General features: G+C 41.4%; 3 protein-coding genes and 2 pseudogenes across 3 annotated transcripts; 3 read left to right on the forward strand and 2 right to left on the reverse strand.

Annotated features, from left to right (window-relative positions):
• Window positions 1-45,218: 45,218 nt before the first annotated feature.
• Window positions 45,219-70,855, forward strand: APELA (apelin receptor early endogenous ligand; the record flags this gene model as incomplete). The annotated part of the gene is made up of 3 exons (XM_026008090.2): window positions 45,219-45,777; window positions 47,092-47,181; window positions 67,143-70,855. Coding segments are annotated over 2 exons (648 nt in total), but the record flags the coding sequence as incomplete, so codon positions are not given.
• Window positions 70,856-71,515: 660 nt separating this feature from the next.
• Window positions 71,516-71,926, forward strand: LOC112926954 (ubiquitin-like protein FUBI pseudogene; annotated as a pseudogene).
• Window positions 71,927-78,452: 6,526 nt separating this feature from the next.
• TRIM61 (tripartite motif containing 61) lies at window positions 78,453-83,106 on the forward strand. Its single transcript, XM_072724989.1, is given in 8 exon segments — window positions 78,453-81,237; window positions 81,240-81,294; window positions 81,296-81,523; window positions 81,525-81,884; window positions 81,886-82,028; window positions 82,031-82,054; window positions 82,057-82,253; window positions 82,255-83,106. Coding segments are annotated over 8 exon segments (1,431 nt in total). The 5' UTR covers window positions 78,453-81,188; the 3' UTR covers window positions 82,630-83,106.
• Window positions 83,107-101,212: 18,106 nt separating this feature from the next.
• LOC112926956 (glutathione S-transferase kappa 1 pseudogene) lies at window positions 101,213-102,773 on the reverse strand (annotated as a pseudogene).
• A 2,342-nt stretch (window positions 102,774-105,115) lies between these two features.
• On the reverse strand, window positions 105,116-106,164 carry TRIM60 (tripartite motif containing 60). Its single transcript, XM_072722493.1, is given in 3 exon segments — window positions 105,116-105,500; window positions 105,502-105,673; window positions 105,676-106,164. Coding segments are annotated over 3 exon segments (1,035 nt in total). The 5' UTR covers window positions 106,154-106,164.
• Window positions 106,165-144,179: the final 38,015 nt, after the last annotated feature.

Here is a 144,179-nt window from a genome sequence, read left to right on the forward strand (position 1 = left end):
TTGGCGCCTGCCTTTGGCCCAGGGCGTGATCCTGGAGTTCCGGGATTGAGTCCCACATAGGGCTCCCTGCATGGAGCCTGCTTCACCCTCCTCCTGTGTCTTAAAAAAAAAAAAAAAAAGAATCAGTTCTGTAGCTTAAAAATAGGCAACTTCCCAATATTTGCACAGAGCAGAAAGCTTCCTGAAATATTGACTAAAAGATAACTGGTTTCCCGAAAGGGAGTCCAGATACAGAAATCTTTGCTGGACTTTAATAGATGAGCAAACCCGTTAAGATTACCTTTAGGGGCAGGGAATAAGAGTAGAGCATGTAAAATAACTAAGGGAAAGGTAACATTTTCCAGCTTAAATTTAAATTAGATCAAATTAGTTTCAAAAGAGCAAATGATGCTTTTCAGAAGAACCAGCTCCAGAGTAAGTTAAAACTGATTCCAGAGGCGCCTAGTTGGTTCAGTCCCTATGGCATGCGACTCTTGATCTCAGGGTGGTGAGTTCAAACCCTTCAAACCCCACATTGGTCATAGAGCTTACTTAAAAAACAAAAACTAAACTTAAAACAAATTCCAGGAGATTATTCACTGATTAATGTATATGAAAACTCAAACTGTCCCCTCAAAACCTAAGAAAGCAAAAAAGAAACTGATGCCTTCAAAGGCCTGATTTCTGACCAGAAGAAGACATTAGATGGACTATGAACTAAAGATACAAAACACTTCTTTTATTTACATTTAGGGAAAATGTATAGTTTCACAGGGAGCCTCAGAGATTGCTTTTCCCTTCCTGGAAAGCAGATTCCTTCCCAGAATGTTCATACTCTCAAAACCACCTTTTTAATAGTATTTCATTATTTACAATCCTTTGTATAATTTTGTATTTTATATTTTATAAACAGATAAGTTATTATATAGCTATTCCCTTTGAGACTGTGGACAAGTTATTGAACTCTCCCAGCCTGACCTCGCTTCATCATGGAGGTGATGGAGATCATAATTCAGAGCTAGCTCCTAGGATGGTAGGGAAGTTTAAAAGCCATAGTGTAGGGATCCCTGGGTGGCGCAGCGGTTTGGCGCCTGCCTTTGGCCCAGGGCGCGATCCTGGAGACCCGGGATCGAATCCCACGTCGGGCTCCCGGTGCATGGAGCCTGTTTCTCCCTCTGCCTGTGTCTCTGCTTCTCTCTCTCTCTCTCTGTGTGACTATCATAAATAAATAGATTTTAAAAATTAAAAAAAAAAAGCTGTAGTGTATATGAAACACAGCAGCTGGCCCTGTATAGGAAAAGACCAGTAAAAGGCAGCTATTATGAGTATCTGTCTTATAAAATATCTGATATTTTCTATGCCCCATGGTTTTAAATTCAGTTTCCATGGCTGTTCTCTGTGTTATTTAAATTCTTTATAAATAAATAAATAAATAAATAAATAAATAAATAAATAAATAAATAAATATTCTTTATTGCTTCTATATGACAAAAGTCAGAAAAATGAAATTCTTCTTTAGAACTATTTCTTTATTCCACTATTGTTCCAATAAAATTCCGCTAGCCAGACACAGCAGACGAACAAAAGGACCTCTAAGATTGTTCAAATGCCAGAGAACTTAAGCTCCTTTTCCCAGTCCCATCCATTGTGAACACTGTTGAAAGCCTTTCTTTACTTTTTTGTTAAGTGAAATTATGTCTAAGATCTGGGAAATATGAAGGCAGCTGAAGAGCACAATGGAAATCAATCACTCAGGCGGAGCCTTGACCACCAGTACTACTATCAGCTGCCTTCAATCCCGGTTAGGGGGCGTGAAAACCACGCAGAACTGCTGACAGGAAGCTTCACTTTATTTGGAACAGGGGAGTACCATTCGCAGGACTAAGGTGCTAGGACTATATATATCTTTCTCAGGACAGCTATATTGTAGATTATATGACAGGAAGGGAAAGGAGTAATGTGTTTCTTCTGCTAGTTTGCAAACTTCCAGCCTAAACTATGCGGCTGTGATTTTATTAGAGCTGTGATCATTCCGCTGGAGATGGCCATGACTCTGTTTACTTTGGCATACTTCCATGCTGTCCCTGCACTATTTTTATCATCACGGATGCTGTTATGCACATTATAAATAAGCACGCCTCAAAGAAAAAAAATTATGCCAAAGAGGCTTAGAAGAAAATGGAAAAAAAAAAAAAAAGGTACCCAGAAGAGACACATGAGCCAGAAACCAAACGAAGCAGTACCTACTCAGAAGAATCATACCGATGACATGATGTGACCATTCTACTCCTGCAGTCATTCAGGACTATGTGTACATTCTATGGATACAGAAGACTCATTCAGGAATCGTCACTGCCACAAGCTGATGAAGAAAACTTTTAGTGACATCCTACAATTATTGGTGGCATTGTTCTTTGTTTTTACAAGCTTTGATTTGGTTTAAAAAAAAAAAAAAGTGCCTAATCCCAGAGCAACTACCTGGGGAGTTACCAAATCAAGGCATGGCCAATGGTTAGGTTGATGGACCAAAGCATTCTTTCATATTTATTTACACGAGAAATAAATACTGATAATGCCTATCTTAAGTCACAAAGCTAGAGCCCTGTAAATGTTCTCTGTGCATCCCCTCCTGCTTAATTAAACGTCACCCATGACTGAGTTTTGTTGGAAGCCACTCAACTTGCTCAAGGGTCATAGGGATGAGACTTCATGGACTGGAACCAAAAGAAAAGTCTGAGAAGCTACAAGAGCAAACAGAAAAGCCTTTAGCTATTATTCAAGTTTATTTCAAGTTGTAATTAGCATTTCAGGTCCCCCACTTCCCCCCAGATCCATGTATAACCAAGTCCTAATTTACATTGTCTGGAGACGAATATAATTTTAAATGTTTACCAATTTTCCGATTTTTTTTCAACTTTCTAGCAATTTCCTTTTAACCACATTCACCTTACAGAACAAACACATTCTGACTTTAATTTTTTTGCTCTCCAAACAATTAGAAGCAGGGATCACAACTTCTTAGCAAAGTCTATTGGTTTTGCTTTATGAGAACAAAAGTCACATGCATTTCAACAAGAACAAGAGGAAAATAGGGAGGTCTTCACAACTCAGTTGAACATTTGGGATATCCTTGTAGCAATATTCCATGAGGTTAGGAAATGTTCAGTGAGATTATTTTTTTTTCTTTTTCTTTGTATTTTCTCTCTCTAACTGCTCTAATATTCACTTAAATAAGATTTTGTTTGCTCCTGGTCACGTTCTTATCTTTGCTCTCCAAAACTTGAAGACTTCATTTGGAATTTTCAATTAAATTAAAATCAAATTAAAACTGCCACTGTGTGCTTTGGGTTGTAAAGAACTCAGCTGTACTGTGCAGATCTGGGATGCAGTTGAGGTTTAAATGAGGTTTAAATGTATTCTATTCTGCCCCGTTCCCCTTTCTTTTCAGAGAGGCTTACCCAGACCCTAGAATCTGGCCTTCCTTCTTCTAAGTGACAGCCCTATCTAAAAGTGTCAAATAAATTATCTGAGTTTCTCAAAATAAGTAGGGGCAAATATGAATAGCACAAAACTGTTCAGCACAAACTAGCCATTTGTCTCCCATTCAGTTCTATTCTGCTTTCACCAAACCTCCTGGGTAGGGTACAAAGACGGGAGGTGGTGACAATGAACTCGGGATTAGTTTACTTTCTCCTATGTTCATCTTTTCTTTTTTTTATGTTCATCTTTCATCAGCCCTCCCAATGCGTCTGTGATAGATCTTCCCCATTGTGTACCTCTGTGTTTCTTTAAGAACTAATCTGTGTTTTACAAGGCCATTTTGTGTTCAGAGAATAAGTTAAAAAGAAGTTTGTTTTTGTGATGTGATTGATTAGCAACTTTTCATTACAATATGAATAGGAAAGGAATTTAGTATGGGTTCAAATTTACATTTCCTTTCACTTTGCCCTCTGTGATCCATTTAAGTAAGGGAAAAAACTGAAGGGAGGTATGTCTGGAAAAGCATCTTTTTCTTCCCCCATTGAACATCTCATAGTTACATCTAAAGCCAAAAGATTTCAATCAAATCTTTCTGGGTACATATGCCCCTACATTAATTGAAAATAATGACAATATTGATGCCAAGTTACCGTAATTCCTTGGCACAAAGACCAGCATCAGTGGGACTCAGCAAGGGGGGAAAGGATGCCCTATAAAGAGAGAAAAACATTTTCCCTCAGTTTCTGACTCATAACCTGGTTGGGGGGAAGGAAGTAACCACTGTTTGTTGTTTTGTTTGGGGTGGGGCTTTTTGGTTTTTTTTTTTTTTTCTGTTTCTTTTTCTTTTAAGGATATTTCTTTGGAAATACCCTCACCAATGTGCAAATATATATATGTTCCAGAATGTTAATTATATGTTATAACAAAATTTGGGGGACTACACAGTGGTGTTCTGGTAAACGATATGTGTGTGGGTGGAGGTGGGAAAGGGGAGTCCTCATGTAGCATTTGCCAGTTTTCAGGGTTGTAAATCCTATCACTATGGCCCATTTCAAGCTACCAACATGATGTCAGCTACACACAGAGTTAGGAAAAGATGTGACAATCAACTCTTATGAGCTGGTATAAGCAACCCCCACCATGTCACTGAAACTATAATCAATGGCCATCAGATGAGTATTGTTTAAGTGAACTAAGGTACATTTCTATAATATTACATTACTACCTACCATAATGTGCAACGATTAAAATAGCCAATGGGGCACCTGTGTGACTCAGTTAAGTGTCCGACTCTTGATTTTGGGTCAGGTCATGATCTATATGAGTCAGGTTGTGATATTGAGCCCTAAGTCGGATTCCATGCTCAGTAGAGAATCTGCTTGAAATTCTCTCCCTCTCCCTCTCCTTCTACCCTGCTCTCCATCTCTTTCTCTCTCTTTCTCAAATAAATAAATAAATATTAAAAAATGGAATGTGATAGAAATTGATAATTAAATCAATATAATATAAATGAATTTTAAGGTGGATATTGCTAAATAAATAAAATTCTCTATAACTCTCATGTCTATAAATCGATATATAATACATGTTATGTAAACATAAAAAGTTGCTAAGTTTAAATAAAAACTTAATATAATGCCACATATACAGAGTATCTTACGTATTGCCTCACTGAAGAGTCACAACACCTTGATAAGGTAGATATATTATTACTATGACTTTATTTTTTTTAGGATTTTATTTTTAAGTAATCTGTACAACTAAAGTGGGGCTCAAACTCACAACCCCGAGATCAAGAGTCACATGCTCCACCAACCCGGCCACCGGGTACCCCAATCATCACTTTAGGAACAAAGAAACAGCATCAGCTAGTGAGTGGCAGAGTCAGAATTTAGGACAATCAGACTTCAAAGCCCAAGCTCTTAGTAGTCTTCTCCCTGAATACAATCACAAGAAAAAAATCTATAATATTTCACCAGTTGTTTCCACAGGTGTGTGCAAAAGAGATTACAGACAAATTTATGTTCTAAGTCAACATTTCTGTAATATTAGAACATTTATTGCATCTGTTATCTATTTTATAATCAGAAAAAAAGTAAACCTTTGGGGCAACTGGCTGTTTCAGTAAGTAGAGCATACTACTCTCAATATCAGGGTTGTGAGTTCAAACCCCATGTTAGGTGTAGGGATTACTTAAAAAATAAAACTTAAGAGGCACCTGGGTGGCTCAGTCCACTGAGCATCCAACTCTTGGTTTTGGCTCTGGTCATAATCAGGTCCTGGGATCAAGCTCCCTGTCAGGCTCCACACTCAGAGGGAAGTCTGCTAGAGATTCCCTTCCTCTCCCTCTCCGTCTACTCCTTTTCACTTGTTCTTTCTCACTCTCTAAAATAAATAAATAAATTTAAAAATAATAAATAAAACAATTTTTAAAGTGAACTTTTAAAAATCAACTACATTTTTGCCTCTTGCCAAATTAAAAACAACAACAACAACGAGACATTTACTTGCTAGTGAAAATAATGGGATTAAAAAACAGTACTTGGATCAACTACTAATAAACATTTCTGTAGCACACACAGACATACATATATGACAGCAACAAATATTCAGTACTGTTAAAGACAAAACAACAGGCCCAAAATGGAGTTACTTATTTTAAAACCCACACCACCAAACTGAGACTTAATTATAGTTCCAACTCTCCCAGAAATGGACTCTTAAACCAATCAGAAACTGTCTGATTAGTATGAGCTAGATAATTTGCCCAATAGATTCCCGCAATCCCCTATCAGGAAAGTAACCTTGCAATAACCAATCCACCTTTTTGCTTAGTATAATTTCCATATTCCCACTCCTTTCTGTCTATAAAAATCTCTTGCTTTATATAACTCTTTGCAGTTCCTTTCTACCTGCTTGATTAGATGCTGCCCAACTTGTGAATAAAGCCAACAAGATCTTTAAAATTTACTTAGTTGAGGGGCAGCCCAGGTGGCTCAGCGGTTTAGCACCACCTTCGGTCCAGGGTGTGATTCTGGAGACCTGGAATCAAGTCCCACGTCGGGCTCCCTGCATGGAGCCTGCTTCTCCCTCTGCATGTGTCTCTGCCTCCCTCTCTCTCTCTGTGTCTCTCATGAATAAATAAAAAATCTTTTTAAAAAAATAAATAAATATAAAATAAAATTTACTTAGTTGAATTTTCATTTTTAATAATATAGTTGTGAAAGAGTTCATATCAATTGGACAAGCCTTGTTTTCTGGTTTTGACGTTCCATATGAAAGGTTACAGGAGTAAAGGAGGGCCCCTCAGAATGGCAAGGGACAAAACATTCAAATTATGTCTTATAAAGATTCACTGGAGAAACTAGAGAAGCCTAGGCTGAAGAAGACAAGGCTCAAGGAGAGACAAAGTTTTCCTCCAAATATTGAAATATATTTTTCATAAAACATAATTTTAAAAGAGGAACTGGATTTATTCTAGAATGCCACAAAATTCAGAATTAGAAGCCATGGCTAGATATTTTAGAAAGATCTAGTTCATTATGTTCTTAGAAAATAATTTTAGTAGAAACAAAATTTTTACTCCACAAAGTAAGTAAAGTATAGATCATTATTGACTTTGACAAGAGCAGTTGGTGGGATGATGAGTCTGAAAGGCTGTTTAGAATATGTTCATATATCTATAATCAGCTTTGAAATAATCTGGTGAAAGCCAGAAGATGGGCGTACGGGCATTAATGTCATAATTTTCTTTGTGTTTGTGTTTAATTTTATTCATAATAAAGGTAAATAAAGAGAGAAAAGGTAAATTCAAGAGAAAATAAGAGGAGAGAGATTAGGGACAAATCATTTAAGAAAATACACACAGTATTTTCTTTCAAAAAGTTTGTTTTAAAAGGAGAGAAATAAGGGGGATCCCTGGGTGGCTCAGCGGTTTAGCGCCGCCTTCAGCCCAGGGTGTGATCCTGGGGTCCTGGGATCGAGTCCCACGTCAGGCTCCCTTCATGGAGCCTGCTTCTCCCTCTGCCTGTGTCTCTGCCTCTCTCTCTCTCTCTCTCTCTCTCTCATGAATAAATAAATAAAATATTTTTTTAAAAAAATGGAGAGAAATAAGATGGTAGCTGGGGGGTGTCTAAGATCCAAAGAGAATTTCTTTTAAGATGAAAAAAGATGCAATTGACTCTTGAACGATGCGGAGTTGGAGTGCCAATCTTGCTGCCTTCCAGTCAAAAATCCACTTACAACCTTTTTTTTTTTTTAAAGAAAACTCTATGCCCAATATGAGGCTCCAGCTCACAGTCCCAAAATCAAGAGTTGCATACTGTACAGACTTAGCCAACCAGGTGCGCCCCCACATATAACTTTTGACTCCCCAAAAACTTAAGTACTAGTAGCCTACTGTTGACAAAAAGCCTTACTGATAACGTAAACAGTTGACACATATTTTGTATGTCGTATGTATTATATACTGTATCTTCACAATAATGTAAGCTATAGGAAAGAAAATGTTTTTAAGAAAACATAAGAAAGAGAAAGTACATTTATAAACTGTACTGTGTTTATCAAACAAAAAAATCTGTGTGTGAGTGGACTCACACGGTTTCCACCCGCGTTGTTCAGGGGTGAACTGCACAGCATTTGTAAATGATTCAGGAAAAGACGGGGGAATAGTAACGCAGAAGGGATTTGGGGCCAGTTGCTATAAGGATGAGAGTAAGTGGTTTAGGGAGGGAGAAGATTTATTTTGCACAAGTAGGCTGACAGGCGATAAGAGGAAGGAAGGCTAAGATGACAGGGACTTTAATGCCTCTATAGAAACTGAATTCTATTTAGCTGATTATTGGGAACCTTCAAAGGATTTTAAACAGGGAAGAGGCATGTTAGACTTGTACTTTAGGTAATAACCCTGTATCCAGGACGGGATTCAACTTAGAATGTGAATTGACCCCTTCTTTTCAACAGCCGGGACTTCGTATAGATCACTAAAACCTGAAATGCTCCAGTGAATCCTTGCGGATGGCATTTTACACCTTTTTGGAAATCATCTGAGTATCAACATATAAAGTCAGCCTCACAAAAGAATATCGACATTTACTCTGTGACTACCAAATGACCAATTTTAGCAAGTGCATTTTTTTCTTTGTAATTTCATATAGGAAAAATGGTATTTCATCAACTGTTTTAAGTTACATTTCTTTAACTTCTTATGAGGGTAACGATTCCCATATGTGCCTTCCTTGTGTGTATTTTTTTCATTCCATTGTTAGTAAACTTTATTGCAGTTAAAGATGTACTTGTTGTACAGGTATTTCCATAATCCAAGAAGTCTCAAGTAAAACAAGAAATTGTTTGTATTATCAGCCCAGAACTTCCTTCTTAAAGAACCCTAAGCTTTTAAATTGCTATAAAATATTTAGTTTTAACTATCTAAACATAGAGTATAAGGAGCTGGACACACAATAATTAACCATAAAAGAACACATCCTCCCTTGCAAACAAATAGTCAGATCCTATGGGGAACTGGTCCTCCTTGTGCCATTACAAATGACCTCAATACAGACCTTCCGTTGATACAACGTAGAAAGCTTTTGATGCCTGCCAGATGTAAACATCATTTGTAAGCTTTAATTTCTTGAGGAAAGAAATACACAGACATTAACCACAGTGTTCAACAAGAAGAGAACGTAAGATAAAACCTGGGCCTATTTTGGCTTATTTGCAATTTAGGGGTAATGTTTTGGTACAATCTTTAAAGATATTGAAATAACTAGTTCCTATTAAATAGCTGTCTCAGTGTCTTACACATGTGGGGAGTGGGAAGGACGTATAGTATGATGTTTGCTGCTGTAATGAAGGATAAGCAAACTTTTTTCTGTAAAAGGCCAGAGAGCAAATATTTGAAGTGTTGCAGGCCATCCAGTTTCTGGTGCAGCTATCTGATTCTGTGATGCAGTGACAGTGCAGCCTTGGGGGCGCCTAGGTGGCTCAGGAGATTAAATGTCTCACTCTTGATTTCGGCTCCGGTCATGATCCGGGGGTGGCGAGATTGAGCCCCAAGTTGGGCTACATGAACAGCAGGGAGTCTGCTTGAGATTCTCTCTCTGCCTCTTCCCTCCTCTCTGCTCCTGCACTCTCTCTCTCTCTCTCAAATAAATAAATGAATCTTAAAAAAAAACAAAAAAAAAAAAACAAAAAAAGGAATGTAGCCTTAGGCCTTACTTAAACAAAAGAGCATGGTGGTGTTCTAATAAAACCATGTAAATGGACACTAAAATGTGAACATCATATCATTTTCACATATCACAAAACAGTATTCTTCTGTTGATTTTTTCAATTATTTTAAAATGTGAAAACCATTCTTTACTCATGGACTGTACAAAAAACAGGCATGTGGCCAGATTTGGCCTATGATACGCAGTTTGCCTGCTTCTGCTGTAACAGATTGTTTCTTTTTGAAATGAGTAAGAATTTCTGAAGAATTCTGAAGAATTCTGTAGAATTAGAAGAATCAGCCCTTCTAATTCCCCAAATGAAGATATTGGTATAAATACTACATAAGTGACAAACTGCAAAGAGCAGATGATCATGTGTATGAAAGTTGAAGGTATTATCAAATTCAGTCATGCAAACAATTCACAATTCATAAGAATCCATTTATTTTTCTTAAAGAAGCTCATTGACACATTCAAATGCTTGTCTTTAATGACATTAATATATCTACTTGGCAGCAAGATTGATGGTAAAGGACAAAGTCCTGGGAAGAGAGTTTAGAGTTATGATACGTACTAGCTGTGTGATTTAGAGCCAATCACTTACACTTTCTTGACTTCCATCTGTAAAATAAGGCCACTAGACTAGATCATAGCTTCCTTCCAGCTATGAGTTTTTAATCAAGTACATTGAGTTACAGTATGAAGCATTTAATCTAGCCTATATTCTTGGAATTTATGAGCCCTGAATAGATAGAACATTTCTAAATCATTTTTGTCTTAGTTCACTATTGACTAAGTCCAGGATCTAGACAAGTACCTGAAACATAGTAGGAACTTAATAAATGTGTTGAACAAATAAAAATATAATTCTCCCTTTATAAGACCATGTTTAAAAAGTTAAAATAAGGTAATATATTGATTTAGCAAGTGTTTTCTTGTAATTTTTTTTAAGTAAACTCTATACCCTACATGGAGCTTGAACTAACAAACCAGAGATTAGGAATCACATGCTATACCCACTGAGCCAGCCAGGCATCCCGTTTAGTGAATACTTTTTAAACAACTATGTGTCAGGTACTGATACCAGGAGCAATAAGATGACATACCTGTTCAGGAAACTTCAGGGAAGAGTGGGGCTGAGGCACAAGGTATGATGATAAAATTTATTTATACAATTATGACTTCCATGGTCTTTTCATAGTTCTAATATAAGCACTTAGCAAAAAGTGAAATCAGAAATAAGAGACCGTTTCTATCCCTCTGATCCTTGTCTTTAAAAATGAATAAATATCACTTGTCATCATTTGCTCTTTCTTTAGCAGAGTCTCCGTCTCTTTAACACAGGTACATAGACAAACACAAACACTCGGATCTTTCAGTTCATGACCCGTTTTTTGTCACTGCTGAAAATGTTGATTCACTCATCAATAAATAAGGATTATTACATAAATGACGATTCTAGGAATTGAAAAAGGCATAAGAGACAAAAACAGAAAAATGTTAGTTCTATGGGCACCTGGATGGCTCAGTCCATAGAGTATGTGACTCTTGATCTCAGGTAGCGACTTCAAGCCACATGTTTGGCAAAGAGCTTACTTTAAAAAAAAAAAGTGTTAGCTCCAGATTAGGAAGACCATCATTATGAACATCAAGAGAGTAACCTGGCCCAAGAGGAGCAATGGTGCTGGAGGGTAGGGAAAGCAGAATATGCTGAACATGGGTGAATAGCTATAATAGAAATTCTTTTCTGATTGCTGCTATTTTAATCAGTGAAAAAGTGAATAAGCAAAGTCAAAACAGAATAATTAGGAGGAAGAGAAAAAGGTGTTACAAGTTTGAGGGGAAAGAAATAGTGAAATAATCACCTAGGACTTTTTTTTTTCCCCTCAAATACCAAGTGAAATTTTTTTTTTAATTATGTTTTCATACATGTTTTAGTTGACACTTAAAATTTTTCATTAGGAATTTTAAAAGTTGCCAAGGATGTAATGTCTGGTACATTGTAAGTATAGACATTTTATTTTATTATATTTTTAAGACTTTATTTATTTATTCATGAGAGACACAGAGAGAGAGAGAGAGGGGCAGAGACACAGGCAGAGGGAGAAGCAGGCTCCCTGCAGGGAGCCCAGTGTGGGACTCGATCCCAGGATCCCGGGACCATGCCCCAAGCAGAAGAGAGATGCTCAACCGCTTAGCCATCCAGCCGTCCCAAGTATAGACATTTTAAATAAACTTTTATATTGCCTTTTTTTAAAATGTAGATACTGGAATCAAAGTAGAATTTACAAAAATTAAAAACATTATTCGGGGATCCTTGGGTGGTTTAGCAGTTTAGCACCTGCCTTTGGCCCAGGGTGTGATCCCAGGCCTCTGGGATCAAGTCCCATGTCAGGCTCCCTGCATGGAGCCTGCTTCTCCCTCTGCCTGTGTCTCTGCCTCTCTCTCTCTCTCTCTCTCTCTCTCTCTGTGTCTCTCATGAATAAATAAAATCTTTAAAAAATAAAAAAATAAGAAAAACATTATTCATAGAAATATGAAGTAAGCATGCATAGATTTATTTAGGTCATTGATGAGGGGACCAGCAGGATGGTAAACAGGTTCAAAAACTTATAGAAAAGGGTGTTCATATTCCCTGAAGAGAAGTATAATGAAATAAGATTGCCAAATTAGATATAAAATTAGTTAATGTGCTATAGGGCAGTAAAAATGTAAATTTTAAGCTGTCTTTTCTATCAAAATCATCCATATCTCTACTAAACAAAATTCATTTGCAATTTTATTGAATAAAAATCTTTGCTTTGAGATGCTTAGCTGGCTCAGTTGGTAGAGCCTGCATCTCTTGATTTTGGGGTCATGAGTTCAAACCCTATAATGGGCCTAGAACTTACTTTATTTATTTTTTTTTTCCTAGAACTTACTTTAAAATATATATATATATTTGCTTTGCTATTAATTTTCTACAACTTAGCACCACCTTTAAAGAATTATAAAATATTCTGATCAATAGTATATAGTGAGTCAAAAAAGGTACACATCTTGGGGTGCCTGGATGGCTCAGCTAGGATTCCAAGTCTTGATCTTAGCTCAGGTCATGATTTCAAGATCACAAGATGGGGCCTTGTGTTGAGCCTTGGGTCAGGCTCCACATTCAGCAGGGAATCTGCTTCTCTCTCTCCCTCTCCCTCTCTCTTTTTCTGCTCTTCGTCCACTCATTCTCTCTGTCTCTCCCTCTCTCTCTCTTTCAAATAAATAAATAAAATCTTGAAAAAAAGGTACACATTTTTAGAAAACTAGGTATTTCATATTTGAGCCTGTTAGACAATACTCCTGTTAATATGACATTGAAAAGTCATATGATCATCCTTTTGCATATTTTTGTGTTTCAGATTCTATTTCTTATGAGAATAGCATAATAATCTGATATCCAGAATCATTTATTTTTTTAAGAAAGATTTTATTTATTCATGAGAGACAGTGAGAGAGGCAGAGACATAGGCTGAAGAACAAGCAGGCTCCCTGCAGTGAACCTGATGTGGGACTCAATCCCAGGACCCGGAGATCATAACCTGAACCAAAGGCAGACACTCAACCACTGAGCCACCCAGGTGTCCCCAGAATCATTCATTTTATTTTATTTCATTTTATTTACTTAGTTTTGGTGGGCAGCAAAGTTTATTGAGCAACAGTAAAGTTTATTGAAAGATAGAATACAAAAACACTCCAAGAGGGAGAGAATGAAAGAGGGTTGCCCCAGAATCATTCATTTTAAAAAATACAAAATATTACCCCTCTTTGGGCTCTATGGCGTGGAGCCTATTTTTTAAAATAAATAAATAAATAAAATAAAAATAAAGTACATATGATTCTTCTTTAACAGAATATTTACATTTTTCTTTTTTCCTCCTTGAAATACTACTTTTATTTACCTTTTCATATAATTATTCTAATTTAATATACATTTAAATTCAATAGACAGTTTTTTTCTTTTTTATAAGTAGGCTCCATATCCAGTGTGGAGCCCAGTGTAGGGTTTGAACACATGATCCTGAGATCAAGACCTGAACTGAGATCAAGAGTTGGATGCCTAACCAACTGAGTCACCCAGAACCCCCAGCCATTCTTTTTTTAAATTTATTTTTTTAAGTAATCTCTATACCCAACATAGGACTCAAATTCAAGACCCTGTGGGGAGCCTGCTTCTTCCTCTGCCTATGTCTCTGCCTCTCTCTCTCTCTCTCTGTGTCTCTCATGAATAAATTAAAAATCTTAAAAAAAAACTACTTTTTTCTTATCATACGGTTCATAAATGTCAAAAAATTACCATTCTGTATTTAGCTTATTAACCATTATTACCAACTAAATATTCTGATCACCAGTTGCAACATATGGAGGAGTATTTTTCCTCACACCAAGCAATTCTCCAATACCAGTTGGGTGTTCTACAGCTCAACTCAATTCTGAAGCTATCTACCCAGAGAGAGCTTCAGATTCCACAGGTTAAGGGCTCAGTCTCATAGGACTGTACCCCATCCTTCAGACACCCGTTGCAGGCACAGGTTTTTCACCTGTCAACCAGCTACACGTAGGAGTTTCAGCAACCCAATCCTTGGGTTCAAAACAGAACTTGTAGAAACATTTACTTACTAGGTCACAAGTTTATTATAAAAAGTATACTCTGAAACAGCCAGATGGAAGAGATGCATTGGGCAAGGTGTGAGCACTGAGCTTCCATGTCCTCTGGGAGGGCACTCTTCTCTCAGAATCTCCATGTGTTTACCAACCTGGAAGCTCCCCAATATCCCTCCTTTTGGATTTTTATCGAGGTTTCATTACATAGGCATGATTGATTAAATCATTGGCCATAGATGATTCATTCAATGTCCAGCCCCCTCTCCCAACTCCAAAATCAAGGGGTGGGACTGAAAGATCCAATCCTGCATTCAAGGTTGGTTTTCCCAGCAACCAGCCCCCATTCTAGGTGCTCTCCAAAACTCAACTCATTAATATAAATCCACTTGTGGTGGAAAAGAGCTTGTTATAAATAACAAGATATCCATTTGATATTTATGGCTCTGAAGTGACTTCTGGAACTAAAAACTACAGATGAAATATTGCTCTTATCTCTTATACCATTGCTCTTACCACCCAGGAAATTCCAAGGATTTTGGAGGCTGTAAACCAAAAATGGTGGATGAAGACCAATGATATATGAGAAATATATTTTGGTCATCTGAATGATTAAATATATATTTCTTATAAACCACAATATCACACACATAAATATAATCTTAATTAAAATTATTCAAAGCTAAATAAATAAATAAATAAAATTATTCTAAGTAAAATGTAGACTTTATTGGAAAAGTATCTCTTTTTGTTAAGTTTATTCATCCTTTAAATTTTTTTTTTTAAGATTTTATTTATTCATGAGAAACACACAGAGGCAGAGACACAGGCAGAGGGAGAAGCAGGCTCCACGCAGGGAGCCCAATACGGGACTCGATCCCGGGACTCCAGGATCATGCCCTGAGCCGAAGGCAGATGCTCAACCACTGAGCCACCCAGGCATCCCTACTCATCTCTTTTAGTAATCTCTACACCCAACACGAGACTCAAACTCATAACCCCAAGATCAAGAGTTGCATCCTTTTCCATCTAAGCCAGTCAAGCACCCCACAAAATGTATCTCTTGACATTAAAGGATCTTCTCTAACACCACAATTTTAATTGTCCTTTTTGGGGCAATATATCGAAAGAAGAAAAGAAAAGAAAAAAAGAAAGAAAAGAAAAGAAAAGAAAAGAAAAGAAAAGGAAAAGAAAGGAAAGGAAAGGAAAGGAAAGGAAAGGAAAGGAAAGGAAAGGAAAGGAAAGGAAAGAAAAGAAAAGAAAAGAAAAGAAAAGAAAAGAAAAGAAAAGAAAAGAAAGAAGAAAAGAAAAGAAAAGAAAAGAAAAGAAAAGAAGAGAAAAAGGGATGACTTTGTTTTGTGAGTAGAAGAAAGATCATATGGAAAAAGGACTAGGGGGCATTTAGTTGGCTCAGTTTGGGCACCTGCCTTCAGATCAGGTCATGATCCTGAAGTCCTAGATCAAACCCCTCATTGGGCTCCCTGCTCAGCGAGGAGTCTGTTTCTCCCTCTGCCTCTCACCTAGCTCGTGCTCTTCCTCTCTCTCTCAAATAAATAAATAAAACTTTAAAAAAAAAAAAAAGAATAGAGAAACTCTCATTCCTTTTGCACAGGAACATACTGAAGCAGATGAATTATAAATTTTAGGAAATAAATATATGGAAATTTAAGATATGGAGTTATTCCCTTTAAATTACTTGACCATCCAAGTCTTAGTGGACTACAGTTTGAAACCACTGATTTGCAAGGTGAGAGAATGAATGGACTGAGGCAATAATTCTCAGAGTGTGATCATCAACCAGACCAGCAGCTTCAGTATCCCCTGGAAACTTGGTAAAAATGCAAATTCTCAGGCCCCACCTTAGACTATTGTGGTCGCCAGCCTCCTAGATGGTCCTCAAAGATCTCTGTCTCCTGGGATTCACATCCTTGGGCAGTTCCCTCCCACAGTCTACCAAGGTACAATTGCGTCCTTTGGTCTGTGACCAATGGATAAAACAGAGGCTTAAAAGACTATGGACTCTTGTCCCATCCCCCTCATCTCTATCATCTGTCTTATCATTTTCTCTGTAAGAAAACGGCTACCATGGAGACGCCTACGTGGCAAGAACTATAGCCTTTCACCAACAGTCACGTGTATGAGCTTGAAAGCGAATCCTCTAGCCCTTCAGATGACTGCAGCCCAGACAACAACAGCTTGACTATAACTTTGCCAGAACCATCAAGTTAAGTTTCTCCCACGTTCCTGATCCTCAAAAATGGCATGAGACTTTTTAAATGATTTTAAAAAGAAAGAAAGAGAGAAAGAAAAAAGGAAAAAAGTTTGCTGTAAGGTACTAAGTCTTGAAGTAATTTGTTATACAGCTCTTATGCCTACTGAATCCGAAACTGAAGGCAGGGCCCAGCAACCTGGATAAGACACGAGTGATTCCGATGCAGGTTTTAGCCGGACAACCACTGAGTAGGGAATGTAGAGCATTGCAGAGAAGCACAAAAAGCAAGTGGGATCATGCACAAGGTTGTGTGCTAGTTCCAAGGATATACAGCCCCCTGGGGACAGAGTAGACAAGAGAGTAGGCTTTAACCAGAGTTAGTGTTTTACCAGGTTTTATGTCGAAGCGCGAAGGCAAAGGACTGAGTGCACGCTAAAGAGTGATTATAGACTAGGGAGTTAAAGCTTCATAAGAAGGGAAGTGAGATGATGGGGTAACAAACTGAAAACTGCTACAGAGGCCGGTGAATTGAGAGCAAAACCACAGAGAAGTATTTTACTCACAACCCTAGAGGGAGTCTGGAAAATGAAAGAAATATATATTTTTTTAATTATATTTATTTATTCATGAGAGACACAGAGAGAGAGAGGCAGAGACCCAGGCAGAGGGAGAAGCAGGCTCCTTGCGGGACTCGATCCTGGGACCATAGGATCATGCCCTGAGCCAAAGGTAGATGCTCAATCACTGAGCCACCCAGGAGCCCCCCTCCCTTTTTTTTTTTTTTTTAAGGAAAGAAATAATTTGGAGAGGACTGAAATTCCTTCCTAATAGAAGAGGGCCTGTATCACAAGAAGCAAGAGTTGCTGTCTATCCCAGTTCTTTCTCAACTTTATGAGAGACTCACACTGAGAAACACATTTCACATGGTTGCCTATTACAAACACATGTCTACAAGTGATACAAGTTTCACCAAACAATACTTACCCTGACTAGATACACATGACACACTCTATATTCTAGATTATTCTATTCTAGTCCTTTCTGTTCCATTCTAATCCACACTGTTTAAAAACTTTAAAATGATTTTTAAAAACTTCTGGTTATAGCTCATTAAATAGATTTTAGATTCTCTAATGGGTTCCAATCCACAGCTTAAAAAATCTCGGTCTATGCCAACATTGTCCAGTAGAAATAAAATGTGAGCCATATGTGCAATTTTTAATTCTCTAATAGCCACATTTAAAAAAAAAAGTAGAAAGAAATAAGTGAAATTAATTTAAATAACATGTTTTATGTAATGTAACATATTCTAAATATCACTTCAACATATCATCAATATGAACAAATATTAATTAGAATGGAGACACTTTATGTATTCTTCTCACTTATAATCTTTAAGATTTTATTTTTTTAAAGATTTTATGTATATATTTGACAGAGAGAGAGAGAGAGTGCCCATGCACCTGCGGGAGGAGGGGCAGAGGGAGAGAGAGAGGCAGACTCCTGCTGAGCACAGAGCCCAACGTGGTATTGGATCCCAAGACCCTGAGATCATGACCCCAGCCAAAGGCAGATGCTTAACAAACTGAGCCACCCAGGCGCTCCTAAGATTTTATTTTTAAGTAATTTCACACCCAACATGGGGTTCAAACACACAACCCGGAGTTCAAGAGTCACACGATCTATGTATGGACTGAGCCAGCTAGGCACTCCTCATACACAATCTTTAAACTCCAGAGTGTATTTTACATTTATGGGACATCTTGACTTCAACTATTCACATTTCAAGTGCTCAATAGCTGTGTAACTAGTGGCTACCGTATAAGATGGCACAGATGTAGGGACGCCCGGGTGGCTCAGCGGTTGAGCACCTGCCCTCGGCCCAGGTCGTGATCCCCAGGTCCCGGGATCGAGTCCCACATCGGACTCCCTGCATGGAGCCTGCTTCTCCCTCTGCCTGTGCCTCTGCCTGCCTCCCTCTCTCTGTGTCTCTCATGAATAAATAAATAAAATCTTAAAAAAAAAAAAGATGGCACAAATGTCCACAATACTATATCATGATAGCAAAGATCAAAAGTCAGAGAGATCTGATTTCCAAACTCAGCTGTACCACTTATTTGACCTTGCTCGAGTCACGTCAACCTCCTGAGTCATTTTTTCAACTTTAAACTATGGATAAAACAAAATCTGTCCTTACAGAACCAAGAATTATCTGAGATTATGTTATAAAGTGTTTTCGGTAGTGTTCATGTATATATGCAGTAGTGTTAGCTCCGGTTCAAAGTAATCAAGTCTCTTGGCTGAACAAAACGAAATTAAACTTGCAGTCTGGGGCATTCACTCCTCAGGTATTTATGAAACTTGTAAAACTAAAAGATTTTCCTCCTATAATGGAAACTTCAATCTTGGGAGATGAATTTTAAAGATACAAACTGCATTATAATTCAACTACAAGAAATTTAAAAACAAGAGTATTCATACAACATCATAGAGCAACTGACATTTGAGCTAAAAATTAAACTTTGAGGCAGGGCTGAGGGAAAGAAATAAAAGGTCGTTAAGGCAATAGGCAAAGCTTGTGTTCAAGCACAAAGAAATGTGTGAAATCACAGCAACAGTGAACATATGTACTGTGATCTGTACCAGCCATTCACCAGAATTATTTTAGTGCATGATCCTCCAGGGAAGAGGAAAGCATTTTGTTTTTCCTTGACTCCCAAAGGCTTGTCCTGATGCCAGCCATGAGACGAGATATGAGAAAGTTTACCATCCAAAGGGAAGTTCAAAAGTAAGAAAAATGTAGGGATTTTTCATAAAGCTACTTTGACTCAATTTTTTAAAATGTCCTTTACTTTCCAGTTGTGGTTTTCCTAACTTTGTGGCATTATAATATCATTTCTTTTTTTTACATGAATGTAACAACCATGTTGTTATAGATTTCTTTCTTTGTTTTTAATATCCTCACTTAGCTCTTTCTTTCAGCAAATATTCAGTGAGCGTCTTAGTCAGTTTGAACTGCCATAACCAAAATGGCATAGGCTTGGGGTGCCTGGGTGGCTCAGACAGTTAGGCATCTGCCTTGGGCTCAGGCCATGAAACCAGGGTCTGGGGATGGAGCCCTGTATCAGGTACCCTGCTCAGCAAGGGTCTGCTTCTCCCTCTCCCTCTGCACCCCTTCCCACCTTCCTCCTCCTCCCCCAAATAAATAAATAATTTTTTTTTGTAATGCCATAGGGATGCCTGGGTGGCTCAGTTGGTTAAGCATCTGCCTTCAGCTTGGGTCATGATCCGAGGATCCTGGACTGAATCCTGCATTGGGCTCCCTACTCTGTGGGGAGCCTGCTTCTCCCTCTGTCCTGCCCCCTGCTTCTGCTCTCTTGCTCTGCCTGCTGCTCCCCCTGCTTGTGCACACACTCTCTCTGTCTCTGCCAAATAAATAAATAAAATCTTTTTTTTAAAAAATGCGATAAGCCAAGTGGCTTAAACAACAAACATTTATTTTTCATAGTTCTGGAGGCTGGAAGTCCAAAATCAAGGTGTCAGCATGGGCAGGTTCTGATGGCAGCCCTCTCTCTGGTTTGCAGATGGCTACCTCTTTGCTATTTCCTCACATCAGAGAGGGAGAGACATCCTTTCTTGTGTCTCATCTTATTAGGACACTAATCCGTTTGTGAGGATTCCACCCTCATGCCCTAATCAGCTCCCAAAGCACCCCCTACTACCAAACACCATCACAAAGAATTAGGGCTTCAATATATGTAATGGGGGGGGGACATTCATTCGATAGCAGTGAGCTGCTGCCTTTTGCCAGATGCAGTAATAAGCTCTGGAGATATATCAGTGAACAAGAATAAAAAAAAATAAAAAAAAAAAGAGGACCCTCTCCTCACAGAGCTACAGTCTAATGGAGGAAACATAATTAATAAGTAAACTAAGAAACCAATATTCAAGGTAATTAAGATAATTATAGAGTGAGATATGAATTAGTAAATTTACAGCATGGACGACATGACGATAACTGCTGCCTACTTTGGCTGATGGCATCAGGAAAAGCCTTTCTGGGGGAATAAAATTAAAACTAAGGAAGTACACTGGGGACAAAACAGAATACTATGCTCATTGGTTCCTCTTTTAGTTCTGACACCAATTCCAGTGGGGGGGGGGGGGGCGGGAAGGAGGTAGTTTCCTTGCACTCAACGAGCCTTTCTCAACAACCAGCAGGGTGTCCAAGAATTCAACCCAATTCTGACACTATCTACACAAAGATAGCATCAGATTCCACAGGTTAAGGGTTCAGGCCCACAGCCTATCCTCCCCACCCCCCTTCAGATGCCAGTCGGAGGCCCAGGTTGCTGCCCCGGCTTCTGACTGGCTATAAATCAGACAGTTCCATGATCTCCTCATGTTCCATTACTTTGCTAGAGCGGCTCACAGAACTCAGAAACATTTTACTTACTAGACACAAGTTTACTATAAAAGGATGTAACCCAGAAATAACCAGAAGAAAGATGTGTGTAGGGCAAGGTATGTGGGAAGGGGTGTGGAGCTTCTGTGCCCTCACTGGGCACCTCCCAGACCTTACATGTTCACTAACCTTCAAGCTCTTTGAATCCTTTTGGGGTTTTATGGAGGCTTTTATTACCTAGTCATGATTAATTGAATCACTGACCAATAAGAATTGATTCTATTTCCAGGCTATCTTACCTCCCCTGAGGTCAGGGGGATGGGACTTAAAGTTCTAACCCTAATCACAGGTTGTTTGCTCTAGAGACCAGCCTCCATCCTTAGGTGATGTAAGGGACATTCCAAAAGTCGCCTCATTAACATAACAAAAGATACATTAATCACTCTAATCACTTAAGAAATTCCAAGGGTTTTAGGAGCTCTGTGCCAGAAAGGGGGATAAAGATTAAATACATATTTCTTATTATACATCACAGTATTACAGTTTTCCACCATCTAGAGGCTCAACAATCAATTATATTGGGCTATAGATTCCGTATTCCAAAGCGCTAAGCTATAGAGGTATGATTACATTTTGGCTTTAGAAATCTAGAAGATAGATTTATCAGCAGCAAAGAAGTTGCATCAAATGGAGTAGTTTAGCACAGAAACAAGTGAGGAAACTATTATAATAAACTAAGACTTGAATAAAGTCAAAGATTGTGGTGATGAGATATTTTGAGGCCAGAATTAAGGCAAAGCCTTAATTAGAAAGGCAAAGCCAACAGGATTTTCTAGCTTGGATATGGCAGGAGGTTATGTGAAGTATCACGAATAATTCAGAGATCTCTAGCTTTTGTAGGAAAGACAGTGATGTCATTAACCAGGGTAAAGCATCCGGGGATAACAGTACTATGATTTGTTGGCCACCTGTTGTATGTCAGGTTAAGTGCTTCATAAACATGAGAGATTGGATAAATTTAGAAATACACAAATATTGGATTCACCCATGCGACTAGGAAGTAAAATGCACCTTACTGCCTGCTATAGGCTCAATGTTTGTATCTTCCCAGAATTCATTTGTTGAAACCTAATTTCCAATGTGATGGTATTTGGAGGTGGGGGCTTTGGGGTGAGATTAGATCATGAGAGCAGAGCCCTCATGAATAGGATCAGTGTCCTTATAAAAGGGACCCCAGGAGCTCCCTTACTCCTTCCACCATGTAAAGACACAGTGAGAAAGATGGCCTACTATGAATCAGGAATTGGCCCTCAACAGACACCCGATCTTTTTTTTTTTTTTTTAAGATTTATTTATTTGAGAGAGAGAGAGAAAGAGTTGGGGAAGGTGGGGAGGTAGAAAGAAACTTAGGGAGACGCCACACTGAGTGTAATGCAGGCTCAATCTCATGACCCTGAGATCAGGACCTGAGCTGAAACCAACAGTCCGTTGCTTAATCCACTGCACCACCCAGTCGCCCTGGATCTGCCAGTCTTGATCTCAGACTTCCAGCCTCCAGAACTAGGAGAATAATGTTTGTTGTTTAAGCCACCCAGTCTGTGGTATTTTTGTTGTAACAGCTGGAACCACTAAGACACCGCCTTCCTGACCATGAGCAATTATATTAAAAAGAATAATGTAAAATCACAACTACAAATTTCTAGGGCTCTCCCACAGTCTTGGAAAATACCTGAGCAAGTGAAGAAACCTAAAGTATGCTTCAATAGCCTGGTAAATCCACCTTTGAATGCCCATTAGATAATGGGTTTGAGGGGCACCTAGCTGGCTCGGTCAGAAAACCATGTGACTCTTGATCTCAAGGTCATAAGTTTGAGCCCCACACTGGATATAGAGATTACTTAAAAAAAAAAAGATAATGAGTTTGAGTCGCCTTCAAGACAGCATAAGATGATTAATTGGAGAGTTGGAATTTTGGGTGTAAATTGAGAAAGACGGTTGTAGGAGTCATTGGTCATGGTTAAAACCTTGACAGATGGCAAAAGCTCCAAGTGAGAAAATGTACAACAAGGAGCAAAGAGGGTCATGTGTGGAGTTCTGATCTAATAAAAGGTTTAGGAAAGAATTTAAAAAGACACAGTATATTAGCTTCCTATTGCTGCTGTAATAAATTATTACAAGCTTAGTGGCTTAAAATAACACACATTTATTCCTTACAGTTCTGCAGGTCAGAAGTCCAAAATCAATTTTACAGGACCAAGGTCACGGTCCTGGCAGAGCTAGTTTCTTGTGGACATTCTGAAGGGACAATCGTTTCCTTGCCTTTCAGCATACAGTGCCTGCTTGTGGCCCCTTCCTCCTTTCAGCACATCACCCCAATGTCCACTGGCATCATCACATGGCCTTCTCCTGCTCTAACTCTGACTGCTGCTATATTCCTCCTTGTATGAGGACTATTGTGATGACATCTGGCCTATGGGTTAATCCAGGATAAACTCCTCATCTCAAGACCCTTAACTTTTTTTGTTTGTTTGTTAAGTAAGTTCTACATCCAACATGGATTTGAACTCATGACCCCGATATCAAGAATCAAATGCTCTATCAACTGAGCCAGCCAGGTGTCCCTCAAGACCTTTAACTGAATCATATCTGCAAACTCTCTCTTCTCACAAAGGGCAATATTCACAGGTTCTGGGGATTGGAACATGGATATACTTGGAGGCCATTACTTGCTGACCACGCACAGTAACAAAGGAAACTAAAATACGAGGGTAATAAAAGAAAAAAAAAAGGTAAATGCGAGGAAAGAGGATGCTCAATGAATCTGACTTAACCATGTCAGTTAACTGAGTCAAATAGAGGTACAAATGGAAAAGCACTAAGAGAAGGGCATTAGACTGATTAATAAAGAGCTTTGCCAAGTTGGTTTCAAGTGGAAACTATACCTCAGCAAATTGAAGAGCAAATGGGAGAGGAGGACACAAAGCCAGCAAGGATTGACTCAGTTTTTTCAGGAAGAAAAGGTGAAAAATTTGTTGAAGAAGACCACACAATCCAGAGAAGTGTTCTATTGGTTTCAAAGGGAGAAACAGCTTTGAACATGTTTATTCCCTTACAAAGAAGCCAATAGAGAGGGACGCCTGGTTGGCTTCGGCTCAGGTCATGATCCCAGGGTCCTGGGTCGAGTCCTGCATCAGGATCCCTGCCCTCTGCCTGTGTCTCTGCCTCTCTCTTTCTCTCTCTCTCTCTCTCTCTCTGTCTCTCATGAATAAATAAGTAAAATCTTATAAAAAAAAAAAAAGCCATGGAGAAAAATGGGAGAAAAAGGCAACAAGAGGGTGCAGAGCAATCAGTGCGGGGCAGCTGCAGCACACCTAGGGGGTCTCTGTCAGTATTCCTTCCTCATGAATGAGAAAACAGCAGTGAATGGCTGAGTTGAGGGACAAATGTAACATGGAGCGTAATCACTCATACTGCAGTAACTTCTGGACTACACAATCTTTAGTCTCCAGGTTTATCATTTTAGATACTTCCCTTAAAAAAATTCATTGTGAAGAGATATTTGCATTCCCACGTGTGGAAAGAGCCTGAATGTTCACTGCTACGTGAATAGAGAATATATGGTGTATGTATTCAAGGAAATATTCTGAGCCTTAAAAAAGAAGGAAATTCTGCTATACGTGACAACATGGATCAACCTTGAAGGCTTTATGCTACGTGAAATAAGTCCACCACTGAATGAATGTCCTTTATCTATTTCTATATATTTTGCTGAGACATTTTAAAATATTTTTGCAGACATCACACCACTCCCACCCGCGTACTTTAGCATGCACCTCCAAGAATTGAGACATTCTCATTTTTATCCACAAACATTATCATCACTTCAAATATTGGATATGCCTAGTATAGAGAAGTTTTTAGTTGTCTCATAAGAATTCTGAGGATAAATAAATAAATAAATAAATAAATAAGCAAGCCTATTAGTCTTCAAAATTGAAGCGCTTTCAGGGACTAAGTTCTTCATTCATGCGACATTTCTAGTTAGCTTATAATCATCTACAGAAATCACAAGTGAAAATCACCAGATTTGACTTTCGCCCACAGCAAACTTTGTACCCCAGCTGCTGAGAAGAATAGCAGAAGCAGAGAATTATCCTGAAGCCATGAGAAGCCCAAATCACCCTTCATCACCCCACTCCCTCTCTTTTCTAAATATTCCTCATAAAGTAATTCAAATGAGCCCAAGAGCTAAACAGAAGACACCTGGGAACAACTGCTTGAAAGGCAGTTGTGGAAGTTGTTAGCCTCATATAAACATGAGCAAACAGACCAAATAACAGCTTGAAATATTTAGTTTAACCCTCCGTGAATCTACCGGATGTGCAACTCATTGGCCTGGTAATTACCTCCCATCTCCTAGGCACAAATTTATCTGCTTCAAACATTCCCCAGCAGAGCAGTCTTCCTTTATTCATCTAAGTGCAGTAAAAAAGGAAGGCATGATATTCCCAGAATTTCTGTGCAACCACATATGCAATAGAGACAGATTTGTGTTTTTTTCCATTCATTTCTCTTTACTCAATATTCCACCAGAAGGAGGGAATACTGCTATTGAAATCTAAACCAAATGATGCAAAATAGAGGTTATGAAATCTGTACTTGTTCTAACTCTCTCACTAATGTGACTTCTGAAAGTTAGGAGGAATTCAAATATTTTACTTTTAAATATGACTTAGCAGAGGCTGGAAATCATTAAAGACTGCAGAGCTCAGCACCTGTTCAGTGACATTTAATGAAAAGCAGAAACATCTCCCTTTAGCCCATGAATTCTAACAATTTTAAATTATTACCAGTAATGGGCCTGAAACCCATTATGAAAAGTGTGGGTTTTTTGTGCCCTGGAATTTATATCATCAGCAACTCCTTGGAAGCAGGAACTTGGGCTGCAACTTCAAGAGAGGAAGCAGTGTCCACAATACCTTGCAACCAACGAGGCATTCGTGAGAGCCCCCTCCAGTTGTCCCAGCAAGCTAAACACAAAGGGTACTTCCTCCTATCCTCAGCCACACTCCTTCCTTGCATTTAAGACTCAAATTCTATTCTCACATACAGTTGTTACTCCTCCACATCTTATCAATGCATCAGAACAAAAACAAAACAAAACAAAAAGCACACGATAATAAAAGTACCAGCTGATACCTATGATTATTCAGTTTGGGGACCCTTTGTATAAATTGTCTTAATACGTGACATGGAGGGGCACCTAGGTGGCTCAGTCAGTTAAGTGTCTGCCTTCAGCTGAGGTCATGATCTCAGGGTGCAGGCTCCCTGCCCAGCAAGAGTGGGCTTCTCTCTCTGCCCCGCCCCCCATCACTGCTCATGCACAGGCTCTCTTCCTCTCTGAAATAAATAAAATCTTTAACAATATATATACGACATGTACTAGACATGCACAGAGTTCTGTTAAATCAAATTTCTCAATTTTCAGTATTTCCAAATGATCCTTCAAGAGAATACAGCTAAATAATATACCCATTTAACAGGTAACAAAAGTGGGGCTCAAAGAGATTTCATGACTTTCTCAAGTCCTGCAGGAGAATGATGCTAGGTCTGTCTCAGGAGGTAAGTGACAGAAGTGATACATCACCAAGATTTTCTGGTGGTCAATCTGGTCTTGTGCAGTGGTGCTTCCTAGATCAATACTTTTAATTCTTTTCCAGCGAGGCAAGGCGCTGGGTATTTCGCCCCTGGGCACCATCTACCAGTAGGGGGAGCCGGCTGGGGATGGGGGGGCTGCCGGAAATGTAAAGACTGACATGCTACTTGCTGTGGTTGAGTCAAATCCCTGATAAATGGAAAACACAGACAACAACATCCATCACATGAGAAGGAGCAAGAGACTCTGGGTTTCAACTAGCAGGGGAAGGAAATGGAAACCACACTGCTGAGTTTCAAAGAGACATCTCTATACACCAATAGTGTGCATTTCTGGTAGAGGACTGAACTCAGAGCTCTGGAACATAATTCTTAGACATTTGCAAAGTACCAAGGTGGTTAAGGATCCCAGAAATCATGAAAAGCTTAATGTTACTCAATTCAGCTTGTGATACCATGTTCCCCCTAGCTCCTGCCACCAGATGAAAAAGACTGTTTTTTTAAGATTTTATTTATTTATTAATGAGAGACACACAGAGAGAGGCAGAGACATAGGCAGAGGGAGAAGGAGGCTCCTCGCAGGGAGCCCGATGCAGGACTCAATTCTGGATCCCGGGACCATGACCTGAGCCAAAGGCAGCTGCCCCACCACTGATCCACCCAGGCATCCCTAAAAGACTCTGTTTTGTTTCTTCTTCTTGTCAGATCTGGCCAGCTCAGTCAGTAGAGCATGTGACTCTTGATCTTGGGGTCATAAATTTGAGCTCCCTGTTAGGTATTGAGATTACTTAGAAAAAAATTTTTTTCTAAATCTAGGGGTGCCTGGCTGGCTCAGGCAGTAGAACATGTGACTCTCAATCTCAGGGTTGTGAGTTCGAGCCCCACATTGGGTGTGGAGTGTACTTAAAATAAAAAATAAATTTTTTAAATTAAAAAAAATTAAAATTTTCTGTTCCTGGGGTACCTTGCTGCCTCATTCAGAAGAGTATGTGACTCTTGATCTTGGGGTCATGAGTTCAAGCCACATATTGGGTGTAGAGATTAGTAAAAACAATTCAAAAAAAATCTTCTATTTCTCATCACATACCTCCTACCCTAACAGATGGATTAGGGAGCAGGAAAAGGGATTAATGGGTCATGTTATCAAGAATGAAAGAACTAGACATTTTGCAAGATTGTGCTCATGCTGAATGTCATTTATAAGCCACTGTTGTCTCAACCTGAATGTAATGTAAAGTGTAGTAGAATTGCCATTAATAGTGAAATCCAGGGCTCCTGGCTGGCTCCGTCAGCAGAGCATGCAACTCTTGATCTTAGGGTAGTGAGTTCAAGTTCCAAGTTGGGTGTAGTGATTGCTTAAAAAGAAAAAAATAGTGATAAAAGCTGGCATTTTGTTTGCTACGCCCTGTTCACTTGACCTGCATTCTCATTTATTCTTCACTCCTTTCCTACTAGGTCTTGTCTCTATTTACAGAAAAGAAATTGTTTTTTAAAAGATTTTGTTTGTTTATTTGAGAGAGAATAAAATACAGAGAGATGGGGCGCCTGAGTGGCTCAGTGGTTGAGCGTCTGCCTTTGGCTCAGAGCATGATCCCAGGATCCAGGATGGAGTCCCACATCGGGCTCCTTGCAGGGAGCCTGCTTCTCCCTCTGCCTGTGTCTCTGCCTCTCTCTCTCTCTCTGTGTCTCTCATGAATAAATAAATAAAATCTTTAAAAAAAATAAATAAAATAAATAAAATAAAATACAGAGAGAGGCAGCACAAATGTGAGGAGGGGCAGAGGGAGAGGAAGAAGCAGACTTCCTGCTGAGCAGGGATCCTGATGTGGGGCTCATCCCAATCCGACCTGAACCAAAGGCAGGCGCTTAACCGCCTGAGTCACCCAGGTGCCCCCAGAGAAGTAACTGAAAACACACAATTAACATGAGCTAAAATTTGCACCTATTCTTTTTGATGGCAGATTATGGGGCTCTTACTATTATGTTATACTGTCTTTATTGAAATAAAATGGGATCTCTAAAAATTAAAATAAATGAAAAGAGAGGGAAATAGAAAAATACATGAGAAGATGTTACTCACCTTTTGAAAAGGTGCATTTCATTTTCATGTGAATGATGTTTCCTGCCACATACACGGAATGTCACTATAAATGACTTCAATAATAAATGACATTTTCTACACTACGTGCATGCCCAGCCTCGCGTCAGGGGATTGTGATGTCCACCTGGGATGGCCGCCACAGACGGCTTGAAGGAGGTGAAGACTCTTTAGTGTTCTCTCCTGACTTGATTTCCACCGGAAAATAAATATCTGCTTTCTCACTGCAAATGGCTTAATGTTCCTTGATTTAGTAACAAGAGTCAAAATAAGGAACACAGAGAAAGAATAAAAGACACACAGACATCAGCCTCTTGGGAGAAAATCATAATATATATTACTCTCCACATTCCAAAGTAATGCTTTTTAAGGAATATTTATGGGGCATCAAAGTCTTCTTGACAAGGGAAATTTGAGCTGATGGTGAAGGCAGTGAGATCTCACTGTCTGCAGAAGCAAAGGTGGTTTCATTTTTTATTCTTTAGTTTGACCACTACAGTTGGGATAATGAGGTATTTCTAGGTTGATAGTTAAAGCTAATTTAATCAAATGGAAAAGATTTGGAAATATAACCATGAGTGGCTAAATTTATTAGGATTATTCTAAGACATGAAATGCTGATGATGTACTTAAGAGGTGAGCTTCCAAAAAAAAAAAAAAGTTGAACTTCTTGAAAGTACCTGAGTACAAAATAGTACAGGTGGCCTTAATAAGCATTTCAGGTAGTTAAGAGAAGTACAAAGTTATTGGTTGCACTGTTTTTTTGTTTGTTTGTTTGTTTAAAGATTTTATTTATTCATAAGAGATACACAGAGAGAGGCAGAGACACAGGCAGAAGGAGAAGCAGGCCCCCTGCAGAGAGCCGGATGTGGGACTCAATCCTAGGGTCCCAGGATCACACCCTGAACTGAAGGTAGATGCTTAACTGCTGAGACACCCAGGTGTCCCAAGCTGCACTGTTTTTAAGAGTTAATGTTCGTTGACCATTTTGTAACGATAGCCAAGTTTGTTGGCTCGATTACACTTACTAGAAGAGCTTTTAAAAGAGAAATTATACATCTGTATGTTTAAGTACAACCCACGAAAATACTGAAAAAATAATAAGGACATCAATATTAACACTCTGGAAGCTAGATCTTTGCCTTATCTATAACTATAAATTCCCCTATCTGGGAAGATTTAAAAAAAGAAAACATACATAAAGGTCTTGACTATACCTCCTCCCTATCCCTTAAAATAATGGAAATAAGATCGATGCTTTCTCCTCTTGCACCTACAGATCTATCTATCATTTTAAAATTCTCTAAGTTTATAGTGTGCCTGCCTGGCTCAATCGGTAGAGCATGCAACTCTTGATTTCGGCGTTGTGAGTTCAAGCCCCCCATGGGGTGTAAAAATAAAATCTTTAGGGGCACCCTGGTGGCTCAGTCAATTAAGAATCAAACTCTTGATTTCAGGTCATGATCTCAAGGTTGTGAGATGGAGCCCTGTATCTGACTCCATGCTGGGCATGGAGCCTGCTTAGGATTCTCTGCCTCTCTCCTTCCCCCTCTCTCAATCCCTTTCTTAAAAAAAAATAATAAAATAATAAAATATTTAAATAGATAACATGTATTTTTTAATTCTCTGAGTTTATATGAAAATTACTTTTCATATGTAAATTCATAGGAAGAAATGGCTGGGAAGAGTAACGGTCAGAGAAGGAGGGCAGCAAGTCAGGTCTGAATTTGTCCCTCCCATGCCCGACCCACTGCACACACTAAGTACTCTTGACTTGTCCATCTCATTATATACCCAATATATTCTGATAAGATCTCTTTTAATGAGAATGAAACTAACACCAGCTACACAAAAAAACACATTTATCTTATGCTAGAACAAGGAAAAATAGTTTTGCAATCGAGTAATGTATGTGGAGTTAAATAAAGTCTATATGGTGGTAAGTTCTCATTTTATGATTTAAGATTTAATTCAAAACTTTATTTTTTATACACAAATGGAAACTAGTGAGAGGTCGAATGCTGGTCTTCTATGAATCTGAGCACCAATTTTAATTAATTGGAGACCAATAACAGACCTTCCTTTATTCCTTTACTATAGTTTCTACTTAAAACCTGGATTCTTTCCAAAAGGAACTTCATTAATTGGGGGGAATCCTTCCTAAATTTTTATTTCCCTCTCTAGAAATAAATCACATATTACTCTGATTTGAAATCATGCAATTTCAAAGCAGAATATTTATTTTCTCTAGAAGTCATTTATTTATTTATAAATTATTCTGAGCTATCACTGAAAAAAAAAAAAGGCAAAACATCTAAAAACCTGGCACAGTGTTTTTTAAGGATATTCATTACTGGGCAAAATTTAGCCAGAGTAGCTCTCTCATGCCATTCCTCTTAAATACAGAATGATAGAACAAGTCATTCACCAAGTGAGTAGAGTGACATTTTCATTAGAATACAGGGCAACATGAGAATGAGAAGACTAGGGGAAAATATTTTTTTAAAAAGGAAGGAATTTTAAAAAGGAAGGAATGCTCCAAAATATTAATAGCAACTGCCTCTAAGTGGTAAATTTATGAATCATTTTTTCTCCCTCTTTGCACTCTTTCTACACTAAGCCTTATTAAATTTGACGTGGGTGCAGAAAGATCAATGACTCAAAATTCAACATCATAAAGAAGGAGGTTTAGATGTCATAGATGGGGAGTCATGGTGCCAAGCTAGTAGGGTAAGTTCCCATCATACATCCCATATTTGACCTTTCTGATAGTGCAGGCAGCTTTCACGGAGAATGAGACCAGCAGCTTTGCCAAGATGATAAAATAATAATTAAATTAAAATACTTCCAAGATTTCAGAGGAAATACAAATAATATGAATATGAAAGGGCCTTTTCAATACCCCTTCTGTAGTTTATCCTGAACATGGTTTTTAAATCAAAGTAATTGATTTCTTCAGACCGAAGTGTTTTAGTTTCTCAGGATTTACAAAAATCCTTGAAATGAGTACTGTTAATCTAATTTGCAAAGTACCTTGATTGAAGCTTTATATATTTGCATAAATTAAATCTGCCAGTCATTACTCCAAAGGTGACCTTTGTCAGTTGGCGGTTCTCTTCTGATTCTCCCGACACAAAGGGAGTAGTAGACAGTTTATGTGAATGGCTCTCTTTGTCTGGCTTTGGGTGATCCACCAGACAGGTCCTCAGCATACAATGAGTCAGCCCTGGGCTGTAGTCTCTCTTCTGTGGGGACAGTGACAGAGTACTCTTGTGGGATTTAACCCTTACCTTAGTCTGGAAGCCGTGCAAATAAGATGCTTTCACAGAGTAAGAAAAATAACTTGCCAACTACATTACAATATAAACATTTCCCCCTGAACTTAATGCAGCGGAGTCATAAAGATGGTTTGTAGCATGGGTGGTCAGAACATAAAAGCATATACAAGGAAGACGGAATTTATTCTGGAAAATATCATTTCCCAAGTTGGTAAAGGCCTTCAAAAGGCAGCTTTTTTTAAAGAAATATTAAATTACATTTTGTTTGTTCTTGATCTTTCAACCCTTTTTTGCCTTATGATTACTAAAAATAAATCAGTTCCCTTGCATATAGTGCAAATACAGTCCATAAATAAAGTACATGCATAACTTTTTTATATTTTGCTGCTTGGAGTTAGGTTTTTGGGACTTATAAAGGTTAGTATTTATCACCACAGGTTATGGTATTATCATGCAGTATTAAAGCAAAAGTCAAGGGATTTCCTACTGTGACAACAAAGTCTTCAAATCCCCCTTCTTCGCAATAAAAATGCACTTTGGAGTTCTTGTGGTAAAAGCTGGGGTGTTCAAGGCTGACAGGGTAAACACAGAACAGCAGGTGGCAGGGCTCCTGTAGAGAATGTCTTCGTATTCACCATCCATCAAGGATGTAAGAAGTGCCTACTGTGTACCACACAGGCCTCTGAACGCAATGGATAGAATGAGCACGGGAAGCAAGATCCCTACTTTCAAAGAGTTTATATTTGAGTGGGGAGAGATCATTGAATAAATAAATTTAAGATTGCATTAAATGTTCTAAAAATAAGAAAACGGACAACATGAGAGCATATAAGTAGAGGGAATGGCAGAGAGCACGAGGAAAAGCTATTGGACAGGAAGAAAAAGTTTTCCTTGACCATCTTCATGCCCCTGGCTGGGTCTGAAAATTGAAGTGACAGTAACAGGAGAAAAGCATACAAATTTATTTAAGATAAATTTACGTGACATAGGAGCCTTCTGAAGAAGACAAAGAACCAAAGAAACAGGCACCTACCTCTATGCTATGTTTGATGACGAGTGGCCAGTCACATAGATATGTGATAGGTCAGAGTGTGAGCTAAGTTTACTAGACTGGGGGAAATTTTAGGAAGGCCTGGTTGTTCAGATTTTTCTTGGGGTCCCTTTGACCTAGAAGATAAAGATGCTCCTCTCCTCTAGGTATAGGAAGGGCACCTGTCACATAAGCTCTTTCTTTTTTTTTTTTTTTAAGATTTTATTTATTTATTCATGAGAGACGCACAGAGAGAAAGAGAGAGAGAGAGAGGCAAAGATACAGGCAGAGGGAGAAGCAGGCTCCATGCAGGGAAACATGCACCTGTTTCATGAGATATCAGAAGAGGCAACATCACCTTCTGGCTTCCGTTACTTTCTCAAACTCCCTCGGCTTAAAATATTTGAAATGCTGCGTGCCACATTTTGGGACATCATGTCCTAAACCCCATCACTATCTATCCATGTGAAGATCTGAAGAAGAGAATTCCAAGAAACGGGAACAGCAGGTGCAAAAACTCTGTGGGAAGAAAATATGTGGGTTTGATAAGCAATTAAATATACAGTGTGGGACGTGTATGGAGACTGCTTCTCCCTCTGCCTGTGTCTCTGCCTCTGTCTCTCTCATGAATAAATGAATAAAATCTATAAAAATAAATAAATACATAAGTAAACAAACAAACAGAGAGAAGGGGAAGAGTAGAAGGTAAGGATAGACAACAGGTCATACTATAAAGGACTTGGAAGGAATTGGTGCCATATTTGATTTTCTTCTGTGTGGAAAATCTATCCAAAATGCCTCTCACCATTTATGATTTTGCTAAAAAAGAGCAACGTAATCTTCTCTCAAGAGCATTTTTATATTTTAAGTAATCTCCACACCCACTGTGTAAAGAGCTGCATGCTCTGCTGACTGGGCCAGACAGGTGCCCCATGATGCATTTATCTTTACATTCTTAATGTTTATTCATTCTTTGTACATGTCAGCATAGGTAACCTGGGTTGTGTTGAGAGTATTGGTAAACCACCTATATTATTGGAAACTGCAGATTAACACAGTGGTTAGGAGTGCTGGCTCTGGGTTCTTTTTTTTTTTTAAGATTTTATTTATTTATTCATAGAGACAGAGAGAGAGAGAGAGAAAGAGAGAGAGAGAGAGAGAGAGAGAGAGAGGCAGAGACACAGGCAGAGGGAGAAGCAGGCCCCATGCATGGAGCCTGTTGTGGGACTCGATCCAGGGTCTCCAGGATCACGCCCTGGGCTGCAGGTGACGCTAAACCGCTGCGTCACCAGGGCTGCCCCTGGCTCTGGGTTCTAAGTCTGACCCTGCCACTTGGCCCTCAGAAGGCCAGCAAGTTACTAACCATTCTATGGCTCAATTTCACTACTAGTAAAATGGAGAAAGAAGAGCACCTTGCAGGCTCATAGAGCATGTGACTCTTGGTCCTCAGGTCATGAACGAGTTCAATTCCCATGTTGGATGTAGAGCTTACTTAAAAAAAAAAAAAAAAAGGAAAAATGGAGAAAGAATAGTTTCTACTTCCTAGTGTTTTTGTGGATTATGTAGAACAACATATGAACTCGTGGTGCTTTTCACATACCATGAGCTCAGCTCAGTAAAGGGTTGTTACTTTGATAACTGGAGCATTTATTATTGGTGTACTAAACTTTTCTGCCAAATGATAAAATACCAAGGATGCTGATTTAACTTCCCCCAAAGCTGTATGCAGCACTTGGGTAAGTTACTATCTCACAACTATGTAAGTCAGAAAGCATATTTTGGCTCAGTTGGTAGAGCATGAGACTCTTGATCTAGGGGTTATAAGTTCGAGCCCCACTTTGGACATAGAGATTAAATAAAAATAAAAATCTTTAGAAAGCGTATTTGCTGTTAAGTCATTAGTTGAAGTTAGACCACGAAATCATGTTGGCATCCTTATTCATGAACTAGTGTATCCTATCTAATGTGAGATGTTCTACCTAACAACGCCATGTAGTAATGCTATTCATGTTGAAAATATTAGGTCTCTATGTGTAGTCCAGAGGGGCCGGCTAGAATGTGATCAACACTCACTCCCAGGTGGAGGAAGGAAAAACCATGTGGAGATAAAAAAACATAGCACCTTTCACTAATCAACCATGGTGGGACGGTAAGAGCTAACACAGATCTTCACCACAATCTGAGACAGTTTTGCAGACTACACCTAGCATTAGCATTATCTATCCTTCATTTGTAATCTGTAGGTAGCATTGAGAAATCATCAAAAGTAAATGGTCTCCAAAAGGATAGAGGAGAAAGCCAACTCTTTAGTAATTCCCCCTTGAGGTTTTCCTTCCTTCTCTATTTTGTTGAATTGAAATGAAATGGGAAAAAAAAGAGAGAGACTAAAATCTGAGAAACAGAGCAGAGATTCAGCAGAAAACAAAGAGGTTGATCACCTTTGTCAATTTTATTTTTAAAGTGAGATTTTAGGGCAGCCCCGGGCGCAGCGGTTTAGCGCCGCCCGCAGCCTGGGGTGTGATCCTGGAGATCTGGGATCGAGTCCCACGTCAGGTTCCCTGCGTGGAGCCTGCTTCTCCCTCTCCCTCTGCCTGTGTCCCAGCCATTCTCTAAATAAATAAATAAATAAATAAATAAATAAATAAATAAATAAAATCTTAAAAAATTAAAAAAAATAAAGTGAGATTTTAAAGAAAGTAACACTCCATTGTCCTCTGCTACCATCAGGGGGAAACGCTGATATGTTAAATATCCTCTCAGCCCGTCTTGCTGAGGTGTGATTAGAGGACTAGCAAAGTGTTTTCAAAATTTAAAGTTGTTTCCATGAGACTGTAATTCCAGGTCCAAAACTTCCTTAAATCCATTTAACTTGCTATGGCTTTTGTGTTACATTTTACCGAGAGCAATCACGTTGTATGGTAATTAAATTTGCAAAACACATTTTCCTAGAGGTAAACAAATACAGACGCCACCAAAATTCCTTCACAGTCAAGCTCTCTCCTTTGAGCCTCCTCTTTGTCCTGCTGCCTCAGCTCTTTCTCTCTTCTTACATCTCATTTTTCCCTTTTACTTCACACTTTATTCTTTTCCTTTTCAAATGACTAGATTGCCATAAACATTCTTCCTTCACACACGCACACACACACAACTGCATCTGCTACTGATTGGCTTCTTCCAAAAAGGACAAAGGGTCAAGTTAGAGGAGCCATTCCTCAGTTTGCTTCTAGAGATTTGGCAGACTGGCTGAAATCAGTAGAAGTGACTGTCATTACAACTCTGCAGACAATTAAGTAATTGGATCCGTATGTGCTGGCTTACAGGATTTTAAAAAGAAGTAAACTTCACGGTGGAGTTTTGATCTAAGAAAAGGAGCAGAAGTAAAAGGACACACCTATAATTATTCTTCTAGTTTACTTCCTGCCAAGTTAGTATACCAGTCTTTTAAAGAGAATTTGTATTCGTGCTATAACAGATTTTTGTGCTTGTGTGATAGAGGAATTGGATGTTTTAAAGTATTCATGAAAAAGCAGTAGCCTAACCAAAATAATTAAATTTCTTTAAGTACATCCCTACATATCCACATATTCTATGACTGTCTAATAATTAAATTTCTGAAAAATAACATTTGACCAGTTCAGCAGAGTCAGAAATCCAATAAGGTTTGTTCACTGGAAGACAAGCACATGAATAAGACCTAAAATTCAAATAAAGCTTTATTAAAAATACAAAATTGGAGCACTCAGGTAGCTCAGTTGGCTAAATGCCTTTCTTTGGCCCAGGTCACGATCTCAGGGTGCTAGGATGAGCCCCGCATTGGGCTCCCTGCTCAGCAGGGGAGTCTGCTTCTCCCTCTCCCTCTGCCATTCTCCCTGCCTGTGCTTGTTCTCTCTCTCCCCATGCCCCTCTCACTCTGCATCAAATAAATAAAATCTTTAAAAGAAGAAAATACAAAATTATTTCCACTGTAAATACTAAGGGAAACTCCACCAAGTTTAATATATGAAAAGGATTGTTTTACTCCTGCATCCGTGGAGAGAGAGATAGCGAGCAACCCAAAACTGTAACTCTGGGCTTTCACTGTCTGGATTCAAAACCTAGATCTGTTGCTGACTCTCCGTGTAACCTTGGAAAACTATCTCATTTCTCTATATCTATGCTGCCCAATTTGCAAAACAAGCAGAAGAGGGATGTTGTGAAGATTAAATCAGTTAATTCTAGTAAAGTTACTACAATGCTTGGCATATAGCAGGTGAGACAGCAAGGATCGTTCCCATTAAATATCCTTGGTTTTTTTTTTTTTTTTAAGATTTTATTTATTTTTTCATGAGAGAGAGAGGCAGAGACACAGGCAGGGAGAAACAGGCTCCATGCAGGGAGCCCGATGTGGGACTCGATCCCAGGTCTCCAGGATCACACCCTGGGCTGAAGGCGGGGCTAAACCGCTGAGCCACCCAGGGTACCCAAGATCCTTGCTTGAATTGTAGCGAGGGCACATTTGTTCTATTACTAACTTGCTTCAGCTTTCAGCAAGCCATTGATGCCAGTTTTCTCATTGATAGAAACAAAGCAGAATGGGCTTCATTTATTTCTCTCTCTCTCTCTCTCTTTCTTTCTTTCTTTCAGATTTCATATCTAACATTCCTCCTAGATCTATTTCTAGGACTTTTATCAGACTCTAAAAGCACATAAACTGGTTTAAGTATCAGTGTGTGTGTGGGAAATGGGCTCAGCAAATCTAAAGCAGTCACAGTAACTGAGTAACTAACAGATCACAGACATTTCCAGTTCAGGTGCCAAGTTTGGGGAACGCAGAAGTCACAACATAATAATAAACAATAACATACCCATTCCAGCCGTGTCAAGAGGTCTGACAGAGAACTGTACCCAACATTCTTATCAAATAGCCCCTGGGGGCACTCCCTATAGAAAGGAGAGAGTTGGAACTTATCCTGCACTAGTTATCGGGCAAACAGTCAGGCAAAGTGTGGCACGGCTAGACAACTGGGCTGAGCATCCTGGGATAATGTTAATTGGACTGATTCTCTGAGAAAGAGAAATGATATTTTGTGGTATGCTACTAGGGAGTGAAATAAGGGTCAGGGTTGAAAGGATAAAACACTTGGAAATTGATCAACAAAATATTCTGGACTTTGTCAACCACACATCAATCAGCATGATACCACCCTACTGTTGTGAGTCACAGATGCTTTGGGCTTACGTCTTCCTTTTTCATGAACTGCAGCAAAATCTCTGCATATATGAAGTAGTTCATTTCATATTGATTGAATAAATTTGTTAACCCTCTTAAATTTTCAGCCAAAGGAAATTAAAGTGGAGCCCAAAACTATGGTTTTGGAGAATTTAAGATTCTGTAAACTTATTTATTTTTTAAGATTTTATTTATTTATTCATGAGAGACACAGAGAAAGAGGCAGAGACACAGGCAGAGGGAGAAGCAGGCTCCAGGCAGGGAGTCCGACGTGGGACCCAATCCCGGGACTCCAGGGTCACGCCCTGGGCCAAAGGCAGGCGCTAAACGCTGAGCCACCCGGCATCCCAGATTCTGTAAATTTAGTCTAAATAGCTCACATTCTAAACGAAGGATCTGACAAAATAACTTGGCCAAAACCACATGACTTAGTGACAGGAACCAGGCTAAAATCTTCAATTTGCCTGACTCCCAAAGTCATGCTATTTCCACGACACCAAACCACCTTCGCTTTTGGTGATGAACAAAATGATCACAAGCCAAGTTTCTAATCTGTTGGTTTAATGTTGCACTCTAGACCACTCAAGCTTTATGATTCAAAAAACTCAAAATTCTATAATTTCAAAGTCTTAATACACTCTTAAAGGTTTACTAGCAGTTTTATATCATATATAATGCATCCAATAAACAGTAATCGTTGCTTAGGAGTTACTTGGATATGTTACGAGAATTCCTGAGATGTTTTTGATCAGAATGAGCATATAAGCAACGTTAAAAGTAGAGGTAGAGAAGATAAACCCAAAACGTATCACTTATTTTTTTTTAAGATTTTATTTATTTATTTGTGAGAGAGAGCAGGAGGAGGAACAGAGGCAGAGGGAGAAGTAGACTTCCCTCTGAGTGTGGAGCCTGATGACGGCCTCCATCCCAGGACCCCTGAGGTTCATGACCTGAGCTGAAGTCAGACCATCAACCCACTGAGCCACCCAGGCGCCCCTCACTTATTTTTTTTTTAAAAAAGAGAGAAATACTAAGGGGGACCTCTTCTATGTCAATTGAATAATTTTTACCTAATTTATTTTCATTAGAAAAATACGTAAAGATCACCAATATCCCTTTTAATGTGCCATGATAACAAAAGTCTTCTTGATGTCAGTTGGTCAATCACTTTAACCCAATAAATAAGAATCACCATAATAATGCAGGGGGGTATCTGTATGTTCCAGATATATTGCCACCTCTATTACTTTTTTGTGCATGATATAACTGAGAGTCTACTACATCCATGACCATATTACTTTTTTCTGGTTTGCCAGGCATATGAGGGTTAGGAAGATATCTATATTCTCAAAAGTGTGTGTGGTTTTTTGTTTTTGTGTTGGGTTTTTTTTTTTTTTTTGGACTTATGGTTTCTTGTGAAAATATGTATTTTGGCCCAGATACTAGCTTGATGCAGCATTTATGATCAGTAATGTTTTTTCAACCAGCACATATGCCCAAGAAGATCCTGGGAAAATGTTTGAGTGAGCATTGTACTGAATACATGTTTTACCACACTCAATATTCTAATTTTATACATTTGATATTTTCAACATGTCTAATTCACTATTTCCTCTAAGTAGGGGGAATGCCAATTTTGGTCACACAAATTTTTAAAACGAAAAATTTTTTATTTACTATAATTTTGTTTTTCTACAGTTTTGGTTGTTAACTCCTCTTCACTGTTAATTTGGGGTCCAAGAATGGCAGTAAATAATTCAGGGAGGCCCAGGAAAACAAATGTAGGGAATGAAAACAAAAAGTGTGGTGGGATTGATCTAGACCCAGAAGTGGTCAAAATGGAACCTAGGGCCAAAAGAAAAATGTATACCAAAACCAGAGGTCAATCAATATATTAGTCCAAAATCCAGCAAGAATCAGAAAGCATAGAAATGGAAAACCAGGATGAAAGAAGGCTGAGGGCAGATAGCTGAAATCTAGGCAAGGTATTAGGAGAAGATAGTCAACACTATCTGAGCAAACAGGAATCCAATAGGAAACACTCTTGGGAAGACAGACTCTCAACAAAGCCATAGTCTGTCTCCATCAGGATCAGTTTTAAATGTTTCCATCCATGGGCAGGAGTTAATCCCACCGCAAAGAGAGGCAGGTGCTTAACCAGGAATCAAGAGCCGATTCTGACACCATTAAGATCTGCTTGGGGCACCTCGGTGGCTCAGTCAGTTATGCATCTACCTTTAGTTCAGGTCATGATCTCAGGTCCTGGGATCTGGCCCCACATCAGGCTTCCTGCTCAGCAGGGAGTCTTCTCCCTCTGCCCCTTGGGTTTTTTTCTCATGTTTTCTCTCTCTCTCTCTCAAATAAATAAATAAAGTCTTTAAAAAAAATCTGCCTTACTATATAGAGATACTTAGAGTGCAATTTTACTAATTCATTTATTTAACGATAAGTTTTATGGGGCATCTGGCTGGCTCACAGCAGAGTATGCAACTCTTGATCCTTGGGTGGGAAGTTCAAGCCCCATATTGAGTGCGGAGCCTACTAAAAGAAAGAAAGAAAGAAAGAAAGAAAGAAAGAAAGAAAGAAAGAAAGAAAGAAAGAAAGAAAGAAAGAAAAGAAAGGAAGAGTGAAAGAGAAAGAAAGAAAGAAAGAAAGAAAGAAAGAAAGAAAGAAAGAAAGAAAGAAAAAGAAAGAAAAGAAAGACCCAAACCAGTAAGTTATATAATGAACATACAGAAATGAAGAAAAACATAAAATTTCCTGCCATAATGGAGTTAACACTCTATAGAGGTGGGTCTATCACAGATCATAGAGCTTAGTTACAGAACACAGCTTTTCAGATTTTAAAGACACCTTGTTCTATCTTTATCTGGATCAGTCTCCATAAACTGCCATTCTAGTAATGCTCTAATTAATTCCTGAACTTGTTTCATTTCTTTTTCCTTTTTACCTTTTCCAGGTGTATATTTTTCCATTTCCATATTCTTTATTCCAATATTCACTCTGGAGCCATACTGGTTTTAAATTCTCAACCCTTTATTTTTTAATATCTCATGGCTTCTATATTTAATATTTCTAGGTTCTGGAGAAGACATCAAAAAGTGAAAGAACAAGTCTTTCCATTCAGGGAGTTTTTATTTCTGTAGGCATTCGTATGTCCTCAAGAAACTGTCAGACCAGGATGAATGTACTATGGCCCATAGGGAGACATTAAGTGCTGCAGTGGTGAAAAGGCTATGATAACTAAATGAAATTTTCCAGATCCCTCGAAGAGAACTGAAATCACTTTCAGTTGGCAGGAATCAGAAAATGCTTATAGAGGAGGCTTAATTAATTTATTTTTAAAAGTTAAATTAGGGACGCCTGGGTGGCTCAGTGGTTGAGCGTCTGCCTTTGGCTCAGGGCGTGATCCTCGAGTCCCGCATCAGGTTCCTTGCATGGAGCTTGCTTCTCTTCCCTCTGCCTCTCTGCCTCTCTGTGTGTCTCTCATGAATAAATAAATAACATCTTTTTTTAAAAAAAAAAAAAGTTAAATTATATTAGATAAAATCTAATAAGCAGAATATGTTCTATGCCTCTCTCCTAACTTTCGGTGGCTGCTGGCAATCCTTGGCGTTCCTAGGCTTATAGCAGCATACATCCAATCTCTGCCTCTGCTGCAACATGGCCTTCTCCCTGTGTGTCCTGTGTCTCTCCTTCTTTTCCTTTTTTCTTTTTAGATTTTATTTGAGAAAGAGAGCGCATGAGCAGGGGCAGAGGGAGAAGCAGGCCCCACCGATGAGAGAGTACCATACGGGACTGGATCCCCGGGCCCTGGGATCATGACCTGAGCCGAAGGCAGACGCTTAATCGGCTGAGCCACCTAGGTGCCCTCTCTTCCTTTTTCTTATAAGGACATCAGTCTTTTGGATTTAGGGCCCACCCAGCTACTCCAATATGATCTCAATCTTAACTACTTACATGTGCAAAGACCCTCTTTCCAAACATGGTCACATTCTGAGGTTCTAGGCTGACATGAATTCGGGGAGGAAGGGCACTATTCAATCCAGTGCAAGAATTATGTTCCTAATTTATTTGTGATGTCTTCAAGAGGCCATTATCATAAGAACTAGGATTTGGGCCTTAGAGGGGAAGAAAGCAAAATGGTTGAGAGTTCAGTTCATGAAATTTGAATTCCATTTCTTCCTCTTCCCAGTGGCATAGCCTTGGAGACCACACCCTCTTTAGTTGATAATTTTCTCATCTAATAAACAGGGAGGAGTACTTCGGAGTGTTGGAGGGAGGATTAAGTGAAGTAATGTAAGCAATGCACTTAGCCTGGTACCTGGCCCAGAAGGGCAGGGCTCGGCTCACTCACAGGAGCCTGACCTGTGCTATAGGGGGTGGTAAAGTGGGGGTTTCTGTTCACAGAAACAAAGATGATTCATCCTTTTCAACTAGGAGCTGGCTACAAGCACTGTTTGCAGGGCCACTTGCATTGTTTTCACTAATCATTTTGCCACTGAGATTTCTCCAATCTGGTTGTTCAATATGAATGATTTACCACCACTGGTGACCCGCATTCCATAGAAATGCTGGATCCCCCGTCATTATTCTGCAATGTCTAGCATTTCAGTTTGCCCATCGCCTTTATAACACTTTATTACTGCACTCCCCAAAACAACTGCTTAAATATAATAACCATTACCATCATCTTCTTCCTTAAGTTGTTTTGGAAAGAATACTATTTAAATATATAAATAAGCAATATCTTAAGTTTTATTTATTTTTTTTAAAGATTTTATTTTATTTAATCATGAGAGATACAGAGCAGGAGAGAGAGAGGCAGAGACACAGGCAGAGGGAGAAGCAGGCTCCACGCAGGGAGCCCGATGTGGGACTCCATCCCGGATCTCCAGAATCACGCCCTGGGCTGCAGGCGGCGCTAAACCGCTGTGCCACCCGGGCTGCCCTATCTTAAGTTTTATAAATGTTCTACATTATCTTATAACTATTACAGGTGGAAAACCTAGTATTTTGTATCAATTTTTTGAAATGAGAAAATTGATCTTCAAAGTAGTTACACGACAGAGACTTTTTAAAAAAGTTATCTCTACACCCAACATGGGGCTTGACCTTAACAACCCTGAGATTAAGAGTCGCATGCTCTACAGGGTGAACCAGCCAGGTGCCCCAAAGTAGTTATATGACAACTACAACACTTCACTGTATCCTGATCAGTGGAGATGTCATATATCTTCCACAGTGCTTGGCTTTTATTGGTCATATTCTAGGAGTTCGTTGTTTATCATCTGGTAATGAAATATAAAAAATTTTAATTGATATATGCAGTCTGTGGTAGTCACTATTTTATTCTAAAGAAAACTATTATTCCTTTGAATATACTTAAAGTTGAAGGTTTTTTTCTTCCTTTTTTTTAAGATTTTATTTATTTATTCATGAGAGACACAGAGAGAGGGGGCAGAGACACAGGCAGAGGGAAAAGCAGGCTCCATGCAGGGAGCCCAAGGGGGACTTGATTCCAGGACCCCAGGATTATGACATGAGCCAAAGGCAGACGCTTAACTGCTGTGCCACCCAGGTGCCCTAAAGTTGAAGTTATATTGTCAAAATCTATATTGGTCTCCTGTTGTTTTGTTTAACACTCAATTTTGTTAGCTTGCTGTTTTCCAATATGCTCTCCTGAGAATTTTCAAGGGGAAGTGACAACTTGAACAAACCCTTTGCTACTCATGATGCACTTTTATCTTTTACTACTTTTTTAAGTTTATTTTCAAGTAATCCCCAGTGGGGTGGCTTGAACTCATGACCCCAAGATCAAGAGTCGCAGCTCTTCCAACTGAGCCAGCCATACTCCCTGATGTATTTTTATATCGTGAATCCAAACTCCTGTATTTCATTGATTTTGCAAAGCGATGTACAAATGCAGCACAGGAATGCAGTACCCTTTAATGTTATGTTTCCAGTCATCAGATGGGCAAATAGTCTTTGGATTTTAAGTGACTTGAAGAATTTCTGTATGCTATTGCCTGCTATAAAGTGCATGATAATTAGGCAGGCAGGGAATTTTACAGAGTGACTTGTAGGACAAATCATGCATTAATTTCAAATCTCTGGAAGCCCAAGATTATGCATCAACTACCTGGACCTAGAGAAGGAAAATGCACTAGAATGCCTGGCCACTGGGAACAAGTTGCCCAGGCTTTAGATTTGGTAGTTTGGCTGTACTTGCACCCCAGAGTGTATCTATACTATTCTTTCCGTTCACTTTGTAGTAAGGACAGTGATTTCCATTTGCAACAGCTACCCCCCCCCCCCCCAAGAAAATGCTTCAGAAGATCTCAGGGCATGTGTGCAGAGACAATACTAGACGGTTCCTGGGTCTTCTGAATTCAGCAGGAGGTGATCGGAGGACTTGCTTTCCCCATGTCTCGTTTCTGTGTCCGAGATGCGTTAGGCTGCTGTCCCACCCCATATACATTTTCTAAACAGAACACAGATTTCATGAGTTTGTGGCTTCCCTAAACCTCCTTTTTAAAAACTCCTGGATGGTATTGCAGATGGAATCGATCCCCGTTACTTTTTAAATCGCACTTTGCGGAGTCAAAAGATAAACATTTTTTTCAGATTTATTTCAGAACATTCTCAAACCTCAGGAATGCTGATTGATATAAAGCCGCACACAGGAGGCAATTTAGCGACTGGGAGCGAAGAGGCACCCCTTGGCAGCGGGTCTGGGAGGGAGAACGCCTTTCGGCCAGAGTTCCTTCGGAAAAGGACAAAAGAGAGACTTCCTGTCATTTCGATTGGTTTCCGCTCGTGGGATCAATACGGCAAAGCCCAGTTTCAGCAGATGCGAAGGCGGGGCGGGGGGGCCTGCCTGGGTCCACACATCTCTCCGCGTCCAGGTGGAGTTGCGGGCTCCCTCCCCCGGGCTCAGCCCCCGCTTTCGCTCACCGGTATTTGCTTATGGAAATAAAGGGGGGGCGGGAGGCTCCGCCGCAGCCCAGTAGCCTCGGGGGAGGTGATCATTAACCTCCCCGGAGCCCGCGCGGACTGTGAGGCTGCGCCGCCCGCTGCACCGCCCGGCCCGCCGTCCCGGAGCTCGCTCCCGCGGGGACCTCCCGCTGCACCGCCCGGCCCGCTGCACCCCGGAGCTCGCTCCCCCGGGGACCTCCCGTTGCACCGCCCGGCCCCGCTGCACCGCCCGGCCCGCTGCACCCCGGAGCTCGCTCCCGCGGGGACCTCTCGCTGCACCGCCCGGCCCGCTGCACCCCGGAGCTCGCTCCCCCGGGGACCTCCCGCTGCACCGCCCGGCCCGCTGCACCCCGGAGCTCGCTCCCCCGGGGACCTCCCGCTGCACCGCCCGGCCCGCCGCCCCGGAGCTCGCTCCCGCGGGGACCTCCCGCTGCACCGCCCGGCCCGCTGCACCCCGGAGCTCGCTCCCCCGGGGACCTCCCGCTGCACCGCCCGGCCCGCCGCCCCGGAGCTCGCTCCCGCGGGGACGCGGAATCATGAGACTGCGGCGACTCTTCCTTGCGGCTTGTGCTCTCATGCTGAGTCTCCTTGTTATCAACGGACAGAGACCAGGTAGGACTTTGATAGTCACTGTCCGTGCCCGTGTGAGCTGGGCGGCCACGTACCTGTTGCAGGTCGCTTAGGGGTGCTTAGGGGTTTGGGTAAGAATGTAGGCTTTCCGAAGCATGCTATCCATCCTGTCGGGTCTGCTACTCGAATACCTTAAAAAGTGGGTGGATTTTAAATGACGTTGAGTATTTTACCAGTTTTTCAGAATTCAAAGAAAAATTGATTCCTAAGTTACTTTAGGTATGTTGTCCTAAGTAAAAAAAGAAATACAACTGTTGGGTCTATTGATTACAGAGGTAAACAGACTTAATGGATTTTTAGGGAAAATGTAAAAGCCAAAGGGGTTGGTTAGCAGAACATGTTGCTGTCTGGAGTGGGGGCAATGTTAACATTTTGAATTAACAGAAAGATCATGTGACAAAATACATATGAAACCTTAAGACAGATTATGTTATTTCTAGTTACGTAATTATATATTTCACTTAAAAATGCAGCTTTTAGTATTATTGTGCTTACAGAGCCAAAAATGTCAAAAATATTTATGGTCAAGATAATAGTAATCGACTTGACACATTTTTCAAAGATGGTATAGTTGTGTTGTTCTTACCAGCAAGAATTAGTAAACAGTTACTCTAATGTGCTTTTACTTCAAAATCAAATATCTAAGATTTCAAAGCCCTGGCAAGTTAAAAGAAAAGAAAGTGTTCTGACTCAGGGAAAAGCAAACCCAAATTTAAGGAGAAAGGTGGTAATATTTATTCCATGTCAGATTATTCAACTGGTAACATACTTCTCCATTTAGAGCAGAAAAGGGCACATAACTGGTTAAAAATTCAGTCTCTCCCTTCTAGTTAATGAGAAGTTTGATCACTGAGGTTATTTCAAATGACGTCCCCGGGTTTGCCCTTTTACATAAACAAGAAAAAAATGTACAAATCAGCAATTCGGAAAGCAGCTGGCCCCTGCTTACAGTTAATAGCAATTGCTAATCAAACTTCTGAACTCCAGAACACCTTGGACAATGTTCTTGTAAAGTATCTGTGATTAATTCATTACATTAGCTGAAAATCCAAGAGCATTTAGGAAGAAGTAATGTGGAAGGAGGAGGTTATTATAACTAGATCCTGCTGTTAACATGAGTTGTTAGGAATATTTTTCATATTTTTGCATCATGTTAATTTTTACATCACAATCACCTCTGAACAAGTACCAAATAATCACAATATAGTTTGGACGCAAAATATTCCCTTACATTCTCCAGATTAAACAATTCATTTTCTGAAATATGCTCTTAATATTTCCCTTTTTTTTTCTCAGCTAATTTGGCAATGAGAAGAAAACTGCACAGACACAACTGCCTTCAGAGGAGATGTATGCCTCTCCATTCACGGGTGCCCTTCCCCTGAGGTATTTCTGATAGAAAATTGTTTTACTACATTTAGGCAATGTTCCAGATTAGATCTATCAAAGAAGGCTCATTTATATTTTGTAATATGTGATAATACCTTTAAGATGATTATCAGTTCAAGGAATGCATCCTGACAAATGGGAATACTGAATGACATGATATCTGAGAATTGTTCTAGTTGTTTAATGGGATAAAGCAAATGTAGGAAAATCTTGATAATCACTGATTCTGAGTGATAGGGTGGGGATTACTCTTCTTGTGTTAAACAATTTCCTAATGAAAACTCAGGTACCCAGAGAATAAAATTGTGATAGTATCTTTAAACAATCTGTTTTCAAGAACACTGAATAGCCCTGTAAGACACTAAGACCACTGTGTCCTTGAAAGCATTGGAACATATTTGCCCAATTACACCATATAGATGATGTACCATCCTCGATATTTTCATAGATTATTAAAATAGTTTATTTTTCTTGACAATATTTGAGTGTATAAAATCAATTTAATATTAAAACCATGGCAATTTTCCAGCCTTACACATAGAATTGGTCTTGATGGTTGTTGCATCTTTAAATTATGAAAAGAACTTTCCTCCTCCCCCACCCCTTTTTTTTATTCACTGAAAGACCAGTGATTTTTATACTACCACCACTACCAGTAATACTGCTTGAATCAATTAACTTCAAACACTGCCCAACTGTGTATTTCTTCATACTAAAAAATAAATGATGGGGCATTCCACTGGAATTATTTTAAGCTCTTTAATTCTTATAAAATATATCATCCTTTAAAAAAATGCCATAGAAATATCCCTCAGCTGGTTAGCATACGCAGGCAATTGCTAAGTTAGCTTATTCAGTTGGTCTGTAGACTGTAGTGTTTATGGCACTATTCAAGGAGAGAATGGTTGCCATGCCTCTTGTTTAATACATGCTTTTCAAACCTGGGGAACGTCCTCTAGTGGGACATTAAATGAAGGAACAATTCAGTAATCATGTATCAAGAGGGCTAAGACAAAAAGCCAAGTTCTCTATACCTGTATCTATAACAAATTACCCTTTGCTCTCAAAATATGAACAATACGTTTGTTAGAAAAATCCAGAAAGATACAGTAAGAAATTCCTGAGAGGCCAACTAATAGGGGCTAAAACATTTTCTATCCTAAAGAATCCTTTGGCATGTGTCAATAATGCATTTCAATCTCAGATATAAACAGTGGTAAAATCTGTGCTTAGGAGTGAAGTTCAAGACTTTCCCAGCACTCCTCCACAAATAACAAAGAGGAGAGGAGGCAGTTCACAGTAGCAAGGGAATTCCTGCATATACTGAGAAAGGTACCTTGCATAAGGCAAATAAAAGCCCTCAGTTGGCCACGGGTTGTATCAGCTTTCTCCACAAACCACCTGCCATAAAAACTAGGGTTGCAAGTAAACAAGACAGAGTAATGAAGTTTGAATTGTCAAAATTCAGGAAAATTTTGATCTATAAACCAAGTTTGTAAACCAAAGGGAAATCTAAATAGAGCCTGTGTAAACCATCTAGTAAGAGAAGTCCTGTACAAAATTTGACTGACTGTTGTAAAGAACTGCTCAGGTTACAGCATCCATTTTCTTATTTCTGTTTAGACTACTTCTGCATTCCAGCTACAGTTCTTCGAGGAATGTACAGAACTCCTCTTTTGAAATCTAGTGATAGCATAAGAGCCAATGTGGGATGAATATTATGATCATTTTCCAAGGTCTTGCTCAGCGAGGGCTATGATACCCAGTGCTGCCCTCAGATGTGAAACCACAATTCTTGTCCTAAATACTTGCACACTTTTTATAAGTCCTGCAACACAATGATTTGACTGCTGGCTAAATCACTGTAGACCTAGGTGTAGCGGAACTCTAAGGCGGAACCTCCTTTTCACTTATTCCCTCTGTTTTCTGAATGTTTTATTTGTCTGTTTATTAATTGTTTTTTCATGTAAGCCCTATGCCCAGCGTTGGGCTTGAACTCATGATCCCAAGATCAGGAGTGCTCGACTGATTGAGCCAGATAGCCACCCCTGTTTTCTGCATGTTTTAGATAAAAATCACACATGGCTATTTGATTCAGTTAGGGTCATGTAAGACTGGGAGAGGACAGGTGAGGTAAACAGTTGACTTTGGAAGTTGTCCAGATTAACCTTTGAAGGAGCTTAGGCTTTTAGCTCCCTTAACAAGAATGCTCCATTATCTTTACTCTGTCAATTTTACCAACTCCTAGAGTCCTTCTCAGTGATCTTCAGTGACATTTCCTAACCCTTACAACTGAGTTAATTAAATAGAAAAATCTTGCTGTATAAAATTCATTCTCTTCATAATTGTTTTTTCTTGCTGAAATATGTTGGTATCACATTCAGCCCTAAGTGAATTAGAGTGGAGGAAAACAAGAGAAAGGGTGTTGAGAAATTCAAGTTTACAGGCTAATGTGATAGTTTTAGAGTGGAAAATGAGGCAAAATCCTTAGATTCTCATGATTTTCCTCTTCTAGCCATAAAATCTCACTGTATCAAGGCTTTCCCCTTCTTTTTTTGAATATTTTATTTATTTGAGAGAGAGAGAGAGATCACAAGCAGGGGGAGTTGTAGAGGGAGAGGGAGAAAGAACCAGGCCACCTGCTAAATAGGGAGCCTGATGTGAGATTTGATCCCAGGACACCCTGGATCATGACCTGGGCCAAAATCAGATGCTTAACCCACTGAGCCACCCAGGCATCCCATCAATTCTTTTCTTTTCTTCTTTTCTTTTTTTTCTTTTTCTTTTCTTTTCTTTTCTAGATTTATTTATTCATGAGAGACACAGAGAGGCAGAGACACAGGCAGAGGGAGAAGCAGGCTCCACACAGGGAGCCTGATGTGGGACTCAATCCTGGGTCTCCAGGACCGCGCCCTGGGCTGAAGGCAGGCACTAAACTGCTGAGCCATCCAGGGGTCCCAAAGCTTTTCTTTATAAGTATGTACTCCAGGGGCACCTGGGCAGCTCAACTTGTTAAGCACCTGCCTTTGGCTCAGGTCATGATCCCAGGGTCCTGGGATAGAGCCCCATGTGGCACTCCCTGCTTCTTCCTCTCCCTCTGCCCCTCCCCTGGCTTGTGTTTTTTTCTCTCTCTCTCCCTCTCTCTCTCTCAAATAAATAGATAAAATCTTTAAAATAAATAAAAAATACTCTAGATAACTATATAACCCAGTAATGTACACTCGATCTCACTTTTTTTTTTTAAAGTAATCTCTATACTTAACATGGGGCTTGAACTTACAACCCAGAGATCAAGAGTCATATGTTCCACTGACTGAGCCAGCCAGGTGTCCTTATCTAGCTTTTTAGTAATTGTGACATATGTTTATAGGTATAAAATCTTTTGCTGGGATCCCTGGGTGGCGCAGTGGTTTAGGGCCTGCCTTTGGCCCAGGGCGCGATCCTGGAGACCCCGGATCGAATCCCACGTCGGGCTCCCGGTGCATGGAGCCTGCTTCTCCCTTTGCCTATGTCTCTGCCTCTCTCTCTCTCTGTGTGTGACTATCATAAATAAATAAAAATTAAAAAAAAAAAATCTCAAAAAAAAAAAAAATCTTTTCCTAACAGTATGAAAGAATGTAAAGTCAAAATTAGGTCTCTTTGGCCTTTTTCATTTCCCAGAGGCAATAGCTATGAAAAGGTTTTGGTAAAGGTGCATTTTTTTTTTTTTTTTTTTTTTTTGCAAAAAGATTTATTTGAGAGAGAAAGCTTGTGAGCAGGGGTGGGAGGGTGGGAGAGGAGGAGCAGAGGAGGGAGAGGGACAGAATCTCAAGCAGACTCTGCACTTAGCAGGGAGCCAGCGGAGTTGGGGGTGGGGGATGGGAGTGGGGAGGGGGTGGCTACCCTGAGATCCCAACCTGAGCTGAAACCAAGACTCTGCGTAGCTTGGTTGAGCCACTCAGGTGCCCTGGTAAAAGTACATTTTAGTACATTATTTTAAATTGAGACCAGCTAGTACTCTCTTGTCACTCTTGATTACCATTCAAAATGTTAAGTACTACTTAGTATGTTCTCTATTTTCTGCCTTATTCTTACCCCCTCAAAGTTATGGGCTTCTGACGTTTGACCAAACCTCTAGCCTCACCTGCCAATTCTTTCTGCAATTGTCCTATTTATTGTCTTGGCCTTTCTCACTCTCTTGCTGAACTGAAAGCCAACTTTCTAAAGCACAGAATCTCTACTCTTGTGGAGCATTTTATCTTCAACATTGGCAGGACTTTGTGAGAACACCCCCCCCCCTTTTTGGCCTTAAGTTTATTTATTCATTCATTTATTTTTAGTAACCTCCACACTCAATGTGGGGCTCAAACTCATGACCCCAAGAGTCGCATGCTCTTCGGACTGAGCCAGGCAAGTGCTTCTGGGAAAAACTCTTTTACTTACCCTTAGGCACCTCTGATTCCCAGTCACCTACATTTAAATCTCTAATGATCTCTAGTTTCCTTGAACTTCTTAACCTTTTCCAGCTCACAGCAAGAGATAATTTCTCTTCCCAGAGAAGACGGAGATCATCAAGCTTTAAAATCAGACTCCACACTCCAGCTACATTTACATCTGCTACACTTCTATTTTCACTTCATAGTCTTTTAAGAGATTCCTCTCCTGAGTGTGGGTAATCTCTCTACATCTCAAGAATCTTAAGCTGACAATTATTCCCTTTCTTCCTCAGATTGTTCAGTATGTCAAAACTGATTGGTTTCATCTTTTAAAACGAGGAAAATAGGTGCACCGCTGACCCCATGGTGCTCTCTAGTGACTAGCCCATGTTCTTCACTGCATGGCCAAGTTTCTTGAAAAAGTAGCTGTTTCTTTTCTTACTGTTTCAATACACTGCTACCCAGTGCATTCTGGGAAAGATCCCCAGTGACTCTCTTCTCAATCCAGTGAACACATTTTTATTCTGTCCTCAGTTATCTTGCTACAGGTCAAATAGTGAGTAGGTCTTCCTTGTTTCAATGATACGATGCTCCCTTTTGATTATTTATCTCTGAAACAAATCACTATTTCTTAGTACCTGTACCAGGTGTCCAGTCGCCTACGTGGGATCACTTTAGCTGTTCTAAGTCACTTCAAGTTCATGTCTACAGTGCATTTGCAAATCGCAAGTATGGCTTCTGCATAGCTTATTCTTGTAACTCGGTTCTCTGTTCCAAAATCATAGATGTCATCAGGAAGGACTTTCCTTTCTTTAAAAAAGCAATACCAGGGTGCAGAGTCAGCTAAGTGCCCGACTCTCAGGTCATGATCTCAGGGTCATGAGATCAAGCCCCATGTCCCGCTCTGCAATCTGCAGGAGTCTGCTTAAGTTTCTCTCTCCCTCTGTCCCTTTTACCCATGCGTGCTCTCTCTCTTTCCCTCTCTCTCTCAAATAAATAAATCCTTAAAAAAAACCCAAAAAACAAAAAAAGGGATATCAAACTTTATTTTTTTAAAGATTTTATTTATTTATTTATTTATTTTTTTTTTATGAGAGACACAGAGAGAGAGAGAGAGAGAGAGAGATAGAGAGGCAGAGACACAGGCAGAGGGAGAAGCAGGCTCCAATGCAGGGAGCCCGACGTGAGACTCGATCCCGGGTCTCCAGGATCGGGCCCTGGGCTGAAGGCAGCGCCAAACTGCTGAGCCACCAGGGATGCACCAAAATAAACTTTTATATAAAAAAGCAGTACCTCATCCTACCCAAAATACTTTTATTTCCCTTTTTCTGTTTTGTTTTTCTCCATGTCACCTACTGCCACCTGACATCACATATATTTACCTTGTCATTGTGTAGTATCATCTGCCTCTCTTCCTTAGAATGTAAGTTCCATAGGAGCAGGGACTTTGCTTTGATCACAGTTATATGCCCAGTGACTGTAGTAAGCTCCACAGAAATATTTGATGAATGAACGAATGAATGCACACTTAAACTCTTCAATTACTCCCGTGCAGGTATTTCTCTTGTGTTTGCAGAATTTGGAGAATAATTGTAGAGCTATTATATATCAGATGTTTACTCTGTATCAAGCTCTGTGCTATGAAATATACATTTTACTGTCTCTGTGTAAATTTTTGAGCCTCTGGTGCTCTAATATTCAGTTCTAGCTGGTTTCCCAGGCCTGTCATTTCTACCCTGAGATGTTTTTAAAAATCTGCTCCCTCCTCTTCATCTCTGTTCCTATTTTAGTACCTGTTATATCTCTCCAGCATGACATCAATTCCTTAACTGATCATTCCAGCCTCTAGTTCCACTTCTGGAAAACCCTTTTTATTTCCTTTTATTATTTGATCTTCCCAAACTGTAAATCCAATTATGTCTCATCTTGATTAAAATTCTTAACTGTCCCGGTAATCTTCAGGACATAACAAAGCCTTCTAACTCCCATAAGTTAAAAAACAAGACCTTACAAAACATGCCTTTCCAGCACCATCTGTCACCTGTTCTCCCCTTCCCTCTCCTAGAAGGGATAAGAAAGGATTAATGCTGGCTGTTGTGGATTCGAGCTGAGCTCTATGGTCATTTGAGTGACCACAAGCTCACTCACTGGTGGTCACTGGTAAGTCAGTTGTCCTCTTTAAGACCCCCACCACCAGGCGCCTGGGTGGCTCAGTCATGATCCCAGTGTTTGGGGTCCAGTCCCACATTGGGCTCCCTGCTCAGTGGGAAGTCGGCTTCTCCCTTTCCCTGTATCCCTCCCCACTGTCCTTGCTGTCTGTCTCACACACACTCTCTCTCAAATAAATAAATAAAATCTTAAAAAAAAAAAGGCACCCCTCCCTTCCCCACCCCCCCACCCCCGCCCCGCCACTTCCAAACCTGTAAGAGGGAGCTAGTAACGGTATCAACTTTGCCATTCCACACCTAGCACATGGTAACTGCTGAATCAGTAGCAGCTACAGTTATTATTAACATCACTTTAGTCTATTCTTTACCTCTTGCTATTCTTCAAAGTACACTTCTGTCTGCAGTGTCCTTACTTTATTCTGGCTGTTAGTTCATCCTTCAGGAAACTTCCTGAGTCTGATGCCCCTACAATGTGTATTGGAGGTCTACATTTTGCTCTCAACCTACTTGAATAATTCTGTCAAAGTACCTGACTCACTGCTTTGTGATACCTTGTTAGCTGGCAGGACTCCTCCCTTCCTTCCTCAGCAGGATGCCAGTTCCCTGTAGGCAGAGTGTGGCTGTTCTGCTTTGTTGAATTAACATTTGTTAAGTGGAGCATCTACTGCAAGACAATGAGCAGGGGAGCCTTAGTTCAAAAGCTGGCCAGGAGGTAAATTGCAATAGAGAAATGTATTCCTCGAAGGTCCTTGGGGAAGGTCATGGAATGCCTGGAGAGCCCCCCCCCCCCCCATGGGAAGGTTAAGGGAGAAGCAGACCTAGAGACAGGCAAGCCCTAGGGCAGATGCCTTAATTACCTGAGTGCTTTGGGATTCTGGTGGAGTGTTTCGGGTTCTTGGGCTAGGGTCTGTTGGGTCAATTCAAACCAAAAGAGTTTGTCCCTCTCCACAAGGGTTCATATCTAAGGGATACATAAGGGGATCCCTGGGTGGCTCAGGGGTTTAGTACCTGCCTTTGGCCCAGGGCGCGATCCTGGAGTCCCGGATCGACGAGTCCCGGGATCGAGTCCCGCGTCGGGCTCCCGGCATGGAGCCTGTGTCTCTGTCTCTCTATCATGAATGAATAAAATCTTAAAAAAAAAAAAAAATAAGGGATACATAAGATATACAGGGCCTGAGGACAGGGGAGACTGGATCAGAGGGCTATTGGAGAAGTGATATCAGGAGCTTACATTTCTTTGCCTGTGACTTTGCTGCTGGGCACAGGAGCTTGCTGGAGGGGCTAGTGTTGGTGCCAGGCCTGTGCAGGCTGCTAGGCCACACAAAATGGACCCGGAGGGAGTAGTACCAAGGTGTGGCTTAGCCAACTTCTTAATAGTGGGTTGTATTGATCTTTGCTTCATTAGCCAATGAAAGTGTCCCGCATACAGCAGGCACTCCATAAATGTTGCTAACAGACATGAAATGAACCTTTTAGTTATTTTAGCATTTAAGACACCTGGGTGGCTCAGTGGTTGAGTGTCTGCCTTGGGCTCAGGGTGTGATCCTGGAGTCCTGGGATCGAGTCCCACATCGGGCTCCTTGCAAGGAGCCTGCTTCTTCCTCTGCCTCTGTCTCTGCCTATCTGTGATTCTCAGGAATAGATAAATAAAATCTTAAAAAAAAAAAAAATTTACTACAGTGAGACCTGAAGACACATTTTCACTTTACTTTCTAACAGTAACTGACAAACTGAATTCTGATTTTCTATCTCTGTGCTAAGTGTTTCCTTGTAGGAACTGCTTCCCTCATCTCAAATTTAACCCTTTCCCTCCCTCAGAGCTCTTCTAAATTCCATTGCCTTTATGAGGTCCACTTGCATCCACTCAGCTTAAAATAATCTTCCACTCTGTCAACAATCACAGCATTTTTATCAGTGTCATTTTTAAAGGTATTTATTATGTTCTACTGTGTTTGGTCCAGATTTTATCAGTATTGGAATGTCCATTCCTTGATTACAAGATTGGGCCCCTGAAGCTTGGAGGATAAATGTTTAAAACGTGTCAGTGTCCTGAAGGTGGTCCTAAATACAGGGGATTCCTGTGTGCACTATAATACCCATAGGGCCTCTTAAAAGGGAATGAAAGAGAGAAAAATACTGTTTTCTCAATTAACCACGCTCAGGGAAAATCCTTCATGTTGCTAACTTACTGATGAAATAAAATGTTTCTATAAAAATCATGCCTTAATGATAATATATTAAAAATATGATATATATTAAACATATGAAATGTAGCTAGGTTATAGGTGATATATTATTATAACAAATGTCTGTTCCCCTACCAAAATGTGTGTATGATGGACTAAAGCCTAATTTCAAAGTTTTCTTCAGTTTGCAAGTTTTTGTTACAAAATGTCTTATAAGTTTTTCTGAGGATGTTTTCTTAAAGTGGCTGCTCTCTTTAAATTCTTTTTTTTATTTTAAAATTTAAAAATTAAAATTAAAATTAAATTTTAAAATAAAAAAAACAAAGTGGCTGTTCTCTATCATACTCAGGTATCTACAATTTCTTTGTAGCAGAAATCTTTTGTCTTAGTTTGTTCTCAGTTACGTATTCAGGTAATGATCTACTGATATCTAGTTAATTTTATTATTACATAACAGTAACATATTTGAAAAATATTCCTAGATAATAGCAAGTGAATATTTATCGGTATTTAGGGGATGAGAAAAATAAGACTGCTTATTGTTAACTATTTCAACACATTTCACTCTTGGATGTATTTTTTTTTAATAGTGATGCATGGTATTATTGAATGCCACAATTCTTTCAATACTATCTGTAATATAGGGGATCCCTGGGTAGCTCAGCGGTTTCGCGCCTGCCTTTGGCCCAGGGCGCGATCCTGGAGTCCCGGGATTGAGTCCCGCGTCGGGCTCCCGGCATAGAGCATGCTTCTCCCTCTGCCTCTCTCTCTCTGTCTATCATAAATAAATAAATCTCTAAAAAAATATATCTTCAATACTATCCGTAATATCAAAATGTAAAGATGAATTCTGAAGTTCCTGATCTTAATAAAATTATGAAGAATCGTCAATAGAAACAAATTCTTGTCAGTGTGTCCCTCAGAATATTGCTGATTTTTGAAGGTTTTATTTTTTATTTGACAGAGAGAGAGAGAGAGAGAGAGAGAGATAGCATGTGAGCACACAAGAAAGGGGAGTGAGGGATCCCTGGGTGGCGCAGCAGTTTGGTGCCTGCCTTTAGCCCAGGGCGCGATCCTGGAGACCCGGGATCGAATCCCACGTCGGGCTCCTGGTGCATGGAGCCTGCTTCTCCCACTGCCTATGTCTCTGCCTCTGTGTGTGTGTGTGTGTGTGTGACTATCATAAATAAATAAAAATTAAAAAAAAAAAAAAGAAAGAAAGGGGAGTGGGAGAGGAGCCCACTGTGGGGCTTGATCCTAGGATTCTGGGATCATGACCTGAGTGTGGAACCAACTGAGTCACCCAGGAGGCCCTATTTTATTTTTTTTAAGATTTTATTTGTTTGAGAGAAAGAGAGAGCACAAGTGGGGGGAGAGAAGAGGGGCACAGAGAGAAGCAGACTCCCCTCTGAGCAGGGAGCCCAATGTGGGGTGCCCCAGTATATTGCTCATTTATAATTAAAATCCTTGATAGTTTACCTGTTATCAGTCAGAATATCTATACCGATTTATAAATAATGTAAACCTTTATCCTGCTTTGTTAAAAATCTTTTTAAAAGATTTTATTTAAGTGAATAAGAGTGAGCGAGAGAGAGCACAGAGGGAGAAGCAGACTCCCCTTTCTTGTCGAGCAGGGAGCCCGACTTGGGGCTCTAGCCCAGGACCCTAAGCTCACAATCTGAGCCGAAAGCAGACGCTTAACCAACTGAGCCACCAGGTGCCTCTGTTAAAATTTTATTAGAGAAAAAAAAAATAGGCAAAATATAGAGGCTTTCCCAAGAACTCTTCCTCCACTGGAGTCTCACCCATGCATACCCAGTCATGCTGGGAGCTTGGTCAGCCACGGCCACTACTCCAACCTCCTCAGGCCTTCCAGAGTAACCGCCATCCTTCTCCAGACCCACTGGTCCTCACGAGTCTTTCCTTCCTCTAGCTAAGACTCTATAATAGAGTCAAGACTCTATAATTCATTATTTCCATGAGCGTTGCCAATATCACAAGTCGCCCTGCTGCTCTGTCTTCATCACATTGTTCTGGATGAATCCTGAGGTCTTCATCAGGCATGTAACTGCTGCTGAAGAGGACATAAGAAGCCAGAGGGGAACCACTCTTATATCCTTCATCTCCACTCACCACCTAGCAAGCCTGCTGCATTTCTGTCATCAGCTTGCTGCCTCGTGCTCCGCCATCACTGGTTCTTACTTTTTCTACTCACCTCTGGTTTCAGACCTTTCTCCTTTGCATTTTCAGCAGGTGGCCTTGCCTCTTACATTACAGAAAAGAGAAGTCATCAGATGGTTTATCCCTCAACATCCCAGCACCAAACTAGAGTCCTATCTAATCCACGTCCCACCCTGCTCACCCTCATCCTCCTCTTCCCTCCTGCAGCCATGGAAAGCACGGCCATTCCTTCATCTGTGTTGTAGGTCCCGGCTGTCCCTTCTTACTTTCTCAGGAATCTGAAACTGCCACTTAAGCATTTTCTTCATTCTCCTTGCTCTCTGGATTACTTATCACCAAGGATGGAGGTTTAAATGCTGATAAGACTACATACTAAAACAAACACCATACACACCCGTGCATTTCTCAGTGAATGCTCTCAAACCAGTCTTTTGTGGTCCGCATTTCTGATCCATTATTTTCTTTTTTAATATTTTTAATTGTTTTATTTATTTAAACTAAACCCTATACCCAACAGGGTGCTTGATCCAAGATCAAGAGTTGCATGCTCCATCAACTGAACCAGCCAGGCACCCTATCTGATCCATTATTTTCCATTCACATCTCAATCCACTCTAATCTATTTTATACCTTCTTTAAAATAGCCATCTGGGTGCCTGTGTGGTTCTGTGGGTTAAGCATATGACTCTTGATTTCAGCTCAGGTCACGATCTCAGGGTCTTGGGATCAAGCTCTGCCTCAGACTCTGTCCTCATTACAGAGTCTTGCTTGAGATTCTCTTTCTCCTTCTCTCCCAAATAAATAAATCTTTAATAAAATAAAATAAATAAAATAAAATAAAATAAAATAAAATAAAATAAAATATAAAATAAAATAAAATAAAATAAAATAAAATAAAATAAAATAAAATAAAATAAAAATAGCCACCAATCACCTCAGCTTTCTAAATTAAGGTTTTTTTATTCTTCTTTTTTTTTTTTCCTCAGGAGAATTTAACAACTGACTACTCGGGCTACAAAAATCTCTTCCTTTAAATTTCTGACATCATAATTCTACTTTTCCACTAAGTTTGCAGCTAACCCTCTGACTCCTAGGCAGGCTTAATCATACTTAAAAGGCTTGCAAGCTCTAGTTTTTCTCTGCCCTCTTCTGTTTTAAGCATTCCTTTTTTTTTTTTTTAAAAGGTTTCAGCATTTACTTTTTTTTTTTTTTTTAATTCAAGTGTTGTTGAAACATTGTTTCAATCATTCGTTTGGCCTCAATCACCTCTTTACATTGATAATATTCTGGGGGGCGGGGGACACCACCCAAATGAGAACAAGTAAAGCCTATTTATTCAGAGTTTGCTTGAGCAAGGAGTCAGCCACTGTCATTCATATTTGGCAGAGGACCAAGAACAGGCTAGGGAGTTAGAAAGTTTTATGGTGAAAAAAGCCTTCCGGCTTTGAGGTATGGGGAAGTTGGGAGTCAGGCTACCTAGAAGTAGGGCTTCCTATGTGATTGGTTTGGGGTGCATATATGGCTTTCTTTGCTTAGTCCTGAATTGTAATCAGAGGAAAGATGGGGCAAAATTAGGGAACCTGGTAGTTATGGAACAAATCTTGACCTTTTGAGGCCAGTTGCTCCATAGGTAATGGTTTGGCTTCCTGGACTGGTTGCTATAGAGTTGTGGGTCAGGGTTCTGTTTTAACATATGGTCAGGCCATTGTCCATTTGTCTGTTCAGTCTCTCCATTCCAGACTTCTTTCATCTCTAGTTCACACCTCGAAGGCCTCTCTACTGTATGCCTTGCACCATCCTCCTCACATCTACTTTTGCTTCTCTTCTATCCATTCTTCATATTACAACTTCATACCACTCAAGACCCTTTAGGTTTTCTCATTACTGTTAAATTTAAAATAAAACTTTATTTTTTTAAGACTATATTTTTAAGTAATCTCTACACCCAGCATGGGGCTTGAACTTACAAACCCGAGCACATGCTCCATCAACAGAGCCAGCCTGGTGCCCCAAAATAAAATTTTTTTTTCTTCCCAAAGTAAAATTTTTTTTTTAAGATTTTATTTATTTATTCATGAGAGACACAGAGAGAGCAACAGAGACATAGGCAGAGGGAGAAGTAGAATCCCTCCAGCAGGGAGCCCGATGTGGGACTCAATCCCAGGACTCCAGGATGCCAGGATCACGACCTGAGCCAAAGACAGACACTCAAACACTGAGCCACCCAGGCGTCCCTCAAAATAAAATTCTTAATGTAGCCCATAAAACTGTGCATGATCGAGCACTTCTCTCTCTCCAGCCCTATCCAACGTGACTCACTGACTGTGTCTATGAGTTTATCAAGTATGTCCTGTTTTCTTTTCACTTCAGAGCTTTCACATATTATTTCTCTGGATCTAGGATCTAGGTTGTTCTAGCCCTTCTCTTCACCTAGTTTATTCCTACTCAATCAAGAAGACTTTGATCGAATGTCACTTCACTTGTGTGTGCACATACGTGTGCGTGTGTGCGCACATGCACATGTACCATTTATAACATCTCTCATTACAATGGCCCAAGGAACTTTGGGAAGGAACTTTGGAGTTCTTTAGGTTTCATGTTTCATTATATAGTGTAATTGTAGGGGCTCTAGGCTGGCTTAATGGGTAGAGCATGCAACTTGATCTCAGAGTTGTGAGCCCCACAGTGTGTGCGGAGATTCCTTAAAAATAAAATCTTTTTTTAAAAAAGGAAGGAAATTGTATTAGAGCTTTCAACTTTATGTGTACTCATTTTTTTCTCTAATAGTAACATTTTTATATATATAAATTATATATATGTACACACAGATAATTTAAACACACGTGTAATGCATTTATCATCTTGCCTCTTGAGGTGGCTAAACTTAGATGCATTTATTTGTGGATCTAGAGATAGTAATTTTTTTTTAAGATTTTTTTTTTTTTTTAAGTAATTTCTACACCCAGCATGTGGCTCAGACTTAAAATCCCAAGATCAGGAGTCACAAGCCCTATAGACTAAGTGAACCAGGCACCCTAGAAGACAGCCTTTTTGAATGACTTCAGTTTCATTGTCTGGGCAGCCTTCATTTATTTAACTTGGTTATTGGTGGATGTTTATTTATTTATGCTATTTTGAATAGTGCAATGAACATGTATGCACTCATCTTGCATGCTTGTGCATTTACTTACAAAACATTTCTAAAAGAATCACTGGGACATGCATGTTTTTTAATGTTTTGGATATTCACATAGTATAAAATTTACCCATTTAAGTTGTACAGTTTAATGGTTTTACTATATTTAAATAATTGTGCATCATGGTAATTATTTATAAAAAGCATTTTCATCACCCCATAAAGAAATACTCATACCGATTAGCAGGCACTCCCCTTTTCTCCCCAGCTCTCTAATCCTACACAACTACTAAACTACTAATACTACAGATTTGCCTATTCTGGACATTTTATATAAATATTCTTATATTTTTTTTCTCTTACAATCAGCTTGTTTCACTTAGCTTAATGTTTTCAAGATCTATCCATATAGTAGCAGATATCGGCACTCATTCCTTTTAACTGACTAAATAAAATCCTATTGTATAGGAAAATCACATTTTGTTTATCCAGTCATTATTATTTTCACTATTTGGTTATTAGGAATAATTCTACTCTGAACATTCATTTATAATATTTTTAAGTTTATTTATCTATAATCTCTACACCCAACATGGGGCTTGAACTCATGACCCCAAGATCAAGAGTTGCATGCTCTACTGACTGAGCCAGCCAGGCGCCCCTAGTTCATAAAATTTTTGTTTGAACAGATGTTTTCATTTCTCTTGGGTATTTACCTAAGAGTGAAATTACTGGGTTATATGATTATTCTATGTTTAACTTATTGAGGAACTATTTTCCATAGTGGTTGCAGCATTTTACATTCCTACCCTATAAAGGTTCCAATTTCTCCACATCCTCACCAACACTTTTTATTATAACCATCCTAGAGGTTGGTAGAGTAGTCCGACCCCCCCGCCCCTGCCCCAATTTATCCATGATTTTGTTCATGGTTTCAGGTACCTGCAGTGAATTATGGTTCAGAAGATGATTCTCCTTCGGACCTGTCTTAGAAGGTCAATAGTTGCACAATACATTACAATGCCATTCCCCTCACTTCATCTCAGTATGTAGACTTTTTTTTTTTTTTTTTTTTAAAGATTTTACTTATTTATTCATGAGAGACATAGAGAGAGGCAGAGACACAGGCAGAGGGAAAAGCAGGCTCCATGCAGGGAGCCCGACACAGGACTCGATCCTGGGTCTCCAGGATCAGGCCCAGGCTGAAGGCGGCACTAAACCACTGAGCCACCCGGGCTGCCCTCATTATATAGACATTTTACCATCTCACATTACAAGAAAGGATGGGTATAGTGTAATATCTTGAGAGAAAGACCACATTCACATAACTTTTATTACTTTGTTATAATTATATTTTATTATTAGTTATTGTTAATCTCTTACTGTGCCTAATTTATAAATTAAATTTTATCATAGATATGTATGAATAGGAAAAAAACAGTATATATAGGGTTTGGCCCTATCCATGGTTTCAGATATTCACTGGGGCCTTGGAACACATCATTGGGATAAGAGGGACTACTGTTATCTCATTGTGATTTTGATTTGCATGTTCCTAATGACTAATGATGTTGAACAGCTTTTCATGTACTTTGGCCATTTGTCTACCTGCCTTGGAGAAATGTCTTCAAAATCTTTGCCCATGTTTCAATTGGCTTACTTGTCTTTTTGTTTTGAGTTATAAGAATTCTATTTTGAATAGAAGGCCCTCATCAGAGATATAATTTGTAGTTATTATTTTTTTCAAACATTTTATTTATTTGTTTGACAGAGAGAGAGAGAGAGAGAGAGAGAGCACAAGCAGGGGAGCAGCAGGCAGAAGGAGAGGGAGAAGCAGGCTCCCCAGTGAGCAGGAGCCCAATGCAGGGCCCGATGCAGGGCTCAATGCAGGGCTCTATCCCAGGATACTGAGATCATGACCTGAATGCAAAGGCAGATACTTAACTGGTAGAGCCACCCAGGCACCCCTATGATTTGCAATTATTTTTTCCCATTCTTTGGGTTGTCTTTTCACTTTAGTAGGGTCTATCTTTGAGCATAAAAACTGTTAGTTTTGGGCAGCCCGGATAGCTTAGCAGTTTAGCACCGACTTCAGCCCAGGGCATGATCCTGGAGACCTGGGATCAAGTCTCACGTCAGGCTCCTTGTATGGAGCCTGCTTCTCCCTCTGCCTGTGTCTCTGCCTCTGTGTCTCTCATGAATAGATAAATAAAATCTTTTTTAAAAATTGTTAGTTTTGTTAGAGTCAGATTTGTCTGTTTTTCCTTTCGGTTTCTTGTGCTCTAGGCCTGTTTTGTTTTTGTTTTTGTTTTTGTTTTTTTTTTAAGAACAGGCAGAGGGAGAAGCAGACTCCATGCAGGGAAGCCTGACGTGGGACTCGATCCCGGGACTCCAGGATCAGGCCCTGGGCTGAAGTTGGCACTGAACCACTGAGCCACCCGGCCTGCCCTAGGCCTCATGTTTTAAAACCACTGACTAGGGGATCCCTGGGTGGCTCAGCGGTTTAGCACCTACCTTGGGCCCAGGGCGTGATCCTGGGGTCCTGAGATGAGTTCTGCATCGGGCTCCTTGCGTGGAGTCTGCTTCTCCCTCTGCTTCTGTGTCTCTCATGAATAAATGAATAAAATCTTAAAAAAAAAAAAAATCCACTGACTACTCCAAGGCTACAAATATAACTTACATCCGTATTTTCTTCTAAGAATTTTGTAGTTTTATCACATTATGGCTGAGTTATGAATTGTTCATTGCTCATGTATAGAAATACAATATGATTTTTGTTTATTGATCCTAAATCTTGTGAACTTAGTGAAATTATTGATTCATTCTCATAGTTTTTAGTAGGTTCCTTAGGATCTGCTGTGTATGAACTCATGTCATCAGCAAATAGATACTTTTTTTTTTTTTTTAAGGTTTTGTTTTTAAATAATCGCTACCCCCAATTTGGGACTTGAACTCAAAACTCCAAGATCGAGTCACATCCTCTATAGAGTGAGCCAGCCAGGCGCCCCTACTTCCTTTCTAATCTGGATGTCTTTTATTTCCCTTCCTTGCCTAATTGCCCTAATTAGAATCTCTTGTACAATGTTGTATAGAAGTGGTGAGAACAGTCATCTTTGTCTTAATTTGATTTTAGATGGAAAGCATTCAGTCTCTCACCATTAAGTATGTTAACTGTGGGTCTTTTTAAATGTGCTTTATCAGGTTGAAGAAGTTCCCTTTTATTCCCAGTTTGTTGAAAGTTTTTTATTGTGAAAGAGGAGTACTGAATTTTAACTTTTTTTTTCTCTGTATCTATGGAGATTATCTGCATTTTTGTCTTTTATTCTATTGAAATCGTATGTGACATTAAATTATTAAATGTTTGGGGGGAAAACTGAACATTTGGTAAAACTCACCAGTGAAGTTATCTGGACTAAGGCTCCTTTTTAAAATTTTTTATTTAAGTTCAATTAACATATTCTGTATTATTAGGTTTCAGAGGAAGAAGCCAGTGATTCATCAGTTGCATACAAGACCCAGCACTCATCACATCAAGTACCCTTCTTACTGCCCATCATCCAGTTACCCATTCCCCCACCCATTTCTCCTCCAGCAACCCTGTTTCCCATAGCAAAGAGTCTCTTATGGTTGCCTGCCTCTGTTTTTGCCTTTTTTAAATTTTTCCTTCCCTTCCTCTATGTTCATCTGTTTTGTTTCTTAAATTCCACATATAAGTGAAATCATACCTAAAGCTTTTCTTTGTGGGAAGTTTTTTAAATTGTTAGTAAGATCATTTTTACTTGTTTGTAAAACAAGTAAAAATGCTTACTCAGATTTTTTATTTCTGAGGCACCTAGCTGGCTCAATCAGTAGAGCATGTGACTCCTGATCTTGGGGTTGTGAGTTTGCCCTACGTTACACATACAATTTTATTAAAATTATTACTTTCTACAATTTTAGGTCCTTTAAGTCTGAGAGAAGGAAGAAGAAATACATATATCTATAGAGTTGTTGCATTAGCCTTCTTATTTACCATTTCCAGTTCTTGTCATTAGATTTTTCTGGTGTCTCTATCTGTTCAGGGTGCTCTAACAAAGTACACCACAGACTAGGTAGCTTATGAACAGAAATTTATTTCTCACAGTTGGGGAGGCTGGTTCATAGATGTCTATCTTCTCACATGGTGGAAGGGACTAAGGAACTCTTTGGATTCTACTCTATAAGGGCACTAATCCCAGTCGTGAAGGCTCTACCCTTGTGGCTTACTCACCTCCCAAAGGTCCCACCTCCAAATACTATCACATCGCCAATCAGGTTTCAATATGTGAATTTGGGGAGCACACAAACATTCCATTTACAGCACTTGAATCAGTGTTTCTCCATTTGCTCTGTTCTCTCAGACAATTTCCATATTATCTCAATTTCCAAAGACTTTAAAAACCTTTTTTTTTTTTTAAGTAGGCTCCCTTCCCAACATGGAGCCAATGCTGCGCTTGAACTCTCCACCTGAGATTAGAACCTGAGCTGAGATCAAGAGTCCAACATTGACCAACTGACTCATCCAGGAACCCTTTTAAATACATTTTTAAAGAAAACTAAAGTGGCACCTGGCAGTCTCAGTTGGAAGTGTAACTCTGATCTCAACATTGTGAGTTTGAGCCCCATGTTGAGTGTACAGATTACTAAGAAATAAACTTTAAAAAAAAGGTTTTCATCAGCTAAGGTTGTTTCACTGGGAAGAAGGGTCACAGAGCTTCTTATAACATTTAAGAACCCTCCAGGTTATACATTTTTTTTTTAAGTGAGCTCTGTGGCCACCATGGGCTTGAAGTTACAACCCCCAAGGGATCAGGAGTTGCTCACACTATTTCCTGAGCTGGATAGGTGCTCTCGACTCTGCATATTTTAAACATGCGTACCTAGTAATATATTGCTCTGTAGAAAAGCTACACCACCTTATATTTCCAATAGCAAGCTGTGAGAAAGTGTATTCCCCTCGCTTTTGCCAACACTGCATGTTAACAATGTTTTTAACCTTTGCGATCTGATGAGCAAAAAGACCATCTTGTTTTTATGTTCTAAATTTAGGCAGCCTGAGGTGATTACTAGAAGAGGCATACTTGCATTTTTTTTACTGCTAAATTTGTTATAATTGACACCTCACCATGAGTGTCAGGAAAGTGAAATGTTAAGGAGGTGGAAGCTTCCAAAAATGCCTTCATGTCTTCTGGAGGGGGCCAAAACAAATTGCCTAGGGAAACCTTGATACCAAGAATTGTCTTCCTGTAAAAGATCCATTTTTCTCTTTAAAAAGTAGTTTTATTTTGCCCTACCGTATATTTAAAACATCGCTAAGCACTAATTATTAAGTAGTTTCTTAACGTCAGAAGTTTCCCCTGGACCGTTTTACCTGTTAAAATACCTCAAATTAAGATAATTGCTCTTGGAGGTGCCTGGCTGTCAGTAGAGCATGTGACTCTTGTTCTCGGGGTTGTAAGTTCAAGCCCCAGGTTCGGCATGAAGCCTACTTGAGAAAAAGATACTGGTTCTGGTATGTTTTCGTTGGCCTCCTCCAAATAAATTGTCTTACCTAGTACAAATATCGGGAATCAAATCCAAAATATTAAGAAAAAAATAGCTGAGACTGCTACTGTGGATCACTGAGCAAAGGGTGAAAAATAATTTAATGAAAAAAATCTCTTTAACAAATTCAGACTTTTGAAGGAATATAGATGTTTCTATATTGAAAGGTAAGAAAATATAAAGTTGCTTTCAGCGCACTGAAAAACCTTGGCAAATTTTCATAACGTGTTATCTGTTAAAAAGAAATTAAGCATGGGTAAATTGGTTCTTATTATAATATATTTCTTTCTCCTTTGCCTTCCCAATGTAGATCTTCTCTAGGTAACCACACCTGGTCTGCCATAAGAGGAGTGAAGGAAAGATACCCACCCACACCATAGTGTGATTGCTTAGAAGTTCCTGTACAAAAAGGAATCATTTGAAAGCATCTGGGATGGTTTATTGGTTTTACAGGATTCTCCCTCGTTTCCCTTCAGAGGGGAAAATAACAAATTTAAAAGCAATTCTCATCTGAAGCACAATTATTTGGTTGCATAACAAAAATCTTTTTCTGCACATTACTATTCTTAGAGGAGTTAAAAAGAAAAATACTTTTTAATGTCTTAGAACTCTCCGGTAATAAGAAGTATAAGAACTTAAAATTTTTCTTTCATCGTCTTATAATTCTCCAAAAGTATTAAAATAAATATTTGTATGTTTAAGTGTTTTTTTTCCAAAAATGCTAAAGCTGAAATCAAATGCTTTGACCATCTGGCTTTACAGAGTAGGGAAACATTAATTGGTTATAATTGATTATTTATATGGAAAGACTAAGAAAGAAGCTATTGAGGGATGCCTGGTGGTTCCGTGGTTGAGCGTCTGCCTTTGGTCAGGGCATGATCCAGGGTCTGGGGATCAAGTCCCACGTCCAACTCCCTGTCAGGAGCCTGCTTTTCCCTCTGCCTATGTCTCTGCCTCTCTCTGTGTCTCTCATGAATAAATAAATAAAATCTTAAAAAAAACAAAAAGAAGCTATTGATTACTACCAATTTTATATTGTGGGATTTAATGTTTGTGAAAGTATTTTTTTTTTTTGAGTAATATCCATAAAGTTGTAAAAGAAGGTTTGAAATACTAACGAAAATGTCCATTTCTGGTATCTCTCATCATGTAATTATAAGAAGCCAATGTCTGATTTCCTTTGAAGTTCTTTTAGGTCTTCTTAAGTTGTTAAATACACTCTTAATTTGTATTTATTAAAAGACAGCTCAGTAGCATAAAGTTTTTATTTTGCTGTAAGTTAATTCCAGGTGTGAAAATTACAAATTCTTTTCTTGATTAGAAAATTTGCACTGTAAACATTATAGAGTGGAAGAAACCATAAACCATTAACCCTTATTTTGATAAGATAAAAAGTTGAGATTTGTAAACTATAAAGAATTTGAGATAGAAATTCTGAAATCACAGAATTTGTCTCCTTTCATAGTTTATTGTCTTTTGGGATGGAAAGTTTCTATAAAAGCACTGTGATTAACTTTAAGCACAAAAGATGCTTTATGAGATGTTTTTACCTCATTTAAATTGGATACTTTGGGGAAATTCTAAATAATTTTCTGGACAAATTCTAATTCTTTTATATAAGTGCGTTTCAGTAGAAATATAAGCTATTACCATTTACATTTATGTTTAAAACATGTTTATATATTTTATACAAAAAAAAAGGCAAAAGCAATACTTTATATAGTTCAGATACAGCTCATTGAATAGAAGCCAATTTTTTCAAGTACAGACTCACATTCACAAAGTTAAAAACCAGCCATACCATTGCAAGGTAATTAAACGGTTGTAGATTTCTGCTCATACAACAGCAATAAGTTTTCAATAGACATTTGACTGTCTAGTTGTCCTTTTGTACAGGAAATGTTCAAAGTGTTAAAACACAGCCTTGTAGAAATGCTTCTGATACTTGTCTTTATTTCCAATTTTTTGTTCATTTTAATTGAGGCATTTAAGACTGCATCCTTGATACATACCCTACCACTGGAGATTTTTTACTTAATTCAGGATTAGGGGAATAAGGGCAAAGATTCTCTTAAAAATTATAAAAACTCGGGATCCCTGGGTGGCGCAGCGGTTTGGCGTCTGCCTTTGGCCCAGGGCGCGATCCGGAAGACCCGGGATCGAATCCCACATCGGGTTCCCAGTGCATGGAGCCTGCTTCTCCCTCTGCCTCTGTCTCTGCCTCTCTCACTCACTCTCTCTGTGTGACTATCATAAATAAATAAAAATTGAAAAAAAAAATTAAAAAAAATAAAAAGAATAAAAAAAATTATAAAAACTCTGCTATCAGTGGCATGTATGCTGAAAGTGGCATTCCAGAACAAATTCATGACAATGGACCCAAATTTATTCACTGATAGTTGGAGGGGGAGACCAGAGGAGTGTCAATATGTATACTTTAAACTTAACTTTCACTATGATTTGGTGTTTTGTTATTTTTCTATAAAAATTTCTATTAAAAGTTCTTTGTAAATTCCAACATATTCAGAATACAAAGGAAAATAGATTTTACATAGTTTAATCAAGATGGTTAAGGGGAACAGAAGTAATGGTGCTGCCCCAGTTTGGGACCATGAGGTGAGTCAGTGAAGTGGAGCAGATGGCAAGTGGTAAACCAAATAAGAATTGTAATGTTGATCTTTCTCTCTTGGCTCACTTTCTTTCAAACTCTGAATTCAATCAGTGGTCTTTGGTTCCATTCCGACACTATTTTTATTCCTTCACAGGGCCGGCCAGGACTAGAATATCTGGACAAAAAATTTAAGGGTGTGCTCAAAACCTCACTAAACGAGATAAATAATATTTTAACACCACTAAAAAAAAATTAACACCAAAAAATGTATGATGAACAAAATAGCAAATTTTTAAATAAAGACAGGATCAATTGACCCATGTTAGAGCCTGAGGCAAAAAGAAAAAATTAGTAATTTTAATCCAGTAAGAAGAACGTTATTTTAGCATATTGCTGAGTTCCAGGCTTTGTTTCTTCCCTTTGTTCTCACTTCCATAAATGACCTCACCCCCTAAACTCTAGATCTGTATCCCATTTTCCATTCCTGGCTTCCACCCAGCCAGAATGTTCATGGAAAGAACACTGGATTCTAGCCCTGGCTTCTTTTTACATCTAAATTCTCATCCTACTATAAAATCATAATTGAATTCCAAGGAGTCTTGGTAAGTGGTAGTGAGGTTGATGATTTGAGGCTCTGGTCCCTGTCAACTGCTCAACAGAAAAGTCCTCACCCTCCTCTGGAAGTTATTTGATTGCACACTTAAGAATCCACAAGAACTACCTATGCTGTCTCCTGACTACATATTTAGGAGTATTACAAAACTCAGGTTTTACAAGTTCTCATAGTACCTTATATCAACTGTTTTGTGTCATTTGCTATGTAGTTGGTGGTTACAGAATATTCTCAAAAGTTTTTAATTTGGTAATGGGTAAAGAATATTTTGCTATGTATCCATTTCTCAACTTTTCCATTTTTAATGTAACATTTCCTTGAAGCATGTGATAATATGTTAGTTTCCATGCTATTATTTCTTCCAGTGAGGTGTTAAAATTTTTGTTTCATAACTCAAATAGTTATTCTTAACTAAATATGAGCTGAGCCATATATATCATGGAGGGCTCAAACTGAGCCTTAAGTATCATGGAAGGTTCAAATATAAGTAAACCAAACAAAAATATTTTATGATTCAGGGGATCCCTGGATGGCTCAGCGGTTAAGCATCTGCCTTCAGGTCAGGGCGTGGCCCTGGAGTCCCAGGATCGAGTCCCAAATCAGGCTTCCCTACATGGAGCCTGCTTCTCCCTCTGCCTATGTCTCTGCCTCTCTCTCTCTCTCTGTCTCTCATGAATAAATAAATAAAATATTTTAAAAAATATTTATGACTCTTTAGCATTTAAGAACTTTTAATATTATCTTTGAAAAATAAAAAAGTCCCAAACTTGTAATATGATGGAGAAAAAAGTGTTTTCTATTAAAATATTCTTCCCTCTAACGAGATTGTGGATGATTACTCTTGTCCATATTGTGATTTTTGGAGTTCTGCTTTTAGAGTACCTGAGCCGCATTTTAAAAATTATTTAGATTGGGGTGGGGGACCTGGATGGCTCAGTCAGTTAAGCATCTGACTCTTAAAAAAAAAAAAAAAAAAAAAAGCATCTGACTCTTGATTTCAGCTCTGGTCACCATCTCAGGGTCATGAGATCAAGCTCCACCCTGGGCCTGAAGTCTGCTTAAGATGCCCTCTCTCCCTACCTCCACCTACCTCCCACCTAAAAATAAAATAAAATAAAATAATGGGAAAAAAAACTTATTAGGTTTACTGTTTAATTTAAAAAGTGCACTTGAGGGATGTCTAGGTGGCTCAGTTAAACATTCAACTCTTGATTTCAGCTCAAGTCATGAATAGGATTATAGGATCAAGTGTCAGGCTCCCTGCTTAGAGGGTGGGGGGGAGGGAAGTCTGCTGCTTGAGATTCTCTCTGTCACTCTTCCTCTGCCCCCCACCCCACCTCTCTCTCTCAAAATAAATAAATCTTTAAAAAAATTTTTTAAATAAAAAGTGCACTTGTTAAAAGAAAGGGATGGGGGGGGGTCAGCCTTTTGCAAAGTAATTTCCTTTGAGGTAGTGGCTATGGTGGCCATGGTTCAGTCATGGGATACGCAGCTCTTTGTCCGCACCCAGGAGTGGCATGCCCTGGAGGTGACTGGCCAGGAGATGGTGGCCCAGATCAAGGCTCAGGGAGCTTCGTTGGAGGTTATCATTCCAGAGGATCAAGTTCCTGGCAGGCCTGCCCTAGAGGCTGAGGCTACCCTAGGTCACTGTTGAGTGGAGGCTCTGACTATCCTGGAAGTAGCTGGCTGCACGGCTGGAGGTCAAGTCCATGGTTCCCTGGCTTGTGCTGGGAAAGCAAGCAGACAAGACTGCCACACTGGCCTAGCAGGAGAAAAAGACAGCTGAGCCAAACCCCAGATGCCAAACAACTGGCGCTTTGTCAATGTTGTGCCCACCTCTGGCAAGAAGGGCCCCGACACCAACTCTTAAGTCCACTGTAACCCAGGCTTTCTCCAAAAAAGCCACTTAGTTCGGGGGGGGGGGGGGGGGGGGGAGCTTTACAAATGAGAGAAAATAAAATGGTGGGTTTTTTGTTTTGTTTTGTTAATTTTCTCATACCTGCTATTTCTAAATCTCATTTCTGCTCTTAGGGAAACAGAAATAGGCATTTTTGGATGAATTTATAGTGTGTGTGTGTGTGTGTGTGTGTGTGTGTGTTTTGACACTGTATTTGCCATGTCAGACACTAGTGCTTTAACTCATTTAAAAAAACTCCTTTAGAGCTCCAAGAAGTCAGGTTGTACCATGTCATGAGCAGCTATGAAGGCGCGCACATGAGTTGTGTCTTTCCACAGTGGCAGCTTTATTCGGTCAAAACAAGGTTAACATAATTATAAAGCAGATTCAGGATCCCAGACTTGATGACATTTCACCGTGTGATTAAGTTGTCGACTTAGGCTGCGCACAGAGCAGAACACAAGTCCCACAACAAACGAGGTAACACAGAGGGTAAGAAGTTAACGAACCAAACGGGAAGTGAGTCTGGGTGCACAGTTGAGCCTACCCTGGGCCTACTATGTTTGAGCAGCGAAGGATTTCTGTTCTGTCGGGCAGAGCCTGTGGCGGCAGCTGCCTTTTCTTAAGGGGTCAGACACAGAGGAGTCGATGTCTGAAGACTCTGACAGTTTGCTGCCAAAATCCTCCCTTTTTAAAGGGACTTAATTAGTCTTGGGCCCCTGCACAACTCCTTTGCTTCCACTTATCAGTTCTGGGGTGTCCTCAGCAGCTGCTGGTCTGAGCGATATCCGGTAGCTGCAATGCCCCTACTTGACGTGAGTGACTCCATCTTACGCTCTACATACTGTCACCCCCACAACCCCATTTTTTTTAGTAGATGAGAAACAGGTACAAAAATGTAATCTGCCAAGGGTTACACAAAGCAGTGCTTGCTTTTGAATTCTGGGAAGCCTGCTTACAAAGCCAGAGCGTAACCACTCTCCTCTCTACATGCCGAAGAACACAAATACACGCATGTGCACCCGCACATACACACATATACATGGGTCATGCTACATATTAAGACTTTGCTGTGTGCCCGCGCCCTTGCAGACCTTTACAGTCATGCATGATGGCACGGAGAGGAAGAGCAGCTTGCTGAAACAAGATGGCGCAGCCAGAGACCGAGACTACAAGGCATCTCAGAGGGTAACAGGCACGGAAACTAATCCTCTGCTGAGAAACTAGACCACTGATAACTAGGAAGAGTTTCAGTTCTTACACAGGACGACTGAGGCGGAGGCCAGATCGCTTCCGAGTAGGAAGTTAAATGATAATTCTTAAAAGCCCGGAGTTCAGAAGAATCCAATACATAACCATCAAGTCCTTAGCACACAGCAGGTAGGCTGGCCCCACCTGCCCCACCCGAGGGGACTACCACCACCAGACCACGTGCAGCCCGCCCTTCAGGATTCAGTGTCCTACTGACGGGGTTTCCTGTCAGCAGTGATCATGTCCTGATAGGACTGAACCGTGATAGGAAAGGGCTCAAATTTTGTATCTCACAGTATCTCTTTATTTTAAAAGGTCTTATTTGACAGAGAGAGAGAAAACCTAAGCTGGGGGTGGGGGTGGGGAGGCAGAGGCCGACTCCTTGCCGAGCGGGGAGCTCAACGCGGGGCTCCATCCAGGAACCCTGTGATCACCACCTGAGCGGAGGGCAGACGCGTAACCACCGAGCCACCCAGGCACCCAACTCACAGCATTTAGGTTTTTTTTAAGACTTATTTATTTATTTATTCATGAGACACACACAGGATGAGACAGAAAGAGAGAGGGAGGCAGAGACACCGGCAGAGGGAGAAGCAGGCTCCCTGCAGGGAGCCCAGTACGGGACTCCATCCCGAGACCCCGGGGTCACACCCTGAGCCGAGGGCAGATGCCACCCATTGAGGCACCCAGGCGTCCCGAACTGACAGTATTTAAATCAAAACCATACACTCCCCCCACAACACAACGACAAAGGCAAAGCAGGGAAGCAGTGGCCACCAGCAGTTCAAAAGCCTTGGGGATCCTAACAGTACCTGGGGAGGATCCTCCCGTCAGTCGCACCCGCGTGTCCGTTCCCACCGCTCACCGCTCGCTGGATCGAAGTCGTAGCCAATCATCCTTCCGGAATCCAGGCTGCCCCGGAGCACGTGACCGGCCTCCGACGGCGGCGGGGGCGCCCGGGGTCGGCCACAGAGCAGGCCGCGCCGCCTCCCGGGGTCAGGAGTTCAGGCCCTACGGGGCGGGCCGGGATTGCTTTAAAAAGGAAAAAAAGGGGGGGGGGCGGGGCTTACTGCCTTTTCTCGGCACCACGCAAATCACAGTGGTTCTATCAAAATGAAAATCCCCCATTTTGCCCGAAAGGCGTCGGTTCCCAAAAGCCATTCTCCGACTTCCCGGCTCGGGACCCCGAGGTGCCCCCGATGCCTCCCCTACCGAGCTCTTCCCTCCGGGCAGCGCCCCGGGTCAGCCGGGGTCGCGGTGGGGGGGCAGATGCGGCCTGTCACGGCCGAGGCGCCACGCGGTCCCTCAGGGCGGCCGCTCCGACTCCTGCTGGCCGCAGCCCGGGGGCGCCCCAGGAAGGCGTGACTGCGCGGCGGAGACCAACCCGCCCCTCACCCGACCACACTGCTCCTAGCGACACACACACTCACGTGCCGCCCACGGTCGACGGCGGCAACGGCGGGACCGCTGAAGGAAACGCCCTCCGCAGCGCGCGCCCCTCCCCGCTCCTCGGCCCCTCGGCCCCTCAGACTCACGGAGCATGCGCAGGCGCTGACCACGCACTTCCGGAAGGCCGGCCAATCAGCGCCGGGGCCTCGGGCGCGCTTCCGGCAGGAGCCCCCGGACGCGGACGGCCTGGGCTCTGGGGGCGCGCGTCGTCTGCGCCAGGTAGGCCGAGGGGCGGCGGCGGCACAGGTGTGCTCTGCGGCTCCGGGGCGCCGAGCCTCGGGGTCGCCTCAGGCTGCGGGAGGGTCTCGTGGGAACTTGCGGGTTGCGGACCCGTGGACCGGCATGGCCGGGCTGGACCCGCATTCGTTAGAGGTTCCAGAAGATTCTGAGCTGAGTGAGAATCGGGGGAGCCGCCGGGGCGTCTGCAAAGAATGACTTGTCCGTGCGCGGTGGGAGGGAGGAGGTGGAGGGTGGGGAGGGCAGAGCAGGGGCGGGAGCCGCCCTCGGACAACCCGCTGCCCTCCATCCCCCGCCCGCCCCGGCCCGTGGGGACGCCTCACGGCTTACAGGCCTTGCAGTCGGCAGTTGCCGCGACCGCGGTGCAGACGCTTCCGGTTCCTGCCCGGCGGGCCCAGGTCCAGTGCGAGGTGGTCGCGCTGACCCGCTGGGTGCATGTCGAGCGCCCGTCGCCAGCGCTGCCACCGCAGCGACCCGGAGATCTGTGACGTAGGAGTCCACGGGGAGCCAGGCCCGGCGGCCGGCACGTGACCCGCGAGCGGAGGCCCCGAGCCCGGCAGCGTCCCCTGCGAACTTGGACGCGGAGCCCGAGACTGGGACTGTGGGCCCGGAGTCTTCCACCGAGGTGAGGTGCGGTGGGGCCGACACGCAGTCCAAGGCCTGAGAAGCTACTTCCTCAAGGGCAAGGTTTCCTGGAAGGTCTTAAGTGGAAGATAAAAGGGTCATTCCCAGCATAGCAGTGGGAAGGACCACCTTAGGGCGCCCGGGTGGCTCAGCGGGTGAGCGCCTGCCTCTGGCCCAGGGTGTGACCCCGGGGTCCCCGCTTGGAGCCTGCTTCTCCCTCTGCCTGTGTGTTGTGAAGAAACAAAATCTTAAAAAAAAAAAAAAAAAAAAAACCAGCTTCTTTACCTACAGTTAGGGGATCGACTGGAAGCACCGTCATGTTTCAGAGTAGAAAACCGGCTACAGTGGGGAGAGAAATGGGCAGTTTAAGGAGGGTGGTGTTGTGTTAACTTGATTGTTTGTCAATGGCTTTATTCTGAAACGTGGAGAAGACTGACCTGTGTGTATGCATTTGGGGAAAGAGGGGGCACAACGATAGCTGGAGGTAGTTCCTATTATGTTCCTTGCACCTCGCTGAGTCCTTTTTATGTACATACCTTTTAAAAAGTTTTATTTTTCTGAAGATTTTATTTATTCATGAGAGACACAGGCAGAGGGAGAACCAGGCTCCATGCAGGGAGCCCAACGCGGGACTCGATCCCGGGTCTCCAGGATCAGGCCCTGGGCTGAAGGTGGCACTAAACTGCTGAGCCATCCAGGCTGCCAAAGAGTTTTATATTTTTCTCTTGACTTCTGTTTTCCCATCATGCTTTGCTGTTGACTGTCTCATTGGGTAAGAGTCTGTAAAAAGCACCCATTTTGAACATATTAAGCAAGAATTGGAAGTCATGGAAACCTTAGTAGCTATAACACTTAGTTTGGGCAAGGAGGAAGAGTCACCTGGAAGAGACTGTATGCTGTATTTTGTGTAGTTCTGTGTTATTGGCTTTTACTACAAGTTGAATATATTTTAACATTAAAAGTGTATTTTAAAATTCTGAAACTCCTCTCCTGCACTTCCAAAATTAGTGTAAGAAAATTTCCTACATCGCGTTATTATAACGAGCCTGGTGGAAGTTAATGCCTTTACCAGTCATGAAGGACTTAGCAACTGTTCAAGACATAGCAACTTTTAGGTTTAATATCATTACTTTTTTATGTAGGTGTGTGTATACATACACAGCTCAGAGATACTGTGGGATCGGTTCCAGATCACTGCTATAAAGTAAGTCAAACAAATTTTGTTTCCCAGTACGTTTACTGGTATTAACTGTGCAATAGCCTTATGTCTTAAAAAAAAAAAAAAACTCAGTGTACATACTTTAATTAAAAACAATCTATTGCTAAAATGCTATCATTTGAGCTTTTAGTGAGTTGTAATCCTTTTGCTGGCGGAGGAACTTCTATGCTGATGGCTGCTGACTGATCAGGGTGGTGGTTGCTGAAGGCTGGGGTGGCTCTGGCAATTTCTTAAAATGAGACAGTGAAGATTGCCGCTTTCTTTTCATGAAGGATTACTCTGTTGGATGTGATGCTGTTTTGATAGCATTTTAGCCATAGTAGAAATCCTTTCAGAATTGGGAGTCTGTTCTCAATCCTTGCTGCTGCTTTATCAACTGAGTTTATGGCATCTTCTAAATCCTTGTTGTCATTTCAGCAGTCTTCACAGCATCTTAACCGGAAGTAGATTCCATCTCAAGAAACCTTTTTTCTTCTCGTCCATAAACAGCAACTGACTCTTCATCTCTTCAAGTTTGATCATGAGATTGCAACAATTCAGTCATATCTTCAGGCCCCACTTCTAACTCTGGGTCTTGCTGTTTGCCTCACGTCTGTAGTTATTTCTTTCACTGAAGTCTTGAGCCCACAGTTTGCTAATAATAAACCCAATATCTGCAAAGTGGCAGTCCTGTGAAGCATGATCAAACGAACAAAGTATGCCTTAATTTTATTTCCTTGTTTAATAATTACAGGATGAGATAGTATTATTTCTCACTTTGTGAAAAGAAAACTGAAGCTCAGAGAAATTAATTTGACCAAGGACATACTGCTAGTTAAGTGGCAGAGCTGATGAAGATCCAGTTCTATCAGGTATTGCTGCCTCTCAATTTGTGTTACGTTTTTGCTGGTACAGTGCTACAATCAATAAATCCCCAATTCTTCTTGATGAAGAATCCTAGATGAGTCCACCACTACTGGCTCACATACCACTGAGTACATAACAAAGTAGGAAGAAATACCTCAGTTACAAAGTTTATATTAAAGTCTTCAAAAAGGGGATCCCTGGGTGGCGCAGCGGTTTAGCGCCTGCCTTTGGTCCAGGGCGCGATCCTGGAGATCCGGGATCGAATCCCACATCGAGCTCCCGGTGCATGGAGCCTGCATCTCCCTCTGCCTGTGTCTCTGCCTCTCTCTCTCTCTCTCTCTCTCTGTGACTATCATAAATAAAAATAATAAATAAACGTTAAAAAAAAATAAAGTCTTCAAAAATAAAAGAGTACACTGAGGAAAGGACGGTCACAGCACTTCCAGCAACTTCTAAAGGGTACATGTTCAATATTTCATGTAAAATGACTCCAAATTTGCAATAAATACCAATGAAGTGTTATTTTGCTTTAGTTGTGTTGCAGTCTTTTCTGATCAACAAACTATGGGAGAAATTCTGTAAAAAGAAAAGACTTTTTTTTAAGTGAATGATTGCTGTGTTAAATTTTTTTTTTACTTAAACATACACTTCTCTTGGCAAAGATAAATTAACCTCTGTTCATAAATTTGTATATTAACTAGTTTTTTGTTTACTTTTTTAATTTTTCAAGTGCAATTGTCTTATGCATTACAATTATCATTTTAGCCAGTTATCAGCAAATTATAGTATGTATTGTCTCTTCTTGTGACATTTAGTTTAAAAAAAAACATTTTTTTCTTTCCTCTTAAAAATGTTTGAAATATGTTATCAAATGTGAAGAACTGTGAATATAGCAAATATGAAAAATATGAGATGCTCTGAAATAGATGTAGAGGGAGCCATAGGGTGCCGTGGGAATATGAAGAAGGGACACTACAGCTTAGTGATTATCATGCCAATTAATGCAATGTCGTATGAGCGTACTCATTGTTGAGTACATTATTGTAGACTCATTTTTTACAGCTCTAATTGAGGATAACAGCTCCTAATTTACAGGGTTGCTTGGAGAGGTTAATTGAATCAGCGACTACATTAAAGATCCTTAGCTTAGTGTCTGATGCATAATAAACCATCCTAGAGAACATTTGTCTTGGTCTGAGTCTCCCAAAGGAGCAGAACTTAGTCTTAAGGAAAAAGGGAGGAGAAGGTAATCTAAGCAATGAGGGGTTTGTGCGGGAAGGAAAACCTAACATCTCTGTTTTGTTGTTTTGTTTTTTTAAAAAGACCAAAGCCAGATGAAGATGAACATGAAGATAATAAGGTATGAAGGGCTCTGATTGGTAAGCTAAGGGTGAAGTACTTTGTCGTGACTTTTGGTGAGTTATGGACAGGTTTAACTAAGAGGAAACATTTAATCAGTTTAAAAAGTCAAGGTTTGAGGGATCCCTGGGTGGTGCAGCGGTTTGGCGCCTGCCTTTGGCCCAGGGCGCGATCCTGGAGACCCGGGATCGAATCCCACGTCGGGCTCCTGGTGCATGGAGCCTGCTTCTCCCTCTGCCTGTGTCTCTGCCTCTCTCTCTCTCTCTCTGTGTGACTATCATAAATAAATAAAAATTTTAAAAAAAAAGTCAAGGTTTGAGAGATAAGTTAAATTACATATCAAGCAGTAGGATAGTCCACCAGGACTCTACAACAGTAGAGGCATAAGACACTACTCTAGATTGAAAGGTAGTTGTAGTTAAGGATGCTAATAACTAAATATAACATGTGGGCTGTAGTTGGATCCAGGTTCAAATAAATGTAAAATAGAAAGCTGGGGCACTGGCTGGCTCAGGCTGATGGAGCATGTGACTTTTAATCTCGAGGTTGTAGGCTCTAGCCCCACGTTGTGGGTAGAGATTACTTTTTTTAAAAAGCTTTAATAAAAAATAGAAAGCTTATTGGCCAAGAACAGTGGACACGTTGGCTGCCATTTATGTGGTATCATAATTTTTAGAAAGAGGGGGTTATAATCCTCATTGTATAGGTCAAAGAAATGGGATTCAAAAAAGTTACATGGATTTTCCTCAAGTATACACTAAATATCTGACCCAGGATTCAAACCTAATAGACTTAATTGTAGTCCTTATATTGTGAAACACTGCCTTCTATAGCATGTTGCTATGTTAGCTTTTGCTTCTGCTGGCTCGTGGCACTGAGTCGATCCTTGAGTTTGGGAATGACTTAGAAACAGAGGCTTTCTAGAATTCTTGTTTTTCCTATTCTACTTGTAGGAAGAGTAAGTCTGTGTGGTAAAAGAACTTGCTAGGTCACCAAGACAAAGCCAATTTCAAATGTCAAACCACACCCATATTTCTGTTCTGTCTTTGGATTATGAGGGAGAGGGGACGAAGAACAAAAGTTGAGAAAGTATCTTAATGTGGGAAGAAAGGAGAAAATAATAATGGTAAAATGATTCACAAGCTTGGAGGAATTTGATTTGCTTAAAATTGGGTGTGGCGCATATCTCAAAAAGAAGCTGGGAAATTTCCTCTGTAATGTTTTATTTTGAACATTTCAAACATATAGAAAAATTGAAAGGCTGTGCAACAACAAAGATAAGCCTTTTGCTTGGATGCACCAGTTCCATTAACCTTTTGTTCCAACATCTTAAAATTATTGAACCTTCTGAAAGTAGCCATCAAGATGACCCCCCCTACTCCCCAAAGTATATATTGTCTAAGAACAAGGTTGTTTTACTTACCTATGATAAACACCATTTAATACTGATAGACTATGATATGTGGTCCATACCAAAATTCTCCCATTTGTCCCAGAAATGTTCTTTTAGTTGCTTATCTTTTAAGATCCCTATTTCAGTCAGGAACCACCCATTATATTTGTAATATTTCTGAAACTTTTGTATGTTTTTTTTTCGTGACATTTACATTTTGAAGAACACCTACCAATTATTGTATAGAGTGCCCCACAACTTAAGTTAGACTACGTGTTTTCTAATGATTGGATTGAGATGGCTAACTTTTGGAAGGCTATCTTATATAGGCTTTGTTGTTTTGGAATTGTGCGAGAGGAATGAATTTCTATAACTACTATGAATTCCTGTTTTTCCAAGAACTACACAAGGAGTTTAGCATTTATTGAAGAGTGTTGTGTGAATGTTTTAATACATTAGTGATTGTGGTATCATGTTTTTAACTTACTGTCTTTTCTCACCCATAGGAAAGATTCCTAGTTTTGGACCTAAAAGTACTTTCTTGAATAGGAAAGTCATTAAGCCTGACTTTATTTACATCATTGAGTGAGAAGAACAGCATCCCAGCTAATACGTTCTAGCGTGCAACAGACTGCAGCCTGTGGAGTATTCTGGGCAGCAAGCTCTAGAGCTAAGGGCTGGGGGATAAACAGGTTTGTGAAGGCTATTGACAACACGCTAATCCAGTGAAACAGAAAGCTGGTCGGGTTTCAAGGTCTGTGGGAAGATAGCCACTGCTTGCTGGGTGTTGTGTGCTAGAGAACCAGGCATTGCTTAAAGGACATATTACCTTACCCATCACCTTTGTCCACAGCCCAATGGAGTTCGTAACAGCCTTGGCTGACCTCCAAACGGGGGCTAGCTGTCCCATTGTCTGGACTACTTCAAAGAGCCAGTGACCACTAACTGTAGGCATAACTTCTGTCTCCTGCATCAGTATGTCCTGGAAAGATCTAAGTGATACTTTCCCCTGCCCCTTTTGCCATCACAGCTCTCCAGAAAGGAAATTCACCAACAATCCCCAACTGGGCAATTTGATTTAAATTGCTAAATTTATTTATATTTATATTTTTATAAATTTTTATAAATATTTTTATAAATATCTACTACAGATAAGAAGCAAGAGGAAGAAGAAGGGAGAGAAGCTTGTATGTGAAAAACAATCAAGTTTTGACCTTTTGTTGTCAGAAGGACCTAGAAGTTTTATGTCCACAGTGTAGTTTCTCCACTCATCCCCAGAATCATTATATTTGGCCCATAGAGAAGGCTGCTCCCCATCATAGGAAAAGATTGCAGAACTGCATTGAACCATGGAAGGAGAGAATAGAACAAGTCGAAAAAGTCATGATCATGCAAAGCAGAAAATCATTGGAACTGAAGAAGGTACAATGTAGGAGAGAAGAAATAAAGTCTGAATTTGAGCAACTTTTGTTGTTTCTCAAAAATGAGCGAGAGATTGTTCTTCGGCAGTTACAAGATGGAGAAATGGATGTTTTAGCAAAACTAAATGAAAACATTTTCAAATTATCTTTCTACATTAAAATATCTCTCAAAGGAAATAGAGGGCAAATATCTGAAGTCAGAGCTGGAATTACTGACAGATATTAAAAGTATCTACTGTAGATACGGAACCTTAAAGTCCCCTGAACCTTTTTTATTCCAATAAAGGAATATGGTTACCATCTTCCCCACAATATTCTGGCCTAAACAAAATTAAGAGTTTTCAAGTGGATCTAATTCTAGATTGTGAAACAGCACATCGTAAGCTTATGATCTCAGAAGATAGAAAAACTGTGTGATACGGAACTAAAGCACATAACTTACCTCATAATCCAAGGAGGTTTTATCTCTCCCCAACTGTTCTGAGTTCTACAAGTTATAATTCTTGGCAAGCAGTATTGGGAGGTAGAAGTGAAAGACAAGCCTGAATGGATCATGGGTGTCTGTAAAGACTCTCTTTCCAGAAGGAGAAAGAATCAGAATCTACCAGTTTTAGTGCAGGACAGATTATGGGGTGTTGGACGATGTAGTCTGAGTAATTACATTGCATTGGGTCCTAGAAAAATTAATCTTCTGCCAAAAGTAATACCTACAAAGATTGGTATTTTTTTAGACTGTGACTTGGGTGAGGTTTCCTTTACAATTTGAGTGATAAATCTCTATATTTTTAACTATTTTAAAGAAACAGTCTGGCCTTATTTCTATCCTGGAACTGATTCAAAACATCTTAAAATCTGTACAGTAACAGATACTGAATGATGAACTATTGTAAAACTCTTTTAATTGTTCTTTTCTTTTCAGGTAGTGGACAAAACTAAGCCAGTGACTCTAGTCTCAACAATTCTGTTGAGTTTCTTGTTGGATTTTGTTTCATTTTTTCAGTTTTAAACAACCAGAACGATTTTACCTCAGCAGCTTCTAAAATATTTGTTTAAAGGGTACCTGGCTAGTCCCATCAGTACTGCATGCAACTCTTGATCTTACATTGTGAGTTTGAGCCCCAGGTTGAGGGTACAATTTACTTTTTTTAAAATGTGGTTATAGGGCAGCCCCGGTGGCTCAGCAATTTAGTGCCACCTTCAACCCGGGGCATGATCCTGGAGTCCGGGATTGACAGGTCCCTGCATGGAGCCCACTTCTCCCTCTGCCTGTGTCCCTGCCTCTCTCTCCTTCTGTGTCTCTCATGAATGAATGAATGAATAAATAATTTAAAAAATATTTGGTTATAATGCCTCCTTTACAGACATATTATGGGATCAATTGGAGAATGTCAATAAAAGTCCCAATTTTTCTATGTTGTGTACATATTTTTTGCCTTAAAAAAATATGTAAGCCTTTATTAGAGGCATATGTGACCATTCCAGGACTATGTGCCCTATAAAGGTAGCCACTTGCCACTTTGTGAAATTTAATAGTTCTCTAATGTGTTTTCTTTTTATTTTGCGTGTGTCTCTGTTAGTCTTGACTTAGTACTATGAAAAATTGAGTAATAGTGCCACCATATACATATAGCATATACTTACCACATTACATACACACAGTCATCTTCCCTCTGTTCCTATTTGGACACTGTACCCTGTAGCTCTCTTCAGCTACCATTGTTCACTTCATTTGGGGAACTGACCTCTTCTCAGAATCCCCGTTGATTTAGTTCTAGGTTTCCTTCCTTCCGCCTATTTGAGAGAGCATGAGCTGGGAAAGGGGCAGAGAGAGAGGGACAAGCAGACTCCTGGCTTAGCATGAAGTTGACAACACAGCTGGATCCCAGGACCCTGGGATCATGACTTGAGCCAAAGTCATATGCTTAACTGAGTCACCCAGGTGCCCCCTAGGTTTTCTTTCTTAGACTTTCTCTATTCGGGAAATAACATCTTTTAGTAGATAACAGCTATGTAAAAGTTAGAACTTGTATCAGCAAAAAAAAAAAAAAAAAAAACACCAAAAACACTACTGAGGCTTTGACTGGGACTGTGTTAAATCTAGATCAGTTTGCATAAAATTCATATCTTCACAATATTGAGGCTTCTAATCCATGTATCCGTCTATTTGACTCTGACTTCTCTCTGTATTGGCTGTAGTTTTCAGTATATATGACTTGACATCTTGTCAGATTTACCCCCAAGTATAATGCCATTTTGATTGTTTCCTTGAGAGTCTAGGTCATTTTTTTTCTTGCCTGATTGCACTGACTAGGACCTGTAGCACAATGCTAATTCTTGACATTTTATGATTGGTTTTAGCTATCATTTTATTGCTCATATTACCTCACTTGATTTTTATATATTTTTAATTTAAATTTAATGTATAGTGTATTACTACTTTCAGAGGTAGTTAAGTGATTCATCAGTTGTGTATAACAGCCAGTGATCATTACATCATGTGCCCTCCTTAAGACCCGTCACCCTATTACCCCATCATTCCACCCCCACCCCTACTTTTTTACTATCTTTGTGCCTCCTAGTCTTTACATAAAATCATTTCTTTAATACTGAAATTCAGTATCCTCTGATCATTTCCCCACTGACATGCTTATTTGGTCATCTTTTGCAAGTAATGTACAATTTATACTTTTATACTTTTAACAAAATAAGACTCTAGAACATAATGGAAAAATAAAACATGTATCTATGACCCTAACATTAATAGAAAATTTGCATCACCTTTCAAGGTTTCCTTTGTGCCCCTTCTTGACCATAAACTCTTCACTTCCTGGTCCTATCTAGATACCTCCACTGTTTTTAGTTTGATAGTCCATTGTTTTCCGGACCCTTTACAGTGTATGTTTGTATCCTAAACAATGTTTAGTTTTGCATATTTTTAAAAATAACATGGTTAGTTATAACATGTATAGTTAACAGTGTTGACATTAATTTCAGATCTACAATATAGTGGTGATTCAGCAATTCCATACATTATACAAAGGTCATCATAAGTGTACGCTGGTTCCACATGTTTTTGACTTACATAAAGTTGATTAATCCAGTCTTGGACTTTTTCATTCAACATGTTCATGAGATTGATTCATTATTTTTTTTATTTATAAATTAATTTTTATTGGTGTTCAATTTACCAATATACAGAAAAACACCCAGTGCTCATCCCGTCAAGTGTCCACCTCAGTGCCGGTCACCCATTCCCCCCCACCCCCCGCCCTCCTCCCCTTCCACCAACCCTAGTTCGTTTCCCAGAGTTAGGAGTCTTTATGTTCTGTCTCCCTGATATTTCCCACACATTTCTTTTCCCTTCCTTTATATTCCCTTTCACTATTATTTATATTCCCCAAATGAGTGAGAACATACACTGTTTTTCCTTTTCCGATTGACTTACTTCACTCAGCATAATACCCTCCAGTTCCATCCACGTTGAAGCAAATGGTGGGTATTTGTCGTTTCTAATGGCTGAGGAATATTCCATTGTCTACATAGACCACATCTTCTTTAACCATTCATCTTTCGATGGACACCGAGGCTCCTTCCACAGTTTGGCTATCGTGGCCATTGCTGATAGAAACATCGGGGTGCAGGTGTCCCGACGTTTCCTTGCATCTGAATCTTTGGGGTAAATCCCCAACAGTGCAATTGCTGGGTTGTAGGGCAGGTCTATTTTTAACTCTTTGAGGAACCTCCACACAGTTTTCCAGAGTGGCTGCACCAGTTCACATTCCCACCAACAGTGCAGGAGGGTTCCCTTTTCTCCGCATCCTCTCCAACATTTGTTGTTTCCTGCCTTTTAATGTTCCCCATTCTCACTGGTGTGAGGTGGTATCTCATTATGGTTTTGATTTGTATTTCCCTGATGGCAAGTGATGCGGAGCATTTTCTCATGTGCATGTTGGCCATGTCCATGTCTTCCTCTGTGAGATTTCTCTTCATGTCTTTTGCCCATTTCATGATTGGATTGTTTGTTTCTTTGGTGTTGAGTTTAATAAGTTCTTTATAGATTTTGGAAACTAGCCCTTTATCTGATATGTCATTTGCAAATATCTTCTCCCATTCTGTAGGTTGTCTTTTAGTTTTGTTGACTGTATCGTTTGCTGTGCAAAAGCTTCTTATCTTGATGAAGTCCCAATAGTTCATTTTTGCTTTTGTTTCTCTTGCCTTTGTGGATGTATCTTGCAAGAAGTTACTGTGGCCAAGTTCAAAAAGGGTCTTGCCTGTATTCTCCTCAAGGATTTTGATGGAATCTTGTCTCACATTTAAATCTCTCATCCATTTTGAGTTTATCTTTGTGTATGGTGAAAGAGAATGGTCCAGATTCATTCTTCTGCATGTGGATGTCCAATGTTCCCAGCACCATTTATTGAAGAGACTTTCTTCCAATGGATAGTCTTTCCTCCTTTATCGAATATTAGTTGACCATACATTTCAGGGTCCACTTCTGGGTTCTCTATTCTGTTCCATTGATCTATGTGTCTGTTTTTGTGCCAGTACCACACTGTCTTGATGACCACAGCTTTGTAGTACAACCTGAAATCTGGCATTGTGATGCCCCCAGCTATGGTTTTCTTTTTCAAAATTCCCCTGGCTATACGGGGTCTTTTCTGATTCCACACAAATCTGAGAATAATTTGTTCTAACTCTCTGAAGAAAGTCCATGGTATTTTGATAGGGATTGCATTAAACGTGTAAATTGCCCTGGGTAACATTGACATTTTTACAATATTAATTCTGCCAATCCATGAGCATGGAATATTTTTCCATCTCTTTGTGTCTTCCTCAATTTCTTTCAGAAGTGTTCTATAGTTTTTAGGGTATAGATCCTTTACCTCTTTGGTTAGGTTTATTCCTAGGTATCTTATGATTTTGGGTGCAATTGTAAATGGGATTGACTCCTTAATTTCTCTTTCTTCAGTCTCATTGTTAGTGTATAGAAATGCCATTGATTTCTGGGCATTGATTTTGTATCCTGCTATGCTACCAAATTGCTGTATGAGTTCTAGCAATCTTGGGGTGGAGGCTTTTGGGTTTTCTATGTAGAGTATCATGTCATCGGTGAAGAGGGAGAGTTTGACTTCTTCTTTGCCAATTTGAATGCCTTTAATGTCTTTTTGTTGTCTGATTGCTGAGGCGAGGACTTCCAGTACTATGTTGAATAGCAGTGGTGAGAGTGGACATCCCTGTCTTGTTCCTGATCTTAGGGGAAAGGCTCCCAGTGCTTCCCCATTGAGAATGATATTTGCTGTGGGCTTTTCGTAGATGGCTTTTAAGATGTCGAGGAAAGTTCCCTCTATCCCTACACTCTGAAGTGTTTTGATCAGGAATGGATGCTGTATTCTGTCAAATGCTTTCTCTGCATCTAATGAGAGGATCATATGGTTCTTGGTTTTTCTCTTGCTGATATGATGAATCACATTGATGGTTTTACAAGTGTTGAACCAGCCTTGTGTCCCGGGGATAAATCCTACTTGGTCGTGGTGAATAATTTTCTTAATGTGTTGTTGGATCCTATTGGCTAGTATCTTGTCGAGAATTTTTGCATCCATTTTCATCAGGGATATTGGTCTGTAATTCTCCTTTTTGGTGGGGTCTTTGTTTGCTTTCGGAATTAAGGTGATGCAGGCCTCATAGAACGAATTTGGAAGTACTCCATCTCTTTCTATCTTTCCAAACAGCTTTAGTAGAATAGGTATGATTTCTTCTTTAAACGTTTGATAGAATTCCCCTGGGAAGCCATCTGGCCCTGGGCTCTTGTGTCTTGGGAGGTTTTTGATGACTGCTTCAATTTCCTCCCTGGTTACTGGCCTGTTCAGGTTTTCTATTTCTTCCTGCTCCAGTTTTGGTAGTTTGTGGCTTTCCAGGAATGCGTCCATTTCTTCTAGATTGCCTAATTTATTGGCATACAGCTGTTCATAATATGTTTTTAAAATCGTTTGTATTTCCTTGGTGTTGGTAGTGATCTCTCCTTTCTCATTCATCATTTTATTGATTTGAGTCTTCTCTCTCTTCTTTTTAATAAGGTTGGCTAATGGTTTATCTATCTTATTAATTCTTTCAAAGAACCAACTCCTGGTTCTGTTGATCTGTTCCACAGTTCTTTTGGTCTCGATTTCATTTAGTTCTGCTCGAATTTTAATTAACTGTCTTCTGCTGGGGGTGGGGTCCATTTGCTGCTTTTTCTCTAGTTCCTTTATGTGTAAGGTGAGCTTTTGTATTTGAGTTCTTTCCAGTTTTTGAATGGATGCTTGTATTGTGATGTATTTCCCCCTCAGGACTGCTTTTGCTGCATCCCAAAGATTTTGAACGGTTGTATCTTCATTCTCATTAGTTTCCATGAATCTTTTTAATTCTTCCTTAATTTCCTGGTTGACCTTTTCATCATTTAGCAGGATGGTCCTTAACCTCCACGTGTTTGTGGTCCTTCCAAACTTCTTTTTGTGATTAAGTTCTAATTTCAAGGCATTATGGTCTGAGAATATACAGGGGACTATCCCGATCTTTTGGTATAGGTTCAGACCCGATTTGTGACCCAGTATGTGGTCTATTCTGGAGAAAGTTCCATGTGCACTTGAGAAGAATGTGTATTCGGTTGAGTTTGGATGTAAAGTTCTGTAGATATCTGTGAAATCCATCTGGTCCATTGTATCATTTAAAGCTCTCGTTTCTTTGGAGATGTTGTGCTTAGAAGACCTATCGAGGGTAGAAAGAGCTAGATTGAAGTCACCAAGTATAAGTGTATTATTATCAAAGTATTTCTTCAGTTTGGTTATTAATTGGTTTAAATATTTGGCAGCTCCCACATTCGGGGCATATATATTGAGGATTGTTAAGTCCTCTTGTTGGATAGATCCTTTGAGTTGAGATAGTGTCCCTCTTCATCTCTCACTATAGTCTTCGGGTAAATTTTAATTTATCTGATATGAGGATGGCTACCCCTGCTTTCTTTTGAGGACCATTTGAATGGTAAATGGTTCTCCAACCTTTTATTTTCAGGTTGTAGGTGTCCTTCTGTCTAAAATGAGTCTCTTGTAGACAGCAAATAGATGGGTCCTGCTTTTTTATCCAGTCTGAAACCCTGTGCCTTTTGATGGGGTCATTAAGCCCGTTCACACTCAGAGTTACTATTGACAGATATGAGTTTAGTGTCATCATGATATCTATTCAGTCCTTGTTTTTGTGGATTGTTCCACTGAACTTCTTCTTAAAGGGGAATTTTAAGAGTCCCCCTTAAAATTTCTTGCAGAGCTGGTTTGGAGGTCACATATTCTTTCAGTTCCTGCCTGTCTTGGAAGCTCTTTATCTCTCCTTCCATTTTGAATGAGAGCCTGGCTGGATAAAGTATTCTTGGTTGCATGTTCTTCTAATTTAGGACCCTGAATATATCCTGCCAGCCCTTTCTGGCCTGCCAGGTCTCTGTGGAGAGGTCTGCTGTTACCCTAATATTCCTCCCCATAAAAGTCAGGGACTTTTTTTCTCTTGCTGCTTTAAGGATCTTCTCCTTATCTTTGGAATTTGCAAGCTTCACTATTAAATGTCAAGGTGTTGAACGGTTTTTATTGATTTTGGGGGAGGATCTATTTCCTGGATCTGAATGCCTGTTTCCCTTCCCAGATTCGGAAAGTTTTCAGCTAGGATTTGTTCAAATACATATTCTGGCCCTCTGGCCCTTTCGGCGCCCTCAGGAACCCCAATTAAATGTAGGTTTTTCTTCCTCAGGCTGTCATTTATTTCCCTTAATCTATTCTCATTGTCCTTTAATTGTCTGTCTTTTTTCCTCAGTTTCCCTCTTTGCCATCAACTTGTCTTCTATGTCACTCACTCGTTCTTCCACCTCGTTAAGCCTCGTCGTTAGGACTTCTAGCTTGGATTGCATCTCATTTAATTGATTTTTAATTTCTGCCTGATTGGATCTAAATTCTGCAGTCATGAAGTCTCTTGAGTCCTTTATGGTTCTTTCTAGAGCCACCAGTAGCTGTATAATAGTGCTTCTGAATTGGCTTTCTGACATTGAATTGTAATCCAGATTTTGTAACTCTGTGGGAGAGAGGACTGTTCCTGATTCTTTTTTTTGAGGTGAGGTTTTCCTTCTAGTCATTTTGCTCAGTGCAGAGTGGCCAAAAACAAGTTGTATTGGGAAAAGGAGAAAAAGAGAGAGAAGGAAAGAAAAGAAAAAAAGAAAAAAGAGAAGAAAAAAAAGGGAAAAAAAGAGAAAAAGAAAGAAAGGATAAAAAAAGGGGGGTGGGGTTGGGAAGCAATCAGAAATCAAAAAGAAAGAAAGAAAAAAAACACAAAACAGAACAAGAAAAAAACAAAACACGGGGGAGTATCTTCCGATTCTGTATACTTTAAGTCCCTTGACTTCCCCTGGACCTGGTCCGTCTCGCTGGTCTTCTGGGGGAGGGGCCTGCTGTGCTGATTCTCAGGTGTTAGCACTTGGGGGAGCTGCTCTGCCCCTGCCTGGTGCAGGGCTCAGTGGGGGTTGTTCACCCCGTGAGGCCCCGGGAGGAAGCCACAGTGGCGGGGGCAGCTCTGGGACCCTGGAGTCAGCTCCCGCAGTAGCTCCGGGGCTCTCCGTCTGCAGGGCCTGGAGGCTCCGGGGCGGGGCCGCTGATCTGCTCAGTTCCAGGCAGGAGCGTCCTCGCTGTCCTGGGCCCTCCCGGCCTCTGCCTGTCCCAGGGGAGGCCGGATCCTGGGCTGTGTCCCGGCGCCCTGTGCTCCAAGGCCTGCGCTGTTGGATTCGCTCCCGCCCCGCAGCCCCCTCCGCGGAGCCGCCGCCCGAGCCCCTCCGAGGTGTTCCCGGAGCCGCGCCGCCCCCTCCGCGGAGCCGCCCCCGAGCCCCTCCGAGCTGTTCCCGGAGCCGCGCCGCCCCCTCCGCGCGGAGCTTCTTCCTCCGCCGGAGCCGCCGCCGCCGAGCTGTTCCCGGAGCCGCGCAGCCCCCTCCGCGGAGCCGCCGCCCGAGCCCCTCCGGGCTGCTCCGGGTCCCGCCGAGCGCTGCAGCCCTTAGGGAGCTCGGCGCATCTCCCGGGGCGCAGGTGCCTGTTAGTGTCCCAGGGAGCCCGAGGGCATCCCCGCCTTTCTGGGGATCCTGCTCCAATTCCCCGGGAGGCCTTTCCGCGGGGAAGGTCGGTGCAGCTCCTGCTCCTCCGGGACGGGGCTCTCCTGTCCTGGGGACACTCGCCCCGGCCTCAGCCCGGCTCCTCGCGGGGCCCCTCCCCCTTGGAGGCCTTTTGTGTCTTTATTTCTTTTTCCCCGTCTTCCTACCTTGATAGAGGCGCGAACTCTTCTCACTGTAGCGTTCCAGCTGGTCTCTCTTTACATCTCAGGCCGAATTCGTAGATTTTCAGGATGATTTGAAGGTTATTTAGGTAATTTGGTGGGGACAGGTGATTGGGGACCCTACTCTTCCGCCATCTTGCCCCTCCCCCCGAGATTGATTCATTATGTTTTTGCTTAAAGCTATTTATTTTCATTCTACCCTGGTGGATATTCAGTTTGAAACTTTAACAAACAGCTACTATGGAAATTATGCATCTGGTTTCTTTGGGAAGTGAACCACTAAACCTTTTTGGATGATGGCAAATTATTTTCCTAAGTGTAGTGTCAATTTATATACTCCCACCCACAGTGTATAAATGTTTTCATTGCTCTACCTCAACAGTACTTGATTTAAATTATATATATACACATATATATTTTTTACTAATTGTGAGGGGTTAAATGTTCTCTCCAGTTTTAATTATTCCCATGATCTGTAATAGAATATATTTTTATGATTTAATAATCATTTGCTTTTCTTCTGTAAAATAACTGTTAATGCCCCACCCTGCTTTTCTATTTGTCTGTCTTTTTGGTTTATAAGAGCTCTTTATATTTTCTGGATTTTAGTCCTGTAGCAAGTATATTCACTTGCCAGGTATCTTCTCCAGAGTTTATCTCACTTTTACGGTGTTTTGGACAGAAGTTAAGTTTGACATATTTCATTTTATCAGTCTTTCCTTTTGAGGTTTGGATCCTTTCAAAAATCCTCCCCTACTCTACTCTAGAGCCATTAAATATTCTATATGTACTTCTAATCATCTACTTGGAAGTTGATTCTGTGTTTGTGAATGGGATGGGGCCTGCTTATAAACTTAAGTATACATAATATATGAATGACTAATGGTCACACCATCTATTGAGAGGTCCATCCAGCTTATTTGCAGTGCAACTTGTGTCTGACATCTCATATGCTCTGCTGGTCGATTGGTCTATCCTTGGGCTGATACCATACTTAAATCATGCAGCTTTCTCATTCTTGATATCTGGTGACAATTTTCATCTCTTCAGGGATGCCTTGACAACTCCTGGCCTCTTCAATATATATTTTAGAGTCAGCTTGCCAAATTAAACATCATTAAACATCAAATTAAACTTGGAGATTTTATTTGAAATTGTATTGAAGCTATAAATCAGGTTGGAGAAAACTGACACCTTAATTGAATTGCCCAATCCATCTATATCTGCACGTCTATTTAAGTCTTCTTTAAAACTTCTACAACACCCACCAATGGGATGCCTTAGGTAATGCTAAGCATTCTAGGGGATCCCTGGGTGGCTCAGCGGTTTAGCGCCTGCCTTTGGCCCAGCGCACGATCCCAGAATCCCGGGATCGAGTCCCGCATCGGGCTTCCGGCATGGAGTTTGCTTCTCCCTTTGCCTGTGTCTCTGCCTCTCTCTCTCTATCATGAATGAATAAATAAAATTAAAAATAAATAAACTAACACCAGAGCTATCTTAAAAAAAAAAAAAAAAAAGCTAAACATTCTAACTCACATGACTTCCACAGGGCATGCTTGACATCAAGATTATTCAGAAGAATATTGAATATTAAGCAGGTTTACATTTGGTAGCTTGATTTCCATGGAAATCTTTCTAGTCCACATAGCTGCCCAAGAGCACTGTTGGGTTCCCTGTGAGATGGTTCAGGTAGGAGTGAGTAAATGAGACATTGAACAATGACGGACGTGCACTATTTTAAAAGCTTCATGTCCCAAGAGGACACGAAGTTTTGCGACTTAACTGACAAGTGAGTGGAATTCATGGAAGAGACATTCTGAAATTGCACTGAAGAGTTAAGCGGTCTCTGGAGGGAGCACATATACTAGATAAACCAAAAGGATTTTGAAGTTGTTTGAACTTGAAGGGTTTTGGAACCAGTTTCCTTTAAAACTGAAAAATAATCTACCTTACAGGGTTGATCAAAGACAATGCTCCCACCTGCTACCCTCCATACCGAAACTATAGACTTAGTCTCCCTTTCCTCCTGTCAATTGAACTCAGTGCAGCTAATCATTTTGTACTTTAAAAATAGCTCATCTGGGGTGCCTACGTGGCTTAGTCTGTTTAGTGTCTGCCTTCGGCTCAGGTCATGATTTCAGGGTCCTGGATCAAGCCCTTCATTGGGCTCCCTGCTCAGTGGAGAGCCTGCTTCTCCCTCGCCCTCTGCCTGCCACTCCCCCTGCTTGTGCTCTCTCTCAAATAAATAAAATATTTAAAAATAAAATCTCATGTGATTTCCTTTAGGGAAGGGGGGCTTTGACTAATTTTTTCAAGTCTGAAGTTATCTTTAGTCTATCCTGATAATTAATTTTTAAATCTGGTTTTAAAAAAATAAATAAATAAATAAATAAATCTGGTTTTAGGGGCGGCCCGGGTGGCTCAGCAGTTTAGCGCCAGCTTCAGCCCAGGGTGTGATCCTGGAGACCCAGGATTGAGTCGCGCATCAGAATCCCTGCATGGAGCCTGCTTCTCCCTCTGCCTGTGTGTGTCTCTCTCTCTCTCTCTGTCTCTCATGAATAAATAAAATCTTTTTTTTAATCTGGTTTTAATGTTTCACTTTTTCATATTCATTGTTTACAAGATTGCTTTACAACCAATACTGCCAGCTTCTCAGAAGCAACCACTTTTCAACTCTTGTTCTTAGGGTATATGCCACTAAAAAGCTTACAGTAATAACTTCTATTTTTCAAGTTTTTGGTATTATCATTTAATGTCCTACTTTGGAAGATGAGAATTTAGAGCGGTTTTCACTCTGGGCCTCTCCTAATAGAACTCTTCATTTTTGTCTAGAATATTTTCTGATGTTTACAGTAGTTTGGCTATGTCAACACCATCTCTGAGCCATGTATTATGCAATGATTGCATTTTGTTTTTCCACAACTTTGTTTTCAATGTCCTTATCCTTAGTTCATCCCCAAACTGTGCAGTTGTCTAAATTTTTTCAATTTAAACATGTTTAGCTTTATACTGCTTTGATTTTGCCAACTGTTCTCAAGGGCCGTGTAACTTCCAATGCAAGCAGGTTGTTCATGAAGCCAGCTGCTCATACAGCATCTTGGGAATGCCGTTGGCATCACTGGAATTGCTTTTTCTGTTTCCATTTAGTTTTTCATTGGCAATATCCTTCAGTAGCTTCCTAATAGTGGTGCATGGAATATAAATGTTTTGAGACTTTATAAAAAGTGTTTTTATTTTTAAGTAATCTCTATACCCCACATAGGGCTTGAACTCACAACCTCAAGATCAAAAGTTGCATGTTTCACTGATTGAGCGAGCCAGGCACCTCTTTCTTGAGAGTTTCAAGTCTGAAAGTACTTTAGTCTATCCTGATATTTAACTAAAACTTTCCCAGTTTCTAGTTTTGAAATAATTTACTATTAAATACTTTTAGCATTTTTTTTGTTGTGAAATATATTATGATGTCTAAAATGTGTTTTAAAATACATCAGCAAAAACAAAACAAAACAAAATACATCAGCAGAGGGGATCCCTGGGTGGCTTGGCGGCTAAAGCACCTGCCTTCAGCTCAGGGCATGATCCTGGAGTCCTGGGATCAAGTCCCACATCGGGCTCCCTACATTGGAGCCTGCTTCTCCCTCTGCCTATGTCTCTGCCTCTCTCTGTGTGTCTCTCATGAATAAATAAAATCTTAAAAAAATAAATAAAATAAAATATATCAGCAGAAACAATGTGCTAAAGCATGACTTTTAATCAATACCATATACAGAGTTAGTTTCCCTAATCAGCAACTCCCTTCCAGAGGTGGTCAGGTGGCAACCTAATGGGAAACTGAAGCTCCAAGTGCTACAATGTTGCTTCAGTTATCTAACCTCTCATAAATTCTGAGGCCATGGTTAAACTCATGGATTATAATGGATATAAAAAGTGGGGTGAATTTGGTGAAATTAGCAGTATTGGGCATATATGAATTGACTGAGATATTGCAGCCACTCCACACTCTTGGAAGATTAGACAATAATGTCTAGGGAACCCTGAAGCCTATTCCTGATCAAACCTGAGTCTGGAACTCCACAACTGTCTGTCCGTTGCTTTTGAGGACACTGGTGGCCTCCCAGTAAAAGTACACTGTTGGATGAATCTTGTCTTTATGGAACAGTGTTTGCTTCCAGTGAAACTTTGGTGCAAGATCAGAGCATCTAAGCAGACAGAATGCTGGGAACATGGAGTTCAGCAACAGGCTGTATGAATGCGCAGTCGGCCTGCTAAGTAAATGGCTCTGTCAGACATGTTCTACAGGTGCAGCAAGATTTTGATTGAGACTTGCTTTTATTATTATCTGGTAGTGAGTAGTTGGCCTTTCTACACCTATTGATAGTTATCTATTGAGAAGAGTAATAATTGTGCAAAACCTAATTGGCTTAGCTCCTTTCATTGCATGTGTGGTGCATAACAAATCTGTGTGATTAATGTATATACATATATATTCCTTTACATGTTTAAAGGAAATGAGTAATATACTCAAGTATCTACCATTCAACTGAAGAAATATACTTGTAAATTAAAAGTCCCTCTTCAACTGCATTCTATCTCCTCCCTGGAACCAAGACTAATCACTAGCGTGAATTTTGTATTGAATCATTTATTTGCTATTCTTGTAATTTTTATCATATATCCTTAATATATCATTTAGTTTTGCCTGGTTTGGGGCTTTATACAAATAGAACCAGGAAATAGAGATTTCTCTGTGACTTGCTATTTTCTCTGAACATTCTTAAGATTCATCTATCTATACTGGGGCACCTGATTGGCTGTCAGTAGAGATTATGACTTTTTTATTTTATTTTTTTAAAGATTTTATTTATTTATTCATGAGAGACACACACAGAAAGAGAGAAGCAGAGACACAGGCAGAGGGAGAAGCAGGCTCCATGCAGGGAGCCAGACGTGGGACTCGATCCTGGGTCTCCAGGATCATGCCCTGGGCTGAAGGCAGTGTTAAACCATCGAGCCACCTGGGCTGCCCATAGATTGTGACTTTTTTAATTAAAGATTTTATTTATTGGTGAGAGACACAGAGACATAGGCAGAAGGAGAAGCAGGCTTCCCTCAGGGATCCTGATGCAGGACTTGATCCCAGGACCCTAGGATCATGCGCTGAGCTGAAGACAGATGCTCAGTCACTGAGCCAGCCACCCAGGGATCCTGAGAGTGTGACTCTTGATCTCAGGGTTGTAAGTTTGAGCCCCAGGTTGAGTATAGAGATAGCTTTAAAAAAAATTCATCTATATCGATACATGTAACTTTGTCTTTTTTTTTCCCCATTGCTGCATGCTATTGTATGATCATAACAATTTGTCCATCCTGTAATTTCTACAGTTAATAAGTGGGTTTATATGACATTTTCCTTTGCCATACAGGAACATCTTTCTCCAATTCTCAACTACAACCAAGGTGATTAGCAAGCAACTTTTTAATTGAAAAAAAAAAATAGGAGATAATTGCTGTAAAAGAAGACAAAGCCAGGTACCGTGATAGTGTTGAGGTGGGGATAACAATTTATTATTATTATTTTTTAAGATTTTATTTATTCATGAGAGACACATAGGCAGAGGGAGAAGCAGGCTCCCTGTGGGGAGCCGGACTTGGAGCTTGATCCCAAGACCCTGGGATCATGATCCAAGAGGAAGGCAGATGCCTAACTGAGTCACCCAGGTACACCTTATCTCTACTTTCTTAAGTCAAAGCTTGGGTTATTGATTTTAGACCTTTTGTTTCCCTGAGATATATATATATATATATATATATATTATAATTTATATATATAAATTATAATATAATATATAATATATATAATATATAATATATTATAATTTATATATATATAAATAAATTAATTTATTGATTTTAGAGGGAAAAAAGTCCCAAGCAGATTCTACACAGAGTGTGGAGCCTGACACGGGGCTTGATCTCAAGATCCTGAGAGAATGACCTCAGCCAAAGCCAAGAGTCGGACACTTTACTGACTGTGCCACCCAGGCACCTAAAATATATATTTAATGCTGTGATTATTCCTGAAAATTTGCCTCATCTGCATCCCACATTAACATATTACATTTTCATTTTTATTTTTTTCAAGTTTTTTTTTAATATTTTATTTATTAATGAGAGACAGAGAGAGAGAGAGAGAGACAGAGACAGAGACACAGGCAGAGGGAGAAGCAGGCTCCTCTCAGAGAGCCCAACGTGGGACTCGATCCCGGGTCTCCAGATCAGGCCTTGGGCTGAAGGCGGTGGTAAACTGCTGAGCCACCGGGGCTGCCCACAAATATTAAATCTTTAAAAAGGGGGATCCCTGGGTGGCTCAGTGGTTTAGCACCTGCCTTCAGCCCAGGGTGTGACCCCAGCATCCCAGGATCGAGTCACGCATCAGGCTCCCTGCATGGGGCCTGCTTCTCCCTCTGCCTGTGTCTCTCTCTCTCTCTGTATCTCTCATTAATAAATAAATAAAATCTTTAAAATCAATCTTTAAAAAAAATTAAGATCCTTTAACTAGACCCTAAATCCTAACTGATTAGTTCATTTCCTTGAGCATTTTGAGAGAATAACCCAAATTTCCAGGCTCCCGGTGGTGGGAGGGCAGCAGACTTTAGTTGGAGCCACCCATCCTCGGAGACATAATTAACTGTTCAACTTTGATTCAGGAATAAACGCTTTCAGTTATAGTATCAACTCTATGATCAAGCTTTCGCTTCCATCATCAATCTCACAGTCAGCAATATCAGATAGGGCTGTTCTGTGACCCTGGATCAAGACAAAAGCAAGACGACTCTTACTGGATCTGAATACAGACAAAGCATGATGAACACACATGACCACAAATGACCCAACACTCACGGCTCCTCACATGAGTGACTGCTGACACTTCACCCATTACAGCTTCAGCCCCTGCATAGTCTTTCCTCCTCCCATGTGATTTAAGGCTCCAATCATAGAATTACTCCTCTTCCTGACAACATCCTATCGGAGCAATGTCCTGATCCCTTAAGTCTCCCAAATCCCCGAACACAACCCAAATCCTACAATAAATCCTTTCTAACACCACCTTCCTGGAACACTCTAGGGTTCTCTGGGATGTGTTCTTCCTCCCCAAGGGTCTGAGGCCCAACCACTCAACTGCCAAGTGTGTTCCTGGTCCCTTTGGCTTGAATGTGTGGACAGGGCTTGGTTTGTTCAAATCACCATCCAAAGTTCCAGGTTTCCACATTTAGGAATTTTCAGTTCCATCATCACTTCTTGGCCTTTTGGCTAAGATCAAGTATAGAAATTTTCAGTTCCAACTGGTTTCCTTTTATTCGCTTTTGTTTTTGGATATTGTTTATTTATTGGAGTGACTAGGTCATTCTCTTGGATAATTTCCACATAATTATGTTGTTTCCTCACAGTGTCATTTAGCTTATCCCCCCCTCTACTCCATATATTTGTTATCAACTGAAAGGTAACTACAAAGGTTTGTTGAATTCAGGTTCAAATTTTGCAGCAAGAACAACTCATAGGTGATGCAATGTTATTCAAAAACATCAAATAAGTGTGCACATGTCTAGTTGCTCTGCTTTAGTGATATCATTGGTTAGTGGGTTAGGGTGGTGACAGCCTGACAGCTCAATTATACAAGATAGAGCCAGCTCAGTAAGGTGATGCTGAAAAAGTCTTAAGCACCAAAAGGAGACAAAGGTAATATCTGCAAAAATGGGTAAGCCTTTTAGAAAACTCACAAGAATCCACAGATAGTCTTGAGGGATATTTTTAGCAAGATTATTTTTATAAAATGTGTATGTATGTATATTGGTATATATACATACAAAAAACAAAAAAACAAAAAAACAAAAAAAGCAAAAAACAAAAAAAATACAATGTTTAAAAGGTGAAACTTTTACCTATTTATTGAAGCCAAGATAGGGAAGCAATCCAATCCATTAACAGATAAAGATGTGGTATATATATTACACACACACACACACACACACACACACACACACACACGAAATTTTACTCTGCTGTAAAACAACAAGAGTATGCGATCTTGCCATTTGCAACAACATAGATGGACCTAGAGGGTATTACGCCAAGTGAAACAAGTCAAAGAAAAATACTGTATGATTTCACTTCTATGTGGAATCCAAAAAAGTTGAACATATTAAAAATGAACCAAAAAAAGCAGAAATAGACTCATAAATACAGAGAACTGATGGCTGCCAGAGGGGAGGGGGTTAAGGGCATGGGCAAAAAGGGTGAAGGGGAGTGGGAGATACAGGCTTCCAGTTATGGACTGAAAAAGTCACAGGGATAAAATGTACAGCAGAGAATACAGTCAGTTGTATTGTAGTAGTGTTGTATGGTGACAGATGGTAGCTACACTCGTGGTGAGCACAGCGGAAAGTATAAACCTGTCTAATCACTATATTGTACACCTGAAATAACCTAACATGTATATCAACATTGTGTATTCATCACTGGGTATTCATCAGCAACACTGTGCATTCAAAAAAGTAGTAGTTTTACAATCGCATCAAAAATATTAAATAGCTAGGAATTAATCTAAAAGGAATATGTTGTGAGTATTGTGGAGAAAATCATATTTAGGGAAAGATATTAAGGAATACCTTTACAAATGCAAAAGGACACCACTGCCATGCATGAACACTCAATATAGCAAAGGAGCCAATTAAAATTATGGCTTCAGTGTAATTCCAACAAAATACCCAAAGATATTATTTTAATAGAATTAAACTGAAGAATAACAAAAAGAATCAAGGCACTTCTGAAGAAGAGGAACAAAATTGAGACATTTTACCAGACATCAAAATAGTATTAAATAATTACATCTTAGTAATTATGAAAGTGTTGTATTGTGCAGGGATAGGCCAATAGACTAATGGAACAGAAAAGACGTAGACACAGAATCACAAATATATGGAAACTGGCTGTATGATAAGGCTCCCATGCAGCGTAGTGAGAAATGAATTATTCAATAAATGGTTCTGGGACAACTGGTTATCCAGATGGACACTGGACTCCATTTCCTGGTACATGCAAAAGTCAGTTCATTTAATTTAAATATAGAAAATTAAATTATGAACCATTTCAAAGCCAACACAGGAGACTCTAGTAACGACTTGTGTATGTGGGAATGACTCATATAAGGGTCCAAGTCTCATAAAACAAATAGTATAAAGGAAAAGAAAGACCCAGAGATCTTAAAATCGCAATACTATGCACACAAAATAAGTTTTTTTAAAAGAAGAAAGCATTTGTATATAACAGGAAAAAGTTGGAAGACTATTCATTCATACAAACTGTCAACCATGGGTCAACAAGATAAAAAGGAGTTTTTACGTTGTTAAATATACAATCTTTCAATAGAAAGCATACATTATTGAAATGTTAAACATCAGAAAAGTTTGATAAAAATGTTGGGAATATTTTAAATAAACTTGGAGATTAAAGCATGGATGTATGGTCAGAAAGCAACTAAAAACAGGTGGCAAGTCAGTATAAATATGAAAGACTTCTTTATAGCAAAAGCACCATGAAAAAGGTTAAAAGCCATTTCAACAATGGAAAATATTAACAACATAGTTTCACTGCCAAATATACGTATGATGTATACATGCATTATGTGAGTACACTGGTGCATTTATATATATTCATACATGTAGTACGTACATATAAGTTAGGTGAGTATACAGATTATACACAATAGTAAACAGTACTTGACATAAATACAAGAGATATCAATATCAATAAAGAAATAATTAAGGAAACAAAATAAACTTGAAGCTATTCATACACACACGTAATTTTTTTGTTTGCTTACCTGAAGGCATTAGGTTTATTTTGAGGGAAAGTAGTGTTTGGGGCTCTTAAAACACACCTCTGAGGCATGCAAATAAGAGCAGCCATGAGACGAGCAGTAGATGATGCATCATGGAACCCTCCCCCGCTATTCCCCAGGGCCAGAGAGGAACCTTTATCAGATGGAGAAACTAGAGTCCTAGTGTTGCACGATGGAAGAAGAGAAGCAAATGGTCTGGTTTTTAATTGTAACAGTTTTGCTCCCCAGGCCGACCTTAAGGTGTGGCATTCATGGCTGGAGGCACAGGGCCCAACCACTTCTCCAGCAGATATGTCAGCATCTGCTCAGAGCCCACACCACATGGGTTCGGCCATCCCAATGGGTCATGGTGATGGGCAGCCCCAAGGCCCCATATATGCAGGCTGCCTTGGAGGTCTCCTTTGCGCTCATTCTTCACCTGTGGTGCTGAGATCTTTTCTAGAAGTCCCTGGGCTTGCTCTGTAAGATACACCAGCTTCTCTGCAGCAGCTAGGATGCTCTGGGACTCCAAGATGTCTTTGTCCTCTGACCAGATGCTCATCCATAGTTCCCTGGACACTTTCTCCAGCACCTTTGGGTGCTCCAGGTTGACAGTGATAAGGAATCACAGGGCCAATAAATTTCCTTTTTTAAGGATCACCAAGAAGAAACCCTTGGGGAACTGGACAGGAAACTGGAAATACTGTCCCAGGAGCCTAACATCATTTCTCAGGTATTGGGCTTTGCAGGGAGGCAGAGCTGGCCATTTGTTTCCACTGTCTCACGTTCAGTGCAATGATGTTTGGGTGCAACTGCAGGTTGATGTTCCAGATGCTTTCATATGAGCACAGAACTCGAAACACAGTAGGAGTAGGGGGAGAGCACATCGTGGAAGAGCTCCAGGGTGTGCAGGGGTCCCGTGTCACAGTAGTACCCACACACATGATTTTAAAAAATGCAATACTACCATGAACTATACTGTATCAGATGGGTAAAGGTAACACTCACATAGCATTTCTGGAATATCATGGTAATTCTTCTGAGGGTCAGGGCTGGGCAACTAGAAACACACATCAAAATGTTCAATTAGGGATGACTGGAGGGCTCAGCAGTTGAGCATCTGCCTTTGGCTCAGGGCTTGATCCCGGGGTCCCAGGATCGAGTCCCACATTGGGCTCCTTGCATGGAGCCTGCTTCTCCCTCTGCCTGTGTCTCTGCCTCTCATAATAAAAAAAGTCTTTAAAAAAAAAAAAAGGCTCAATGTATATAGCTGTAAACCAAACAAGTATTCTTTCAATGTGTGCTACTCAAATTCTTAAATATACAAGTACATGCAATTTTCAATGAGATTTCTAGTATTTCACCCTTAATTATGAATAAACATTTATTCATCTAACATTTAAAGTCTGACATGAAAGACAGAGACCAAATAACCAGCAGGAAGGAGGTCGGAGGTGTAAATACAGGAAGCAAAATACAACTTCAAAATACTAAATAAAAAATTCTTGAACAAGAATACCAAGAAAGGTTACATACAGCACGTACCGTGTTCCAGAAAGAGCAAGTAGGCCAGTGTCGATAGAGGGGAGAGATTCTTTAACAGGAAAGTCTGATAAAGTTACTCTGTCCCACAAGAGCTTCTTAAGGGCTCCCATTTATTTCAGACTAAAATACCTAAAATGGCCTACTTGACCCAAAGGCTGATTCTTCTCCGCTCCCTACTACAACTCACCTCCGACCTCACTACTCTCCCTGCACTCACTCCACGCCCAGGCTTTCCTGCTGTCCCTGGGATGCCGATTCCTTCCACTCGACATTGCTCTAGCCACTCTCTGCAACGTCCCACCACTGAGATTCCCTCACCCTAAATTCTGTTCCAATTCCATGTTCTCTAAAATGCCTACCACCCAACTTCAGGTAGTTAACCCTTCCTTACCCACAGTACTCTTATGCCCTGGACATTGATTTACTTTACCCTGTACCCATGGCACTTTATTAGCTTCTCTAAGTTGCTATATCAATTATTTATACTTCTCTGATTATTTTCTTTCCATTCTAGTTGAGTATGTTGCTCAAGGACAGGAAATCTTAGTTTTTCTCACCTAGTACCATTTCAGGTTGAAGGTATCTGTGGTAGTTGATTTTGTATGTCACTTTGCTGGGCCTCTGTGCCAAATATGTGGTCAAACATTATTCTGGATATTCCTCTGAGGGAGTTTTTGGACAAGACTAACATTTAAATTAGTAGACCTCAAGTAGATAGCCCTCTAATGCAGAGAGCCTCATTCAATCTACTGAAAGCATCACTAGAACAAGAGTCTGACCCACCATGACCCAAGAGGGAGTTTCCCAGATGACCTTCAGACTTGAGCTGCAGCATGCAATCTTCCCTGGATCTCTAGGTTGCTGGTTTTCAAATCTGCCATGCCAGTCTTCATAGATTTCCCAGTCTCCACTATCATTTGAGCCAATTCCTTAAAATAAATCTTTCTCTAAAAACACACATCTTGGGGCAGCCCCGGTGGCTCAGTGGTTTAGCGCCGCCTTTGGCCCAGGATGTGATCATGGAGACCTGGAATTGAGTCCCACATCAGGCTCCCTGCATGGAGCCTGCTTCTCCCTCTGCCTGTGTCTCTGCCTCTCTCTCTCTGTGCTTCTCATGAATAAATAAATAAAATCTTTAAAAAATAATAAAAAAATAAAAACACACATCTTATTGGCTGTTTTTCTGGAGAATCTTGACAGAGTATCTCACCACTTAGCAAAATAAATGGACAAAGCTCAGAACGCTAGGAACAAAAAGAAAATATCATTAAAATATTGTAAGAGGGATGCCTGGGTGGCTTAGCGGTGGAGCGTCAGCCTTTGGCTCTGGTCATGGTCCCAGGGTTTCACATCGGGCTCCCCATAGGGAGCCTGCTTCTCCCTCTGCCAGTGTCTCTTCCCCTGTGTGTCTCTCATAAATAAATTTTAAAAAATAAAAATAATAAGAAAATGGTACCCAAGTATCAAAAATCAGACTAGTATCAGACTTCTCAAAAATAGTATGTTTTGAAAATTAGGTAGTATGACTTCAAATGTAGCCACTATATTTGGCTTAACTGTCACCTTAGTATAGGTAGAATAAAATCACTTTGAGACATGCAGAATCTTGCAAATTTCAAAATATTTAGGGTGATGACACTCCAAATGAAAAGATAAAATAAGTAGGAAGGTATGGGATTAAACCAACGAGGAATTCAAGAACAGAGGGCAATTCCCAGGACAGTGGGGAGGGACACAGCTAGACTCATAGGATAGCTTGTTCAGATTGAAACAGGACATCCAGAACCATGTTCACCAGGAAAGAAACTACTAGGTTATCTGTGATCTGAATAAATGTGTGTAGGGAAAGGGTTTTTAAAAGGCAAAATCCTCAGGATCTACAGTAATCAGTCAATTGTGTCAAATGGTAACAGACATGTACAATAAAGAGGAAAATATGATATTAAGAATTATGGAAGTAAACAGAAGAATCCACTAACGGTAGATATATGGTTAAGGATGATCACTAAGACAACAACTCACTCAACCATGAAGGAATGAGTATAATTAAAAGACAACTTACAGGCAATTTCAACAGAAAATGTTTTATTGGATTTGTTAAGTAATATAATTCTCAAATACTTTAAGAAAGTCAAAGCACTTAGCAACTAATACCAAAAACATCTGTAAAATTGGTGTCACTACCATGTTTTTATAGTTGCCGAAAATAAAGGAGAAAAATCAATTCTGGTTTTCAGCAGTAAACCTTAAGAGTCTAGAATTACTGAGACTAAATTTACTAAGTCACCCCTAGACACTGAAACAGTATCGTTTCCCAGGTATCTAGTTTTCATCATCTGTTACTGAAGAGATTTTAAGAGGTTCATAATCTATTCCAATACAGAAATAAGGACAAACTTCTGTAAAATAATCATTACAGGGCAGCCCCGGTGGCGCAGCGGATAAGCGCCACCTGCAGCTCAGGGCATGATCTGGAGACCCTGGATCGAGTCCCACGTCAGGCTCTCTGCATGGAGCCTGCTTCTCCCTCTGCCTGTGTCTCTGCCTCTCTTTCTCTCTCTCTGCATCTCTATGAATTAATAAATAAAATCTTAAAAAAAAGAATAAACCCACGTTAAAAAAAATAATCATTACAAGTATAGAGAAGAGATCTATCATTCATATTGTAAAAGGAAACCTCCCCTAACTCACAGTCCACAAAAATGCCAACCTTACTGGGGTTTACTACAGGCAGAAACTGGGTTCTCTTAGGACCCAGCATAACATAAATGCTTTCAATGTATCTCCCAATCGCCCAGAATCCACCCTCAACTACTGGCCAATTCCACCAATTCCGAAGGAAACAGTCTCAAGACACCCCCAAGGTCCATTTAGGCTTGTTTCCCGCTTCTACTTCCCAGTAATGCCGGCCAGAACTAAATCTCCTAGAACCCAGGACAGGAGGGCAGAGATAAAATCTCCTTGGGTTATAACAGAGATGCTTTTTTCTCTTTCTGTATCACAGTTTTTCTATCCTAGGAGACAACAAGCCGAGGGAGTGCTGTTTCAAGATCTAGAATCACGTCTACCTGAAAGGGCTTGAGGATTCTGCCCAAGCCAGAATACTGTGGAGGAAGGCTAAATCCATATTTATTTAATTGGAATAAGAAGAGCTCAAGATATTCCAGGTTTCATACCCGTGGTGGATACCCTTAACGTGTGTCAGAAAGTCCAGGTCTGACTGCATATGCTTGGACTCCACCTCCTTCAGCAGACGTCTTAATGTGGACACATGACCTGAAAATGTTGTACAGTGTTCGGCTAGTTTTGTTAAAATGTCCCTCTCTTCATCTTCCATCTGCTTAAGAACAGCCTCCTGCTGATTCTGTAGAAACAGTCTAATTTGCTCAAATTCAGAAAGGATTTCTTCTCTCCTAAACTCTACCTTTTTCTTCAGTTCCACTAGTTTGCTGGCTTGAAGCATTATCACTTTTTCTACTCATTCCATATTGTCTTTCGAGGGGTCAATACTATATTCTAGAATCTTCCTGTGAAAAGAGGCAGCTTCCTTGATGGGACAAATGCATGTCCCGTGCATTTGTCCAGTGACAAATGCACTATGCATGCAACATAGTGTTTCCGGTGTTGCAGGGAGAAACTGCACTGTGTGCATAAAACCTCCAGGTCCTTCCCACAAAACAGGGTCAGAAACAGATTGTGCTTCCCACACACAGAGTACTCTTCCTGCCTTTTCCTCTTGCTCCTTCTGACCTGCAGTAGTTCAGCAATTTCGGTCAAATTGCAGAGCTGGCAATTGCTCCTGAAGCTTTTGTTATGAAAGCAAAATCAGCAGACGGGACAAGGGAAGGTCTCATCCATGTCCTTCCACATCATGTTGAGGCAGGAGCAACAGAGTTGTGCCCACAGTTTGTAGTCACCGCGTCTTTCAGGTAGTCCAGACAGATGGGGCAGCTGGACTCCTGGAGGTGTGTCAGGCCCGTCACAAACTCCCATCGGCCGAGAACAAAAGTGGCGGGTAAGATGCTCCCTTGCAAGGCTCGCCTTAAGCTCCAGACCCGCCCCCAGACCTCCCAGCTCCAGGTTTCACTGGGCCTGCATGCTGATGGCCTCCAAGGTCCTGCTCCTTAGCCCAGGGTGAGAAGGATCCAGGGTTTGCAGCTCTATCACAGGAGGGCGCCTAAATTTAAGATTAATGACTTTCTTCTTTAAGAAAGTAGTCACAGGTCCAAGTAGGCAATCACTGCTGTGGGTGAGAAAAGTTTTTAATTTTCAAAATCTCCTAGACTTGCTATCACAATACAATAATTAATTGAGGCAAGAATCATTGATAGCTGCACAAATTACTCAGCGACGTTTCCTGGGTGATATATTCACAAAAATCTCAGAATAATCACTCTTAACAATTATATTTTATTTATAGAGAGGAAAGACAAGTGTCTTTACAATGTGAAGATCTGAAGAATACCTCCTGGCCGATGAAAGGACAAACTGATGGCCTACAATGAGAAAAGCATCACTTACAGAGTTTTTCTGCCCAAGAAAAAAGAGAAAAAAAGAAATTCGCCTAAACTTAATCATGGGGAAACAATCACTAAATTCTAAATCATGGCAACATTCAAGTCAATGGTCTTCAAGTCTGTACAATGGCTCTGAAAAAAAAAATGAGCACTCTTCTATGCTAAAAGACTAAAGAAACAATTGGGAAAAATTTGTGGTCTTTAGCTTTCTAGAGTCTAGATAGGCAGATAAACTGCTCTAAAGTAGACAGTACAGAATAATGGCAAAATTTTGAATATGCCCTATTTATTAGATAACAGTAACATCAAAATTAAACTTTCTGGATTCAAATGACTGCATCATAGCTGAAGAAAACATCCTGCTCTTAGGAAATATATGCTGAAGTATTTACAGAGGAAGGGGTCATGATCTTTGAATGTTACTCTGAAATATTGCTTAAAAAAAGAAGTGAGGGCAACACTCTCGGGTCCCCTCCCTCCCTGGGAGCTTTGTACTATCACTTTACTATTGCTAAATAACTTTGTTGAGAAAAAAAAAAAAAAGAAAGAAAGAAGTGGGTATCATGGTTTGGGTATGATGCGGGAGATGGATGTGTTTGTAAGAAGGCAGCATGAAAGACACTCGGTGACAGACTGATCAGTCACTTGATGTTGGTGTGCACTGTGTGAATCTACATGTGATAAGTGCAGAAAACTATACATACTCGTCTAACCAGTACCAAATTCCTAGTTTGATATAGTATCATTAAGAAACCTGGGAACCTGGGTGACAGACACCTGAGACTTCCCTGTACTGTCTTATCAAATTCCTGGGGATCGGGATCCCTGGGTGGTGCAGCGGTTTGGCGCCTGCCTTTGGCCCAGGGTGTGATCCTGGAGACCTGGGATCGAATCCCATGTCAGGCTCCCGGTGCATGGAGCCTGCTTCTCCCTCTACCTATGTCTCTGCCTCTCTCTCTTTCTCTCTCTGTGACTATCATAAATAAACAAAAATTTTAAAAAATTCCTGGGAATCTATTATTATTCCAAAGGATTAAAGTTGGGACGCCCGGGTGGCTCAGTGGTTGAACGTGTCTTCAGCTCAGGGTGTGATCCTGGGTCCTGGGATTGACTCCCACATCAGGCTCCCCTCTGCCTGTGTCTCTGCATCTCTCTGTGTCTCTTATGGATAAATCAATAAAATCTTAAAACAAAAAAACAAAAACAAAGGATTAAAGTTTTGGAAAAATCACCTTCAGGCTCATCCAAATGTTTAAATCAAAGGTGGTGTGGTTCACTTTGTAGAGCACTGGGATACACCACGAATCACTAGGTGCCTTGCTTTCTCTACTCATGGACTGTAGTATCTGGGCAGTCGGCCACCTGGTAAGCTGTATGGACCTAGGATAGCAGTGTAACCTCGCTGTGCTGCAATCTGTTCTCAGGAGGATTATGGTACCACCCCGTCAACCTGCTTCTATTCTTGCTCTCTTGCACCCATTTGCTATTCAAATAATAATGAATATGCAACTCATAACATCTCTTCCTAGAGATTAAAATCCTCCAGTTTCTGAACACGCTTTGAATCTTCAACACCTCAACATGGTGCACGGAGCCCTGCGCCACTTCCCTTCCAGTCCCCTTGACTCCTGTCTTTCTTCCTTGCTTCATCACAGTAACCACCGTTTTGGTTCAATGTGCCGAGGTGACTGCTTGACCATTCTACCCAAAAATCCCTGTACATCTCTGCCTTTTCATTCTGAACCTCCTTCTCAAATGTTATCTCCTCAGGGAAATGGCTTCTACCCACTTCGTCTAACACATACCTTGAATCCAAATAACTTCCCAGATGTTCCGGCCACTGTCATCCACACACGTGTGGGGACAGCGGGGCTAGTGTCCTGTGTGGTTGGCAGCAATGAGTTGGTAGAAGGCTGGTTTTCCAACATAGAAGGACCCACAATTCGTATCTCCATCTCCTCTGACCTGGCAGGGCTCAGTATTTTTTAGATCCTTCTATGCCAATCTCCCATCTATATAGACAGTATTCCCTCTGACTAGTGACCCTTCCCTCAAATTTTCACTGGGTTCAATTCTAAGGCTTTTTGGAGCTCAAAAGTATCTCGTGCGTCAAACACTGCGGTGTCTTCCATGCAGTCACCGACTCTCCTCAGTTAAGCCCTCACAACTGTCAAGTAATGCTGGGAGAGGCAATCTCACATAGGCCCCGGGTGACACTGCCTGGTATGCCAAGATGCCGGGCCCTGATTGCTCTTCACTCAGGCCATTTCTCAGGGCTGTATTTCCTGCAAGCATCCCTGAAAGAAGTGAAGTCTCCTTGGGGGCCAAGAACAGGCTTGCTATAAAAGCGGATCTGCCAAACACAGAGTTCTTTGGCTGTGTCACAAACCCACGGTGTACACAGCATCCAGCTCGTATGGAACTGACACCAACCTGATGCTCGTGCTGTTGGCTGTGCCAGGAGAAACTGAGTCCTGTCTCTGAGCCAGTTGTTTGTGTTGGCTGGCGGCAACCATGAAACAACAACAGGTAATGTGTTAGCTTCAAGTAGGGTAAAATCTTAGGCATTGATAGTTGGGAGTTAAAATCTTTCATTATAGCTGTGATGTTTAAATTTATGAGAACTGAATAGACTTATCCAAAGTCATACAACACTAACTGCTATTAACTACTAGCATACTATTAAGCACACTACCATTTTCTTGGTACTCCTGTGACGTAAGAAATACACGTTTGGTCTTTGGCCCAGGATCCTGACTTAGGGCTCCTAGCGCCCTTGGGCTCGCCCTATAGTGATGAGTGCATTTTGTATTCTAATGAGATAAATGATGGCTGAGGACCCCTATGTAACTTCAGAATGGAAGCAGGTAAGCATAAAGACCAAGGCAAGGTTAGAGGGTTTGGACTATCAGCCCCAACCGTATCCTCCTGGGAAGAGGCCCTGGATGTGGAGGTAATCACCAATGGTCAATGATTTAACAAATTGTGTAAACATAAATGAGCCTGGATAAAAACCCCTAAATGTTGAGGTTTAGAGAATTTCTGGGTTGGTGAGTACATCCCAGTGCATTGGGGACGGCATGCAGTGCCTGACTAGAACAAATGTTCCAGAAATGCCTGTTTGCAGGACATCTGGGTGGCCCAGTGGTTGAGCGTCTACCTACCCTTGGCTCAGGAGATCCCGGAATCGAGTCTCACATCAGGATCCTGCAGGGAGCCTGCTTCTCCCTCTGCCTATGTCTTTGCCTCTCTCTGTGTCTTTCGTGAATAAATAATTAAAAGTAAAATAAGTGCTTGCTTGCAAGGTTGGCCCTTGGCTCCTCCTGTGTCAGAACCTGGATTTTGGAAGGATTCCCTCCATTTCCTGATAACAATGGCTCGCCAAGCCTAAAATGTTGGTACAGCTAATGTGGTTGATGCTAGCTACCAGCATTCCTTCCAATAATCTGGAAATCTGATACATCTAAGCAGGGGCTGACCTCATGAGTCGTTTCCAAAGAAAAGAAACCTTGGACAATGAGCTTCGAAGAATGACCCTGGTGGACACTTAACACGTTATCATAACTTGTTGTTAAAAGAATTAAAGGGGTCCTACGTGACTTAACTGGGAAAGAACTGAAAGGTTGCCATGGCTTCCTCCAGACTTCAACTCATGCATCTTTTCCTTTTGTGGATTTTGCCTTGTGTCCATTCACTATAACCAATTTATGTGAGCCCTGAGTCCCTGTAACAATGTCTGAACGTAAGGTCATCTTGGAAACCCACAGACACAAGTATTATTAGAAAATCAAATAAAGCTTTTAGAAATCTAGCCCAACTGCCTCGATATTAGCATTGTTTCAGTCTAAAAGCCAATATATACCTTATTGCTTACGCTTTCGTGAGTAAAAAAGATGTTAACTACTCATGGTAGTTTGCCAGAGAAAGTCTGTATAAAAATCTAATTTTGAGGAAGCAGTAAGATATTATTACATCAAAGTATTTTAATTATAGCACGATATGATTGGAGGGTAGCATGATATGTCATCCCAAAATATGCCTCTTTGGCATACAGATGATTTTGAGCCGATTATTTTGAGAAATAGCAAACACAGAAGCTCTGAAAACAGACTAGAAGCTACCCTTTTGTAAGAGCAATTTACAGTAGAAAGGGGGCCTGTCCCAGGAAGAGAACTCACAACTTTTTCACCTGGGAGACTAAATCCTTGGCAGGGCAAATCTTGTTTACCGTATATTTTCTCTTCTCACTGTCCTGTGAATTGCCTTCCTCCATTTCCCTGTGTCTTTCCTTAGCTCAGGATGAAACTGCCTGGCTGCCTTCATGAGTCTCCTATCTCTGTGAGTCTCCCTTACATAAAAATGTGAGTACGTAATTTCTTTTTTCCTGTTAATCTGTCTTTTACTACAAATGGAGTCTCAGCCAAGAACCTAGAGGGGTAGAGGGAAAACTATTTTTTCCCTCCCATCCAATAAAAAGAAACATAATGATAATGTGTCTTCTAATTCTTCTGATTTTCCAATCTAACTTTTCATGAGTAACTGTCACAAGAGTCCCTAATCTTTAGAATTCCTCATTTTGGGGCACCTGGCTGGCTCAGTCGAAGAGCGAGGAATACTTCGTCTCAGGGCTGTGAGTTCAAGTCCCTTGTTGGTAGAGATTACATACATACAAAAGCTTAAAAAAATAAAATTCCAAAAATAAAATAAAATAAAATAAAATAAAAATAAAAATTCCATATTTTATGGATGCTTTGGGGCTGGGTAAATATGAAGAGGAAGTTTTAAGAATACTGTATAAGGGGGATGCCTGGGTGGTTCAGCGGTTGAGTGGCTGCCTTCGGCTCGGGGTGTGATCCTGCATGGAGCCTGTTTCTCCCTCTGCCTGTGTCTCTGCCTCTCTCTCTCTCTGTATCTCGTGAATAAATAAATAAAATTTAAAAAACATATATTTTACAAGGTTTACAGCTGGTACATTAAAAAGATTCCCCACTGAGCTCAGAGCCCAACTTGGGCTTGATCCCAGGACCCCCTTCCTACGATCTTGTGGAAACCAAGTCAGCCACTCACCTGACTGAGCCACCCAAACGCTCCTAAAAAGAATATTTCATTTAAAATAAAAAGGAGGGCAGCCCCGGTGCCTTAGTGGTTTAGCGCCGCCTTCAGCCTAGGGTGTGATCCTGGAGACCCGGGATGGAGTCCCATGACGGGCTCCCTGCATGGAGCCTGCTTCTCCCTCTGTCTGTGTCTCTGCCTCTCTCTCCTGTGTCTCTCATGAATAAATAAATAAAATCTTAACAAAAAATAAAATAAAATAAATAAATAAAATAAAATAATAAAATAAAATAATAAAATAAATAAATAAAATGAATAAAATAAAATGAATAAAATTAAAATAAAATAAAATAAAATAAAATAAAATAAAATAAAATAAAATAAAATAAAATAAAATAAATAAAATAGGTGCGTGGAGTTCCTGCACAGATCCAGGTTCCCACTGGGTCTTCTCACATACCTACGTCCTCTAACTCCCCTTCAGGACTCCAGCCATGAACACTTTCCCGCCCAAGCTACAGACTATACTGTGGCTACCGCCTCCTCCGCCAGTCCTCCAACTAGTTCTGTAACTCCACAGCAATACTAATTCATGTACTAAGTTTTGAGGACACCAACATCTGGTCCCAACTCTCACTTCCTGACTCCACAGATTTTTCTATCATAGTACAGATCATACTCAATTTTACATTCATTTCTGTCAACTTTTGGTGAATGACATGGGAGTGTATAGTTTGTGGTCTGAATTCTTGTTTTTCCTCAAAGCTGCATTACCTACTTTTATTCTTGTGGCTGCTGAAAAGTATCGGCTAATATAAACTCAATAAATTAATATTAGGCTGGGACTCCTGGGGGGCTCAGCGCTTGAGCATCTGGTTTTTGGCCCAGGTCTGACCCTGGGGGTCCCGGGATCGAGTCCCACGACCGGCTCCCTGCGAGCAGCCTGCTTCTCCCTCTGCCTGTGTCTCTGCCTCTCTCTGTGTGTCTCTCGGGAATAAATAAATACAATATTTAAAAAATAAATGAATAGGGGATCCCTGGGTGGCGCAGCGGTTTGGCGCCTGCCTTTGGCCCAGGGTGCAATCCTGGAGACCCTGGATCGAATCCCACGTCGGGCTCCCGGTGCATGGAGCCTGCTTCTCCCTCTGCCTGTGTCTCTACCTCTCTCTCTCTCTGTGTGTGTGTGTGACTATCATAAATAAATAAAAATTTTTTTTAAAAAGTACTAAAAAAAATAAATAAAAAATAAAAATAAAAAATAAATGAATAAATAAATTCTGGCAACTTAAAAAAAAAAGATAATAAATAAGTATTAGGCTAACAAACCAAACTTGTAGTAGAGTCTGGGCTCTCCAGTTTCAACACCGACTTAAAATGCTGTTGAACGTAGCAGAGCCTCACCTTATGGTGGAAAAAAAAAACAGAAAGGCGAATCCGCCACCGACAAGGCCCACGAAGGAGGCCCTCCCTGACGACAGCCGGAAGTGCCCACCTGGGCTGGGGGCCCCCCCGACGACAGCCGGAAGTGCCCACCTGGGCTGGGGGCCCCCCCGACGACAGCCGGAAGTGCCCACCTGGGCTGGGGGGCCCTGACGACAGCCGGAAGTGCCCACCTGTGCTGGGGGACCCTGACGACAGCCGGAAGTGCCCACCTGGGCTGGGGGCCCCCGACAACAGGCGGAAGTGCCCACCTGGGCTGGGGGCCCCCGACGACAGCCGGAAGTGCCCACCTGGGGACTTCCCAACGACGGCCGGAAGTGCCCACCTGGGCGGAGGGCCCTGCCTTCACACCTTCACAGCCCACAGCCCCTCCGACGTCACGGCGCCGCTTCGCAAACCATAACTGTGGCAAGAACGTCCCACTGTGGGGCGCCCGGGTCACTCCGCCGGTTGAGCGTCTGACTCTAGGCTTCGGCTCAGGTCAGGAGCGTCGAGCCCTGCGCCAGATCGGCCTCCGCGCGCATCTGTTCCACGCTCTCTCTCCCACTTTCCTTCTCAAATATCTTTAAAAAAACAAAACAAACAAACAAAAAAGCCGTCATTTGGCGTGGCCACGCCACCTCCATTAGGGCTCAAGGTCTGAGCTGAGGCCCAGGGTCCTGCACTTTTTTTCTTGAAAAAAAAAGCACTTTTTGAGGGGGTGTGGGGTGTGCAGAGAAGCCTGCACCCCGCAGCCGGGAGCCCAGAGGATGCCCGGGCAAGCCCTGCTCACTAAGCTCCCCACGAAGCACCCCGCTCGGCCGCCCCCGCTCACCTGGAGCGCGGCTCCGCGGCGCAGGCGACACACCTCGCGGGGCTCCTCAGGGGAGCAGGTTAGTGACCCCGACACGCCCCTCTGCGCACGCGCTCCCGCCTCATGGGCGCGCACGTGTTCCGCGCTCTGATTGGCGGTCCCCGCCGGAAGTGGCCGCTGCGGGCCGGCGCATGCGTAGAGGCCTTGCTCGGGGCCGCGCTCCCAGCCGTAGGGGAGGCTCCGGGGCCGAGGACGCGCGTGTCCGTGGAACTCGGGGCGCTACTGTTTTATTCCCGTGAGAAACTTAAGAACCAAGGTAAGGCCACGCCCCCCTGCGGGTGGCTTTTTTTTTTAAATCTCCGACACCCCGTCCCCCTTGCAGACCGAGTCGGAGGGACTTCGCGGCGAGCGTCACCTGTGGTCTGCCTCAAAAGCACAGTCGTCTTCGGATCGATTGCATGTCAGTGAGCGCTTGGGTGGGTCTGTCCCACCGTGTAGAGTCAGCCCCGCCAGCCCTGGCTCCCCAGGGCTCTCCTTGAAGTGTCCTTGAAGGTGAGTCGACAGGACAGCTGGAGGAGAGGTCGTCAGGGCCGAGGGGTCGGTCACCAAGACGCGTCCTAACGACCCTAACTGGCACCTGTGGGACTGGAGGAGGCTAAGATTGCCCAAGAGGTCATAAAATCAATGAATCTCCTTTTTTTTTTTTTTTTTTTTTAAGATTTTATTTGTTTATTCGTGAGAGACCCAGAGAGAGAAGCAGGCTTCCTGCGTGGAGCCCGACGTGGGACCCGATCCGGATCTCCAGGATCACGCCTGGACCGAAGGCAGATGCTGAACCGCTGAGCCACCCAGGGATCCCCAATGAATCTCCTTTTGATTGAGATCGTAGGGCCGGATTCTCAGAAGGACAACCTGCTGTTACTGGTCGTGCTTCAGTTGGCCCAAATCTATTTTCCCATATATATTTGGTCTTTGTCCATGGTCTCTGGCTCACAGGCCCCAGAACCCTTGTCTTCGTGGATGATGAGTCAGGGGAGCATCTCCTGTTGTAATATCCAGTTTCCCCCAGGTGCAAAGGTGGAATGGGTGTTTTTCTTATTCAGGACAAGCCCCTTTCAACCACAACTGCCAATGAGGTGACTCTTAGAAGTTCCCCAGAGATCCTGGGGGCTCTGGTTTCCAGGAGAAATGACCAAAAATGGGAGGTTGGAACCTTTAGTGCCACCCTGATGGGTCTCCCTGGAGAGAAGTGAGAGGCTGGAGGGTAAACCGATGACCAGTGATTTAATTGGTCATGTCTAAGTAAGGAAACTGCCTTACAAACCTAGGAGGAGAGCACCTGGACGGCTCAGCTGGTTAAGCATCTGCCTTCCACTCAAGGCATGATCCCAGATCCTGGTTTGGAGCCCCAAGGTGGGCTCCCTGCTCAGTGGGGAGTCCGCTGCTCCCTCTGCCTCTAGGCGCCCACCCCCACTCCCACGCTCTCCCTATACCCACCACTCTCACTCATCACATGTGCATTCTATCTCAAATAATTTTTTAAAAGATTTTATTTATGTATTCATGAGAGAGGCAGAGACACAGGTAGAAGGAGAAGCAGGCTCCATGAGGGGAGCCCGATGTGGGACTTGACCACCAGGCCCTGGGATCATGAGCTGGGCAGAAGGCAGATGCTCAACCACTGAGCCACCCAGGCTTCCCAATAAATAAAAATCTTAAAAAAAAAAAAAAAAAAAAAAGAGGGGGAGGTTGGAGAGCGCCCAGGTGGTGAGCCAGAGAGTTTATATGTGCCACCATGCTGGGCCCCAGACAACACAAAGACAGAAGCTCTTTTGGAATCTTGCCCTTTGTATGGCTACGTTTGGCTGTTGGTTTGTATCTTTCAGTATCCTTTGGATATCATCCAGTGAGTAAATGGAAGGTATTTCTAGCTAACAAACTGAAGAAAAGATAACGGGGAAATAATAATGGAGAGGAGAACCTATACGTTTTCCAAAAAACATTCATTACATTTAAAATATTTCCCATTTAGACATTTACCCAAGTTTGCAACACTTTTTAAAATAGAATGAATGGTATGTGAGGACGTGGACAATCTCCTAGATAAAATATTCAAAGAAAAATTTACAGAATACACCGGATGCTCCCATTTCTTGATTACATATACACACTCATACAACAGACTCCTACCCTATATGCATAGGTTATTTGGAAGGTATGCACAAGAAGCTGCTCCAGGGAATGTCTAGGTTCCAGGGGTCTGACTAGAGCACACAAAGTTACCGCATAAACCTTGTCACTCATTAATTGTTCTCATGACATTCAAAAGACCATTTTAATTTTTTTAAAGATTTATTTATTTGAGAAACAGAGAAAGAGGGTGGAGGGGTGGGAGGGAGAGGGAGACTCTGAAGCAGACTCCCTGCCAAGTGCAGAGCCAATGTGGGGCTCAGTCTCACAATCCTGAGACCATGATCTGAGCCAAAACCAAGAGGAGGATGCTCAACCCACTGCACCACCTAGGCACCCCCTTCTGTCTTATTTTTATTTTATTTTATTTTATTTTATTTTATTTATTTTATTTTATTTTATTATTTTATTTTATTTATGAGAGATACAGAGAGAAGCAGAGACACAGGCAGAGGGAGAACCAGCCCCCTCTCCACACCTTTTTGGAGTTTTCCAGGTCTGTTTTTTTTTGTTTTTTGTTTTTTGTTTTTATTAGAGAGCACAAGAAGAGGGAGCAACAGAGGGAGAGGGAGAAGCAGGCCCCCTTATCCCCCTAGCTGAGCAGGGAGCCTGACGTGGGGCTCGATCCCAGGACCCCAGGATCATGACGTGAGCTGAAGACAGACACTTAACTGACTGAGCCACCCAGGTGCCTGTTATCCAGCTTTATTGATAAATAACTCACATACGTCACTGTGTAAGTTTAAGGCAGACCCCACGATGGATGGTTTGATTCGCATATATAAATCAGTCCTTTCTTAAGACAGACCTCAGAAAGAAATCCTTTCTACACAGTGGTCTATAAAGCCAGTCTGGCCCAGCTCCAAGCCGAAGCCAGCTGCCCCATCTGCCTGGATTACCTGAGAGACCCAATGACCCTTGACCGCAGGCACAACTTTGTGGCTCCTGCTTCCCCCAGTGCCGGAAAAACCAAAAAGACATTTCCCCCTGTTCCAAATGCCTCCACCATGGCCCTGACAGGGACTTAAAGAGGAACATCCAGTTTTGTCTCATGAATATCCTAAGCAGCTTCCCATCATGAGGAACAGAGGGAATCACAGGAAGAGAAACTATAAACAGAAAGAGTTAGGGGTCCCCAGACAAAGAGGAGGCCTAGCTTTTACCTAAGACATTTTAGGCCTCCAGCCATTTTATGATCTATGCCTGACTTGCCCTGGCATACTTCTTGTAGAACTTCCTAGGAGGTGTTGGAATTACAGAGAAATGCAAAAACGTCCGTAGTTAAGGATTTTGAGGGAACAAAGAAAATGCAAAACCCAACAGTGTCACCAGGCCAGGAAATAGCCTAACCATATCAGACTCAATAAAGCAATGGTAAAACTTCCAGGGCAGTTTCAAAAGTAAAGGTTTACCTAACATATATTATTGAGTCATTTTTGCAGGATTTAAACCCCTCTGAACACTCAAGTGCCAGACTAACTGGAGCAGAGAATTAATGACACTGACCCTTGCTGGCCCTTGTGACTTCAATCAACGAGGACCTGGACTCTGTCAATTTAGGATGACTTTTGCCCCAATTCTGTGCTGAACCCACCTTTGTCCAGTCCCTTCATAAAGGACCTCTAGCTTAAAACTTCCCTAATTTTGTTGTTTGGGGAGACACTGCTTTGGGAAACATCCCTGGTGTTCTCTTGTTGTCAGTAAAACCCTTTCATTTCCTGTCCTTTAGCTGGGTTGTGTCTTTTGTCTCAGTACCCACCAAGAGGCAAACCCAGTTTCCAGTAACAAAACCCCTGTGTGAGAACATGGATTCTGGTCTTGTTCTGTGTGAAGGACCTTGAGCTATTGTGTCCCTAGCATAGGGTCTCCTCAGACCTCTAGGGCCACCCCCTGACGCCCACTGAGCAAGCTGCAGCTGGTCATAGGAGGAGGTTCAGAGGCTACAGGAAGCCTCAGAAGAAGCAGGTTGAAAATGCCAAGAGGGTCTAGAAATCTAAGTCTCAAAATTACTTGAATTAAGGGGGAAGGTAGAAAAGCAGAGGGGGGGCATTACGGTCTGAACACGGAGAACTTCAACATTTACTGGAAGAGGAACAGAATACCCTTTTATAAGATTTATTTTTGATGGAAAAGAAGGATGTTGAAGAAAAATTAATTGAAAACAAAGACCATATTTCGGAATGTATTTCCATCCTAAAAAAAAAAAGCTATGTGAAATAGCAAAGAAGTGTGTACAGGCAAACTTAGATTTACTGATAGGTATTGAATATATGCAGAACAGTTATAAAACCCAGGAGTCTTTTTTTTTTTTTATCAATTAAAGAAAGAGTTATTACCTCTTTCACATTTTTGTCCTGCAAAAAATTATCAGCACATTGGGGTGGATTTGACTCTAGATCCTAAAACTGCCCACCCCAAATTTGTTACATCAGAAGATAAAACAAGTATAAAATATGGAAATATACAATCCCAAGACATTTTACATTTTACTCTGCTGTCCGGAGTTTTGGAGGGATTGATGCTGGCAGACAGAAAGAGGCACTGGTAAATCTTCCATAGTTTTGTGCAGACTATTCACCCCAGAAATGCTTTATGCCACCAGCACCAAAGGGTTACTGCATTTTCTGAATGAGTGGGGAGAGATATCATTTTATAATATGAGTAATAGATCTTATATTTACATCTTCACTGGCACTTTCACAGAAAAACTTTGGCCCTCTCTACTGGACCTACTTCAAACTCTTACTCTGTAAAATCACAGATGGGTTGTGAACTCCTTGGAACCCTGTATATTGTTATATTTTCTTTCTATAATATGAAGTGTCCTTAAGATAATGTATAATCTCTGTTAAGTTTTGGATAACATGATTTCAAGAGTTAAAATGTTGTATGTTTTCAATAGTAAGAGAGTCCCTTTTTATCCTATAACAATAATTCGTGATAATACAGAATTTGTATTGTTTCATGGAAATGATGTGGGAATCAATTAGACATTGCAATTTGCAGTTCTAAAAGTAAAGACTTCAAATTGAGTGTGTTTTATTTACCATTCCTGTTTTATCAACACCAGTAAACATATTTTATGACTTTACCTAATGCACTTAATGCTATATCTACCTGTGTCCTATAAATTCATCAGTTTTTAAAGTGTCTTAAAAGTCCATGTTTGACAATGGAAGAAATATACTTAGAAGTCTTCAGCCTTCTGTGTTGTTGCAGAAATGGGAATCAGAAGGAGTTGAATACTCGGAAGTGTTTGGACCATTATTTAAAAACTCATCTTTGGTATGCCTAGGTGGCTCAGTCAGTTAAGCATCTGCCTTCGGCTCAGGTCATGATCCCAAGGTTCTTGGACTGAGCCCCACATCGGGTCCCTGCTCAGTGGGCCGCCAGCTTCTCCCTCTGCCCCCCTCTAAACCACACGTGTGCGCCACACACTCTCCCTCTCAAAAATAGATAAAATCTTCAAACAAACAAAACTCACCTTTTACAGAAGACCTTCAGAAAGAGATTAGGAAGGTGTAGTTCATGGAATGGAAATTGCATCAGTAGTGTGGTAGTAATGGCTGGGATCCTCTGAAAAAGGCTGACAAAATAATTCTCTTCACACAATTAACCAAGACAGAACTGAGCAGCTAAGCTTAATAACTAGGACTTTACAGACCTGAGTGACTAATCTTCCCAACCAATTCATAGGTATCAGGCTTACACCCTAGCAAAATTTATAAAATTTGAGTAAAAGAAAAATTATAAAGCTGTTTTTCTCCTGAAACTTACTCTTTTTTAAAATGGCATACATTTTAAAATTCAATCTACTTGTCTTATTTTTTTTAAGATTTTATTTATTCATGAAAGACACAGAGGGAGAGGCAGAGGCAGAGGGAGAAGCAGGCTCCACATGGGCACTTGGTGAAGGACTCGATCCCAGGACCTTGGGGTCACTCCCTGAGACAAGGCAGACACTCAACCACTGGGCCACCCAGGCGCGCCCCTACTTGTCTCATATTTTATACAAACACATCCAGTGATTAATGTATTACATACATTGTATTACACCCTCATCATTTTAATCATATCTTAAATTATGGAATAGACGTGTGTATTGTTTTGCTATTCATAACTGTTATTTTAGGAAAGCATAGGTTAAAAAAGGTTGTGAGAACTCTATTTTTTGAGAACTCATCTTATTAAATGCAGTTAAATTCTCTAGTAGTCATTATATTGGTCATGTTTTTCCCCAGTTTTTGAGATTTAATTTAATTATGAGTTTAAGATATACAGCATAGTGTGACTTGGCTTACATATACTGTGAACTGATTACCACAGTAGCTTTAGTTAATAACTATCATCACATATAAATGAGTTAAGGAAAGGGTTAAGGTATAGGCAGGCAGGGAGAGGTAAGGGGGCCCTGAGTGGGCTCTGAAACTCTTCCTGGCAGGCAAAGGCACTGAGCCAGAGTGTACCAGACCACCTGGCCCCGGATGTTAGGAGGCATTTTTTCTTTGGCGGCCACAGTGTAATCACAGAAAATGACCAGACCTTGGAGAAGTACGTCATTAAGGGTGTTATCAACAGCCCTTGCTCCAACTAAGACGGCACAAGAATCCCAAGGCCACAAGGTACCTGGTCAAGTTTTCAATAAAAGACTGGCCTTAAAAACCTCAGTGGCAACCCATCGGGACCCCTCTCTGTGTAGAGAGCTTTGTCTTTCCTTTCTGTTCTCACCTTCACTTAATAAGCTTTCACCTCACCCTTCTGTGTCTGTGAGATTCAAAATTCGACTCTGTGAGACAAGAACCCTGCAATCCTGCAACATAAACACACCAAAAAAGAACATGGGCGGCCAGGGTGGCTCAGCGGTTTAGTGCCGCCTTCAGCCCAGGGCGTGATCCTGGGGTCCCAGGATCGAGTCCCACGTCGGGCTCCCTGCATGGAGCCTACTTCTCCTTCTGCCTGTGGCTCTGTCTCTCTCTGATGAATATATAAAATCTTAAAAAAAAAAAAAAATTTTTTTTTCTTGTGATGAGAACTCATAGAATCAACTGTCTTAACTCTCAAGTACATCATACGGCAGGGTAACTATGGTCATCATGATGCCATTTCATCTCCAGGACTCATGTATCTTATAAGTCAGAGTTTGCACCTTTTGACCACTTTCCTCCACCTTCCTCCCCCACCCCTCAGCCTCTGCCTCTGGTAACCACAAATCTGATCTCTTTTTCTAAGTTTGGATTTTTATTTTAAGATTTCATGTACAAATGAGATTATACAGTATTTGTCTTTGTGTCTGATTTATTTCATAGTGTAATGCCCTCAAGTTTCATCCATGTTTTCACAAATGACAAGATTTCATTCTTTTTTTAATGACTGAATAATATTCCATTATAATGTGTGTATGTAAACCCAGGAAGGGCCTGCCTGTCCTTGGTTAGCTAAGCCCCAGAGAAAGCAAACAACTTGCCTGTGACTGTGGCTTCGATATGTAAACCAACCACTTCTGAGACCATTCCAGCATCAGCCCCCTATTATCAGGGCTCTTGAAGTTCAGAACACTGTCCCCTAAAGCACCCCTATCAGAACCCACTAATCCTAAATTTGTTCAGCTGTCTCAACCATTCATTCCCTTGAAAACCCCAATAAAGGCTTATGCCCCTGCTTTTCTCTTGCCCCCTGACTAACCCTGGTAATTCCCACATGACTCTGCACGATGTGGCATGCCCTCTGTTCTTGGGAATCATAAATGAAAAACTGTCTTTCCGACAAAAATCAGATGATAGCAGTACATATGATTAAAGATTCATTTCTAGAACATAGAAGAACTCCCTATTAGCCTATAGGAATTAGTCTATAAGAAAAAGAAAATCTATTCTGGACTGAAGATTTCTCCCCAAAATTCATATGTTGAGCCCTTACTTGGGATATGATGGTACTTGGGTGGTGGGACCTTTGTAAGGTAATTAGGTTTAGATGAGGTCATGAGGGTGAAGCCCTCACAATGGGATTAGATTAGTCCTATAAGAGAGAAATCTCCCTTTCTTCAGGATCTTGCACCTGGAAAGGCCATCTGCACAGAGTGAGGAAAGTGGCCATCCTCAAGCCAAGAAGAGGGCCCTCACTAAAACCGGGACATGTTAGCACCCCGATCTCAGATTCCTAGCCTCCAGAACTGTGAGAAACAAATGTTTAAGCCACCTGGCGTACAGTATTTTGTTACAGCATCCAGAGCTGAGACAAAACCTGATAAAAAACTGGGTATATTATAGAAGCTACATCACAGTAGAGAATTCATAAATATATAAAAAGATGATGAAGTTTATCAGTAATCAGGAGATTTGTAACTTAAAATTGTAGTGTGACACCATTACACACCGTTCAGCTAAGCAGTATTCAAAAGAGTGACAATTCCCGTATTGAGCACCAAGGGCTGCCAAACAAAATACCATACAGTGAGCCACTTCAACAACAGACATTTATTTTCTCACAGTTCTGGAGGCTGGAAGTCCTAGTCAAGGTGTTGCTGGTTTGGTTCCTTCCGAGGCTTCTCTCGTTGGCTTGCAGATGGCCTGCTTTTCACTCTGTCTTCACGTGGCTTCTTCTCTATAGGCCTGCGTCCACAATGTCTCTTCCTGTTCTTGTAAGAACACATCATTTTGGACTTTGCATAAGTGACCCGTTGCTAGCTCATTTCTTTTATTGATTTATTTATCTATTTATTTGTTTAAGACACAAAGAGACATAGGCAGAGGGAGAAGCAGAGTTCCTGCAGGGAGCCAGATGAGGGCCTCGATTCCAGGACCCCAGGATCATGACCTGAGCCAAAGGCAGGTTTCTTCTTCCTTCTTCCTTCTTCCTTCTTCCTTCTTTCTCCTTCCTCCTTCCTCTTTCCTCCCTCCTCCCTCCTCCCTTCTCCCTCCCTTCTTCCTCCCTCCCTTCTTCCTCCTTCTTTCTTTCTTTCTTCTTCTTCTTCTTGTTATTTATTCATGAGAGACACACAGAGAGAGAGAGGGGGTAAAGACACAGGCAGAGGGAGAAGCAGGTTCCATGCAGGGAGCCCCCCCCCCCCCCTCCAGGATCACACCCTGGGCCAAAGGCAGGCGCTAAACCGCTGAGCCACCCGAGGATCCCCTGCAAGCTCATTTCTTAATTCTGTATATTGAAGATAATAATAATCACTGCATCCGGAGCTGGCTAGAGAGCTTCAGTTAGATACTTAAACACCTGTAACAGTGCATCTAACGTGGTTACTAATTCAGTAAAGTATGACTATGTCACCAAGTCCAAGCTCAATTCTGCTCACGCTGCATGGCAGGCCAGTAAGCAGAGAGGCAAGATGCCGGGGCAAGGAAAGTGCCTTTATTTAAAAACCCAGCAAATCCAGGAGCTAGTGGACTACTGTCCCAAAGAACCATCTCCTCCACTCCTCCCCCCTCGCCGCCCGCACTCCCCCAAGTCCCCAATGAAAGGGGAGGGAATGGGAATCAAAAGATGACTGACCTTTGCAGATTTCTGAGGAAAGTGTGCAAATTCTTTGTCTGTGTTCACTTGATCTTATTCTGCAGGAATCTGGTCACATCATTTCTGTAAATCTGAAACACAGAGTCATTTCTTGATCCACTTCCTTATCTCCTCAGGTGAGGTGGATTTCAAGGGAAAAGCAGAGTTTGCAAATCCTAGCTGTAATGTGCCCATGTGCAGGGCCAAGCAGAAGGTAAGTGACGGGTCACAGCAGCAGGGAAATAGAAGCAATGTGGAGTCTGACATGCTAAGTTTCTCCCTGTTACAACTCCCCAGTACCAGTGTTCCATAATCTTGTGGGACCAGGGCAAGGGGGGGACATCATCTCTCATCTGACTAGTTCCTGTTGGAAAGGGTCAAAGGGGGAGACGCCTGGGGAGCTCAGCAGTTGAGCCTTTGGCTCAGGGCGTGACCCTGGGGTCCTGGGATCGAGTCCTGCATCGGGCTCTGCGCAGGGAGCCTGCATCTCCCTCTGCCTGTGTCTCTGCCTCCCTGTTTGTGTCTCTCATGAATAAATAAATAAAATCTTAAAAAAAAAAGGGTTATTTTCATGAATCTTCTTGAAGCTGAAACACATTAGTAAGAGTATCAGCATGAAATAATAACCGTAAATGACAAGAGCCTCAAAAATGGCCATGGTTAAAAATCTGATGGGAGTTCATTATACTGTAGTTGATAAATTTCATTATTTTTGTGACACACAACATTTTAATAATTAGGATTATATGTGATGACCTTATAGCAGGACATATTAAAACTAGGAATTTTATATAAATTTTGGAATAGTCACAGTATTTACCCACACAGTATAAACTGAGATTTATCATCATTTATCATCAAAGAAAGAAAGTTTAAAGCACATGCCTAAATAAGATTACAGATTATTTTAAAGTTTACTGTTTAATTATCTGTTTAACCAAGGTGGCAGTAAGAGATTCTACAGAAGGTTCTCTAGTCGTTAGCAAAACTTAGGTCCTTTAATATTGAGAAGATTCAGTTTTCTTAAGTAATCAAAGACCTGATAAAAACAAAACATAGAAACTTTGTTCTGGGGGGGCAGATTTAAAAAAAAAAACCCTTTGTTCATATTTCTTATAAAAGCAGACCAACAGTCCAAGAAAAACTTTGTCATTTTAACAGAGAAAAAACAAATTCTAATCTCTTACAAGCGTACTTTTTTTTTGTTTGTTTTTTGGAAAGAGGGAGAGAGAGAATCCTAAGCAGCCCCTCCCCATCCAGTGTGAGCCCTCAAGCCCAAAGTGGGGCCTAACCTCACAACCCTGAGATCATGACGGAGTGAAAATCAAGAGTCAGATGCTTAACCGACTGAGCCACCCAGATGCCCCACAGGTTTCTTTTTCATTTAGATTTTGTTTTAAGCTTTCTCTCTCTAAACAATCAGTCTCATTTTAGGACGCAATTACTCCCCCCACCCACAAAAATGTATTCTCATTCTTACTGCTTTCTTACAAACTTCCTACTTTGTCTACATAGAGTTGCTTCCCTTAGCATCTCTAGCAGTCTCAGTTACATTTAGTAGAATTTTAACTTTTAAAACACTAGTCTCCAATGAAAACTTAAGTAGTAACCAATTGTGAACCATTACACCAGAATTCCTTAGAATTCTGGTAAATTTAGAATTGGCAAATATATGGATATATTTCACAATTTCTAGAAACGTGTGTTTTCATGGTATAACTTTCAATAAAGTGTAAAACATGTTGACCAGCAGACCCAAATTTATCTTTAGTTTCTGTGTAATAAGCCAAAGCAGATAAACGTATGTTCAGTATTTTATCTTATTTGAAAAAGACTTGGGGGCAGTCCGGGTGGCTCAATGGTTTAGCGCAGCCTTCAGCCCAGGTTGCGATCCTGGAAGCCCCGATCGAGTCCCGCATTGGACTCCCTGCAAGGGGCCTGCTTCTCCCTCTGCCTGTGTCTCTGCCTCTCTCTCTGTGTGTCTCATGAACAAATAAAATCTTTAAAAAAAAAAAGCAACTTTGGGATCCCTGGGTGGCGCAGCGGTTTGGCGCCTGCCTTTGTCCCAGGGCGCGATCCTGGAGACCCAGGATCGAATCCCACGTCGGGCTCCCTGCATGGAGCCTGCTTCTCCCTCTGCCTGTGTCTCTGCCTCTCTCTAAATCTCTGTGACTATCATAAATAAATAAAAATTTAAAAAAATATTTAAAAAAAAAATAAATAAATAAAAATAAAAAATAAAAAAAAGCAACTTTAAAAACAACTGCAGCAACAAACAAAATGAAGCCAATAGCACCTGTGTGAATATTCGTTCTTCACTAAAACTTGAACTTTTTTTAAGATTTTATTTATTGGAGAGCGAGGCCGCAGGAGCAGAGGGGCGGGACGGAGTGGGAGGGAGAAGCAGGCGTCCCCAGGGAGCAGGGAGCCCCACGGGGACTGTCCCAGGACCGGGGATCACCTCCTGAGCACGCAGGCGCCGCAAAGTCGCCCTGTCACCAGCGGGACACCCTGGCGTCCTGGACCGCGAGGAGCGCCACGACCCAACGGCCCGGAGACAGCCAGAGGCGGAGCCTCGCCAGCCTCGTGGGGTCAGCGAAGGTCCCATTTCCAAATGTCCCCCCTTTACCAAGCAAATCTGACGTGGTAGGTCTGGGCTGAAGGTACCAAAAGCCGCAGCACCCAGCCAACCCCGTGCAGAAGGAGCCGGCTCGCAAAGACACGGGGCAGCTTCTAACGTCCCCTCCCAGGGCGCCCTGGACAGGCACAAAGTGGCTTCTCCTCTCGGAAAGGCCCGAACCGAGCCGGAGGGACTCCCGGCCGTGCAGGCGGGGGTGACGGGCGCTGCTTTGGGGCCCGTGGCCGCAGGTGGTGGAGGCTCGGCCGCGGACACCCGGTGCCCACCCTCTAGGGCCGTCCCGGGAGGAGCCCGAGGCGCCGGCCGGCCGAGCCTCCCTGACCCCGGGCCCCCGGGCCGCTCCCCCGGGCCGCTCCCCCCCCCCGGGCCGCTCCCCCCCCCCTGGGCCGCTCCCCAGGCCAGGCCAGGCCCAGTGCGTCCGGGAACAGCCCCGCTCGTGCCGCGCCCGTGTGCGCCGAGCAGGCCGCGGGGGCCCCGGGAGGCTCGCCCTCCGCCACGTCGACGGTTCAAGATGAAGTGTGGGGCTCCCGGGCCGGCGCCGTCGGGGAAGCAGGCAACTTTCCTTTGATAAAAGATTTTATTTATTTATCCACAAAAGGCACAGAGCGAGGCGGAGACACGGGCAGAGGGAGGAGGGCAGGCTCCCCGCGGCCCGATCCCAGGGGATCTCCGGGTCAGGGTCTGGGAGGCTCGGGGGGGGGGGGGGGGGGGGGGGGGCGGCTGCGGCGGGGGGTGGGACGCCCTCGGGGGCGGGGCCTGCGGCCGGCAGGGGGTGATCTGGGGGGTGGTCTCGGGGGTCAGAGGAGGACGCGCGGGCGAGGGCGGCCCCAGATGCGTGGGGCGCCCCGTCGTCTCTCCCCCAGGCCGAGGGCTGCGCCGACCGCGCTCCGTCCGCGGTGACGTAACTGAAGAGCGATCAACCAGCTGCTGACGTCTCGCCTGCGCACGCGCACCAGCACGGGGAGGGGGAGGGGCGGCTCCCCGCTGAGCAGGGGCGTGACCTGAGCTGCAGCAGGTGCCCAACCGACTGAGCCACCCACCCGCCCCGAGATTTTTTTTTTTTTAAGATTTTACATATTTATTCCTGAGAGAGGCAGAGACACAAGCAGGCTCCATGCGGGGAGCCCGATGCGGCCTCCATCCGGGGACTCCAGGGTCACGCCCTGAACCGAAGGCAGACGCTCAACTGCTGAGCCACCGGGCGTCCCTAGAAGATACTTTTTTAATGAAGATGTCTAATGCCCTTATTGCCACTTAGGATGATTAGTAGTAGGGGTTTCATTAAGTAGATATCCACCTTGCCAAATTTAATTATATTTTTATCCTGTATTTTTAAATTGTAGATGAATTACATCAATAAGTTGTAGATGGTTGATATGTCTTTTAAGTCGGCTATAATCCTTTAGGTTTCCCTAGAAGACAGAGACTGAAGGGATCTGGACTTTGGGATGGAAAGAGTAAGGGTTGTGACTCAAGGAAGAGAGCTGGCTTGGCTAGCAGGGCAGTAGCACCCTGAACATAATGGTTAGCCTTTTTTTTTTTTTTTTTCAATCGTTAGCCTTTTAAAAAATGTTATTTTTTAAGTTTGAGAAGTTTTTTTTTTTAATTTTATTTTATTTACTCATGAAAGATACAGAGTAAGAGAGAGAGGCAGAGACACAGGCAGAGGGAGAAGCAGGCTCCATGCGGGGAGCCCGACGTGGGACTCAATCCTGGGCCTCCAGGATCACGCCGTGGGCTGCAGGCGGCGCTAAACCACTGCGCCACCGCCACCGGGGCTGCCCTAAAAAATGTTTTTTTTTTTTTTTTTTTAATTTTAATTTATTTATGTATTATAGTCACACAGAGAGAGAGAGAGGCAGAGACACAGGCAGAGGGAGAAGCAGGCTCCATGCACCGGGAGCCCGATGTGGGATTCGATCCCGGGTCTCCAGGATCGCACCCTGGGCCAGAGGCAGGCGCTAAACCGCTGCGCCACCCAGGGATCCCTAAAAAATGTTTTTATGTAGAACATATTAAGCTTATAAAATAGAAAAAATAGTATAATAAACCCAATGTATTCATTTCCTGGGGCTGCCACAACCAAATACCACCCACCAGCTAACTTAAACCAAAATGAGTTTTGTCACCATTCTGGAGGCTGGAAGTTGAAGATCAAAGTGTCAGCAAGTTTCATGACTAAGGCGTCCTTGGTTTACGGATGACCTCCTACTCACATGGCCTCTCCTGTAGGCCTGTGCCTACCTGGATCTCTTCCACCTGGAGGAGGAGTCCTATTGCATCAGGCCTCACCTGAACAGCCTCAGGTTAACTTATTCATCCCTTTATAGACCTTACAAGATAGTCACAGGGGGGCCTAGCTGGCTAAGAGCAACGTGTGACTCTTGATCTCAAGGGGAGTCATTAGTTCAAGCTCCACATTGGTTCTAGAGATTACTTAAAAATAAATAAATATGCTGTTTTAGAAAGATTATGTAATTTTTTTAAAGATAGGGTCACAGTCTGAGCTTTTGGGAGTTGGGACTTAAACATGAATTGGGGGGGGGGGGACACAATTCAGCCAAAAACATCTCATGTATGTATCCAGTAAATTATGCCCCCATTCTTCCTACCCCTCACTCTTGTGAAGCAAATCCTAGATATCATAGGGTTTATATGTGAATTTTATCCTACGTGTCTTCCAACTAGTCTTTTCATTAACAAAATCCTACCCTTTTTAAAAAATCATCAGATATCCACTAGCCCATATAACTACAATTACCATTTTTTAAATGTATTTGAATACAGTAAGTAAACCTGGTAAAATAATGTCAATGATTTATATGCTCTTTTATCTTTTTAATATGTCAGAATCACAATAAGTATAGTCAAAGATAAATCCTGGGCCACTCTGGAAACCATCCTGTGTTCCATTTTCTTCCCATTTTCTTAAGAGAAAGTGCTTGTAATAAAGAGTCTAACTAAATTTTTGATGTTTGAAGCTGATGTCTTTTTTTTTTAAGATTTATGTATTTAAAAAAATTATTTATTTAGAGAGAGAAAGTGAGAGGGGGGAGGGGCAGAGGGCAAGAGAATATCCCCAAGTCGACTCCCCGCTGAGCACAGATCCCTAAGGGGGGCTACATTCCATGACCCTGGGATCATGACCTAAACCGGAACTGAGCCCTGCAGGTGCCCCTGAAGCTGATGTCTTTTAACCCTCACCCCTCTGGCTTCACCCTCTGCCCCACACCTGCATAAGCTATCAGGACAGACTAGGTGTTCCTTCACTGGACTCGATGGGGTGGTTCTAATCAAGCAAGACCCTGCTGCAGAGGAACTGTTAGCCTCAGTGACCCCGTAAACCACCAAGAGACCCCCAGCTGGTTGTCTTTCTCCCTCCTTTTGGGCCGTTTTTGGATTGGTAGCCATCCGGCTGTCCACCTAAGGCCTCTTAGTGAGCAATAAACTACCTGATACTCTCTCGCTGTGTTTGTGGTGTAGGAACCATGGCAAGCCAACCTCCCAAATGCCAAATGACATGTGGATTATCTCAAAGCTGCTAAAAATACAGCCTATGCAAAAAGGACACTCGGACCTTCCTGTTCCCCTGAAAATAAGGAATTAATCTCCTGTGGGAGATACTGTCCCTGTACCGGGAGCTAGACATCCTTATCACCAGAGATGGGAAATTAGAACCAAGAAAGCTGTAAAAGTAGCCCTTGTTACTTTTCACTAATTTTACTACCTTAGCCTAAATTCTGTTTAGCATTCCTTACCTAATTGAAACTCCCAAACAGAAGTTTTCTTTGTCCTGTCAACTCCTCACAAATTTATTGTTTCTTTGTCTAAAGGTTAAAAAGTGCCTGCTTTGATCATTTCTTTGGGTTTTTATTTTAATATTGGGCCTCTGTGCACAAGTAATGAGACTTTGGGGATCCGCCCCCCCCCCCCCCCCCCCCCCCCCGTTCATCTGTCTAGTGTAAGATTAATTCTTAGTCCAGCTGGAAGACCTTGAGGGTAGAGAATAATTTTTCCTTCCCGGTAGTGCCGTCAGCAGTCCTGATAACAAAGGCAAATCTTGAGGGATGAGGTGAGGTTCTCCCTATGTCCTGTGACTGTACAGTATTTAGAATTTTATCTAATCCCAGGTAAATTCTTGGGAGACTCTGATCCCAGGAAGCATGGTATATTTGTTTTTGTTTTCCAACTACTGTAAGACATCCCTTTAAAATATATATCTATATCTGTATCTGTCTATCTATCTATATTTGTGATTCCTCATTTCTCCGGGGAAAGGTATGGGAACGTATTATAATTGTTTTTGCATCTCTGATATTTACAAATAAAAATCTTACACTACTGGTTCTTCCATAAAAAAAAAATCTACCCGAGATATATCTCATTTGTTTTTACGTTGAGGAGGCAGTGAATATTTTTAAATGATAGAAGAAATAGATCTACATTCACAAATACCAAAAATATTTCTAGATATGCTCAAGTGTAAAAAAAAAAAAGAAGCAAAGCACATTTGTATTGTAATATAAATGAAAAAAATTCCTATGCTTATATATTCATATATTAATAGTATGTCCCTGGAAAGATACAAAAAAAAAAAAAAAAAAAAAAACTTAGGAGTCAGTGCGTGGTGTTGTGCCCAAGATTGCGAATCCGAGAAACCGCCAAGGAGCCGACACTGATGCAAGCGCACGAGTGTTTATTAGCAAGCTCAGCTTGGGTCCAAGTGTGCCCGACACAGCGGAGCAGGGACTTGGACCCCGAAGTAGGTTACAGCTGGGGTTTTTATAGGCTGGTCTAGGGGACCTCCAGAAGGGGTGGAGGAATTTCTCAAGTTCTGTTTACATTCTGATATGGGGCTTTCAAGGGCATTGAGCTCTGTTCCCATTCTAATATGGGCCTTTCTACCACGGGGGTGGGCTCTGTTGTCTTTCTGATATGGGATTCCCTGCTGAGGACATTGAGGACATTCTGCAGTTTTTCCCCCCATAAAGTTCAGCTCTTCCTCACAGGGGCCTAAGACGGCTGTACTTGTGCTAATGCTAAACTTGAGGTGGGTGGCCTTGATTTTTCTCGGCCTCCGAGCATGGCGGCCTGATGACCCGAGCCCAGACAGCCTTCCTTGCCTGGGCCGCGACCGCTGAGGCAGGCCGGGCAGCACCTGGTGTCTGCTTCTCCGTCTCTGGGCCGTGGCTGCTCTGAGGGTGGGGACTCCAGATGACATCCCTGCACTCGGGGTTTGGTGTGTGCCTCACACACAGTGAGCTCATAAAGTCATAACTGGGTGCTAGCTAGGATTTAGGAGATCAGAGGCCAGGGCACAGGGAGAGCAACGGGTGGAACCCGTCGGGTTGCCTGGGGGGCCCGGCTCAAAGGGCTGCTGCTGGGCCCACTGGAAATTCTGGATCTGCTTCCGTCCCCAGGAACACCCTGGAACACTGTGCCCTGTGCCCCAGCAGGAGCTCCTGCGGCCTGGGAGCTTGGGGACAAGGAACCTAGAGCGTCAAGGAAAGAAACCTGGCAACCACCCACTTCTGAGTAGCCTTAGACTGGAAAGGTGCATCCTGAGGCCAGGCAGCAAGATCAAGTTCTTGAGAGATCAAAAAGACACCTGGGGCACCTGGGTGGCTGTCACCTAAGCGGCTGCCTGGGGCGCAGGTCATGATCGCAGAGCCCTGGGGTCCAGCCCCGAGTCGGGCCCCCCTCAGCCGGCAGCCTGCTTCTCCTTCTCCTCCCTGCTCCTGCTCTCTCTTGCCATCTCTGTCACTCTCTCCCTTTCTCTCTCTCAAATAAATAAAACAAAATCTTAAGAAAAAAAAGTCCAGACAGAAACGATTTCAATGTTGGACACCAGACTACTGAAAACATTTGAAAATAGTCTCAGGGCAGTGGAAGAGGTAATGACAAATGGCTTCTTGTTGAGAAAGGAGGAGACCAAAAAAAAAAAAAAAAAAAAAAAAATTATTTGGGTATCTTGGTCCAGAAGATATATTTGAGATGGGAATAATAAGTTTTTTGAAGACAGTGTCACGAATAATAAACCCAGGTTTCTGCATTTCAAGATAAAACCATGGCATTTAGTTTCTCCAGCATATCGTAGATGAAAGATTTTATCACTCGACTTAGTGTTAGCTAGTAAGTCATGTGTTCTTCCCAAGCGCCAGGCAGGGCTTTAGGCACCTGGCTTATACTGACTCACTTAATTGTCACTGCATTAATGCAGAGCCGCCTTACCGCCAGCCCTGAATTCCACCAGCTTGTGCGGGGTCCATCCAACTCCCAACCGTCTGCTTAAAGAGCTTAGGTCTTTTTCCACCAAGTTACTTGGCTTCTTGATTTTGCCTCCTTTAGGAGTGACCCAGAGACAGCGCCTGTGCTTGTGAGAGGCTGTCAGTGGGTCGGTGTATTGATACCATTTTGGGAAGGAACGAGAATAGATTCACGTTTGATGCGTTGGTTTATTTTTCTGCTTAAGGGATAGGAAAGCAAGACCCTTTGGCAATTGAGTAGTGTCCGAATATTTAAAAGGGCCACGTGCCTTTCCGTTTTCCCTTGTCAACATCCTTTTGGGATGTCATGTACTCTAATGGCTTTATTTTGCATGAGATTCCTACTCATTACCTCTAGCTGAGACCTGTCCCACAAATGTCAGGATTTCCGACTGCATACGGAACTTCTCTGCTTGCATTTCTCAATGAAATCCAATGTAATAGCCCAATGTGACCAATATTTAACTTCAATTTCTCCCCAAACCTGCTCTTCCGTAGTGTTCCCTACCTGGGATGGTAGCTCAAATCACCCAAATGTCCATATCATGAACTTGGAGGCTCCTTGTACCCCCTCACTCTCCACAGGCAACCAGTCAAGGTGCGTGTATATCCACTTTGTAATCCACTGACGTCCGTCCAGGTCAGGTCTACAGCATTTTCCATGTGCACTACCAACACAACTAGCCTCCCTCTGGCCTTCCAACACCCTCGTTTCACCACACCCTTAGGACAAATGCCAAAAGAAATGTTAAGGAGACAATATCGTAGGTTTGGGATAGAAATCCTCTGATCTTTGCTTGCGTCCTCGGCCACCAACCTTCACAACATTCACACCAACGGGAAGCCACAGTTGTTTGTGAGATATTCATGTTCACCATTGGAGACACACATATGGCTTTTCTTAGTCCAGTTTCCTTTGGGGCATCTTTGGTATTCTCCTTCCTCTTCCAGTGCTTGCATTTTCTTCACCCTGGGATCGGGGAACTTAACAAATAAACAAACTTAACAAAGTTCTTTTTTTTTTTAATTTTTAATTAAAAACATATTTTAAGTAATCTCTATACTCAATGTGGGGCTTGAACTCACAACTCTGAGATCAAGAGTCACATGTTCTACTGACTGAACCAGTCAGGTGCCCCCACAAAACTCTTCTTTCTCTGGGAGGCATCCTCCCTATAAATGAACCCACATATCTGTTGGTCCACCAAGAGATCCGTGTGCGTGGTATGTTCTACATGTGCTTGAAACTACTTCAAACACTCTGACATTTACTTCCTTCATTCTAACAATGAAAACGAATATGCCCTACCTGAAATGCCATCAGACAAAAAGGGAGAGATTCATGGCCAGGTCAACTCTCTTCAGTTGGCTTCAGAAGACCTAGGAAATTAAATGTGATTTGGGTGCTGGAGAGAGAAGGGTATGGCAAGAACAGTCGTGCGTTGAGCACCTCCTGTGTGCCAAGGTCATCATCACACGGCTAGTAAGTGTTCTAACGGTGTATCAGGAGGGCATTTTCTGGGCAGCCCCGGTGGCCCAGCAGTTTGGCGCTGCCTTCAGCCCGGGGTGTGATCCTGGAGACCCGGAATCGAGTCCCACATCAGGCTCCCTGCATGGAGCCTGCTTCTCCCTCTGCCTGTGTCTCTGCCTCTCTCTCTCTCTCTCTCTCTCTCTCTGTTTCTCTCATGAATAAATAAAAATAAAATCTTAAAAAAAAGGAGTAAAAAAAAAAGGAGTGTATTTTCTCTTATTTTTTTTACATTGTTTATGAGGGATTAATAAAATGGCATAAAGTACTATAAAATAACTTAAGATCCAGTTGTTGAAACTGGCTCCAGGAATTCTGGTGGAGTTTTTAATGTTATCACTTAAAAATCAGAAATTGAGCTCTGTCTTATATAAAAGAATGTTAATAATGCTTAACATACAAAGATGTTATGAGGATTACGTAGAAATTTTAAAAACTCTTAGACTACAGAATTATTTTTCTTACCAATCTTTTTTTCTCCTTTTCAGAGATGTGTGGTTGTATATATTTATCAGTGTCAAATTTAAGTAGGTATATTGATAATTAGGAACCCGGTTCTGATAAAGGTCAATTTTGCCTATCTAGAGAATATGTCCTATGGGTCAAGCACAGATTGTAACCTCAGCTGTAGTCTCTGCACATCTATAAGCACTGGGACAGGAGTAAGTAGAGAAAGTGTAATTTTGCAGGTACTTCGAAAATATATGCCATAAAGTAAATTTTCACCAGAGGACACACCTCAGTGGAATTCCCCCCTTCAGTTTTCTTGGAGATGCTTTCATCTATATCATTTTAGTTTTTCTGAATTTACCTCTTTCCTAAAGTGTACAGTCATTTGTCCATAGGGTGCTACCTCCTGCAGGCTTTGAGGAGGACACAGATGACTTAATAATATAAAAGTATCACATTTATATTTTAAGGATGAGAATACAAGAATCAGCTACAAGAGAATAATACCTGCAATTATTAGCTACTTTTATTCAGAATACTCTAGTTGTCTATTATCACATTTAGTAAACCTAAATTATCACATTTAGGACTCCGGGGTCACACCCTGAGCCGAAGGCAGATGCTCAACTGCTGAGCCACTAGGTGTCCCTAAAAATAAATTTTTGAAAAAAAATAATTCAAATCTTGTGAAGAACCTAAAATATGACCAGGCATTTTCTGCTTAAGTTGCAGTAGGCACCCCTTACCTGTAGAAGATATCATCCCAGACCCCCACTGGATTCCTAAAACCAGAGATAGTGCTGGATCCTATACAATGTTTTTTTCTTATACAAATGTATCTATGATAAACCTTAATAAATTAGGCACAGTAAGAGCTCAACCATAACTAATAATAAAATAGAATCATTAGAGCAATATACTAATAAAAGTTATGTGAATATCATCCTTCTCTCTCAAAATATCTTATTGTGCTGTAGTCACCTGTCTTCGTGTGAAGATATAAGATAATAAAATGCCTACATGATGAGATGAAGTGAGGTGAATAACGTAGGTGTTGTGACATCGCATTAGGCTGTCATTGACACTGATGATAGGTCAGGAGGAGGATCACTTGCTTCCAGAGTGCAGTTGACTGTGGGTAACTGAAACTGCTGAAAGCAAATCTGCAGGGAAGGTAGTAGATCTACTGTGTTTTTGATAACACTGGATTTATATCAAAGTTTACTTGTCTTTCACATAAGCTTCTCAACTGCAAGGTTATATCAAACTGTGTAAATAAAATGGATGGGATTTGGACTAGAATAGATTTGCCCTGAAAACCCTGAAAGTTGGAAAACCTGTGATTTTCACATGATACACAGAATAAACTTGGGAATCATGATTTCAAAGCAAAATAAAACGGAGAAACACACACACACACACACACATAAAACGCATTTCTCTGAAGTCATCATTGAGCTGCCAACTATGCAGATTTGCAGGAATGGATCCTAGAAGAGGAAGCTTTCCCTTAGAAGTAGTCACTGATCCAAATAGAGGCTGAGAGGCTTGGAAAGAGAGTAGAGCTTTCAGCTGACTCTCAGGATTGAGGGAATAACCTTGGACTTCGGGGTATCCCACAGAAGAGGTATCCCACATCCCAAACTTTAATTTGGAGCAGTGGATGGCTAGCCACTCACAGTGAGATAATAGAAAGCAGGCTGCTCCTCGACAAGTCTCACTTAATCATCTCAAACCCTTATGATAAGGTTTCAGACAATATCTGATTGCCAGACCACAAAGCACATTTCAAGACTCCAGAATATAAAATCTTGGTGATATGTGGTGCCACTGGAATGTACAGACACACCTGGTGAGACTGTAAGTTGGTGCAACCATGTTAGAAAACTATTTTGCATTATCAGCTAACTCAGAACATGCACATACTGTGGGACCCAGTTATTCTATTTCAAGTTATGCAACCCTCAGAAGTATGAACAAAAGGGCATCAACATGTGAGCACTAGAAGATGTACAAGAAAGTTCATGGCAACATTTTTCACAACATGTACAACCTGTTAATAAACCTAATGTTGTATATTAGGAGCCATAATTAAATTGTGGTATATTCACATAGGGAAACATTAACCAGTAATGATAAAACAATACTTTTCTGTTTTAAGAGTTACTTATTTATTTGAGAAAGAGAGCACATGCCCAGGTGCAAACAGGAGGAGGGACAGAGGGCAGAGGGAGACGGAGAATCTCGAGAGGACTCCCCGGTGAGTGGGAAGCCCACATCGAGGCTTGATCTCAGGACCCCGAGACCATGACTGGAGCCAAAATCAAGAGTCATACACTTAACCAAGCCACCCTGATGCCCCAAGACAATAATACTCTTTATCCATCAATTTGGATGAATCTCACAGATGTAAGGTATGAGATAAAGCCAGGCACAAAATAACACATATTGTGTATACGGGAAAAACGGTTGTATGGCATTAGACATAGCATAATGCTTCTATTTGTTGAGGTGGGACAGATCAGTGACTGATGAGAAAGGCTTCCAGGGCTGCTGGTAACATCTATTTCATAATCCGAGTGGTGGAAGTAGGATTACAGGCTTGCGCAAGTATGTAAATTGAATAAAAGTAAAAATATTAATAAAATCATAAACTATAAGACCAAATTATGGAAGAATATTTTCAATCTGTTGGCAAATATTTCACTTTTTTTTTCCAGTTTTATTTCTCTTTTGGGAATTGTTGATTCATGGTTGTTAGTCCTCCATCTCTTTTTTGAGAGAGGACACAATTTGTGTGGACCCTTTAGAACTGCAAAATAATAACATATTGTCATGTCTGTGGGAAGTACAATTCCTTAGATTTTTCTTTTTCTTGTGAGTTTTATTGTAGAGGGTTTAACTTCTGAGATATTTTTCTTAATCTTTTTTTTTTTTTTTTTTTTTTTGTGAACTCTACACCCAATGTGGGGCTCAAACTCTGAGATCAAGAGAGGCATGCTCTAGCACCTGAGCCAGTGAGGCACCCTCCCTGAGATAAGACTTTTGATCATTTCCTTTGTGAATTTTTTTTTCTCCAGAGATGATCAGGAGATGGCATCGTAAGCCACCTCCAGGCCTCAAGCCTCTGCCCGCAGGAGCGTCCTCTCCCTCTCTGCTATCATTTCCACCCTTTTCAATGAGAGAATGGCCAGATGTGAGCTCTGTCTCCTCAGTCTACAAGTCTAAGTCTCTGAGAGTCTCCTGAAGGCAACTTCCCTCATGAGGGCAGAGGCCCAGATGGGCAACGGCTTCTTGGCTGCGCTGGAAGGTGCCTTTGGGAGAGAAGCCAATCATTGGAGATGAAAGTGTTTCCCCACGAAGCACATAGAGTGGAAACAGCAAATAAAATGTTGGAGCAGGATCCCTGGGTGGCGCAGCGGTTTGGCGCCTGCCTTTGGCCCAGGGCGCGATCCTGGAGACCCGGGATCGAATCCCATGTGGGGCTCCCGGTGCATGGAGCCTGCTTCTCCCTCTGCCTGTGTCTCTGCCTCTCTCTCTCTCTCTCTCTCTCTGTGACTATCATAAATAAATAAATAAATAAATAAAAAGAAAAAAAAAGTGTTGGAGTGATTACATGGGTGTCACTTTTAGGACTGGTTTCTTCGTGGTGGATAGATAACCTGCCTTTCCCAGAGTTATAATTCGAAACCCTGAACCTCCATCCATATCCCCCATCACTGGGCTTCAGGGCTGCCTTCCCTCTTCATTTCAGTGCCATTGACCCAGCAACTGTGGCTCGTTGGATTTCTCCTAAGCAGTGACAATTAACAGAGAAACAGTACTTGCCCTGTGTGTCTGACCTTTATTTTTAGTAAAGATACACATGAAGATAAGCCTTCCATTTTTCTACTAGGCCCAAGACTGCTGTGATCATTGATAGTTTCTAAGAAGCAACCACTTAACACTCTCCTGGTCTCTCCTTTCCTTCCTTCCTTCCTTCCTTCCTTCCATTCTATTCCCTCCCTTCCCTCTCTCCCTCCCTTCCCTCTCTCCCTCCCTTCCTTCCTCCCTCCTTTCCTTCCTTCCTTCCTTCCTTCCTTCCTTCCTTCCTTCCCTCCTTCCCTCCTTCCTTCCGTTTGGAATCCAAATATGCTAATAGTGATACCTATGCATATTTGAGTTTGATGCATTATCTTTTAACATCCTACTTGGAAAAATGAGGGTTTAGGGCAATCCCTTTTCAGTCTCTGGCCCTTCCTATAGTAGTTATTTCCTTAAAAAACTAATTTTTCTATCTTTATATTACTTTATATTTTGTATTAGTTTGCTGGGGCTGACATAACAAAAACCACAACATGGGTGGCTTAAAAATAAGTTTATTTTCTCACTTCTCACAAGGCTCAAATTCCAAGATCAAGGTATACAACAGGTTTGATTTCTCTGGAGAAATTTCTCATTGTTTATAGATAGGAACTCTCACCATGCCCACATTTGGCCTTTTCTTTTATGTGTATAGTCATCTCTAGTGTCTTCTCCTCTTAAAAAGACAGAAGTCATACCTGATTAAAGTTGCATTTTTATGACCCTGTTTTATTTGAATTACCTCTTTCAAGGCCCTCTTTCTAATACGTAGTCATTCTTTTTTTTTTTTTTTTTAAGATTTTGCACACAGTATTTTCCTATAGTTAATCATTGTCTCATGTATTTATTTTGTTTCTTCTCCACTTCCTTGTGCTTGTTTTATTCCCAAACTATATCCAAAATTGTCTAAACACCCCCTTAATTCATTCAAATACGCCTGGCCTTCCAGCACTTCGATCTTGCAGGACCCTCTTGGGGAGCCTCTGACTTGCTCTGATCCAGAGCAGCTGCTCTGTGGGCTGCTGCCCAGTTGTCATCCTGAGGATTCCTTTGGTGTCTCCTTTGACATGATTTCCTTTGAGGTCAGTCCCTTGTCCTGGTAGATTATATTTTCAGCAGCTTCCAGAGGAAGGAGGCATGGGAGAGAAATGTTTGGAGTTCTTGCATGAATGAAAGTCTTTATCCGTATGTTTAATGAAAACTCTGTCAAGATTAATTTAGAAGAATAACAGCAATTTTTACAATGGAGAATCTCTGGCAGGCACCACCTTAGCCAAAATGACCTCAGTTTTTTATTTCCAATGGTGATGGTAACCAACAAACAGTGTGTGCCTTTTGATGTGATTCACTGAGTATTTAGCATCACTTCTCTGCCAATCCTAATAGAATAAATAAACTTTGATGCATCCAGAAAAAGGAGTATTATGCAGTGTTAAACCTATTTGAAGGATAATCTACAAAATAACTACCCTGTACTCTTCAAGGATATCAGTGTTATGAAATAGAAAGACTCTTCGATATCAGAAGAGACTAAGGAGACATGAACTACACTACTCCTCTGGCTTCTCTCCAGCGTTACAGTGAAGTCCCTTCAGTATCCCCACGCCAATGTCTGTATGTATGTAAATATACAAACAAAGGAACACGTTTTAGTTGAAATTTACACCAACAGGAGCAAGATTGTGCCGCCTTCTGCGTATTGTTTACTTCACTGGAATATACCTGGAGTTTCTTCATATCCATCTATGTAGATCAATTTCATCTTTTTTTAAGCTTTTACTGCATCTTCCATGAAAATCCTGAATGAGATTTATATTTATGGTAGATTCTTTTGTGTATTTTTTTGAAGTCTGAGTAATTATTTTAGAATTGCAAAAGAATTTGTATTGATTTTCATACCTTACTTATAAAATAGGCATGGCAAATACCACATTACAGGTAATTTTCTAGAAATACAGTGACAATGTTGACTTTTGGTAGTTGGGGAAAAAAATAACAAAACCTTGATGGAGCATAATCCTATAGGGTGGAACAGACCTACCCATTCACCAAATGAGATGTGAACTGATGAAAGAGGTGATTGCTCCTTTCATTTCCAGGTTAACCATACCACCCTCTAACCCCCACCACCTACTTCAGTGATCCCAACCTAGGTGAGGTTACAGTACAGAACTCTCCACTCCCTCACCTTTTGGGAGAAGAAGTGATGGTAAAGCTTTTAAAACCAGGGTCCAGGGCGGCCTGGGTGGCTCAGCAGTTTAGCGCCACCTTTAGCCCAGGGTGTGATCTTGGGGTCCTGGGATCGAGTCCCACATCAGGCTCCCTGCATCGAGCCTGCTCCTCCTTCTGCCTGAGTCTCTGCCCTTCTCTGTCTCTCAAGAATAAACAAATAAAATCTTTCGAATAAATAAATAAATAAATAAATAAATAAATAAATAAATAAATAAAACAAGCCAGTGTTCAGGCAGTATAGCTTGGCCAAAGCCGTGAGAATAAGAATGGGTAATACGGTTTTGAGAGAAAACAAGGCAAAATTCAGATCATGGGCAATATACTCCAGTGTCGTGTCATTAACCAAACGCTGACAAAAATAAATGTAAAATCTCAACTAAGCTACGTGGTATGAGAGATATGTGGAGCCAAAAAATGGGAGTTCCCTTAAGATGTTGGTGTCATCTAAGCATTATTGTTTGACTAGTGAAAAGCTATTCCAATGCTTAAAATTGAACAAGTGTTATATTTGAGTTTGAAAAACTTAGAATTAAGGAATTGATAGAGGGGATGGAGTAAAAGGGAGAGTAATAGTACTAGGTTCATGTTTGTAGCTTCAAGAAGGAAAATGACTCTCAAAACAGTTTCCAGCCTCAGTCTTTGAAGGTGAGTTAGGGAGGACAATTATGTGGGTGGAGAGGAGGATCCATAGGAACTTGGATTTGTATGGGAACAGCACTCATCGCCTTTTATTTTAAATGGAATACTCTTTTAAAAGCAATATAATTGGGGGTTCCTGGGTGGCTCAGGTGGTTAAAAGCTTATGACTCTTGGTTTTGGTGTGATCTCATAGGCCTTGGGGTTGAGCCCAGAGTCCCAGCCAGCCCCACACTCCCTCCGCAGGGAGTGTCTGCTTGAAGATTCCTTCCCTCTGCCCTCCCCCTGCATGTAAGCACTCTTTCTCTAAATAAATAAATGAACTTGCAAACAACTAAGATATTCTTCAGTAGGTGAGTGGATAAATCAACTGTGATGCATCCAGAAAAAGGAGTATTATGCAGTGTTAAAAGGAAATAAATTATCAAACTATTACAGCACTTCTTTTCCTTTAGTGTCCAAGGTTCTTGGTCAGGCGGGTCAAAGAATGAAGAGGTAGATGAGATGACAGGTGGGGCAGCAAAGGAAGTTTACTGAGAGCTAGCAAAGATTATTGAGTGATAGTACAAAGCTCCCAAGGAAGGAGGGGACCCGAGAGGGTTGAGAATTTGGTGATTAGATCCAGGGGTTTTTATGGGCGTGTTGGCGGGCTGTTTTAATCTGGCTAACTTCCCTGCATCTGTCGCCCAATCAGGTTTTTGTCACCCACCTCTCACGTGGGAAAGGGTAGAGGTCCCAGGGTGGTGTAAAATCCTTTTAAGGGTGGTTTCCTCTTAGGGTGGTGGTGGGGGAGGGGGCTTGGCCTTGCAGACCATTCTTCTGACTATCCTTCATTAAAGCCAAGAAAAAGAAAAAAGAAAAAAAAAAAGGAAAAAAGAAAAAAAAAAGCCAAGAAAAGACATGAAGGAACCTAAAATTCCCATTACTGAGTGAACGAAGCCAATCCGAAAAGGCTTCATGCTGTATGATTCCAACTATAGAACACTCTGGAAAAGGCAAAACCATGGAGACAGCAACATTTGCCAGGGTTGGTGTTGGGGTGGGAAGAATAGAGCACAGAGTTTTTAGGGCAGTGAAATGCTCTGGATGCTCTGATGCTGGTACATACATATGAGTATACATTTGTCCAAATGCATACAATGTACACCACCAAGAGTGGACTCTAACATAAACTATGGACCTTGGGGGATTATGGTTAAGTCAACATAGGTTCATCAGTTGTCACAAATGTACCACCGTGGTGGGAGATGTTAATAGGGGAGGCTGTGTATATGTGGGGGCAGTGAAAATATGGGAAATATCCGTACCTTCCTCTCAGTTTTCTGTGAAACTAAAGCTGCTCTAAAATATAAAGACGCGGGGATGCCTGGGTGGCTCAGCGGTTTGGCGCCTGCCTTTGGCCCAGGGCGCGATCCTGGAGACCTGGGATCGAATCCCACATCGGGCTCCCAGTGCATGGAGCCTGCTTCTCCCTCTGCCTGTGTCTCTGCCTCTCTCTCTCTCTTTCTCTCTCTCTCTCTGTGACTATCATAAATAAAAAAATTAAAAAAAAAAACTTAAAAAAAAAATATAAAGACGCCTGGGTGGCTCAGCAGATGCGCATCTGCCTTTGGCTCAGGGTGTGATCCTGAGTCCTGGGATCAAGTCCCACATTGGGCTCCCTGTAGGGAGACTGCTTCTCCCTCTGCCTATGTCTCTGCCTCTCTCTGTTTCTCTCACAAATAAATGAATAAAATCTTTAAAAAATAAAATAAGATATAAACTCTAAGTATAAAAACAAACAACAAAACCAACCCCCCCACCAAAACCCAGGTATATGCATACATACATACACACACAGATATAAAGAAAATATGGCAAATAACTGTTGAATTCATTTTTTTTAACTGTTGAATTCTTAAATCTATGTGGAAGGGTGCTCATTATTTATCCTTTCAACTTTTCTCCATGCTTCAAAATTTTCAGAACAAAAATTTGGAAGAGAAATTTAATAACTGCATCCACAAGCCCTTGGCTTAGTTACAGGCTCACAATAGACTCCCAGTAAATCTTTGCCAATAAATAAATCCGGACTCCACTTTATCCCCGGGTGCCTCGGGAATGCTCCTTCCTCTCCCTGAGCCTCAACCCACTCCTCAGGAAACACCCAGATGGAGGCAGGGACAGGAAGCTGGGAAGGCCCTTTACCCAGCTGTGAACGTGTGCACTAAGCAGCAGGCATGCGCAGAATGTCAAGTCTCCCCACCCTTCCCAGCCTCTCTTGGGAACCTGCTCCTCCCCCAGTCTTCTCCTTCTCACTTGATGGAAACTCCTTTCTCTTCACAGCTAGAGCAAAATTCTGGTGGCACCTCTGCTTCTCTCCTTCCTAACTCCCCCGGCCTGTCTATCAGCACATCCTGCCGTCCTGCTGCTGCACTCCGTGCTTGGATTCTGGTGCACCCTCCTGGGGACACCTGGGAACCCCTTCTCTGGCTTGTCTGGCTCTGGCCCAACCTCCCTAGCCTAAAAGACTCCAAGCATCTGACCTTCAGTTGGCCCCCTGCCGCACCTAACCCATTTCCCCCGTGCCCAGCCCTCCTAGTGGTGCTGCACACAG

This window comes from Vulpes vulpes, chromosome 10 (assembly GCF_048418805.1).
Source record: "Vulpes vulpes isolate BD-2025 chromosome 10, VulVul3, whole genome shotgun sequence".
NCBI lineage: Eukaryota > Metazoa > Chordata > Mammalia > Carnivora > Canidae > Vulpes > Vulpes vulpes.